We start from the raw sequence: 121,189 nt of genomic DNA, 5'->3' as shown, positions 1-121,189 counted from the left end.
TGTGTTCTCTACCTAATCTAATGGTTGACATTTACTTTCCCATGATGGGAAACAACCCTCCATTCCCATGCTAAACCCCACCTTACAATGTTATCTTTGGTTACACCTCTACGCGTCTTGGTTAGTACCTCAATAGAAGTATCATTGTCCCAATCGCTAAGATTTTGATATCAAAATGAAATTAATTTTGACATATCGTTTTTGGGTTTCAAAAAGTAATTAATGTTTGTTCAATGTTGTCCTTGGTAGTTTTTAGAAGACTGTTAGAAAAGTTCATCTCGAGTTGTGTGTAAGTAATGATAGAACTTGAGTTTCATTTTATTACTACCTCTGTTCCTTTTTAATTGTCACATTTTGAGATTTTACATAAACTAAGATAGTCAATGATTGTTACTACTTATGATGCAATAAGTTGTACTTTTACTATAATGACCTTATTCGTTTAATATCTCATTTCATATATTTCTCTCTCCGCAATAAATAACTAAGGATAATATTGGTAAAACAACATTTAATATTGCATTGAACTTTGAAAGTGACAGTTAAATAGGAACAAAAAATTTCTTCAAAAGAGACACTTAAAAAGGAACGGAGGGAGTAGTTGATTAGCACAAAAAATGCTCATTATGTGGGTCTTTTTTGTATAGTTACGAGTGTCTACTCTCAGACAGTGAGAAAGAATTGTGAAAGTCGACTTTATTATGAGAAGTTTGAATGAAGATAACAAAGTTGTGAATTTAAAATGTAGATGATTTTATGGATTCAGAGAGAGTTTGAGAAAGTTGCAAAGGAAAGAGATGAAAATTATAAATCTGAATAGTAGAAGATTTTCTTAATTTTGATAGAGTTGCAGATGAAGAATATGAATTAAACTCAAACTTGGAAAGAGTGTAAGATTCTCTTGATTTTACGAGGGAGTTAGATGAAGATAAAGAAGAAGAAGAAAACGATGAATTGGAAATAATAAAACCAGATTTTGAGCAATTGCAGACGAAAAAGATTAGGGGGACTGAGTTGCAACTAGATTTTCAGGGAGTTGCAAAGAACATATGCGGAGGAAATGAATTTGAACCAAATTTTTAGGTAGTTATATGAATAGTATGGAGAAAACGAGTTGAAACAGTATTTAGAGGGAGTTACCGAGAAAGAAGGTGTATGTTTAGAAGCAAAGGGAAACGGAAAAGTAGTGCAAACCATGTTAAAAACTTATCTTCTAGGTTTTGTTACAATCTGAGTAATCGTGAAATATGTTTTCTTTAATACTCATCATGATTTTTAATCAATTAGGGTTTAGAATCAATTGTCACTAGTTAATGTCAATACTACTCCATCTTCATCTTCGTCATTTTTTTAGAAATGATCAAGTTCTATGCTATTTTTTTAATCATGATAAGAAGAAAAAGATTATGCATTAAAATTGCATTGGATCTAAAAAAATTAAACTTTTGAAAATAAAAAATTAAGAAAAATCAAAGATGACCCACAACTAGGAGGAAGTGAAATTTGTCTCTCCATTCCTCTTCTTCCTTCGTCTTTCTCTCTCTCTTTTTTAACGGCCTTTCTCTCTCTAAAACACAAAAACAAAGCTTTATCTTTCTCTCTCTAAACAACAACACTCACATTCATTCTTTACTTCCTCCTTATATATCACGAGATCCCATCCCCTTCATGTCTTCTTCAACAAACTCACTTTTCACTACTCACCACACAAATTGCTAACATTGTATTTTGTTTTCAAAGAGATAGAGAGCCAGTAAAAGAGTTAAAGATTCAATCTTTCAACAAAACTCATTTATCAAAATTTTACATTCTCCAGAAAAAACTGAACAAGAAAAGCCTGAGGATGTTGGGTGCTTTCAATTTCACAAATGTGGGAACTTATACACAAATCACATGTTATAGATTCAGAACCATGTGTTGTTTGAATTGGGAAAATGGCATTTAAACTACTATATTTCTTTGATTTAGCGATTGAGTTTTGTTATTGATTTGGATTCAGCGTTTGGTTTAGATACAAGGTTTGGATTTTGTTATTGATTATGATTTGATTTGAATTCTTCATCTTTCATAATATTTTTTTAACTGCAGATGATGATTTGGATTTAGAAGCTTCATTTGGATTCTTGATTTGAAAAATTTGTGGTTAAATCTATTTTACAGAAGTGAAAAAAAAAAGTTTGAGTTTGTATTTAAAGTTGTTGTCTTGAAGTTATGAAGGATGTGAAAATCATGTTCTAGGGAACGTGAGAGGGAAGAAAATGATTTTTTATTGCTGATTTTTTTTCCTAGATATGAAGTTGGGGGAGATAAAGAGGAAAGAATATGAAGATTCTTGGAATTTTTAGTTATTCATGATTCTGAGAAACCTGGGTTTGAGTTTTTTTTTTAAATGAAAAAAAATGGAACAGAAGTAACGGCACAATTACTTATTTGCATCGAAAAAAGGTAAAAATAAAGGAAGAAAGAGATATAATTAATTTCGTGCGTTTCACATGTATCATGAAATCTAATTAATTGTGTAGGTATGAGATATAAATAATGAATATAATACCATCCGCTAGAGACTAATTGCAAGCACAGCACACTCTTTTCACCTCCAGTTTTATCCCTCATGTGGAGTACACTAATACACATCAAATTAATTAATTAAAAATAAGCATATCTTAAGATAAAAACATAGTATGATAAAATACAATATTTAAAGCATGTGTATCACATAGTATAATTAGAGGTACCAAACAAATCTTGTGAAATACACCTTTAGGTAGGTTGAATAATGTGTTTCACAAGATTTGTTTGAATAATGTGATACACATTTATGTAGGTTGAATAATGTATTTCACAAGATTTGTTTGGTGCCTCTAATTATAATATGTGATACACATGCTTTAAATATTGTATTTTATCATACTATGTCATTCTTCCTTATGTTTATTTGTCCTTATATGATACATTTTATACTTTTATTCTTTTGCTATTATGATTGGCTGCTACACTGTTATATGAATTAATTAATTAATTATTGTGGTATGTTTTAATACAAGTCAAACACGTTATTTGTTGAGAGAGATAGAGAAAAGTGTGCGTGTCATTCTTCCTTGTGTTTATTTGTTCTTATATGATACATTTTATACCTTTTTTTTCTTTGTTTTATGATTGACTGTTACATTGTTATATGAATGAATTAATTAGTTATTGTGGTATGTTTTGATACAAGTCAAACACATTATTTGTTGAGAGAGATAGAGAGAAGTGTGTCATTCTTCCTTATGTTTATTTGTCCTTATATGATACATTTTATTTTATTTTTCTTTGCTATTATGATTGACTCCTACACTTTTATATGAACGAATTAATTAGTTATTGTGGTATGTTTTGCTCAAACACATTATTTGTTGAGAGAGAGATAAAGAGAAGTGTGTCATTTTTCCTTATGTTTATTTGTCCTTATATGATACATTTTATACTCTTTTTTTCTTTGCTATTATGATTGACTGCTACACTGTTATATGAATTAATTAATTAGTTATTGTGGTATGTTTTGATACAAGTCAAACACTTTATTTGTTGAGAGAGATAGAGAGAAGTGTGTCATTCTTCCTTATGTTTATTTGTTCTTATATGATACATTTTATACCTTTTTTTCTTTGTTTCATGATTGGTTGTTACATTGTTATATGAATGAATTAATTAGTTATTGTGGTATGTTTTGATACAAGTCAAACACATTATTTGTTGAGAGAAATAGAGAGAAGTGTGTCATTCTTCCTTATGTTTATTTGTCCTTGTATGATACATTTTATATTTTTTTTCTTTGCTATTATGATTGGCTGCTACACTGTTATATGTATGAATTAATTAGTTATTGTGGTATGTTTTGATACAAGTCAGACACATTATTTGTTGAGAGAGATAGAGAGAAGTGTGTCATTCTTCCTTTTGTTTATTTGTTCTTATATGATACATTTTATACCTTTTTTTCTTTGTTTAATGATTGGCTGTTACACTGTTATATGAATGAATTAATTAGTTATTGTGGTATGTTTTAATACAAGTTAAACACATTATTTGTTGAGAGAGATAGAGAGAAGTGTGTCATTCTTCCTTATGTTTATTTGTCCTTGTCTGATACTTTTTATATATTTTTTCTTTGCTATTATGATTGGCTGCTACACTGTTATATGAATGAATTAATTAGTTATTGTGGTATGTTTTGATACAAGTCAAACACATTATTTGTTGAGAAAGATAGAGAGAAATGTGTCATTCTTCCTTATGTTTATTTGTTCTTGTATGACGTTTTATACCTTTTTATCTTGTGTTTTATGATTGGCTGTTACACTGTTATATGAATGAATTAATCAATTATTGTGATATGTTTTGATACAAGTCAAACACATTATTTGTTGAGAGAGATAGAGAGAAATATGTCATTCTTCCTTGTGTTTATTTGTTCTTATATGATACATTTTATACCTTTTTTTTCTTTGTTTTATGATTGGCTGTTACACTGTTATATGAATGAATTAATTAGTTATTGTGGTATGTTTTGATACAAGTCAAACACATTATTTGTTGAGAGAGATAGAGAGAAGTGTGTCATTTTTCCTTATGTTTATTTGTCGTTATATGATACATTTTATACTTTTTTTCCTTTGCTACTATGATTGGCTGCTACCAATGTTTTGCAAATCGTGTGTTAACACTCCGAGTTTACCGAGTTTACGTGTTTAGGTACCAAAATCGTGTTAACTTTGAGGTAAACTCGATTTCTGGTAAAATCGGAAGGTTTGACGAGTTTGATCGAGTTTACACTCGGTAAACTCGTGTAAACTCAACCGAGTTTACCGAGTTTTACGAGTTTACTCGAACCCCGACCTCTGCATATAGAATGCAATATCCCTATCAACTGAGCTAGGCTCACGAGGATGTTTTTATGCATTTTAATTAGTTGGTCATGTGAGTTGCACTTTTATTTGGGTGTATGAGACAATTATCATAGCTCCTTCTAGTGTTAGAAGGGAGAAAGGTTTGTTGCATCTCAATCTCCATCCAGCCCATTTAAAGAACAACAAACTTTCAAGAAGCACTGATAAATCAATAAAACATTTTAAGTATACCTCTTCTACCGATGCCCTCAAGATAGCTTGTTCACAATTTTTGAAATATTTAGAGAACATTGAAATATGATGAAAATCTTTAGGCTTATATTTGACCACATCACTTGATCCAAGTAATTGGACTCCGAAGCAATTGATCACTGTTTGGTTTGCCAACACCCTCTGATTTTGTACTGTTTAACACAATTAACTCACTCTTAGGATTGATTAACTTTAATTATTAAAGAAATGAAAAAAGGGAGGGATAAGAATAACTCACTTTGGTGATGCTCGATATCTGTTGTCTGAATTGTTGTTTTTCCAGATCTGTTGATTTCTCTTTGAGTTCTAACATCACACCTGCCATCGTTTCTTTTGCAGTATTAATAGTTGACTCCATTATGATATTCTCTGTAGTAAATACAATTTTATGATTTTTAAATCTGCATATAGGAAAATAGATCAGGGTTAGCTCAGAGATGACATATGAGATATTCGTGTTCATTAAGATTCTGTCTTTAAAAATTTACTTCGTATATTGATTATAAATTGATTGATCAATCTGTAGGTTTTGATCAACAATGTAACTCAAAGCAGAACATCAAGTCGTGAAGTTTGGCTGCTACACTGTTATATGAATGAATTAATTAGTTATTGTGGTATGTTTTGATACAAGTCAAGCACATTATTTGTTGAGAGAGATAGAGAGAAGTGTGTCATTCTTCCTTATGTTTATTTGTTCTTACATGATACATTTTATACCTTTTTTTTCTTTGTTTTATGATTGGCTGTTACACTGTTATATGAATGAATTAATTAGTTATTGTGATATGTTTTGATACAAGTCAAACACATTATTTGTTGAGAGAGATAGAGATAAGTGTGTCATTTTTCCTTGTGTTTATTTGTTCTTATATGATACATTTTATACCTTTTTTTTCTTTGTTTTATGATTGGTTGTTACACTGTTATATGAATGAATTAATTAGTTATTGTGGTATGTTTTGATACAAGTCAAACACATTATTTGTTGAGAGAGATAGAGAGAAGTGTGTCATTCTTCCTTATGTTTATTTGTCCTTATACGATACATTTTATACTTTTTTCTTTGCTATTATGATTGGATGTTACACTGTTATATGAATGGATTAATTAGTTATTGTGGTATGTTTTGATATAAGTCAAACACATTATTTGTTGAGAGAGATAGAGAGAAGTGTGTCATTCTACCTTATGTTTATCTGTCCTTATATGATACATTTTATACTTTTTTTCTTTGCTATTATGATTGGCTGCTACACTGTTTTATGAATGAATTAATTAGTTATTGTCGTATGTTTTGATACAAGTCAAACACATTATTTGTTGAGATAGATAGAGTGAAGTGTGTCATTCTTCCTTATGTTTATTTGTCCTTATATGACACATTTTATATTTTTTTTTCTTTGCTATTATGATTGGCTGCCTTTAACATAGTTGAGTTGTTGCCTTTGACATGCTTTAATATGTTTTGATAATGTGATACACATTTAGGTAGGTTGAATAATGTATTTCACAAGATTTGTTTGGTGTCTCTAATTATACTATGTGATACACATGTGATACCAGGGGCGGAGCTATTCACACTTGAGGGTGTGCACTTGCACACCCTGACCCTGGAAAAAATATACCTGTTATCCTATTTTTATATGTTTTGCACACCCTCAATATTTTACTTTGCACTCTTGATTCAAATATCCCCTCACATAAGTCTTTTAGAGCTTGTTTTCTATATCGATTAAAACATATTTTTGTCTCTTCTGTTGTATTGGTTCACCATTTACTATTTTATTTGTTTTCAAGTAGCTTCTATGCCTATGACAAGTCATCCATCTGGTGTAAATCAATCATGCTTTTTTAATTTACTTAATTTATGTTTACATTTCTTATATATTAATCAATTGGAAGTTTAGGTAACTATGCAGTAAAAAAGTGTAGTAAACTAGAGCGATTTAAATGATCAATTCCAAATCTTTTATCTCAACATAATAGCCTCGTCCGCTAATGTAGATTATAATCATTGATTGAAGTTAAAAAATTACAACTCTATTTCAAAGTTTTAAATACGCCACTTACGAAAGAATCATAAATAAATTCCATATATGTGTGTGATTTATTTAAGTATAATACATTAAACTTTATGATTTCAATATTTATATTTATATATAATTAGAATATTTTTTAAAATTAAATTAACCCAAGATCATTTAGACAAGATAATAAGGGTCTATGTTAGCTTAATCTGAGGTTATGAATTCAAATCGATTCTTATAAATAGAGCAACAATAATACTTTTTAGGGATAGTTTTGATGTCTATTATAATCTAACTCGATAAGGGATTACTCTTTAAAATTGCGTGCAGAGATACCTAATTTACATAAAAAAAAAATCATAGTTAAAATCATTTGCACCCCCTGCTCCAAGGCCAAGGATCCGCCACTGTGTGATACACATGCTTTAAATATTGTATTTTATCATACTATGTTTTTATCTTAAGATATGCTTATTTTTAATTAATTAATTTGTTGTGTATTAGTGTACTCCACATGAGGGATAAAGCTGGAGGTGAGAAGAGTGTTGTTTTGCTTGCAACTAGTCTCCAGCGGATGGGATTATATTCATTATTTATATCTCTTTCCTACACAATTAATTAGATTTCTTAATACTTGTGAAATGCACGAAATTAATTATATCTCTTTCTTCCCTTATGAATACCCACCATGATTCTTAAATGCAAACATTATGATCGTTGTATTCTATTTGACGTGTAGGCGTATCGATGCATGTAGACGTCATGTAGGTGTTTTCTATTTTGCCATAGTTGTTAATGGAACAATACCATATTTAGAGTGATTATATGATTTAATATATGATTTGATAAATTTGATTTCATTTACGACGATTGCTTTTAATTAGAAAGGTGTCACTATTACTGCTACCTTCATCCCTTATTATAGGACTCTTTTAGGGAAAAACTTGCCTCTTTTTATAAGTAAGACCCTTTTGATATTTTCAAGTACATTAATTATTTCTTTACAAAATTACCCCTATTTACTCTACATAGTTTTTTTGAAAAGCAATAAATTCTTTTTTTCTTTGATAAAATAACATCAATAAGTTTACGTGGGAAAACAAAAGAGTAGTAACTCTCATTCATGCACTATTCTTCAACATTCTTGGAAGATGCCTTTATAATCATATTCACGTCCCACAACAAAAACAATGGTAACTCCCATTCATGCACCTCTTTGGTTCAAAAATAATTTTGTTTTACTTATAATGTTTGTCAAAGAGCTTGCAATGGAACTTGCTGACGATTTTATGGAAGGTGTTGAGATGAAGATGGTTGAGGATTCCTTTGAAGGTCTTGAAGTTGTTGATTATTAAGATCGTATACTGAAAATTGCTAAAGATTCCATGGAAGGTGTTGAAGGGGAGATTGTTGAATATTCCTTGGAAGACGCTGCATTAGAAGAGTTGGGTAATGAAGTTCAGTCCAACAACATTGAAGATTGACCCTTTCCACACTTGGATTTAAACAAATTTCCTGGTGATGATTATGAAAATGACAATTATGAATAAAAGGATAAGTAACAATTGTCAATGAATTTATGTAGGATTTATCTTGATAGGTTTTATCAATGGTTATGTTATGTTAGTTGTATCCATTTTCTCTACTTTATTTTAAATGAAAAGAGACATCAATTATGAATAAAAAGATTTAACTTGTTGACGTTGATTAATTCTTAAGCACTATAGCTTGTTTGAATTTTCTGACCACCTAAAGTAAGAGAGATAGAAATCGAATGTATGAATCAGTGGACATGAATTTATTATAATCCAAAATATAAAAGAGTGCTACTGCATGTTCATTATGATATGTAACGTACACATATGTTCATTTTTTTTTCTAGAGTTCATCATTAGCCATGTTTACAGTTGGATTATTATCAACTTGAAAATGTTTTGGATGCTAACAGAATGTGTTGTGCTGACATAGCTCGAAACTGTTTTGGATTCTTTGAAGAAAATATTCAAGTTGTTGCTATTGTTATTATGACATCGTTTGATCCTACACCAAATGCACTCAATGTTGTTGCTACTGTTTTGGATTCTTTGGAATAGCTTCAAGGTGCATTTTTTTTACATTTTAAGAGTATGCTCTAGTTATTTGAGTGATTATAATTCAAAAAGGGATCAAAGTTATACTCAATGCAAAATTTCAGTAGCATATAAACATACATTTTCATTCAAAAAGGGATCAAAATATCAACAGTTACTGCAAAATTTCAGCATGCCTCTTTTCATTAAAAAATGGATCGAAATTGTAACATCTTTTATTATTGTGGATCAAAACCAAAAAGTACAAATCAAATATACTAACGAGAATTCAAATGATCAAGCACTTCATCAACTAATGATGGATCACATCGGATAGACACCGACAACTGTCCTTGTCTTTGCATAACGTTTTTCTTAATATGTGGAACACTCGATTTGTTCAAACCTTTTGTCTTCATTATCTCTACCATATATGTTTGTAGTGATATGAAAATCTTATTGCCCAGTTCGGATGGAAATATTTCAAATGATTTTTTCACTGCTGCAACTAGATCATCAATTGTTTTCGGTGTTTCCTTATGTTGCATTGATTGAATGACACTGAAGGAGCCAAGGTCTGAGACATTTGGTTCCTGGGAATTTGGAGGTCGACACATCAGTCAAATGTCGAACCCATCTTGTGAGACAGCTTGACGAAATTCAATGTCATCCTCATTAACGTGACATCTTGCATTATCTTGTTGAATGAAAATTGGTTGACCTATTTCATATCTTGGCCACTTTTCTTTTATGGCAGGAATAACTTTTTCGATAAAAAAACTTTCTACAAACTTCTCTATTGACTGAAGTAATGGATTTTGTTTCAAGAGTTCCTGCAACTCTACTTACATTGTTTCTCTTTGTTGGCTCTTTGAAGATGAATGGAAAAACACATATTTTACCAGAAAAGGTTTCGTTCCATTCAACATTAAATCTTGGGTGGCAGTTAAGAACATTACCTTTTTGATAAAGTTATTGCTTTTGCAAGTGCGGCGTGGCTCGTCTTCATCCGGTAGCAAGAAACACTTCATAGAATTTGTTGTCATGTAAAACCATTTTTCATCTATATGAGTAATGTTATGCATTGACAAAGTAATTTAAAAAGAGTGAAATGTTAACCAGTGCCCCCGGTGCACTCTTTAAGACTTTTAAATAGTAATTTTTTTTTTTGAAAATTCATAGAATTTTTTGTCACTTAAAACTACCTTTCATCTATATGAACAATGTTATGCATCGTTTTGAAAGTTGGATCATGTGGTATTGTACTACTATCCAACATTGAAAAGCAAAACTTTAGTCTTTCTATCTTGTTTGCTTCAGTCAAGTAAGACTTAATTGCACCTGTGAGGCATTTTATACCTTCACGCTTCTGCATTCTCGATAAACTGAGCTTGTTTATTTTCAAAGCTTCAGCTAAATCTCGCAAAGTGGACCTATCTAACAATTGCCAACATTAATATACAGAAGATAAAGTGCAAACAATGTTAATTGTTAAGCATAAATGGTAAACACTGACAAAGTAATTTAAAAAGAGTGAAATGTTAATGAGTGCCACTGGGACACTCTTTAAGACCTTTGAATAGTAATTTTTTTTTGAAAATTTATGTAATCAATGCATCAGAAATTGGAATATTTGATTTTTTTTATGGAATAGTTTCTTCTTTTGAAATCCTTAAAGAGTGCCTCGGAGGCACTCGTTAACAATACCCTAAAAAAAATGATAAAAGGTTGAACATGAACACAATTGTTGTTAAAAGGCCGAAATGATTTGATTTATTTTCATACAAAAACCAAAGTTATGCAGACAAGTTAATGGTTTTCATAAAAACAAAGTTACTCTATGACATGGCATCAAGATCATTATACCCCCACAACCAATGTAATGCTAACATAAACTTATACATTTCAAAATGCCTACCAAAAAGTTCATGTAATGCTACTACTACTAGTTAAAAAAAGTTCACAAAATGCTTAGTTAATGCTAAAAAGAGTTCAAGTATTGCTAATAAAACAATTATTTACACCTAACAAAAGAAATGTTAATAACAAAAATATCAAGAAATTGGACCTTTTTGATTATGGAATTTGACGAAATTGATCATGATCCAATTGAATCCTTTTTCGCCCACAATTTGTTGTTTTTATATGAGACACATCTCCTGTGAGTTTTGCTCTCTTCCAAATATGTTTAATGACACTAGCATAGACTGAATACATTGATGCACTCAATTTTCTAGTCCCTTTTTTTAGTCTTCCGTCATGGTTGTACTGCAAAAAAAGATGAACGACGAACTTACGCTCTTCGTTGCTTAAAAACTTGTGTCCATTATTTGTTCCTTCATATTCAAATGCATATTGTATAATTACTCCTAACAAATGATAACAAAAAATTGAATCAAATTGAATAAAGAAGAAATACATTACCATCAACATTAATTACTCCTTCAGGTTCACTCAAATCAACATGTTGAACATTTTCTTCAAAGCCAGATTCTATATATGAAATGTTGGTGTCATCAACTTCTTGTGGCTGGTCTTCATCAAACATAACAATCTTTATTTCCTATTCACTTTCTTCCACGTATTGGGTATAATGCTCATGATCATTCTCTGTTTCTGAATTGTTTGTGGTATCAACCTCTATTTCACGACTTTGAGTTTCATGGTGTAATTCAAAGTTAGAATCATCTCTTGATAGTGATGTGTCTTCAACATTAGCAGCCAAGTTGAGGTCTGGCAACTGATTTATATTACAATCATGGTCACAATGATTAAAAGGGATGTTTAAATCTATGTTAGGAGGTGGTTCCATGGCTTCCTATAATTTTTCATGAAGAATATGTTTAGTTCTCTATATGTATATACACTCTTGTATCATGCTCCTTGTTCTTAAAAAAAAAATGGCGCCAACAATTTGCAAATAATTCCTAAAAAATATAAGTTTGGAGCCTTCAAAAATTAAATTTTGGGAAAAAAAGAGTGATTCCAAATTTTTGTGAAAAAAAGAAAGAAAAAGAATGTTCATCCACGTTCCGGTTTTTTTTCTTCTTTTCTTATGGCTTTTCCAACTAGTCTACAATCAATCCAAGAGGTTCATTCACGTTCCTTTTATGTTATGGGTACAATGATAAATTAATTTGGTGCATTATTCAAGTAGCAGTGGGTGATTAATATAGGTAAATAATAAATTGTGATTTCAATTATTAGAAGGGCAAACATTTCTTCAAAAAAAAAATTATTAGAAGGGCAAACATGAAAAAATATATCATTTCTTAAAACCCGTGTTTTTTCTAAAAGGGTCCTATAACTAGGGACGAATGTAGTATATAGTAAACATTGGATGAATCATTGTAACGCCCGAGGCTGACGAGGATGGAGAGTGATCGTTGGTGTACGAGACATGACAACGAGCGGCTCCTGGCAGCTTCTAGGCAAACCGAATCACATCAAAATAAGAGGGATCCTGATACCGTGTAGGTATGAGATTGCATGGTTGAAGGAAGACCTATAAGAATTGTTTGGTACTGCCTATATCAACAAGATGCATCTTCTTTTTAGGAGTCCATTCCATAAGAACTCCACAGTTAAACGTGTTTGACCTTAAATAGTCTATAGACGAGTAACCTTTTGGATGTTTCTCGAAAAGCATGTGACCAAGGACAAAACACATTGAAAAGACTCATGTTGATTTGTAGGGTCAGTCAGCAATGCTTAAAGTCGTCTGTGATGTTATAATCATTCCCTCGTTAACTTCATGGTGGACTTAACTATGTTAATTTCAATTCTGCACGTATTATTTTTGTACCAATGATATTTTCATCTTGCATTATGACGTACCTGTCAACTGTTAATCTAGCGCAACTAATTAAGCAACATTATTGAACTTGTTGATTTTAAATATGTTATACTCATTATTGTTGTTTTTTTTTTAAGTTACATGAAGAAGTAAAGCTATTATGATTTAAGGTTATTACAAATTGGGATAACATTGTCGACATATGTTAAAAATAGGAAAATTGCTGTTGACACATTACATAAGGCTGAGACACACATGTAAAATACGATTTTGCCCCCTCGGCAGTTAACTGCCGAGGAATTTAAAATCCGGCTGCAGTTAACTGCCGAGGGAAAACAATATTATGAAGACAGTGGTATTTTTCTGAACAAAAGCATGGGTTCATTCTTTCCTTTCTTCTCTGTTTTTCCTTTCTTTCAAATTCAAAACCAAGGTTCATTCTTTCAACAAAATCATCTCAAGATCCTTTCTTTTTTCAAGTTTCATCATCCTTCTTCCCTTCCTCCAACTGGGTTATGACTCTTTTTCTGAAAAAAATAAATAAATTATTATTTGAAGAGTTTTGGAGGTTATGATGATTCCATAGGTTGAGTTTTTTATGTTTAGCGATGATTTCTATGCCTTCAATTGAATTTTCCATGAAGAAAATTTACTGGTGTATTGAAGAAAATTACTCTAATTGGGAAAATTGAAGAAAATTACTCTAATTGGGATAAAATTCATTGCTAAAATTAATTGTTGATGATTTCTATGCCTTTGATTGAAGAAATATACTCAAATTTACTGCTAGTTGGATTCTGGATAATTGGGAAGTGTTCTACGTTAGAAGTATTGAAGAAAAAAAGAAAAAAAAAAGGGATTGAAGTGGATGAAGAAGAAGAAAAGAGAAGGGTCTGTTTTCCTCGGTAGTTAACTACCGAGGTTTTTCTAATATTGTTTTCCCTCGGCAGTTAACTACCGAGGTTTTCCTCGGCAGTTAACTGCAGCCGGATTTTAAATTCTTCGGCAGTTAACTGCCGAGGGGGCAAAATCGTATTTTACATGTGTGTCCCAGCCTTATGTAATGTGTCAACAGCAATTTTCTAAAAATAGAGCAAGTGAAATTCAATTAGAACATGCAGTTTACGCAGATGATGTCATAAACAAAGGAACAAATGTAGACGAATAAGGTTTCAAAATGTATATTGATTTAGAGGAACCAAGTTTCTCAATAAAATAAGTGTAATTTACTCGTGCTTACAAGGGCATGTATAAAGGGGAGAATGAACTTTATGAGATAAGTGGCCGAGTCATTGATAGTTAGTAAAGAAACATGGAAGAAAAATCAAATGCAATAACATGATATTTATCGTCATTGTTTATCAAATTAATCAAAATTATAATAAAATGGTTATGCTAACTAATACTAATTAATGAGACAAAAAAAAAAAAGGCAAGTTTTATATTGAAAACAACATTTTATACACTTTTTTGATTATATAAATTTCAAGATTTTTTTTACTAAACTCACTGTTAACATTTTCCAATAAGATATTGTAGGCCATAGAAGTGTTGATATAAAAGATAGTGTGAATTCTTATTTATTAATTTTGTTAGGTCTGCAGCAATTTAACCTAATATTTTTTCGCTCATTTGCTGTATTAGGTTAACAGTAATTTAACCTAACAAATTCCATCTAAAAAAATGCATCGCACCAATTTCATTCCCATCCTCTTGCCTTTTTTTTGTACACTTATTTAATACAAAAAAAATGCATCACACCAATTTCATTTCTATCATGTTGGTTATATCCTTATTCGTATGTCAATCCCTTTACAATAAACTTGTGCGGAGCACGGGTTAAATATCTAGTAAAATATTATTTGTATCATGAATTTCAAAGTATCATTTACAACGCGAGTCCAATTTGCAGGACATAAATTGTAGGTTATGAGTAAGTTTATCTAATAAAGAGAAATATAATCACAATGTGGAAGGCTAAGAAGAAAATTGACATCCACAAATGTATATTCATAATCTATAATATTCATTGTAACAAAAAAAAAAATCTATAATAATCATACCACTAACATTGGACTATGTTAAAATACACATATATTGAAGAAAATTGTTCCATCCATTAAAGTGGTCTCACATTTTCTTCAAACAATTAAAATGGTCTCATATTTTCTTCAAACAATTAAAGTGGTCTCACGTTAATCACGAGAGTTTAACTCACGACATTGCAGATGATCCAACGATTTACAACTCTTTGTCGTTTTTTTTTTTTTTTTTAATTCAAATCCACTTGATTAAGTTAAGTAATCTAAAGTATAGACAGAACCCTAAAACGCTCCTTTTCAACAATTGTCGTGCCGCCCAAGGAAATAAATAACGCTATTGGAATTAAATTAGGTCAAAGGAGGGCAATTCCGTCAAAATTGAAAAAACCGCACTATATATAAACCCTTCACTTTGTATCCCTGTTTACTCCACTCTCATTCTCTTCCTTGCTGCTAGGGTTTTAGCGCATCCTTCAAAGGTAAATCAATCTCTCCTTTTTCGTTTCTAAGTCACATAATCGATTTCTCCCATTCATTTCTGATTACATAGAATCGTTATCGTTAGAAATTAGTTTGTTTTTGTTTTGATTTCTGATTTTTTTCTAAAGATTTGTGTTTCAATTTTGTTTACGATTCTGGTATTCGATTCTGGTATGATAATCATGGTGAAGTTTATGTGCCTGTTTAATTTTGATTCTGAATTTAGATATTGTGATAATCGTTTATGAGTTGAATTGGTAGTTTTTATTTCATATGAAAAATTTTGGGATCGTTATTTTGACCTAATGTTTTTCAGTTGCGATACTGAAGTTATTTTGGGATCGTTTATGCTTTATAGTCTTATTTTATTGATTAATTTTGTTGTTGAATTCTGTGATTGATTCAGTCTCATGTCCATCAAATTTGAATGTATTGTATATTTTTCATCTATTAAAATATTGTTGTTGCTCTTATTGTTGAATTCTGAGTTTTGTTTTGTTTTACTTCATATGTTGAATTGGCTGATCTCTTGTGATTTTATATGTGATTCATACAAACTTAATATACATGAACATGCAGTTCTTTTATGCTGTGTTTTTGTTTCATTATTCTGGTGAGAAAATTGTCATTATTCGGTGGCAATATTATCGGTTGTGATGGTTGTGATGAAGATGTATACACAAGTGTGTGTGTTTGTGTGTATGTGAGTGTTACAAAGATGTTCTATTTGAATTGTGTACTTATGTTTGTGTCATAAATGCTGTGTGTTCTTTAAACTTGAATTGTTGACATGGATTGTGCCTATGTTTTGATTCGATAGATCAAAATGTTGTTGTTGCTGCTCTCATTTAATAAATTAATCTATTATTCTTGAGTTCTGGGTTTTATTTTACTTATGTACTGTTAATGGAAGATTTTTTTTTTTTTGTGAATTTAAGCTTAAGCACTGAGGGTTTTCTATTTTTATACTATGTGCATGTAAACATAACAGACATGAACATCATAACATATGATGGAGTTTTTCTTTCTGTTATATACTTCATGATTTATTTTTGAATCAGGTTCTGAAACACATGTATTTATCCCTTGTGTCTTAATCGACTAATGTTAATTTCTTTACTTTTTCTTTCTTTTGAAGCATACACTTATGTTGTTTTCTTTCTTGAATTGGCAGAACATTTTGTGATTTTAAGCTTTTAAGGACAATGGGTAAGGAAAAGGTTCACATTAACATTGTTGTCATTGGCCATGTCGACTCTGGGAAGTCAACTACCACTGGTCACTTGATCTACAAGCTTGGAGGTATTGACAAGCGTGTGATCGAGAGGTTTGAGAAAGAAGCTGCTGAGATGAACAAGCGTTCATTCAAGTATGCTTGGGTTCTTGACAAGCTCAAGGCTGAGCGTGAAAGAGGTATCACAATTGACATTGCTCTGTGGAAGTTTGAGACAACTAAGTACTACTGCACTGTCATTGATGCCCCCGGACACAGGGATTTCATTAAGAACATGATTACTGGTACATCCCAAGCTGATTGTGCTGTTCTCATCATTGACTCCACTACTGGTGGTTTTGAAGCTGGTATTTCCAAGGATGGTCAGACCCGTGAACATGCTCTCCTTGCTTTCACTCTTGGTGTGAGGCAAATGATCTGCTGCTGCAACAAGGTATTTGAACTGTTAAATTTTTTGATGCCCCTATTTAGTTGCATTAGATTATTTTTATAGTTAGTTTATACAAGTACTGATTTTTTGATATCTTGAACAGATGGATGCCACTACACCCAAGTATTCCAAGAGCAGGTATGATGAAATTGTGAAGGAAGTTTCATCCTATATGAAGAAGGTTGGCTATAACCCAGATAAAATTCCATTCGTTCCCATCTCTGGTTTTGAGGGAGATAACATGATTGAGCGCTCTACAAATCTTGACTGGTACAAGGGCCCAACACTTCTTGAGGCTCTTGATCAAATCAATGAGCCTAAGAGGCCATCAGACAAGCCCCTCCGACTACCACTTCAGGATGTCTACAAGATTGGAGGAATTGGAACTGTTCCTGTCGGACGTGTTGAGACTGGTACCATGAAACCTGGAATGGTGGTGACTTTTGCTCCAACTGGACTGCAAACTGAAGTCAAGTCTGTGGAGATGCATCATGAATCTCTCACTGAGGCACTTCCCGGTGACAATGTGGGATTTAATGTTAAGAATGTTTCTGTCAAGGATCTCAAGCGTGGTTATGTTGCCTCAAACACCAAGGATGACCCAGCCAAGGAGGCTGCTAACTTCACATCTCAAGTGATTATCATGAATCACCCTGGCCAGATTGGAAATGGCTATGCCCCTGTGCTTGACTGCCACACCTCCCACATTGCTGTCAAGTTTGCTGAGCTTGTTACTAAGATTGACAGGCGTTCTGGTAAGGAGATCGAGAAGGAGCCCAAGTTCCTGAAGAATGGAGATGCTGGTATTATTAAGATGATTCCCACCAAGCCCATGGTTGTTGAGACTTTCTCTGAATATCCTCCACTTGGCCGTTTTGCTGTCAGAGATATGCGTCAAACTGTGGCTGTTGGGGTTATCAAGGGTGTGGAGAAGAAGGAACCTGGCACTGTTAAGATAACTAAGTCAGCAGCCAAGAAGAAATGAACCGTGCAGGATGATTTTTCTTGGGAAGTTTATAGTTGTTATTACAATAAATGGTTTGTGGTTCTTAGTATTTCTATTTCGTGTCTTGTTAAGTTGTTTTTCGGACTAAGTGTGAAGTCTGCACCGTCATCTCTAAGCTTTTGTTCTCAGAACTGGGTTCTAGATCGACGGTGGCATGACTAGTTATTTTTCTTGTTTCTGCTTTAATTGTCGTGTCTTGTGTGAACACCTGAATTTTACAAGCAGCAAGTTTCCAGACCTGCTGATTTGTTTTTAATATCAACTCTATATTTGTGTGTTTATTCCTTGGTGTGTGATGTTTAAATCTTTGCAGGGGCATGTGTCTGAATATTTTAGGCAATCTCATTGCCCAGAATGTCAGGAGCATTTTTGAATCAGCAGCATCTGTTATTATTGTTCTCTTAATTTCAATTTGCTAAGTAGGAAACCCCAAATTTACAGAAGTTATTTTAGCCAAATGCCAGTGTTATATTACACGACAGGATTGAAATAGGGGAGATACCAGTTCAAGGTGTCTGATGAATTTCGCTTACTAGTATATTGTTTATAAAGAAATAGTAATAACCAGAAAATAATGTAATATTTATAATTCCAAACAATTCAAGTCATCACACTCTCTAATTTTGCAAATGCTAAGTAAAGCCTAACTAAATTGTTCAACCCATGAATCAAAATCGGGTTTTATTATCTCTTTTTGACAAGTCGGGTTTTATTAATTACAATATGCACTTCATCAACCTCTCAGATTTATCTCGTATGTTTTGCAATATTAAAATTTAACCTGACATAACAAAGACAGAATTTACCATGCACCATAACTAAAATCAAATTAACAAAAACAGAATGTGAACATTCACATCCTACTACTCTCCCTAAATCTCTCCAGAGCATTACCATTCCTAGCCAGCCTCACAATTTGTTTGATCTTCAGTGTTGGAACACAGTCCTCTTCATCCTTTGGTAAACAATTTGACCTATTCGATACTGGCTCGAGCATAGCAGCAACGTGTTATTTTGTTTTCCTGGCCATTTATTCCTTCACATCACATCTTGTACAAACCTTTTCAATATTATGGCAACAAATCCTATAGTTTATTTACAAATTAGCAAGAAATATATGACGAGATTACAACCCACAATGTGAAAGATTGGACATGGTTCAAACAGGCGACACTTTTGAAATTTAGATAAGTTTCTACATTCTTCGCATTCTCACTGACATAAGTGTCACTATGATATGATTGAATGCATAGAAAATTACTCATAAATAAAAATTGTGTCCGTGTCATCAACTTTAACTCCCACTAAAATCCAAGTACAGGGATTATAAAAAAACTAAAATGCAAGACCTTCAAAACTGTAGATTAACACTTACTTCCATGGAAAGAAACCAAATTAGTATGAACAATATATTTATATGAAGACCACACAATATGACCTATTTAACAGCTCTGTGAAATGGGACTACAATCAAGCACTCTTCTTTCATTGTCGTGTTTTGGTTTCATGAAAGAGCGATTAACAAGCACGGGAAATTAGTTTAATCAGTTAGTGGAATCATATCAATGACAATTGACAACAAAATGATTAATGAGGAAAGAGTGCTCCATATTGCTTGCAGTGTTCATTGGAGGAAGCTGATATCGATAGTGCATCAGTTTTGACTTTTGAAGAAGCTTTTTGAAGATGTTCCTTTTATTCATGTTATACTTTTGATTGCTCAAGCTGGTGTGAGGTAAAGCTAATGAAAATCCATATGTAACATTGCAGGTTTTGTTAATTTAGTGAGGTTTTATAAAAGTACCACATTTTACGTATTTTTCTATTATTCTTCTAAGATGATAAACATATCCCATATCAGTATCAATTGTATATGAACTATAAAATAAAAAAAATATAAGATAAAAAATTTGAGGACTAATTGTGGATGTAGCCAAGCCACCCTTACTAATTGATGGACCATTACATTATTTGTTTCTAGTTAGCTCAAAAACAAGTTTGTACAATGAATAATGAAACCAAAACTAGAAAAGTCACTACTCAAACTCAACTTAAAATGAAAATACTCCACCACACAACGTTTTCTAACGAAACTAAACACCACTTAACACTTTCTAATCTCATCTCTCTAATCAACAAAATAGCTGGAAATAAATCTTTAACCTTATGAAACCTCACATCAATTTGGTAGCTCAGCTCCCGCTCTGCCCTTTTTTCCATGTCTATATATGTTTAACAATTTGGCAACGATATGCATGCATGTGAAGAATCTTGAGAAGAATGCAATCACTACAAAATACGTAACACAACCTTAAAAATAATGCACAAATAATAATAACCTAGAAAAGTGTATTTAAAATTACATTTTCAATAAAAAAAACCATAGAAAGTGCATCTGACGGAAATTACGAAAGTAAATTGAGAGGTAGAAATGTGAACTTAACATAAATGAAGAATTATAGATGTAAAAATAAATAAAAAATCCGTAAGTGTAACTCCGTTCTTAGCTATCAGGAGTATTATTTTTAGGAATTGGGGTTTGAATCTGAATTATTCACTTCTTCACATTAAAGTATGTGAATCTAACCTCTAGGAAAAAAAAATACATTAAAAAATCTGAACATATAAGTGAAGAAACACAACATTTTCATTCCAAAAATCTAGAAATGTCTTTTGAAGTAACATTCTCATTCCAAAAATCTAGGTGCTAAGGGAGAAAAAATACCACATTTTCAATGGCATATGTTCGGCGTATTTTTTGTATTCCCTCCGCAATCAATTATAAGAAAATTTTAATTTTTTTAGATTCTAATTAACGATGTAGTGATCTATAAAATAGATCAGATGCATCATTAATTAAATGAATCTAATAAGTCAAAATTTGCTTGACAATGGTGGGAGTAATATATTTATCACGGAGAGAGTGATGAGGGAGAGTATTTGTCTCGTTCATGAGTATTATACAAAAATTTATGTCATTTATAATTTGTACAATAAATAATTTGTCACTGACAAACTTGTGTTTTATCACCCATGCATAGTAAAAAAGCGGTTGGAGACTCCTACTGGTGTAATTCTACTTTTCAGAACAAGGATTGCTTCCAAGTTGTCTCTAGAAGCTTCGTCCAATAAGGACTTTGTAAGTACATAAGTATCTGATTTTGCATATCTAAAACATATATTAAAAATATCATTATTTATATTAACTCCAAACATATATAGCCACAAGCACATAATTTAAAGAACCATAATTGAGAATAAATACATTCAAAACCAATATTTACGATACATTTTTTTGCCTTAACTTAGTAAAGACGTTAGATCATTCACGTAATCATATATCCAAGTATACACCTGCAATTTTACACCGTTAATGTGCAGTAAAGCACACCACACATTAATATCGTTTTTAATGTCCATTTTAATCCCACTTAGTCATTTAAACATTTAGTTCAAAAAATGGTTCCATGATATATATGAATCATTTTGAAAAACAATTTTTGTTTATATTCAGTACCAATTTATTTTGCAAATCAAAATGTGAATTATACAATTGATGTGAATGATAATGTAGAATAAATCATGAAATAAAAAAAAATTAAATATGCATTCTTTCTTATTCAATAATTTTATTAACAAAAAAAATGATCTTACAATGCATTCTACTTGTGCATTAAACATGTTCTCACCTCAACGGTTATTTATTCCAAAAAATAAGTTTACCATTGACCAAAAAGAAAATTTTCCCTTTACTATCATGAAAGGTTATAAAAGTAATAAAAAATTAGGTTTTTATAAAAGATTTAAAAGAAATTTTTTCCTTTACTATCATGAAAGGTTAAAGAATTTCATTTACTATTAGGTGACCTCCTTATTAGTACTCTAAAGGGACAGACAAAACACACTGATATACTTAGAATATATATAATAATGGTTATAATTTTACTAAGAGTTTTCACAACTAAGTGAGAGCAACAATTTAATTAATTTTAGGAGAGCATCAACTTTATATACTATTATAAAGAGATCAAATCATAAGCTATTTTATAAATGGAAAGAGGAAATAATATGGCTGAACTTCTCAAGTTTATCTATGCTATGATTCTATTTCTTTCCTTATTTTTTGTCACAACAGAAGCATGTGGTGGTAAGACACATTATTCAGAAAATATTGAATGTAAAAATGATGCTGATTGTCCAATGGGTTATAAGTGCATTGATGAAATGTGTAAATATGGGTTACAACTTACAAAGCTTTACCAGTTCTATGAGTAGAAGATCCTAGAGAGTGCAAAAAGGCCACACAAAGGAGAATAAGTTATTGTGTGAGCAAAATAAATGTGCAATATACTTTATAATGGAATATTCTATGAGTAGTCATTTAATTTGGTTATTGTACTAGAAACCAATTTTTTTTTTCCTTCTATTTTCATAAACCTTGAATTTATAAATTTGTAGCATGGGACGATTGTAAGACAACAAATAATATTATTTAGATTGTTTCGTTTTTTCCGAACTCCAGAGGTATCACCATGATATCCAATTCATGCGTATCAAACCTTCTTTTTAAACCCATCAGCTATAAGAATAACCTCTTTAAAAAAAAAAACTATAAGAATAACTTCAATACTTAGGTTGAAAAATAATTTTTAACTTACTTCCAGTCCAATAATTTTATTTGTATTTCATAATATTATGACACTTACCATTTTCAAACTCTTAAATTTATAGTTATCTTATATTTTAATTAGATTTGATATCCTCAAATGCCTTGTTAGGTTTTATAAGATATGGAAAACTAGACTAGAAAGTCACTACAAAATCATAATTTTTTTAGCAACACTACAAAATCATATAATTAGTTACTACAGTAACAATAATGAAGTTAATTAATTGTATATTTTATTTTTTCAACTTCAGTTTGGTGTGTGACTGGACTAAGCTTAGTATTGTGCTATTGACAATTAATGTGTGTTTAATATATTGTCATAATAGTAACATGTGATTTAAAAGGAACATATATTAGTATATGCCATTAGTATATGCCATTCTTTTCATTTCATGTTGATCTACATGAAATGATTTCGTTAAACTGATCATTGATTGGAATTTATTTGCTCTTTTTTTCTTGATTTGGTGGTGTTCCGGGTTTCTATGTTTTTCTACTTCTTCTAGAGCCCGTTTGTTATAGCTTTTTTTAGGAAAAAATCACTTTTTTTAAGAAAATAATCACTTTTAAAAATATTGCATCCGTTTGTTACAGATTTTAAAAAAAATCAGAATCTAAAAAAAATCTAAAAACAGCTTCAAATGAGAAGCTGTTGAGAGCAGCTTCTCAAAAAATAGATTTTTTTAGAGGAGAGAGAAAATATGGATCTAAAGATTGAACTAATTTTGTAACCAAAAATCGCTTTTATATAGCTGTATCAAAACAAACTAAATTGTTTTTTTTTTTAAAAAAGTGATTTTTATTACGGTAAACAAACGCAAAATAGATTCTGATTTTTCATAAAATCTCTAAAAAATAATCTCTAAATTATTTTATGTCAGAATCACTTTTATTTTAATCCGTAACAAACGGGCCCCTAGTCAATCGTTTTAGATTATTTACTAAGTTATCTTATATTTTCTTCTTTTTGAATAATGGAGAACACCTATAAATGGTTTTTAGTCTACAACTCTCACAACTCACTCTTGAAAGCATGCACAACAATAAACATGACCATTGTAAGAACCAATTTTCTATTCTATTTAATAATAACTTTTTTCATGGTTTTTGCGTGTCAAATTAAGGGGAAAAAAATGAAAAGAATAACGGCAAGTGAGGAACGAATTATCAAATGTACCAAATCGAAACAAAAAATAAAGTAGTAAATTATCGTCTTCACATAAATTGTCGTTCAACTTAACAATTAACAGAATTTATTTAACTGAAAAGCAGCAAAGAAGTTAATGGGTTGCAAGTTTTGAATGGCCGTCCCTTTGAAAACAACGAATTTTTTAATATATATATATATATATATATATATATATATATATAATTATATATATATAATGTGCGTAAGCACTTACTATATAGCAATAGCGAGGTGATGACTCCATATGTTAACTTGGTCTAGTGGTGGTACGCAGTGGACTTGTTGCAAGGGTTTTGGGTTCAACTCGATGTCGTACTTTTTTTCTTCTTAAATTAATTATTTTTTGGACTATATATAGACACACACACACCAAATAAAAACAAACATTACTTTTTTTGTTCATCTTATTTTTTTTAAATGAATTGTTGTAATTTTTTGCCCATATTTTTTAAGAACACTTTGCAATTTTTAACTAATACTTATCATATAAAATAGCAAAACTCTAACTATAAACATTATAATATTTTTTCTCAAATAAAAATAAAACAAATATTACAAACTTTTACCGTTTGCTCTCTTAAAAAAATTGCGTTTTTTTTTTGTGTGGCATATCTTTACTATGTGAGTCGGGCCTCCATTTTCATAGGAACGACCATACTTGCACAATGCGAGATTATGTTTGTTTGATTCAGATGATAAACGACAATTAGAGTTTCCTTGAATCCCCTCTATCTTCTTTGTTGGAATTAACTTGGTTTACTATTAGTTATGACATTGCCTTGATAAACAAAAGTTCTGATATGACCCCGTGATGTAACAATGGAAAGTTTGAGTATTCATGTGTAGACAAAGGGCTACACTTCCGACTTACCCTAAAGATGAATCATAACCCAAATAATCACACTCATATTCAATTAAAGAATTTAATTAGAAAACAAGCAATTTACTACTGTTCTTGTTCGGGCGAAAGCAATATAGCCAGTCATATACCGTAACCTATGGACCAGGTCATCCGCTTAATTATAAAACAAGCAATTTACCAAAATTCTTATTCGGGCAAAGACATGATGGTCAGTCTTATACCTTGACCTATGGATCAAGTCATCTGCTAGTTGAGAAGCATTAGAAGTGTTCGGAACGTATACAAATTAATTCAGGAAAATTGAATCATAAAATGAATAAAAAAAATTATTAATTGAATCCAACAAATAAGTAGAGGTTCATTGTGGAATTCTAATCAAGAGAGGTATAGTTACACATGGTAGCAAACATCATTAGAAAACAATAGAAAAACATACACTGGAGAAAACAAGAGGAGGAGAAACTCCTCTACCTTAAAGCTTTGATGCTTGATCCTTGCCTTATACCGTCAACTTTAGGAATGAATAAAAGTGTGTGCAAGAGTCTATATTTATAGGCATCATTACTTGGAGGTTAAGAGATGAGAGTTGTGCTTTTTCCTCCGATCCAACTTAGAAAGCAAGCAGAAAGTGCATTTTACCCGCAAAGATGCACAAGGGCACATGACACATCATTCAAGGTTGTCCAATGTGTAGGGGTGCATGGGGCAGTATCCGGGTGCAGATTTTGCAGTTTTTCGTCCTTTTTCAAACGTTCTTTCGTTGTAATTTCCCCAACTTGTATTGCATTCAAAAACATTCTAAGAACCATTGATCTTCATTCTTCATATCTCTCGATCCTTCATGTGGGTCTTGCTTTGTCTAATTATATGATTTAGCAACAAAAAGACTCTAAAACCTATGAAAATGTATGATTAAGTATAAAAGTGAATTAAAACTACTCGAATGAAAACCATACAAAATGGTCTTCAAACCATGAACAACTCTAAAAGACCTCTTATTTTGTTTAAATTAGGGATGAACAGGCCTCTTATTTTGTTTAAATTAAGGATGAACAAAATGCAATGTAATAACTAATTAAGGATGAACAAACTCCTCTAAAAGACCTCTTATTTTGTTTGAACCTGATAAGTCATAACTAGTTCGATACTTGCACGTCACTACAAAATGCAAAGTAATAAAAACATATAGTTTAAAACTTGTAATATAATCATAAAATAATATGCTAGATAGATTACTTAAACATGCTACTTCATAATACATAAAAATCAATTAAGTTATATAAATAAGTATAAATATTGTAGAACAACATACATGTATATTCAAATGACAATCCACTTTTAGGGAAATTTTTAAAGTGACAACTTGCCAAACTATCGTGGTGAAGATTCAATAGGGTGAGAACGTGATCATAGTATTTTATCGTGATTTCTGTGTTAGCTTCATTGGAATCAAAATCTACCTCATTTGAAATTTATTTCTCAATTTGTGACAAGGGTTTTATTGTGCGAATCAAATGAAGACGTGATGATGTATGCTTCCAAAAGATACTGTTGGAACACTAGTTAATTCTAGTGATGAAAATTGGAAAGAAAAACACTATGAAAAAAACTAGTGTGTGGGTGTGACTTAAAAATGTCCCACATTGAAGGGTCACCCCAACTAGTAAGTGTTTATATATGGGCAAAGTGACCTCCAAGGGTGTGCCCTTGGGGTACCCAATTTTGTGAACGGGTGAACGCTTACAAAATATATATATCGTGGGTTAAAGAATAAAAAATGATATATATTTTTTGTCACTTGAAAATGTTAAATTAATTTATTAATTAATTTAATCATTATCCGTAAGCGCTACGCGTAACAAATAAATTTGTTACGATCCGACCCGATCCAAAACGCGTATCCAGAAACTTCCGGATATATCCAATTAAGAAACAAAACGCGTTTGCTTAAGGATTAAGCAGACTTAATCCCCAAGTCACTCGTTTTTTGTTACAAACTCTCCCTATAAAAGGAGAGCTCGCCCCATTTGATTCTTCACACCGAAAATTCACAGTCGATGCTTCCTGTGTTTTTTCCTCTCTTCTTCCTCCGACTTGTTTTTAACAAGTTTCTTCTGCTTCTACTCCTTTTTGTCCCTTCGGTATTAAGAGTGTTCTTAAGACCATAGTCCCTTGGTCTTAAGTTCATAGTCCCTTCGATAATATATGATTCTTCGGAATATAGAGTACTGCCATATTCATGTTTTGGAGAAGTTAGAATGGTGGTAACACCATATTTGAGTGGTCTGAGCACCATAATAGAATGGTAATAATACCATATTAATTTGAACGGTTTCGAATAGAGCGGTTACGTACCGTATCGAGTGGCTTCGATCAAACGATTGAGCCATATTTTGAGGGTGTAATTCTCGAACGATTTTTCTACAGTGCAGTAGTCAATCGAACAGTTGTAGCTGGGCTTGTTTTATCCTGGAGGCGGCGTGGTTGATAGTCTACCTTGCACAATTTTGGGTAGTGCCACGAAACGTCTTAAAGAGAGCGACCTGGTCGTGACTCAACCTAGTAACAACTTCGGTAGATGATAGAATTTGGAAATTCAAATTTAACAGTTTGGAAATCCAAAAACAACAATTTTAAGACGTTTCGATATGCTATGTCTACCGGAGATGTTACTTATTGAGATTAAATTGTCCCTAAATAAATTATGGATAAATCAAGTTGTAAGAATTACATATTTCGACCGAAACGATGAAGTGTTTGTTGTTGATATAACAACAACACTAAAAAGTTTAAGATTATCATTGATAATGATAAAACAGACGAGTTTGTGAAACATAAGAAAATGTTTGGACTGAAAAAGAAAAATAACGTGAGGTTGCGGTTTTGTCTTGATTAACTCAAAAATTTTCAGGATGAAAATTAATAACACATGCTTACGTGTTGTTTTTCCTTATGAATCAGTAACATGAAATTCTTATTATATAATCATCATCGTGATAAGAAATAAATTGTTAAAGTTGATAGGTCATGTTCTCAACAGAGCCTCTTTAATGAATAGTTTGGGATGTACCGTCGAACAAGAAGACAATTTAACCATCATCATGTTTCCTGTACAAAATATGAACATTGAAAAATCAATGAATGGATCAAATTGAAAAAGGTTTTGATGAATTAGAAATTATATGAGAAATTTGTTTCAAATATTTCATATAAAAATAAGAAAGAATCTGAATTTCAGATTTCTATTGAATAAGACTGAGTTAACTCAGACTTAAAGAAAGACTTGTGTACCATGCATTCTTGTGGGAAAAGACTGCACTTTGATGGTATGTTAAAAATTAAATTCTCCTTCTATGTTATTAGTTGTGTGATTTTAATATTTGACATATCAAAATTGATCATGAACAAGTTTAATTTTTGAGTAACTTGGACTTAATTCCAACGTTATATAATTAGACAATTTTATTTATTGCAGTCAAGATATATGAACCAAAAGTTCATATAAATCAGAATTTAGAGAATTGAATCTCTAAACATAATAAATTATGATATGTGTTAATTTGAAGACACATAAATTAGAAATGATAAAATGATATTTTTATCATATTTATTGATGACTGTGAATTTTGGAAAATAAAATTGATGAGCTTGAATGTTCAATTTTTATAACGAAAATTGAAATTTATAGAGTTCCCAAGTCTAAGAACAAAAATTCTAATTAAGAAATTTTTGAAGAAAAGACAATCCAACTTGTCTTATTTTTGAACTTGGGATTGTCTGGACTATATTTAGATCTTGGACCCCAAGAGAGTTGAATTCACTAGTAGAGCCTATGAATATGTATTCATCGGGTATGCGATAAATAACGAAACATATAGGTTTTATGACCTAAATGTTAAAGTGATCATAGAATTTAAAAGATGTCGAATTCTATGTAAATATTTACCCCTTTAACTAAAGAATAGTGGGGGCTCTAATGGGAGCACGACATTAGTGGGGGCAAAATAAATTTCCCTTTAAAAATTAAGAACTAGTGGGGGCACTATATCTAATCACATTCATGTAATTAGAAATAGTTATGAAAACATCATACAAGATGTTATAGAACATCAAGGAGGTAAGAAAGCTAAAATTGCTAAAGAGTATGAACTTGGTTTATACATTGGAAGAAGATTCATTAAGCCTTAAAGAAGTTATATCCTCATTGGATGCGGAATTATGGCAAAATCAATAATCGATGAAATGAATTTTCTAGAGTCTAACAAAACATGACACTTGGTTGACTTGTCTTATAGTTGCAAAACCAATCGTTTGTATTTGGATTTTTGAAAAAAGAACTAAAACCTGATATGGTACGGTTGATGAATACAAGGCTTTCCTTGTAGTCAAAGGTTTTAAACAAAGAGAAAAATATAGACTTCTTCGACATTCATTCACCAGTCACGAAAATCATATCCATAAGAGTACTAGTCCCTTTAGCCGCCGTTTATAACTCGATAGTACTCCAAATGGATGTGAAAGTTGCCTTTTTATGGTGAACTAGAAGAACAAGTCTATATGAAACAACCTGAAAAATTTTGCAATTCATGGACAAGAAAACAAGGTCTATAAGTTAGATAATTATTTGAATGGTCTAAAATAAACTCCTGAGGAATGGCATGAAAAAATTTGACATTCTAATGTTATCGAATGAGTATAAAGTGAATGAAAGTGACAAATAATATTTGCACGATCATATATCTCTATGAAGACGACTTGCTCATATTGAAAGATTCATGTTATGAATTATGTGAAATCATTGTTTATCAACAACATTGATAAGAAAGACCTAAACAAAAAATTGAAGTAATTCTTGGTTTCAAGATTACTAGATCAGAAAAGATAATTTTTTTGATAATTCTCACAAAGTTGAGAAGATCTTAAAGAAATGTAAACTTGCAATCACATATTATGATCCAAGTGTAAGAACACTTGAGATGGAATTAGAAAAAGAGAATATACGAGCATCATTGGCAGCACTTAGGTATGCCGCTGAATGTATTAGATCCGACATTGTCGATGTCGTGAAACTCTTGTGCAAGTTTACTAGTAGACGGATGAGAAGCATTGCCATGCTATAGAAAGAGTCATGAGGTGCCTTAAGAAGACTATGACTCTAAGATTACTTCACTAGGAGTAACATATTGTACTTAAATGGTACAAGATATAGAATTGAACATCTTTCAGATGAATATTTAGCGACTGGTGTTTGCACATTGAGCATCACTAGAGGAGTTGTTTGTTAAAACAAATGATATTGACTCAGTCCACTATGGAATGAATCTGAGATGAGAACACTAGAGAAAACTAGTGAAGAAGCAAGTTGGCTAAGATCCTTGCTAGCTGAAATCCCTTTATGGGAGAAACCGTTACCGACTATGTTAATTCATTGCGATAGTACCGCGGCTATTGCAAAGATTAAGAATCGTTATTACAATGGTAAGAGACGACAGATAAGGCGAAAACATAGCACGATTAGAGAGTGTATCTCTAAATGGAGCGGTTAGAGTTGATTTTGTACGTACGAATGAAAACTTAGCTGATCCTTTGACGAAAGGACTTAATAGAGAGAAAGTCCAAGAAACATCCAGTAGGATGGGACTAATGCCTATAGCCCACAAGTGATGGTAACCCGACCTACATGACTGGAGATCCCAAGAAATAGGTTCAATGGGTAAAAACAAGTCATGAAGTGGTAGAACATGCTATGAGAGAAAGAATATAAAAAGCATGATCCTGCAGCGAAAGAAGGATGAGGTAATAGTAACTCTTAATGAGATCTATACTCTATGTTGAGTGGGGTACACAACTACAGGAGTACCCTTGCTAGACTCACCTATACGAATGTGGAATTTAGGCCAGTCCTATGGAATTTCGAGGCAGAATTCCTAGAGCATTCGTTAAAACCGGGATACACGTGCAGGGCCTTAAAACGCACGGGCTTTTAGAATACACCTATGAAAAGGTTTGTGTGTGGATTCTATGTCTGAGATAGAGTTCAATGCTGTAAGCAACTCTTGTTAAATCAGAATACCTTCCACTATGCTAAGGTTCAAGTTGTTGGCAACACCTTTGTATATTAGCAAATCTTATGGAAACGTTTTACGTTATTTCTCGAAACCATTTTAAAGTCAAGTGGGGGATTGTTGGAACACTAGTTAATTCTAGTGATGAAAATTGGAAAGAAAAACACTATGAAAAAAACTAGTGTGTGGGTGTGACTTAAAAATGTCCCACATTGAAGGGTCACCCCAACTAGTAAGTGTTTATATATGGGCAAAGTGACCTCCAAGGGTGTGCCCTTGGGGTACCCAATTTTGTGAACGGGTGAACGCTTACAAAATATATATATCGTGGGTTAAAGAATAAAAAATGATATATATTTTTTGTCACTTGAAAATGTTAAATTAATTTATTAATTAATTTAATCATTATCCGTAAGCGCTACGCGTAACAAATAAATTTGTTACAATCCGACCCGATCCAAAACGCGTATCCAGAAACTTCCGGATATATCCAATTAAGAAACAAAACGCGTTTGCTTAAGGATTAAGCAGACTTAATCCCCAAGTCACTCGTTTTTTGTTACAAACTCTCCCTATAAAAGGAGAGCTCGCCCCATTTGATTCTTCACACCGAAAATTCACAGTCGATGCTTCCTGTGTTTTTTCCTCTCTTCTCCCTCCGACTTGTTTTTAACAAGTTTCTTCTGCTTCTACTCCTTTCTGTCCCTTCGGTATTAAGAGTGTTCTTAAGACCATAGTCCCTTGGTCTTAAGTTCATAGTCCCTTCGATAATATATGATTCTTCGGAATATAGAGTACTATTAAGATCATATTAAAGAATGATCTTAACAGTATATATATATTATTTTAAAGAGAAATGGTGGTATCACCATATTTGAGTGGTCGTAGTGCCATATTCATGTTTTGGAGAAGTTAGAATGGTGGTAACACCATATTTGAGTGGTCTCAGCACCATAATAGTATGGTAATAATACCATATTAATTTGAACGGTTTCGAATAGAGCGGTTACGTACCGTATCGAGTGGCTTCGATCAAACGATTGAGCCATATTTTGAGGGTGTAATTCTCGAACGATTTTTCTACAGTGCAGTAGTCAATCGAACAGTTGTAGCTGGGCTTGTTTTATCCTGGAGGCGGCGTGGTTGATAGTCTACCTTGCACAATTTTGGGTAGTGCCACGAAACGTCTTAAAGAGAGCGACCTGGTCGTGACTCAACCTAGTAACAACTTCGGTAGATGATAGAATTTGGAAATTCAAATTTAACAGTTTGGAAATCCAAAAACAACAGATACCAATCTTTTTGAAATGATGATTCTTCTTACGACTAATTTTACAATGAAAAGATAGACCATGCAACAAAAAATGTTACATGATAGCAAACTTATTTGAGTTGGACCTCCATGTCTTCTCCTTTGTCTCACCTCCACTCTATTCTTTTTAGTTACCATCTTCAAATATATATCTTTCAGAGATTTCAAGTCTTCATAACTCTTGCTAAAATAATTGTGCAAAAGGCTGTCATCTAATACTTATATATAAGTATATGTAAATATGATATTATATAGTTAGATTTTTTATTTGATATAAAATATGGATAGAAATCCAAAAGTGAATTATGATTCATTGAATAAATGATAGATGGAAAAATATTGCAACAATCTAATTCAACAACAATTAGATAACATAACAAATGATAATTTAACCTCTCATTGGACATCAATTAAATGAATGAACCCACAATGAACCATTTAGAACAAAACCATGATACATTTTTCTTATAAATTGATTGACTATTAAAATTATAATAGACCATATAAATAATATTTCAATCCATATAATCGATTTCACATTAATGTAATATTAATTAATATTCTTCTTTCAAACAATATGATTTTATCACCACTCAAAATTGGAACGAAAAAAAACATCATTATTAACATTAATAGTATTCTATGACTATGGAAATAATATATGTACACATGAACACAAATGACAACATATGTCATAACATAATTCTCTCATTTTATCGAAACAAGTTTTATCTATCATAAAATCAATCAGTGGTATAAAAAACTAACCGCTATTTTTTAATAGGCAAAGAAAAAAACAACCACCGCTAACAATATCTAAGATGTTTTAACCTATATGATTAGTTCTATTATATTTTTCTAATCCATATACATACCCTCATACTATACATCCACTTTACCCACATAGAAAAATATTTTTATTCAACAATATTTCTTCAACTAAAAATAAATGTTATTCCCTTTATTTGAAAACATATCCTTAAATAAATATCGGATATTATTTCTTCAACAAAAAACTAGTACATACTAGATGAAACCAAAAACAAAAAAGAAAGTGAAGGGGAAATGGAGGAGGATTTGTTGAAGGACAAACCTGATAAGTCAGCTCTCACATAACCATTTATGTTGCTTTACTAAATACCTAGTTTGTGACCATGTTTTAAATATATCATATGTTTTATAGGAGTAGCACATAAGAAACTTTAATCGTAAGTATTTTTTCTTTCAATTGTGTACTTATAATTAAGACATAGAGAGTCAATATTTATAAATTAAGTTAATATGAATAAAGGCAATCACATATATTATAAACCTCAAACATATACTAGGGGAAAAAATGCATCAATTCATTAATTATATATAGTTTCATTAAATTATGTTTCTTTGTTTCATTCTTCTATATTTATTTATTATTCTTTAGTTTATGGCTTTTAGATTTTTGTAAACCGTAGACATGGATTGATGCTAGACTAAATTACATACACACACAACCTCATGAAACTGATCAATGTTCTTGTTAATTTTATCTTAATTTCTATGATGATCAAGGTTCACTTGGTACAAAGATACACACTCTGAATAAAGAGGTTAATGTAATTGGAATTGATCAAATTTGCATCCTCCAAAGACTTCAACAAAATTCCTGTGAAGGATTGATAAGAAATAAAAAATGATAGTTATGAAGTTAATCCTTATAAGTGGGATTCATCAGAAGAATTCTCTTCAGTGTCACAACCTCGATTACTTTTTGGGTAATTTTGTCCGATATTTCTTGGTTTGTTTCCACTTCTCTTTTAAAGAAGGTTTCATTCGTCATAAGATCATTGCAAAACAAGGTTGTGTATCAAGTTATGTGAAATGATACTAATATTAATAGTCTTTATTCTATGGATGTTTTGAACTTAAAATAAAAACATTCATAAGTAGTTCAAAACATTCATAAGACAAAGACTAAAAATGTCAATATCATTTCCCATAACTTGATATATAACCTTGTTGTGCCAAGATCTTATGATGAACGAAACCTACTTTACAAAAGAAGGGTAACAAACCAATAAATATCAAACACGAATTTCCTAAAAAGTAATCTAGACTGTGGTAATGAAGATCAGTCTTATGATGAATACCACGTATAGGGATCAACTTCATAACTATCATTTTTTTTTTCTTAACAATCATTCACATGTATTTTGTTGAAGTCTTTGGAGAATGCAAATTTGATTAATTCTTATTGCATTAACCTATTTATTCATGATTTTTATCACTGTACCAAGTGAACCTTGATCATCATAGAAATTTACATAAAATTGAAATGAACATTGATCAGATTCGTGAGGTTGTATGTGTATGGAATTTAGTCTAGTGTCAATCCACATCTAATGTTTACAAAAATATAAATATCAATAAAATAAAGAATATCAAATAAATGAATACAGAAGAATAAGACTAAGAGACGTAGTGGAAAAAACTATATATAATTGATTGATTAATGTCTTTTTTTTCTCTAGTATATATTGAAGGCTTATAATTGTTTCTCAAGTAGACGAGAGACAGGCATATAAATTTAATTTAAAATTTAATTTATAAATAATGACTCCCTTCGTCCTTAACTATACGTACATAATGGGAAGAAAAAAAACTTGAGATAGAAGATTATTATGTGCTACTCCTAAAAACATGATATATTCAAAACTTGTTCTTAGTCTAGGAATTATTGAGGACAAACCTTAAGTCGGTGCTATTTGATAATGAAGTTGTGTGAGCTTGAATCATTTTGAAGAAATGGATACCTTTGTAGATGCATATATCACACTTTGAATTTGATGAGATGCAATAGAATAACCTGTTAACAATACTCAATAAATCAACTTCGAGTATTGTATTTTTTGAAAATTGAAAAAGTTCAACAAACTTGAAACATAAGATGATAATAAGATGGAATAGAACCATCAATGACAATATTAAAAAAAATGTTTGTGTTTGGCGAAATTTAGTCTCATTGAGTTATCTGGGTTTAATAAACTCAATTGAAAATCCTAATCTAAAACTTTTGAAGCTTCAATGGTTAGTGAGGTGGATGTTTCAGTTGGAGAATTTCATGTTGTGGTGAATGTTATATTTATATTCATTTGTAATTCAACAAAAAATTAATTTATTGACAAAATTAATTATGTCTAATAAGTAAGGAAAATAAACAACAAATTAAAAAAGTCAAGTCAACTTTCTCATATTAAATATTTACTACTCATATAATTTTTTTTAATATATTCATAATTACAATTGCATGTAAATCAAGTAATCTTTTAAAAAAAGATATTTTTCTCCATAGTATGAAAGGTAAATTAAAAAAATAATACTAAGTAAATATTGTCTTAAATCTGAATATAATATTCATATAGTAGTATGAACGGATTCAATGCAATAAAATAAGTTTTGACCATAATTTTGAATTAATTTAAAAATATTTGTTAAATTATGTTCAATTAAATAATAATCAAATAGACAAAAATACAAGTAACCCCGTAATATTTATGATACATGTGATAGATACCCGACTTTTCTAAATTTTCAATTAACATTTTCCAACCTACCTTAGAATATTTAAACCACATAGTTTGAGGTTATAAGGCTAACTTTTTACCATTGAGCTAACATACTCAATTATCCCAAAGAATTAACAATTATGTTCAATTTTTTTTAGGCTTAATAGTAGTTTTAGCCCCCTAACTTTTCCAAAGCTGCGATTTTGACCTCCTAAGAAAAAAAACTACAAAACCGCCCCCTAAGTTTGACATCTGTGGCAGTTTTGGCCCCCAAGGCCAATTTTGACTCGGTCTACGCTGACGTGGCACCCTAAGTGAGGTGCCACATGTGATTTTTTAATTTTTACCAAAAATTGGCCTTGAGGGGCAGAAACTGCTACAGTTGCAAAGCTTAGGGGGCGATTTTGTAGTTTTTTTCTTAGGGGGGCTAAAATCGCAACTTCGTGAAAGTTAGGGGGCGTAAACTGATATTAAGCCTTTTTTTTATTACTTTAACTATTGTGTAAAACTAAATTAATCTTTCATGTACATTCTAAATTAATTATTTATAATCTTTTTTTTTGAGAGGTAATTATTTATAATCTTAAAAAAATAGGCCATAAAAATTAAATTTTACTAATTAGTAAGGAAGGTAAATAAAAAGTAAACCTTTGAGTATTAAATAGCCAAATTTTTTTTTTAATATATATTATAGTTTCATTGACATAAAAATCGAGTTAACATTTTCAAAAAAGATTTTTCTCATCGTTATGGAAGGTAATATAATATATGTAAAAGTACATGTTGCCTTAAATCTAAATATATATGTATAGCAGTGTGGATTCATTAATTGCAAAAAGTAAGTGTTGACTAAATAGATCCTAAAACCAATAGAGTATTCCTCCTTTCTTTGTTAATATTAAATATTCATATGTTTTTGTTAATATACTTTATAATATACATCTGCACATAAGTCAAGTCAAAATTTTTCAAAAGATATTAAGGTAAATAACAAATAAAAAAACGCTATTAATTACATATTTCCTTCAATCCGAATATAATAATGTAGAGTAATGTGAAGAAATTTAATGTAGAAAAATAAGTTTTGACCATAACTTTTCAATTAATATTTAAATTATTTTTAAATTTATTAAAAAACCACCTCCAATTAAATTCTAAGCAAATACAAAAAAAAAAAAGAAGTGAAAACATAATATTTAGGCATAAATATCTCTCTGATTCCTTTATGTTATATTTTATGATTGTGCGAACCTAACAACTTATGTTCCACAACTATAGATGAACAACACTCATGTTTTTATTCATAACACATCAGACTGTAGATGACTGACCCTCTCTTTTGAGTCCATACATTCAAACCAACAATCATAAATGAAGAATTTGCTTAGAAATATTAGATACTCTGGTTTTCAGATTTTTAAATTCAAGAATGTATATTTAAATAAGAAAAAGTGAAGAGAGAAAGGAAACGAATGAATTTGAGATGTTTATATAAGTTTTTTCAATATTAAAATGTCACATATACTTTTATTGACGAAACCCATAAAAAGGCTAAAAGAACAAGCATACTGTAAAATAAAGGACCAATTCGAGAAAACTAAAAAGTTAAAGCACCAATCCGAAAAAATGGTCAAAATTAAAGGACCGTAGACGTAATTTTGTCTAGTATTCTCATATAATTTATTTTTCTTTATAGAAATAATATTTCTAATTAAGAGAATAACAATTGTACTATGTTATATACTATTGTGTTCAAATGAATATATTGAAGAAATCTAAAACCATAAATCATAAATATAATTCAAACAATATAATCCCTAAACTCAACAGGCGCTACTTGAACATATATCTCAAAAATGTTATAGAAAACCGTTACCTATAACTCTACTGTATTAATCATTCGGACATGCATAATAGTATGAACTAAATATGCTAGAGGCTAGCAATTCATCATTGCCAAAAGCGCATTAAAATAAAGATCTAATTAAATTTTACTAAAAGTTGAAAGAACAAACTGAATTGCTACAAAGAGACTGGACTAGGATTTTAAATCTTATGTTCATTGAATTCAATTAATGCAATGATATTAGATTTCTCCTATGTATTGTCCTATGGACAATGTGTGTTCAGTATATTGTCATAAAAGTACGTAACATGTGATTTAAAAGGAACATATATTAGTATATGTCGTCTGAACATTATCATGTTGATCTACATGCAATGATTTCGTTTAACTGATCATTGATTGGAATTTGTTTGCTCTTTTTTTTTCTTCTTGATTGGTATTCCGGTTTCCTATGTTTTGGTGACTTGGGAGTTGGTTCTATGTTTGCTAGTTTTTTCTTCACAATGTACATCTATTTTTCTACTTCTCCCAGTGAATCGTTTTAGATTGTTTACTAAATTATCTTATATTTTCTTCTTTTTAAATCATGGAGAACACATATAAATGATTTTAGTCTGCAACTCTCACAACTCACATTCGGAAGCATGCACAACAATAAACATGACCATTGTAAGAACCTATTTTCTATTCTATTTACTAATAAAATAATCACGGATACCGATACTTTACGGATACGTACCCATGAAGTATCAAAATTAATCATTTTAATTTTTTAAAAATATTTTATCTAATATTTATATGATACTTCATAGATACTTACAGAATACTTCATAGATATACAAGGAAGGGGAGGCCTTTGATCTATTGCAAACTATCAAATAGATTCACAAGTTATGGCTTAACAATGTTATAATTGAACTTGATTCAAAAGTAATGGTTGATAGCTTCACTAACTTATGTCCTAATTTGTTTCCTTATAGTTTCATCATTAGAGATTGTTTCCCTATTTTTTTTATTTATGTTCAAACTCGTTGATTGAGTTCAATAATAGACAAACATATAGTGAGTCATAGATTAGATAAGATGACTATATGTACGATTAATTCTCAAATTTTTTATTTATTACCCGATTGTATATTCTAATTAATAAAATGAGTTAATTTTGTTACCGTAAACAAAATAATAAAAATCTTAGGCGGAAAAAAAAGTCGGCTACCTAAAATTTGTTATTCAACTAAGTTGTTTGGACTCCTGTGGCAAGAAGCTCCTTCCAAGGACGTCTCGGAGAATACCCTTCGGTGCGCATGCCTCTGCATAAGCCAGATTAGTCTTCCACTATTGGTGGGTCGGAAACGGGAATGCAAAAAAATAAAATAAAATTGTTATTCAAATTTTGGTGACATAAGTTCCGGATTACATCCTTCATCTCAGTTCCAATTCCTCAAACTCCATGGCGCAAAAGCTTCTCAACGGTAGCTTCACAACTTCTAAGTTCTCAACACTAATTCTTACCCTAATTTTTTAACACTGCTAATCGTTTTGTTGACATTTGAATCCTCAGACTCGGAGAATGATGATAACATTCTTAAGCAGTTGAAAGATGGTACAGCGAAATTTGAGATTGTTTCTTCACCGGTTGCTTCAGTTGTTTCTCGGTTTAATCGGAATTCAAGCTTATTTGGTGTTGGAAATTGTAGCACTCACTTTTTCGCTAGAATTGGTTCATCACTGTGAGTAATTTTTTTTCCAACAAAATTCAATCTTTATTAATTTCACTTTTTTGGGTTATTGATTCTTGTTATTATGAAATCAAATTCATTACCTTTGCATGAATGTGTAATTAGGGTCTCTTTGAATTGGCTTATTTGAGCTTATCTGCTGGCATAAGTTTTACGATGATTGGTTGAGAGAACTTATGTCGTGCTTATAAGCTGTTTTCAGCTTATTTTCATAAGTTTTCCAAGATAGTTTTCTTTTTCAGCTTATGAAAACAGCTTATTGCTACAAAAACAATCTTTTGTTGTAGAAATAGCATATACATAAACGCTTGTGCTATAAGCTGCAAATAAGTTGTTTATCCAAACACGAGTGAGTTCCTTTTGCTGTAGAAAGGAATCTTTCACACGAGGCCTTTAGTTTCACAATTCTTCGTAGAGACTTGAAATGTACCTTAGAGTAAACAACCATTGTAGTACTTGGATGTGTTAGGTGACGACACTATATAAGAATCATTGAATGCCTCTTACGTGGATCAATTTAGTACTAGAATATGCCATTCTTTAGTTGGTTTTGTTATTAAATATTCTTCTGTTAGTCAACTTGATCCATAAAAAACTAATAGAAGATAAACTCAAGATACTTTTGATATATTTAGAGACAATGGTGACACAATTCACACATTAAGGACTAAAATGACCAGTACTCGGCTATCCTTTTTGATTATATTTTATTGATCCTTTGTTGGGAAAGAAAATGGTATATCTATTTACCTCAAATTATTACCCCTGGAATTTTGTTTGTTAAATTTTCATGAATTTATCCTTATGGGGGATTTTAGAATTACAGATTTGGTTGATAGTGTTGAATATAAGCCTTTTAAGGAAAGGAAAGAAAAAGCAAGATGTTTCTGATATTTAGGTTGCTAAAATATAAGTTCACTAATATTGTCTTTTCTGCTAAAAAAGGTATCTTCATCAATAATGGATCAAATTTGAACTCTTTTCTTAATGGTTTAGAATTCTGATGTGTTGTGTACTTGTGTTTGGCCTCTCCTTATGTTCTCACAGTGGTGGACAGTCTGCAGCAATGAAGAAACTTGAGCGTTTTTCAGTTCAGAAAGTTACAGGGGATGGGCGGTGTCTGTTTCGTGCTCTGGTAAGTACCATCTTCATTGCCTTTGTTATAGATTTTTTTCACCTTTTCAGTTTTGTAGCCGAATGCGGGTGCTGATTGGATATATTGTACCTTTTTATCAATTTTTATCTTTTGTTTCAATGTTTTTAATTTAAGTAAATCTTATTGAACTGCCTTGATTCTAGGGTTAGACTTTATTTACAAGCTTCTGGAGTATTTTGATTGATCTCTGAAAGCTGAAATAACTAGAACTCAGATTAATAGCCACAAAAAACATTGTCAAGTAGGACAACACTTTTAATTTGTATCATGCAAACTTAAGCTATAAAAGACATGGCGATAGTTAATTACACCTAGCAATATATAAGTTCAGTTCCATCTAATGACATAATCCGTCTTCAATCCAATTGATGTATCGGTCTCACCAAATATGTCAGTCCATAAAAATCTGCTATATGTAAGTTACCAAGTCCTTCATTAGTTTGAGCTTCCTCCATAGCGAAGCGAGTTTTTCAAATTAATTTTAGAGGTAAGCGGTGACAGTTGGTTCAATGAAATCAGGTCAAAGGAATGGCTCACAACAAGGGAATGGCTCTTAACCAACGCGAGGAGAGAGAAAATGCAGGTGTGCTGATAAACTAGCAATAAGACATGGATAAAGATCCCCTTTTGTTTGTTTTGCTTTCAGTTAAGGAATTGTTCATTATGTAACAGCAAGCGTGTATATGTAGTTTTCCGGTTCAACTATTGAGCTGAGATACTTATCTTCCTATATTTTTTTTTTTTTTTTATGCTTTATAACCTTTATTTTTCCCATTCACTTTGTTTTCATTTTCTTTTCTATGTTTTGACTTGCCCATGATAACACAGATGAACTAAGAATGGCAGTCAAAGAAGCTATATGTGAAAATGTAGGAGATCGCAAGTTATATGAAGAAGCCATCATTGCTGTCACAGTTGATGAGCCTCTGCAACGGTGTGTTTTAGAAACCATTAACAGAAAATTAAGATCTTGAGGTTTGTTTCTAATTTGTATTTAATGCAATGATTGGATGTGTTATTTTGCTGCAGTTACTGCAGGCGGATTGGGCAACCTGATTTCTGGGGAGGAGAATCAGAACTATTGGTTAGTGATCTTGTTTCTTAAAAACCACGCTTGCATATTTGTCTCCTAAGGACTAAATAGATTTTCTTATTTGGAGTTTATATCAGATTTAATTATTCAAAATCAAAAGCTGACACGTAATTACATGCAATCTGAACTGATATGAATGTTAAAGACCCAATGAGTCAACAGATAAAACTTATGAAATCATTTTTTCTACAGTAGAAAAAATTATTATTCAGAAAATTACTTTTAATTGAATGCAATCTGAACTCATGTGAAAACACTGCGAATGAAAATTCAAGTACTGATCAATGTCCATATTCTTTAAGGTACTGTCAAAGTTATGTAAGCAGCCAATTATTGTGTACATACCAGAGCATGAGGTATGCCTTCAAAAACAATACTTAGTTTTATCATTTGGTTTATCTAACTAATATTTTATAAGGTTGTACAATTTATCTACTATACTAACATATCATGTTGTTTCTATATAAACTAAAAATGCAGCATAGAGGCGGTGGTCGGGGATCTGGTTTCATTCCGATTGCCGAGTATGGAAGTGAATTTAAAAAGGGTTCTAGCAGAAAAGCCGTGAGGCTATTGTTCAGCGGTAAAAACCATTATGACCTTCTGTTATGAGGAATTGTATCGGCGAAGGAGGAAAAAGAACTATATCATGAATCATGATCATCAATATGATTCTAGCCATACTCAGAGTTTCACTTCTGTTTTTAAAACCTTGTTTTCCCACTAGCGTAGATACTCTCACATTAATTACCTTCCCATTAGGCTAATTATCATTTGATAGTACTCTTGTAATACATTCGTCCCAAATTATTATAAGTTAGTTTGATAATTTATAATTGGGGTAATAGTCATTTTGGTACCCGAATGTGTGATGGGTAGCCGCAATATTCCATCAATGAATCAAAATTTTAAAATAATTTTTGATTGTGCACTTCGTTAGACAAAATAGTCTCTAATGTTAAAATAGTGTCTCAATGTTGACATTAACTCTTTTCATATAGAGACCGATATGACAATAAGTACTTATATGGATACATATGACAATAAGTAAATTTATTGAGACTAATATGACAACATTAAAGAAACATTTTAACATAACATATTATTTTAACTAACATAGTACATAATTCGAGACTATTTTGAAATTTCGATACATTGATTGACTATTGTGGTTATACATTTAGAGAGCAAAATGGCCATTGCTCCATTTATAATTTCATGTTGATTTTGTACGGTAAAGAAAAATTATAAACAAGTTTTATTTTTTAGATTTATTAAATAAATGATTTATGTTAACCAAATAAAATGATGTATATGCAATGTTATTCAAAGACCGGACCACCTTTCTTCAAAAGAGCGATCATGTTAAATATACATTATTTATTTAATAAATGTAAAAAATAAAAAGTTGTTTATAATTGAGAGCATAGTAGAGTCCAAAAGGAAGCAGGAGGAGCTCGTTTTCCACAGTGGCACGTTCATTTCTTGAGATTTAGAGAAAAAGAACTTAAAGAAGGCATCATTCTGGTATGATGGCACAACCTATGCTACCTTCTTTGTCTTCCTTTACTTGTGATTGGACTTATGATGTCTTTCTTAGCTTCAGAGGCATTGATACCCGAAACAACTTCACTGGTAATCTCTACAATTCTCTCAATCAAAGAGGTATACATACTTTCTTTGATGATCAAGAAATTCAAAAAGGAGAAGAAATAACACCTACTCTTCTTCAAGCCATCAAAGAATCTAGGATTTTCATTGCTGTTTTTTCCACTAACTATGCATCTTCAACTTTTTGTTTGACTGAACTTGCTGCCATTCTTGAGTGTTCAAAGTCACAAGGAAGGTTGTTTTTACCCATTTTTTATGACGTGGATCCATCCCATGTTCGAAAAGTCAACGGGGTATTTGCTGAGGCTTTTGCAAAACATGAGGTGAGATTTAGAGATGACAAGGATAAGGTGCAGAAATGGAGGGATGCCTTGCATCAAGCTGCTAATATGTCTGGATGGCATTTTCAACTAGGGTATGTACTTCCCACCATCCCGTTACACATTTTTGTTTTTTCAATTAACCCTCTTTTGTTTGAGATGTGTTATTTTGACATAAAAATTTGAGGCAAATTCTTAGTTACCCATCAATAAAAAGTGGATAGACTTACTTATGATGATTGACACTAATCTAAATAATTTGTGTCTTCTACTATTATATAACATAAATAATGGAAGATAGATAGATGATTTTGATTGGTGTCAACTCAGCACGAGTAACTCTATCCACCTTTAGATGATGGGTAATGTAGTTGTCATCTAGAGGTCTATCTCTATGTGTTTTGTGCGTTCGTGGAAGGTGGTGGGCAAGATAGATGGCTGATTTTATTTCTTTGAAACAACATATTATTGAAAGTTATACCACACAAGAATGACCAAGACAGAAAAAGGGAATACAAACAGGCATAGCAAATATGCGACAGCCCAAACCCAACATAAAGCACCACTAAAAAACCAAACAAAGCAAAGTCAAGCACTAAGCTATCGCAAAAGACAATCCCTTGGGTTTTAACTCCGCTCATAGTAGAGACAAGACAAAAATTTTAAACGATTTAAACTCCACTGCAAGGATAAGACCTTTATATCATCAACTATGTCATCAATCCCTTTAATACCATTGCTGAAATTTTTATCATTTCTAACCTTCCATATCACCCATATATAGACGCATGCCAAATTAGGCAAAATTAGTTGAATTGATTGTCACAATAGACAGAAGCAAAACAAATGAGAGGAGCTTGGAGCTCTTTAAGCAAATAGGCCAACCATTGAATCGCACAAGGGAGGAAGCAAACCGTGTAAGGATGGACCACCACAGACACAAAACCCTGTAATGGATTTTCTAACTACTGCACATGATGCCCAATCAGAATCTGCAAATGCACTCAACTTAAGATCAGAAGCGGAAGGATGTAAGACTCCTTTTGCAAGGGATGATTTCAGATATTTGAGTATGTGAGTTGCTGCATGATGGTGATGCTCCATTGGATTAGAGACATGTTCAATAAGTTGTTGAACTGCAAAGCAAATGTCCGGTCTAGTGTTAGTACGGTAGAGGAGTCGACCTATGAGTTGTTCATAGGAAGATGGATCTGAATATATGGTGCTTTCATCATGTGAATGTTTATTAGATGGATTCATGGAGTAGGTGCAGGTTTAGAAGCTAAGAGACCAGCATCAGAGATCAATTCCATAGTGCACTTCCTCTGGTTGACGACAATACCAGATTGGGATCTTGAGTCCTCAAATCAAAGGAAGAATCTAAGTTGTCCCAAGTCTTTAATTTTGAATTGACGATCCAAAAATTGTTTTACATGCCGATACCATGTTAGTTGAGTAAATACATTGTATTAATTGTTCTGATTTTTCTTACATAAATCATACAACAATCCCCTTATATCTACATATCAATGTAACCACCTTTAGTAGCTTCCCAACACAAATGGAGTATATAACTTCCTAACATAAACAACATATAATAACTGACAAGTAACCAGTATGATTTACTGGATCACAGTTCAGGGGTAAAGTTCTAAAATGGATCAGAGTACATATAAACATGACAATGTATTCTATTTCCCAATATTTTTTTAAAATCGAAACCAGTATTGTCTACTGTTCGGTTATTTAAACATTGTTGTAACCGTAAGTGTTACATAACAAAAAAAACAACAACCACCACTCTGCTGATAGCAGTAGCGGAGGTAGTGGGGGTCCTTTAGGGGCCATGGTCCCCCCCTACATTTGCAATAATTTTTTTTATATGCTACAATTAACTAGGTTAAAATGTTTAGTAAGGTATGTATTAGATGATGGTCCCCCCAATTAATCTAATTAATATGTCTATTCTTTTTTTTTTACCATGTTATTAGATTAATTGACAACTAATATCAATAGTTTTATACTTTATATTATTTTAAATTATCTCAAATTTCATAAAATATATTGATATGGTCCTCCCCATAACACATTTTAAGTCAACACTTGTATGTTGACTATACTTACAGATTAATTCCTCTCATACTAAATATAGTTATAAATTGCCCACAAGTTCTAGCTTAACTGACAAAATTTTCCAAAATTGTTTGATCGGACGCAATCATCGGGGTTCAAACCCTGTCCGATATTTATGTGCGCGAGTTTATAATAATTTTGTCAATTAGTCTATCTATCAAAAAAAAAAATATTAGTTTAAAGTTTCTTATATACCTTTTGTAACAATTAATTTTTAATCAAATTATGTTCCATATTCTCGGTCCCCCTAGCTTTAAATTCCTGCCTCGGCCCCTGGCTGATAGAGACATAGGCAAAGTTAGCCAAACCCCATGATCAATTGATTGTGTTTTTCTCTGTTTTCTTATTGACTGGATTTGTTGATCTAACATATTCATTTTAAAAAAAGGTTTTTTCATGATGACGCATAGCAGAGTTTCAACATCTGTTTCCTGCTATTTTTCCCCACATTCGTGCAATCTTGCACAAATCTTTACTAGTAAACATATAAATCAAGATGAAGGAAATATAGTGAAGAAGTAATAATTTTTATGTGATTATTTTGGTTGAAGTGAATGAACTAAGCGCACTCAATGACACGTTCAATTTACATGTACTTCTGTAATGTGCAGGTCTGAATCAGAATATAAGTTTATTGGAAAGATAGTTGAAGAGGTGTCTATAAGGATCAACCGCGTTCCTTTGCATGTTGCAAATAACCCAATTGGGTTGGAGTCTCGAATTTTAGAAGTGACATCTCTCCTAGGACTAGAGTCTGATGAGAGAGTCAACACGGTAGGCATTTATGGAATTGGCGGAATAGGCAAATCAACAACTGCACGTGCTGTGCATAACTTGATTGCTGACCAATTTGAAAGCGTGTGTTTTCTTGCTGGCGTAAGAGAGAGGACAATTAATCAAGGTCTTGATCATCTCCAAGAAACACTATTGTCTGAAACACTTGGGGAGAAAGATATTAAAGTGGGAGATGTTTATAGAGGAATTTCAATAATTAAAAGGAGGCTTCAAAGAAAGAAAGTCCTTTTGATTCTTGATGATGTTGACAAAGTGGAGCAGTTACAGGCACTTGTAGGAGGACATGATTGGTTTGGATTTGGCAGCAAGATCATAATCACTACAAGAGATAAGCATTTGCTGGCCATTCATGGAATTGTGAAAGTATTTGAGGTTAAGCAGCTAACAAATGAAAAGGCCCTCAATATGTTTAGGTGGCATGCATTTAAAAATCAACAAATTGATCCAGATTATGTGGATATTGCAAAACGTGCAGTATCTTATTGTCATGGTCTTCCCTTGGCTTTGGAGGTGATAGGTTCTCACTTGTTTGGAAAAAGTTTAGATGTATGGAAATCTTCATTGGATAAATATGAAAAAGTCCCCCGTAAAGACATCCATGATATTCTTAAAGTTAGCTACGATGATTTGGAAGAAGATGAGAAGGGTATTTTTTTAGACATAGCTTGTTTCTTCAATTCTTATGAAATAGGTTATGTCAAAGAAATATTATACTTACATGGTTTTCATGCGGACGATGGTATACAAGTGCTAACTGACAAATCTCTCATGAAAATTGATGTCCTTGGTTTTGTGAGAATGCATGACTTGATTCAAGACATGGGGAGAGAAATCGTGAGGCAGGAATCAACATTGGAGCCTGGAAGACGCAGTAGATTATGGTTTAGTGATGACATTGTTCATGTTTTAGAAGAAAACAAGGTATGGTAGTTAGTATATCCCCTCTTTGCTTACTAATATTTACACTTTTTTATTAATGTGTATTAGTTAATACATAACTTATAGAATTGCTAGTTTTCCATTCTCAACTGCAATTGTTTGATGAAATTTATTACTACCAGCTGAAAAGGACTTTATGATTTAGAAATTTGTGTACACAACTAACTATGCAGATGATAGATTCTCAACCTTTAATTTGTGTTTAAATTGTGATTTGGAATTGAAAGGGAACTGATGCAATTGAAGTTATAATCGCCAACTTGCACGAAGACAGAAAAGTTAAATGGTGTGGAAAAGCCTTTGGGCAGATGAAGAACTTGAGAATTCTTATGATTAGAAATGCACATTTTTTCAGAGGTCCTCGAATTCTACCAAATAGTTTGAAAGTACTAGATTGGAATGGATATCAATCATCCTCTTTACCATTCAATTTCAATCCAAAGAATCTTGCAATACTTAACCTGCCTAAAAGTTTCCTTAAACGGTTTGAAGCACTCAAGGCAAGTATCCTTTAAAAAGTTCATTTGTTAAACATGATCTATTAGCCTAACACTAATGTTTATTTCTTGTTGAAATCTAACAATTTGAGGCTTCTATTTATTTCTTTTAGGTGTTTGAGAAGTTAAACTTTCTGGACTTTGAAGGCTGCAAATTCCTTACTGAAATACGTAGTTTATCTAGAGTGCCAAATTTAGGGGCACTGTGTCTTGATTATTGCACTAATTTAATTCGAATCCATGACTCGGTAGGGTTTCTTGATAAGCTTGTGTTATTAAGTGCTCAAGGATGCACCCAACTAGAAAGTTTGGTTCCCTACATGAACTTGCCATCTTTAGAGACTTTAGACCTAAGGGGTTGCTCACGTCTTGAGAGGTTTCCAGAAGTATTGGGAGTGATGGAGAAAATAAAAGATGTTTATTTAGACCAGACTGCCCTAGAACAAATACCGTTAACCATTGGAAATATTGTTGGTCTCCAACGTTTGTTCTTGAGGGGATGCCAAGGGATGATTCAGCTACCAAACTACATATTGCCCAAACTTGAGATAATAATAACTTATGGTTGTAGGGGATTTCGATCATCAAAAGATGAAGAAAAAGTGAGTCCAAAAGTGTTTGCAAATGCCATGTGTGTTTATAGTGAATATGGGAAGTCCTTCCTTAATGTGTATTCTCTTAATTTAAGCTCCAATGATGTCATAGAAGCATGTAGTCCTCCGTGGATTCAACATGCACATACACTTAAAAGTCTTGGTTTTGATCTCTTTTTTAACCTAGATAGTCGGGGGAGAGTAATTGCGGCTAAGCTTAGAAGCAATGAATCGACCGTGTCTTTTTGGTTTCGAAAAAATTTCCCCAGGATAGCTCTTCAGTGTTTTTTAGAACGTGGAAAGCATTTTAACAACAATATGGTACTGGATTTCAAGTTGAATGTAGTCATCAACGGCACTAAGCAACTCTCTACTTCGTGTGAATACATATTTTATACACGAGAAAAGATGGACCAAATACTTTGTTGTGATCTACAATGCAAATCAGAGGTTATATTCTCAGAGAAGGAGTGGAACCGTGTAGAGATTTTATGCGAGATAGAATATCTCATGCCATGTGATTCTAAAAGGGCCATGACCTACCACGACCAGACCACTAAGAAGATTCTCAAGTGGTCTGTCATATATGTGTACCCAGAAAACAATAAGGATGATTTCAGTTTAGTTGACAACCCTGATTTTCCCCTGTCACCTGAACAAAAATTTAAAGAGATGCATAGAATACAAGAAAGATTAACTTCTATATACTCCACTTTCTGTACATTTGAATGAGCATGCTACTAGATTTGTGCTAGAACCACATGGTAACTTACAACGTTTTCCACGGTCAGATAGGCAGAAATTTGGCAGGCTACAGTTTCTCGTCCTTCAGACGACTGTGAAGGCTTGTCGTGGCTGAAATATTAATGGCTCCCCAATGTGTGAATGCTTGAAAGGTTTCACACTTGCCTTTTTTATTTTTTCTCTGAAATTAAGTATTTCAGGTTCATATGGAGGTTAACACATTCTTAAATCTGCTGATTGCATGTGTGTAAGTTAAATGTTCATAGGATATTTTATTTTATTTTTGACAAAATGTTCATAGGAGTTATTTTTGGAGGTAGAAATCAATTGCGGTATTTGTATTCTTCAAATATGGTCTGTGTAAAGCTAAATGTTCATGGGAATTAACAAAGGCACCATAACATTTTTACGGTTCTTGTTGATTTTAATAAAAGAATCACTCCTAGTATATCAACTAAGGAGGACTAGTGATATACAATTTTGTCAGGAAGTAAAATGAAGAAGCTTCTTCTCACATCAAATCTTCCATAATTTTTTAGTGATAAAGAACTTCGATGTTCTAAGAAAAGCTTTTGTCAAAAGATTTTTAACTTGCAAATGGTTATCATTAAAAAGAAATTTTTGAAATAAGAAACACAATCCAAACTATCATTTCTTCTTTGTTTACCTTCAATATTTGTCTTTATAAAAAGTTGGATTTCTTAAAAATAATATATCATCAAAGTAGTTTATGAGTTTGAGTTTGAATAAAAAACATTAGAGACAATATAAGAAAGTGTCTGATTGACGACAATGACCCAAAAATTAGAAAGTTTCTTGTGGTTTCTTGTGTGGACCGCTCGATTTTTAGGAAAATAGGATCTTTTTTGGTGGTGTCTAGGGTTCAAACCTCAAACCTTACATATACTATGCATTGTCCTTTACCAACTGAGTTAAGCTCACGGGACAGAAAAATAGGATCTGGTAATTTAGAGTTTGACTGAGTGGAAAGTAAAATCAAGAATCGAACTCAGATTCTCTTAAACAATTCATCATTTGATAAAACTCATTAACTAGTTAAGTTAATTGTTTGGTTACAAGTTTATTACATTTGGTTTTGACGTGTGCATCAAGTTTATAGTATATGTTTTATCTTTTTTAATGATAAATGTTACATCTATCAATTTGTTAAATTAATATTTGACTTGTTTCTCATGTTTAAACTCAAAACCTCCGAAATAATTTTTTCTTAGTTCAAATCAGTTCTGCTATCCGATACTTCAATTTCTAGTATCTATATGATATATTATGTAACATTTATCTAAGTAGATAATGTCAATATTATAGATTAAACATTGTCATGTGTTTTCAACTACTTACTTAGTTTATGATGTGTTTGATCATTCTTGTACTTTTTTGTTTATGTTGTTGTGTTACTAGTACTACTATGCTTATGTTCCAAAATTTGACACGAAGCAAGCCAACACAACATCACCTAAACAAAAAACAAAAATTAACAAAACCGACAATGTTGTCTTTTATTACAAGAAATAAAAAAACTTATTTAATTCCTTCAAAAAAAACTTATTTAATTAAAATAATTTCTGTCAAAAGTTAATTAATTATAGGCATTATATTTACCCGTTAATTAAGACCCCGTTTAATTTCCAAATCTTCTTCCTTACTCGTCTTCTGCAACACAAAAAATAACACAATCCAAAAAGCAAAAAAATAAAATAAAATAAAATAAAATAAAATAAAAAACGACACAATAGAAAAGAATAAATTAAATTAGGGTTTAGTTCATATTCAATTTTGTTCAATTCGATTGAAATTCGAATTTCAATGATGATGGAAGGAGCAAGCAATGGAGGAATGTTGTATCACGAGGTACAAGAATCGAAGCTTTGCGCTGTTCATTGCGTTAACACTGTTCTTCAAGGTCCGTTTTTCTCTGAATTTGATTTGGCTGCTCTTGCTTCTGATCTCGATTGCAAAGAGAGGCAGATGATGATGATGCCTGCTCACTCCTCTGCTGGCGGTGATTTGTTCTCTCATAACGTCTCCCTTGATGGTGATTTCAGTATTCAGGTTTTTTTTCTTTCGTTTCTTCCCCAAAATTCCCTTTTTTTGATCTTATTATTTCTTATAATTCATTCAATTATTGATTTTTCGAATAATTTTATCATGTTTTTTTTATTTTGATGTGTGTTGGGTTTTGTTTGAATTTGCTTAATTTTTCTTTTTTGATAAAAAAAGATAGATTTTTTCTAATTTGCTTCATCTTGATATTGAATTTGCTTCATAGATAGTGATAATTGATAAGAAATACTTATGAACGGTTTAATTAGGTTTATTTAGTTGGTATTTTATCATTTTTTTTTATATTATATTATCATTTTGATTTTAATGTATAGTGGGTTTTGTTTGAATTTACTTAATAGACATGATAATTGATAAGAAATACTTATAAACGGTTTAATTAGGTTAAATTCTGAGTAGTGTGCAGAAGAAGGTTAGTTTAGTTGCATCCTGCAAAAACCTCTTGATGTAAAGACCTTGTTGGTTTGTAATTTGAAAGTATACTAGTACTAGATAAGTTTTGTTTAAGTTTTTAGGGTTGGTATGGATCTTGATGAGTCCCCGAGACACAACACACTTAAACCTTTCATTATTTCCTGTGTTGTTGATTGTGGAAAACAGCGGTTTGTTTATATTCTGCTATGATATATCGCTATAGCCGCCATTAGACAACACTTTGTACCAGATAGGGTTTGGAAGTGGCTAGGAAGTTAGGGTGTAAATTGGAGGCTATAACCCCCATGTCTATTAGACTATTACTGTGGAGGGGGTCACTCATTAGAAGCTCCATACACCTGTAGGAATTTAAAATGGACTCTTCAAACAAACATATTTTATGGCAGATGTTATTGTTCTTCCTTTGGTTTGTTGTGACTTGATTTTGGGCATTCAATTGCTGAACAATAGTGATTTGTTCAGATTCTGCCACACTAAAATACTATAGGCTTGACTACATTGATTATTTAAAAAGAATGTTTGTAGTTATACCTGAAGGCTTTCTTTTGTGTTGATGAAACTAAAGGCGAGTTTTGAGAACAGCTTACATTCATGGCATGATTGGGTTTATTATCTTTGTTGATTTAGAATATTTTGTGTTGTTTGTTTGAATTTAGAGCCCGTTTGTTATATCTTTTTTAAGAAAAAAATCACTTATTTTAAAAAAATAATCAATTTTAAGAGTTTTGCATCCGTTTGTTACAGCTTTTTAAAAAAATCAGAATCTAAAAAAAATCTAAAAACAACTTCAAATGAGAAGCTGTTAAGAGCAGCTTCTCAAAAAATAGATTTTTTTTAGAGGAGAGAGAAAATATTGTTTAAAAGATTGAGCTAATTTTGTAACAAAAAATCCCTTTTATATAGTTGTATCCAAACAAACTAGATTATTTGTTTAAAAAAAGTGATTTTTATTACGGTAAACAAACGCAAAATAGATTCTGATTTTTCATAAAATCTCTAAAATATAATCTCTAAATTATTTTATGTCAAAATCACTTTTATTTTAATCCGTAACAAACGGGCCCTTAATGTAAATAGAAACAGTTTCTAAGTTTTATTTTTGTTGAGGAATTTTGTTTTTGATTCTCTTGTTGTATATGTGCATGGCTGATGCAAATAAGTCTCACTGTGGCATTATTGTCATAGTGCGTTTTGATTTGGCTGTTGAGTTTTAATGTCTATACGTTATAGATGGTTTTTATGAGATTTGTATGTAGTGAGGGAGCTAGTAAGTTACCCATGCGAGATATGTACATGTCATAGATGGTTTTTATCAGCTTTGTATTTAGCGAGGGTACTAGTTAGTTACCCATGCGAGATACGGATCTCTCTTTTATTTTCATGCGTGTTTTGTAACCGATACTATTAAAAAAATAGTACACATGCATGCATTCATTGAAACCGTATAATTGTGTTTAATATAGGTTATATCTTAGGCAGTTATGTATTGATTTCGGCAGTAGCACTTCACACACTGCTAGTTTCATTTGACATTTACCCCCTCCTTTTTAAACATTTATAGTGAGAATATTACGTCAATTAAATGGTAACGTTTCGTTATGCCTGGTGTTATAGCTTCAGCTCCAAGGTAGTCAAAATCGAGATCTTAGGCAAGATCGGAGAGGGGTCACAAGATCGTGAATCGGGGGATCGTAAGATCCTACCAAATTCACATATTGACATATATATGCATACAAACTCATGTAGAAACATAAAAAATGAAAAATATATTATATATCAGTAAAAAAAAACACTGTAATTACTTGATCAATAAACAAACAAATTGTATACTTGTTAATTAAAACTTAATATAACATAAAGTAATTTCTTTTATCATTAATATTATTGTGTTTATGTGCATGTATTTTTAAAATCACATTATTGAAAGAAAAAAAAAGAAGAAAAAACAGATTAATTATTGATAAAACAAAGTATTAAAAGGTTATTTAAACTAACGTGAGAGAGGGAGTAGTGCTATGAATCTGGGTGAATTGCATTGATAAGTTTCCTCAAATTATGGGTGTATTGATAAGTTTCCACAATTATTGCTTAGTGGGCTTATTGGGATGATTTTCTACAATAAATTGAGTTATTATTTTGACTAAATAATTAATGGGTTTAATGAAACGAACCGTTTCAGGGAATAAGAAATGAAAAAACTTATATCAAAAAAAAAAAAAGAGGCACAAAACACGTTTTGGTAAAGCCGGGTCGTGGGTCCGACCCGTAAACCGAAATTTCAAGGAAGACAACCGGAATCAGTAAATCGCACGATTCCGCTGTATCTACGATTTTCCGCGGCGATCCTGGCCGCGCCCACCATATTCCGATTCCGGCCATACTCCAGCACGTCAAGGGGTATCAAGATCGCAAAATTGTACGATCCCACGAGTTGGATCGCGATTTTGACTACCTTGTCCAGCTCCTTTCTTTTGCGTTGGTGAAATTATAGGTGAGTTTTGAAAACAGCTTAAATTCACAATAGAACTGATGTTTTTTGTTTTATTTTGAAAGTTTCTTCTTTGGGCTGTTAGGAATTAGGATTTCAATTAAATAGAAACAGTTGGTAAGTTTTTTTCTTTTATGAGAAATTGTTTTTGACTCTCTTGGCTGGAGTTCAGTTATAATGCTATACACTTCACAAATGGTTGTTATAACCTTTGTTTAGTAACATTTTGTTTTCACGCATGTTTTGTAACAGTACTATTAACTAAACAAATACCAGTATTGTACATTCAACATTAAAACTGAATAATTGAGTTTCATATAAATTGATATCTTGATCTCCCCGTTTCCCTTCCCTCTCAAATCCTTTTTGACGAACGTACCATTGGGGGCACCTTTGTTAAGCTTTTGAAAGAACTTACGAAAATATTGTGTTAAAAATGTGATCTATATTTTGTAAAGCAGAAGCTATTATTCGTTAAGTACAATTGTAAAATCTTGTTTTGTTTTAAAAGGTAGTTATAAATTTTAGCAGATACTTTGGTAACTTTGCATTGCAATCAAAATCAGTTTTTCTCAAATTTTTGTTGTTGTAAAAGCTTAAACAAAAGCCTAGAAACTTTTAACAGTGATCCTTTTTGAGATAAAGTTATTTTTTCGTTAAAAAACTGAAACAAACGGTGTTTTTAAAACTGCAGTATGATCCATATTTTTCTTTCTTATGTCTTCTTCTGTATGCCATCTGTCGCTTATGCTTAGTTTGTACCTTACTTAATCTCTAAGGTTTGTGTCACGATCATCCAACCCCTGAGTCTGGTGCCTAGCTGCTAGTATGAAAAACCTAATTATCAAAACGTAGCAAAATAGAACTTCTCAATATAACCATGCTTTTTTAATTTGAGTAAGATTTGGATAGCTTTGTATTTCCAACACCCCAAAATATCCAATACTAGAAGTTTCTTAATACACGATGTTCAAATCTATTATGAAAACATCTAGTATGTCCTTTTCCCTATAGCTGATGAATATTTTTAGTATCTAAATAACATTGATGGCCGCCAAACAAAGGAGGCCTACCAAAAGATAAAGGATGCCATACTGAATCTACTCTTATTTCTCTCTTTATTTCTCTTCTGCTGGGGTTTCGTACTCTTCTTTCTCCTTCAGTTTGCTTGTCACTTGATTTTCTTTCCAAGGCCATGCTGGTTCCTCCATTGCTAAAAGAAATTTGTTGTTCCCATTCTCTGACTCTGGCACGGCAATGTTGTAGGCTGATTTTAGCGCCCACCCCTATCACAACTTGTAGTTCAGCCCTTTATACTCTGTTACTCTCCTTGTATCATCCAATTTTTTCATCTATGACTATAAGTTATGCAAACTTAATCAACTCTCATATGACCTACACCTGCAACTTCAGTCAATCCCACACCTCTTTCATGACCTGCAAGGAAGTTCTTTTTAGAGATATTCTTGCTCAAGCACCCGTACTGTACAATATATATATGGTTAAAACTTGCGAGATTTCATGTGTTTTGATTGAACAAAGATGCGAAACGATATATATGGCGTTATGCTTGTTAGTGATTTGTGAGTTAGTTAAAGGGTTAGTCTGTGCTGTATATTAAGAAGGGATTAGAAAGAGGGCAGGTTATAATTTGAAATAGATTTGGGGCCTGCAGCTAGGAGGTACATACCCTTAATATTTTGTTATTTCTTTGTTATTGAGGAGTTAAATATCATTATGTGCAGTCCATTAATGTTTTGATGTACCATGAGAGGGAAATAATATCTATTAGCACGTGAAATGGTTGAAGAGCTAGATAAGGGCCAGATATTTCCTTGGAAGGAAATCACATTTAGTAGAATGCGAACCAGGCCCAAATTATTGGGATGAATTGACACATTGTAACCCAATAACAAAGTCCATCCTCTATTTGGATTCTAATCTTACTTTCGACACAATTGATATATTATATAGCATCATTCAGTCTGGAATCATTAGCAAAGTCCATCTTCTTACTATCACTGTATATTTTCATCTATATTTTTTTTGGAGAGGAAATTTTCATCTATATATTATTGTTAAAATTAAGGTCTACACTCTACAATTATATTTTTGCATGTTGCTACACCTTTGTTTCCTTGTATGATTTAGATTCTGAGAAAACATTATTAGTTTATGGGAAATGCTAACAAGTGCCCTTGGGGAACTTGTTTAGAAGTTAAAAGAAGAAACTTTTTCTTGGAAATTGTGTATTCAACAAATTGAAACTTAAAAAAAGAACTTTTTCTACATAAAATTTATAATCCATTGCCTCTTTTGAATCCTTAACAAGTGCCCCACTTGTTAGCGTAACCCTTAGTTTAAAGTAATGGTATCTGTTTATTGATTTTTTTTTTTTGAAGAACTGTTTATTGAGATGTTTCATACATCCAATATTCTATTGGGCAGGCAATTTAGTTTAGGACTTTGATCCTATACACTTTTATGAGTTACTTAACTGTGCAAAGTATTTCTTGTAGGTTTTACAAAAGGCTTTGGAAGTGTGGGACCTACAAGTCATTCCCCTCGATTCTCCAGTTGCTGAGCCTGCCCAGATTGACCCTGAGCTGGAAAATGCCTTCATTTGTCATTTGCAAGATCACTGGTTTTGCATCCGCAAAGTGAATGGTGAGTGGTATAACTTTGATAGTCTCTATGCAGCTCCACAACACCTTTCCAAGTTTTACCTTGCAGCCTACCTCGACTCTTTGAAAGGCTTTGGATGGAGCATATTCCTGGTGAGAGGAAATTTCCCAAAAGAGTTTCCCATCTCTTCAGCTGAATCTAACGGTTTCGGGCAATGGCTTTCACCTGAAGATGCTGAGAGAATAACTAAATCTTGCAACTCAGTACAGCAGGCTCCACAACAACAAAGAGTTGTTGAAAGGCAACAACATTCAAATCCGTTTCTTTCACGTGAGGAAGCTGAAATGTTTTCGGACATGGAAGATGAGGATCTAAAAGCGGCTATAGCAGCTAGTTTGATGGATTCAACCCCAACCATGACCAATTTCGCTGAAGCCAGTGCTCCTCAAAATAATGATAAGCAAAAGAGTATACCAGTGGAAACAATTGAAGCCAGTGTACCTCCTAGTGATGAAAGCAACAAACATGTGGAAGCTACTGAAGCTGGTTCTCTTCCGAATGATAGAAACAACCAACAGGTCTCGTCTTCTTTAGGTGGCGGTAACTCTCAAAGTGGAAACCAGAATAAAGAAAGCACTCCTTGAGAGAAGATTGTGTTTTATTTGTACCAGATTTGTTTTTGCAATTGAGGACAATAAACTATACCGGTTTAGTTGGTCGAAAACATACATCAATGGCTTAAGGTCATGGTACTGTGCAGTATACATCAATTGCATAATTTATAAACTGTAAGGAAAACCCTTCAACATTTTTATTTGAATATGAAACTATAAAGTTTTGACAATGTTTTTAAAACCCTTTACCAATTCCATCTGATTGTGATAGCTCTTTTTACATAGTCTAGACAATGTCATTAGCCGTACCGTTAAAGTTGTTTGTGGTAATTGTCAGTACTCTCGACTTTTAAAATTTGGATCGAGTTCAATTCAATATTACAAAATCGGTTTATAAGGTAGGAGTTGCTTTCACTTGCAACTATTATTCAGGCCATATTACTATCTCAACATCCCCATGGTCAGGATTAGATATGTTTTGTGTGACCTTTGTAAAGCAAGAATTAGGAGGTTCTTAGGTAGTGTGATAAAAAGACTAGTGTTTTACAATGGTGTCAATAAACATTTTCAATAATTTAAGCATGTTTACCTACAAAAAAGCTTGAACATATAATTATCTATTTGATTAGAATTAATTGGACATGTAATCTTATTTAAGATAAAATTTTATGACCTATTTAAAGGTTGTATTGCAAAATAATTTGTCATGTTAGTCAGAAATTTTAAAATGTTGGGTTTTACTTTGAAAGATTGGTATTACATTCATCAAAAATAAAATAAAAAAAGATTTGGTATTACAAGTATGATAGACTTAAAGATTTGTTTGTACTAAAAATTTGTTATACAAACAAACTGTTTTTCCAAAAGCTTGATTAAATGTCCCCGTGAGTTTAGCTTAGTTGGTAGGAACGCATGGTTTGGGTGATGGAAGTGGAGTGATAAGGAGGTTGAGAGTTAAATCTCCCCTCACATCCTAATTGCTAACAATATTAACATTGGCTGTTTTTCAATCATATCAACATAGTCCATTAGACCTACCTCCTGAATGACTTTCACACGAATAAAGACTCGTGTTACCTAAAGATAAATCAGATGTGAAAAATAATAATTAAATTTTCATAAAAGATAAAAAGATTTTTTTTTTACGGTAAGAATTATGGATTCTGTTATTTTATGTACAAATATCTTTAAAAACACGCAAAGAGGAGTATTTTTCACCAACTGCAATAGTTAAACTGCACCTATCTATTGAAAAATACTTCATATCGCACCCACTGTTTCTACCTAAATCACAATGCGCACTATCCATATTTTATTCATCAAACAAGAGGAAAAATACAGAAGTGAGATAGATCTAATAAAATAAAAAATCACCTCCCCTAGAAAAGTTTAGTCAAGCCCCACTGCAACCGAAAGTTTTATATGAAAGACAGAAAAACAAACGTCTTATAGCAAATGATGTTCATCTTTGAAATAATATTTTCCTGTGTTTTTTTTTCTATTTTTTACTACATTGATGCATTTCGTGTCTAAAATGTTTTGGAACCTTAGAACTTTAGATAGAAATATTAAAAAACTTAGTATTCAATAATTATTAATTTGCTTTCGTTGAGGTAAAAAATAATTATAAAAAGATGAAAATGATAAAGTTGTACATCATGGATTGTTCGATTATAACGGACGGCTCATATTATTCCACCAGCATAAAATTAAGCTAAACCTTAAAGTTGAAACCCGAGGGGTTTGATATTGATCGAACAATCTATGATTCATGATAGAGAGCTTCAATTTCACGTCTCGGGGTGATATTGATGTGAAAAGTGAAAAGCTATGAAAAGAATGATCTTTTACATTAACACTGTTCTTTGGCGCGATTCTTCTTGACGTGCTACACTACCAAACACGTACATAGAGTTTTAACGCATATATTTTATTATTGTGCTACTTTTCTTCTTCAAAAAAACTATTGTGCTACTTTATCATATAGTTTCTGAAATATATCCGCAATTTTCTATGGGTTGAGATGTGATTAGATGAATGTATATAGTTTTTGTGTTAGGAAAATTGTTGGTTAGTTGGCATCAGAAACTGAAAAGCAAATAAGCACTCACTTTTAGGCTGGAAAATAAAAATTGAGACCATACCATAAAACCTTCCTTAAAAGAAATTAATAATTCAGGGACCACTGTTCCAATAAAATTCAAAACAATAATAAGAAAATAAAAAAAATATAATAAAGAAAGAGGGAAGAAAACAAAACTATATACTAAAATTGATTAAAAAAACAAAAACAAAAACAAAAACATAGTTCATTGTTTTTCTTCCTTTTCTGTGTGTGGATCATTTCAAACCTCTCTGCTTTTTGCTGAGACAAATCCTTTCTTCATAATCATCTTCTTCTTCTCTAAAATGGGTTCATCTCAAAGATTATTCAACAGAGAAAGAACTCTTCATGAGATCCTTGGAAGTGGTCAAGGTAACACCATTTTCTCATACTTTTTGCTTAAATTTCTAAACTTTATTCATTATTTCATTCAAATTCTCATTATTGTTTTGTTTATATTCATTTAATGCTATTTAAAATCCAAATAGCTAAATGGGTTGTGCTTAATGCTTATATATTTTGTTTCATTGTTTTAGTACTATTTTTGAAAAGAATGATCTTTGATATTGAAATTGTGTTTGAATCAATGTGATGTTTGAATGCAGTTGCAGACTTGATACTATGGAGAAGAAAGAATCAAACTGTGATGATATTTTTGGTTACATTAGCTGCTTTTGTTGTGTTTGAGAGATCTGGTTATACTCTTTTGTCTCTTGTTTCTAATGTTCTTCTCCTTCTTGTTGTTATTCTTTTTCTTTGGGCTAAATCTGCAGCAATTCTTAATAGGTAATTAAATAGTACTCATAAATTTATGTTTCTTTTGAGTATACTTGACTTCGAATTGGATTGCTTTGACTTCCATTATGTTGTTTGGACCGTATGTTCGGATTGACTTGTTTGAGTTTATCTGGTGACGTTAAAATTTATTAGACTGTTTGAGAGAGCTTGTGAAAACAGCTTATGATGTGTTCATAAGTTATTTTCAACTTTTTTCCATAATCTCTCCAGGATAGCTTATGAAAACAGTTTATAAGAAAACAATTTGACTTTATTTTCTCTTTTACTTTAGAAATAACTTATACGCAAGCGCATATATGATAAGCATTTATTTTTAAGCACTTGAGTAAACTGTTTATCCAAACATGGCCTATGTGTGTTGAATTGTCAAAGGGTTTATTGATCATCTACATTTCAAATTTGGACATTGATTCTGGTCTAGAATTGTAAAATATTTGTAGTATTTTTCATTTTTGGTTTATTTGGGTTTTACTTAGTCTATAGCCAAGGTTTCGTGGTAAAAAATGCTATGATTTGGATGTTGACGCTTGTGTAAAATGTATACTATATGCTTAAACTGTATGTGCTAATGGCGTTTGTAGATTTTACATTTTTAGATGTTGAATTTTTAAGAAATATGAAGAATAGTTTGAAAACTCAATGCTTTCTGCACAAATGTGGTTTTAGCTGGATCAATGTTTACTGTTTAGTACTTGCTTTTTTAGATTGAACAGACAATAGTTATCGAGGGATTTGAATTCTATGGAGTAACTGCATGACATAGTTATTGTTCTTGGTTGTCTGATCTCAAATCAATTGTTAAGATTATTTAGGTTGATTTGGTGAAGGTGTAATGTGAGCTGACTGATATCAAATAGATGGCTGAAATCAATTCATGTGTGTAACTGATTTAACACCAAGTATAAAAGTTTCATGATCTTACATTCATTTAGTTAGAGTTCATTTTGGTTCTGAAGTGGGGTAGATACATTATTTACATCTCAATACCTTTACAGTATAAGAGAAAAAAATAGTCATTAAACTACAAAATCCTGTTACATACCTATGAATGAATTGGCTTTATGGACATATGTTAAGTAATCACTTGGGTTCCTAAAGATTAGGGTGTCATCATACTAATCCTATAAAGATTTTATCACCAAAATTTAGTCTCCTCAAAGATTAGGTGTCATCTACCAGTCCTCTAAAACTTTTGTTGCAAAATTAGTTGCTCAAACCCCCTCACGCTCAAGACCAGACATCTAGTCCATGGCCAAGTGATCGTAGGTGGTCCAACAAATCTTTGATAGGCTCTAATACAATTTTATAATTTGGGTTTGGCCGTATCTGGAGTTTTGGACCTAACTCAATCCCACGAGCTAGTTAATGGGTTGAGGTTGCCCCTTAGGCCCTTATATTTAAAACATAACCACTATTCAGGTGATATCACTATCCAATGTAGACTCTCAAGTCTTAACACCCTCTTGCATCTAGAATTTAATTTCTGGAGCGTGACTCAACGGATATGATAGACTCTAATATTATATCAGAATGTTTGGACCTAATTCAACCTCTAAAGCTAGTTCATGGGGTAAGGGTTGCTCAACACGCTCGTAATAACTACCATTCAGGCCATATTGTTATTTAATGTGTGACTCTCTCAACAATAGTTCATGCTTTAGATTTATCAATAAAATTTACGAAAGCATGTTAAACTGTTGTTTTTTTTGACAGACCTGCTCCACCTCTACCACAGTTGCATCTGTCAGATGAAATGACAAATGAAATGGCAGCTTTCATCCAAACCAAAGTTAATAATCTGTTTTCAGTTTCTCAAGATATTGCCCTTGGTAAGGACACAAGGCTGTTTCTGAAAGTAGCTGCATACCTCTGGTTAATTGCTGTTGTTGGTGGCTTGACTGATTTTCTTACCTTGGCATACACCGGTAAGTTTTTCTGCATTATTTGATCAGAATAGACTTAGGACCTGTTTGGAATATCTCGTTTGAGTTTATCTACTGACAGAAGCATTTATGAGACTATTCGGAAGAGCATATGGAAATAGCTTATCACATGTTCATGAATCATAAGTTGTTTTCAGCTTATTTCCACAAGCTCTCCAGGATATCTTATGAAAATATCTTATAACTGATATGTTGTTTGACTTTATTTTGTCTTTTGATATAGAAATAGCTTATACGTAAGCACTTATATGATAAACGCTTCTGCTACAAGTGTTTTAATAGCTTATGAAATTAATCCTCCGGCTATATGAAAACAATTCCACTTTGTTTTATCTTTTGTTATAGAAATAACTTATACACAAGCACTTATATAATAATTGTTTACGGTATAAGCGCCTAGTTAAGTTTTTCAGCGCAAGACCCTTAGAATCTAGCCTAGAATCTATTAGCATCAGTTCTTGAAAGTGCAGTAGCAAATTTTTAAATCAAATATTGAATCTGTTGTTGTGGTTTGACTATGTGGCAGGTCTCTTTATTCTTCTTACTTTACCAGCACTCTATGAAAGATATGAAGATTACATTGACAGATTTGTTTTGAAGTGCTACAGAAAATTATGCCAATTGTATAGGAAAATAAATGAGAAATATATCAGCAGAGTCCAAAACTGGATTCTGGAGAAGAAAAAGCTGAGCTGAGTTTGTATTTTCATATTGATTTTGGTCGATTTCTTTTATTACCCTTTTGAAATATTTCTTACTATGATCATTGGTGTCATAGTCAGATTATGGTTGTGTGTATAGGGATCTTTTCCGAATTAAAATTTTGTTTATTTTTCATTACTCCAATGGTTAACCTCTTTTTGGCACAGAACATGGATCTATCAAGTTACATTCATGCATGCATTCCCCACAGAGAATTTAAGAGCCTACTTAGTTTGGAATTTTTTGTTTTGTTTTGCTATCAAATATTTACAAGGTTCAAACCATGAAGAGGGATTTAGGGACAACAAATTTAATCTTTGAAAGAAGTACCTCTATTTCTAATTTAATCATTAAATAAATTGTAGTCGATTTCACTAAATCCATGTGTTCGACTTCACTTAGTGAAAAATATTTCCCGCTTGTTTTAACTATACCCCTCAAATTGTTTAACTGATTGGGTTGTAACTTTCGATAATTTTCTTGTGTGTAAACCATGACCGGATTGTAACTTCTGATCAACTTTTTTAAAAAATCTGACTAATTTTGAGAGGTCCTGTTGAACAACCAACATCTCATGCACTCTCATTGACACTACAATATGCGAATATCCAAATATTCATGTTGATCATCCAAGCATGCCAATATTGTGCATCAATCACGAATCCAGATTTACGATCCACTAAGTTTAGTGGTTAGGTTCTCGTTTCTCTTCTAGTTGAATATATCAGCAAGAAGCTTTTGGCATTCAATCTCTCAAAACAATGAATTTCCTCTTCTCATTTTGACATCCAAACTTTTTCAAGCACAAAAAGCAATGTAGTATAAGTTTAGGAGACTGGTTAAGTTAGATATTGATTTTTGGTGGACAGTCTTGATAGGTGGCTGACGATAGGTTACTAAGTAAAAATGATTTGAAATTCATTCTTTTTGGAAGTAGAAGTTTTACGTTTTTTCGTCGACATTGACTTGATATGTGTTCATTCGACAAAAACAATGAAAAATAAATATGAGTTGAGTTTTGAGACACAAGTTCTCCTTTTTTTTTGGTTCTTGTCGATTAAAAACTGTTAAGTAATTGTCTCGGTCATCGTGATGAGGAGGATGATGAACTTCTACTTTTGAAAGACATCTATTAAAGTAGGGAAATGTTAATTTGTGCACTTAAGACACAAGTTAATGATTCAAATATAGAAATAAATTATTGAAATGTGTGCATTTTATTTAGTATTTAACTTTTAAATGCATTGAATGCACAAAATTTTAGAGAACATTTCTTCTTTTGGATTTCTTAACATGTGCCCTAAAGGCACAAGTTAACACTACCCATTAAAGTACTTGTATTTATGCAAATTGTACATATGACTAACGGGAATATCAACATAGATGAAATGTCTCATATATTTGCATATTTGTGCTTTGATATTAAAGAAAGTTAGAGTAGTCTAATTATAGTTGGCTAATGCCAGCTTATTGGCTTATGAACTTCTATATGAGCTCATTTTTAGACAACTCACGAATCGTTTAGAGTTTCAAGGATTTTCAATTATTGATCTAGAGTAGTCTAATTAAAGTGATTATATTTACAATTAAATTTAGGAAAATAGAAGACAAACGTCTAACAAATTACGTATGTATGATCCTGAATTATTGGATTCAACCATTAAAAGTGAGTTGCATCGAGTATTTACTGAAGTTTGTATATTAACTTAAAATTAATTAGTTTAAAAAGTTCAAACAAACACAGTTACAGTTATTGAAAATGATTTGTGGCTTAAAATAATTTGTAAGACTCAAATTAAAACAAAATTTTCTTGTAGTTGTAGCTTTCAAATGAATCTATGGAGTACGGCCAAAAACAAATGAATCTAACTTTTCAGTCATGGGAAGGGTATAATAAAATAATATAACCATAGCAGTTCCGTAACTTTTTGTCAAAAATGTTGGTTTGTCATTATCAACCACTCAAATCTAAACACTTACACTATTTTAGTTAACAATAATAAATTTAACAGAAAAAAACAATTATGATTGCATGTCGTCTTTTTGGACTTTGCTAATCCTCGTTTATAATTTAATAATTATTTCAAAAAAATTAAAATTGTTTTTAGCACTTTAATAAATATGAATTATTTTCTTTTACCAAATGAATTATGTCACTTTGAAATGTTAGTTCATTTGGACGAGGATTTGGTAACAAAATGTTGTTCATTGCTAGACAATATTTTTATGCAGGCTAGTTTACACGGTCGTGGAGGCATGAACATTAATAAATATTATTTTGTCGAAGGAGGGAGTACTTATTTGCATGACTCTTTTTGAATAGACTATTCAAAAATGATAACTTGGTTCGACGTAGAATCACTAATTAGAATCATTATTGTGATTAGGTGGACACATGAATGAAGAAAACTCTTAAGTATTTATTTTTTGATTGATAAAAACTTGTAATTTGATTTCTCATTGAAGCGGTTGATGAAAGCGGGAAGTGCGTAGCAAGGAAGAATTTTCTTACCTTGTCCCATGTGTAAAAGGAAACGGACTGCAATGAAAAAGGGAAGAGTTGGAGTCATATAATATCACTTGCGACATTAGACATTTCAAAAGTGTCACAATATTCTCAGTAGCAAGATGAAGATTTGGGTCATTCGTTGGGACACTAGAAAATTGGTTTTGCTGCACCATAGACAATAGTGATGGCTTAAGTTCAAAATTATTCGCATACATCATGGGGTCCACAATACTTGAATGCAAATTATCAACGGTGAGAGTTTCCTTGTCATTTGAGGATCTATATTCAGCCATTTGAAAAACTAAAGATTGTTTACTTATCCTTTGATGAAGGAATCTCTCGATCTCGAGCATTGGCTAAACAATGGCCCCAAGACTTCGAGATTTCTTCGCATCCAAGCTAAGAAAACAATAAATGTTGAAAAAGAAACATGGTGTAAGTTAAATAAAACAGAAAAGTTAAGAGATTTACAAAAGAAAATGAAAGAATTTTTTTACCGTGATTCTCAACAAGTCCCGGACAACAGGGCCAAAAACTTAACACACACGCAAGTGTATGGGTATGTCGTCGTAATAAAAAGAGTATTGAATCCACAGGGAGTTGAGAATCTCAGATTGTGTTTTTCTCTTAAGTATACAATTAAGAAACGTTTTTGAGTTTTTGTAAGATTGATGGTAAATTGGTTGAGAATATGCAATTGATAAAAACGCATCAGAACCATTGGAGTTAATCACTGCAACGAACATTTCAAATCCCAATTTTTTCTTAAGCCTCGGGAACCCACATCAAATATTCTATTTCTAGCAACAAAAGAAGTGCCTCACCAGCATAACTTCGTATTTTCATGGTTTTTATGTTGGCACGACATATTAAACCTAATTACATGTAAGATTCCAGATGACTTCTAAGATTGTTTAACTATGTAGTTCTTATGCAATGGACTACCAAAAAGAAAATGCCTCTTGTTCGTATAAGTAATACAAAACAATTCTTACAAGCCTTCCTTTTACCATTTAGTCCCATACCTACATGACCTCATGAGCCCTCTCATTCCAGTGTGAATTCAATTCGCCTAGAAGTTGCCAAGAGTAGCTCATTGTCATGCCTTTTGCAATTTTGATCACTCCTCGCCCTCGTCAACCTTGGGTGTTACATGCCCACTAGCTTCCACTTGGTTCATCCCCGAACCACATCGTACTGGGAGAGGTATGATTTGATACCATTTGTAACATCCCAAATGACTTTAAGTATTGTCGACTGACCCACAAACTAACATGGGTCTTTTCAATGTGTTTTGTCCTCATTCACACGCTTTCCGAGAAACTTTGCAGAAGGCCGCCCATTCCAAAATTGTTCCAAGTCAAGCACATTTAATTGTGGAGTTCTTATAGAATATGCTACCAAAAAGAAGATGCTTCTTGTTGGTATAGATAGTATCAAACAATTCTTATAAGTATTACTTTAACCATGCAGTCTCATACCTGCATGGCCTCATGGACCCTCTCATTTCGATGTGAATTCGATTCACCTATAAGCTGTTATAAGTCGCTCATTTCCATGCCTTGTGCACCGACGATCACCCCCCTCCCCTCCCTCGTCTGCCTCGAGTGTTACATTATCCATTTCATCCCAAAAGTTTTTATGTTTTTCTCATGCTTCAAAACTTTTGTATGTCCTTACATTTCCAAAAACTGCCTTCACCTCTTGGCCCTTTGGTCATTGCTTAGTATTTTTCTTAAACTCACCAATGCTATATTAGGTTTTGAATTCGCATAACAACATAATAGAATGAGATTATGGAAAGTTAGTCACATGACTACTTTCCATGATCTCAAGACAAATAGAGATTACTCACTCATCATAGTGATGAGCTGCCCAACAAAAATAAAGAAAAGAAAGTAAATAGAAACAAGAAATTTTATTGAAAACAAATGTAAGATTACAAGAGTTCTACCGTGAAATGGGGTGTCGAATCAAGGCTAGGCCTGTCCAATTTATAGCCTAAGCCTTCAAATTTTCGTGCACCATCAGAATTACAAGATATTAATGATGGTTTTAACATAAGACCATCCAAGTTCTACAAAAAAATTGGTAGAATTCTTTTCCAAAAGATATTAAATCACATATTCCCAAGGATTTCATAGGATCGACAGTTTAGCACGCAAGACATGGAGCCTCAATAGAGTTGCACCTTTTGGAGAGAGAATACGATCATGCCAGTGTTGTTTACACATCTACAATCTGATAAGATACCCCTCTATAGGTATCGTGATCGTGTTCCTATCACCTTTAACATCAAGTCTAGGTAGTTGGATAAGGTGAATGTCGCAAACAGTCTTTAGAGTTTTTGCAAATGTTTTTTTTGTTGTGTGTATAGCTTCAAGCCACTTTAAGAAGGGATCAACTCAGGTTGTTTCTTTGATTCTAGACATGACCTAAGAAAAATCACATATGAATCCATCGATGGTGGAAGTTAGACAGTTAATTGTGGTAGAGAGCACTTCTCTCTTAAGAAACCATCATTTTTCCCTACACAAATTTTCTGAAACACATCTATAATGGTTCCAATACGAAGAAGAAAGCTACACATAACAAGTATAATGTGGACGGTTGGTGGCATATTATGAAAGAATAAAAAAGCAATAAAATTAAAATAATAAGGTTAAAGATTGAAGAAAATATAAAAAACTTTAAGCTCAAATGCTAATTAAAATAGCATCTCAAAAAGACTATAAGTCGATTAGAGAAGTTTTTTACCAAACATTTCCTATTTTATCTAACAAGCTTAAAAGTTAATCCACTAAACTATAGGTTAGCAATATTACCAAACATAGCTTTAGGATACTAAGTGCATATGATTACAAGTTTTTTTTTTTTCTATATAAAAATATTTCTTTTTTTTCAAATCCGTTGAAAAAAATCCGTTACAATACCTCATTCGTTTTTTTTTTGGACGGTAATTATTTTTGGTCAAATTTGGACGGTAACTTTATCTCAGTTTTTTTAAACAGAATGAAAATTACATCTCCTTATTTTTATAATAAAAATTAGATCTCATTCATTAAACCTCAAAGTATCCTTCACATACATTAACAATAACTTGCATCTTTCATCTTCATATTTCTTAAAATAATAAAAAGTCCAACCTAATGAATGCGATTATTTCAATCAATATATAATTTTGAATTACTGTGATGAAGTTTTCATTTGTTTAATCTTCATTGTCTCATTGAGCATAACTTAGTTGGTAAGGACATGCATTGTTATATGCAGAAGCTGGAGTTCAAACATCAAACCCCCTATTTATTCATCTTAAAAAGGGTGAATTTTAGCCACAAAATTACTTGAAAAAAAAATGAAGTTACTATTTTTTTTTTAAGAAAAAAATGAAGTTACTATTAAACACTCAAAATAAATTCTTCTCTCTTAATTGAATTTTCTCTATATAATACTAGTTATATATCGAACATCTAATCACTTACTTAATAAATTCATTTAAATATTTAACCTATCCATAATGCATAGTTGATTTTCAATCAATATATATAGTAAGCATTAACAATCCATATACCATAATGCATACTTGTCTCTCTTAAAATAGCTGCAAAATTACACATAGAAAACAGAGAGAGAGAGAGAGTGACCGTTTGAACGGCCACCTCCATCTCCACCTCAACACACCTGTTTGGCCATCTCTCTTTATTCCCTTCCCTCCCTGCTATTTTCTGCTTTTTCCTTTTTCCTCCAAAAAAAAAAAATACACCCAAAAAAACATCCTCAACTAAACATCATAGGAAAAAGGAAAAACAACAACAACAATCTGGGATAACCCCACAAAAAAAAAAACAAATTTTTTTCTTCTTCTTTCCAATGTCACCACCACCACCTTAGAAAAAAACAATTTTTTTAATTATTGGTGTTGCTGTAAAAGTTGAAAATTGTTCAACTAAGAGAGAAAGAAGAAGAAGAAAATGCAGCATAATATATTTGCTACAATGCGTAGTTTAAAGATCATGGATGGTTGCAAAGGTGGTTCTCAGGTTTATCACCACCGTTCTTCTGGTGGAGGAAGCGGTGGAATAGGTGAAAAGCTTCTTCAACAACTTCATGATCATATTAAAAGTCAAACATTTAGAACCAAATCTGTTCATAATTTTCATAATTTCCCAACACCGAATCAGACACCGTCTGAGGTTGTTGCTGAAGGATCTCTTTTGCCTTATGGGTTGCCCATGACCGAGATTTTAGAGCCTAAGATTGAGCCGGTTTTGAAACCGGTTGATTTTGTAGAAAGGTTGGCTGGATTGCATAATAAGATTGAGAATTGTTTGGATGTTGAGAGGTCTGAGGTTTATTTGGAGCATTGTTCGATTTTTAAGGGATTGTCTGATGTGAAATTGTTTCGCAGGAGTCTGAGGTCAGCACGACATCATGCTGTGGATGTCCACAGCAAAGTTGTGCTGGCCTCATGGCTCAGGTATGATAGGAGGGAGGATGAGCTGATTGGCTCGTCCTCGATGGATTGTTGTGGAAGGAATATTGAATGTCCTAAGGCTACTTTGGTGGCTAATGGGTATGATCCGGAATTGGTTTATGATCTTTGTAGTTGTCACCGTGATTGTGAGGAGGATGAGGATTTTATGATGTTTGATGATCAACAATGCTCTACCTCGGATGAGGATGATGGAGGGTGGGATATGTCGTTTTGTATCGGTGATGATGAAATTAGGTGTGGTAGGTTCAATATGGCTTCGCTTTCGAGGCCGTTTAAGACAATGTTGTATGGTGGATTCATAGAATCAAGGAGAGCGACAATAAATTTTTCGAGGAATGGGTTTTCTGTAGAGGCAATGAGGGCTGCCGAGGTTTTTAGTAGGACTAAAAGTTTGACCACGATTGAGCCTAATGTGGTTTTGGAGTTGTTGTCTTTGGCGAACCGGTTTTGTTGCGAGGAGATGAAATGTGCTTGCGACACATATTTGGCATTGCTGGTTTGTGACATGGAAGATGCCTTGTTGCTCATTGAGTATGGACTTGAAGAGACTGCGTATCTTTTGGTTGCGGCTTGCTTGCAGGTGGTTTTGAGGGAGCTACCCGCTTCATTGCAGTGTTCGGGTTTTGCGAAATTGTTTTGTAGTCCAGAGGGTAGGGATAGGCTTGCTACGGCAGGGCATGCGTCATTTGTGCTGTATTATTTCTTGAGTCAAGTTGCAATGGAGGAAGAGATGAGGTCGAACACAACCGTGATGCTCTTGGAGAGATTAGTAGAGTGCGCAAAAGACGGATGGGAGAAGCAACTTGCATTACACCAATTTGGTGTTGTTATGTTTGAGAGAAAAGAATACAAAGATGCACAACATTGGTTTGAGGCAGCCGCGGAGGCAGGGCATGTTTACTCGTTAGTCGGAGTTGCTAGGGCCAAATATAGACGCGGTCATACATATGCGGCATATAAGATTATGAACTCACTAATTAATGATCATAAACCTGTTGGATGGATGTATCAGGAAAGATCTCTGTATTGTCTTGGGAAGGAGAAAATGATGGACTTGACCTCTGCGACAGAATTAGATCCAACACTTTCGTTTCCTTACAAATACCGAGCTGTTTCTTTGCTGGAGGAGAGCAGGATTGGACCTGCCATTGCAGAAATAAACAAAATAATCGGTTTCAAAGTTTCTCCTGACTGCCTTGAATTGAGGGCTTGGTTCTTGATTGCCATGGAGGAGTACGAAGGAGCACTCAGAGATGTTCGGGCAATTTTGACATTGGATCCAAATTATATGATGTTCTATGGAAATATGCATGGTAATCACTTGGTAGAACTACTTAGTCCTGTTGTTCAGCAGTGCGATCAGGCTGATTGCTGGATGCAGTTGTATGACCGATGGTCCTCTGTCGATGACATTGGTTCGTTGGCTGTTGTACACCAGATGTTAGAAAATGATCCAGGGAAAAGTCTCTTGTGTTTTCGGCAATCTCTCCTTTTGTTACGGTGAGTGTAATCCTTGTACTAATTTGACTTCATAAACCTTTTCCATGTAAGAAATTTCTGTGATTGGAATTGTCTACTATGGGTTGTGATGTATAAATCTGGATAGAATAATTTTGATTTTTCTTTTCATTTTTAACTGGCCATATTTCTGCACCGATTTAACAGATTTTTGTTTGCTGTTAAATAAACCAGTTTATACTTCATAGTCACATTGTAATAAGTTAAACTTGGAGAAACATCGTTACGTGTCCCAACCATCAATACAAACTATGATAAAATAATGAAACTGCAGAAATTTTTTAGGGTGTGTTCGGCAGGATCAACAATGAAGTAGCTATTGAGTGTGTGACATTCTTGAAACTACGCTAAATTTTATGTAGTGTTATAAGTTTTAATCCAGGCCACGTACTTTTGTTGTTATTTATTTATATTCACTGCCTGCAGAATCAATGAAAGTTGATATCTACTTTGGTAGACTCGAGAGTACTTGTTAACTGAAAGGACAAATTTATTTGTGTTATTTTTTATTATCTACTTTCATCTAGTTTTTATTTATCTATTATAATTTCTTTTAGAAAGTCTTTTGTGTTATCAACTAGGGGAGCCAATTAGTCTCTTATATCTTTATCATTTTATGCACAAATCTAATTACTGTGAGTGTTGATTTTCCTGAATCTTGCAGGCTAAATTGTCAAAAAGCAGCCATGCGTAGTTTGCGTCTGGCTAGAAATCATTCTACTTCTGACCATGAAAGGCTTGTATATGAAGGATGGATACTGTATGACACCGGTCATCGTGAAGCAGCATTAGCAAAGGCGGAGGAGTCCATTTCTATTCAAAGATCATTTGAAGCTTACTTTCTCAAAGCTTATGCATTAGCTGACACAAATCTCGATTCTGAGTCTTCAAACTATGTTATCCATCTCTTGGAGGAAGCTCTCAGATGTCCTTCAGATGGTCTTCGTAAAGGACAAGTAAGTGTTATATATTTTAGAGTAAACACCCACTTTGATCCTTATATATTTGAGACACTGTCACAGTAGTCCTGAATCTATCAAAATTACAAAAACATAATTAAATGTGCCCTTCTTTAGTCAGTTTGGTCCATAAAATTACTAATAAAAGATACACTTCGGGATGTTTTTGCACTTTTGATACATTTAGGGACTATAGGGTTACCGCCTCACACATTTCAGAATCAAAATGACTGTTCACTCTATATTTTACATTGGGCTGTGCATATTAACTTGATTTCAATGCTGAAGTAGTGTATTTATCTTTGTCGTTTTTTTTTTTAAATTGTAGGCACTAAATAATCTTGGGAGTGTCTATGTAGATTGTGATAAGCTGGACCTTGCAGCTGACTGCTACATGAATGCACTCAACATCAAGCACACACGAGCCCATCAGGGGTTGGCGCGTGTATATCATCTTAAAAGACAGAGCAAAGCTGCATATGATGAGATGACAAAGCTAATAGAAAAGGCTTGGAACAATGCATCAGCTTATGAGAAACGGTCGGAGTATTGTGGTCGTGACATGGCAAAGAGTGATCTTAGTATGGCAACACATTTGGATCCTCTAAGGACTTATCCTTACAGATATAGGGCAGCAGGTAAGTCATATACCAGTGGTTCTAAATTATTCTTTTTACTGGGCTGTGAGATGTGAAGGGAGAGAACTGTGGCTGTGATTGTAAGCCATTTTTGTGTTCCAAATATCTATTGTTACATTTGTTTTCTGATGCATTGCAATTTTTGATCCCATGCTATTATTTACATATAGGCATGGCAATGGGGCGGGGTGGGGACGGGGTTTACCTTCCCCGTCCCCATACCCTACTCCCATATACTTACCCGTTATCCTACCCATACCCAACGGGGATGAGAAGTTGAATCCCATCCTTGACGAGTTCGGGTATACTCGCCCCATACCCGCAGTGGATAATTTTTTTTAATAAAATTAAAAGTATTTTTCAGTTCCGATCGCAATGTTGTAATGCATTATCCCAGATAGAGATGATGGCGATCGATGGCTTTGGTGATGGAGAAGAGAGAGGCCGAGAGTGTGAGATACGGAAGGAGGTAAGAGAGATCTATGATAATTGAGTGTCATCTGAAAGATTGAGACTCTGACTGTGTGAGTGAAATAACTTAGGGTTTCAATTTCTATTTATATAAAAGGGGTAATAATTTGATTTTCTACATTCGGGACGAGTTTAGGTATGGGTTCGGGGTGGGTACCTATATCCTCGTTACCCGTCCTGTACCCGTGTTTTGAAATCGGGGAAAACCCATACCCAAACCCAGTCAAAGCGAGGAATACCCGTCAAAATGGGTTTGGTTCGGGCGGGTACCCGCGGGTATGGGTTTTGTTGCCATGCCTATTTACATAGTAATGTAGGACAGGAACCATAGTATCCCTTTTTTGATGATTAGGAATCGAAATTGGTACTCTGAGGATTACGGCACTCGCACCCTGCACACCACCACTTACGCTAGGCCTCAGTGGTAACTGATAATATCCCTCTTAGAAAGGTTTTCTATTGATAACCTAGAGTGCTCCTCCGACTCATATTTCATATACTCTATGAATGAAGAAAACTCTATTTTACAAGAAACAAAGTGTGTCAAATGTTTACACTGAAGGTCTATATATAGACTCAGGAAAGTCAAACACTGTAATAAGCTAATCCAAAATAGAATTAAATCTATAAACAACACAAGAAAGTTCCATATCAAAAACCTTAATTTACAAAATTAAAACCCTAACATCAAAACTAAATGATCCAATGGAATGTAGTCTATTTGAAACATCGAAGTCTAAGAATCATGATTCATGCGAAATGAGGTGTATCTTGTTACGCACTTAAGTAGAAAGCTATATAGCACCGACACTTTAGATTGAAGACGTGTTGGTGTCTAACACTGACACATTTGGCTTCATTAAATTATTTCATTTTCTCAAATTATTATCAGTCTACGGTTAGTGTTGTATCCAATGTTTGTGTCAGTGCTTCATAGATAGAAAGTGAACATCAGACAATGCATTCAATGTTGAAGGAATATCTTGGTAGATTAGTAGATAGACTTTCTTTTCACAACTTGCCTATCAAACCACACTATTGTAGGGTACATGTTCAGCGTGTATTTATGAAAGATTTTGCACTTACTAGATCGCTGACCCATGCTGTGCACGGGTCTTCTGCGTTATTATATGGTAAATAAAGAATTCTTGAAAACATACTTTCACTAAAAACAATAAATTAACAATTGAAACAATACAGACTATCTAAATGCAATGTCTTTTTTTTTTTTTTTTTTTTTTTTTTAAATATCTAAATGCAATGTCAACATATCTGTTTAAGGATATTAGGGGTCCTTTGTTGCTGTTTGTTTTTCCTTTTTTGTTCTGAGTTGCTCTTGGTTAATGCTCAATTATTTTTGTTTACGTCAATATCTCGATAGGCGAATTTTATCATAATATTGCATAGAACTTTTGAAACCAATTAGTGCTGTGTGTATATCTGCTCTGCAAACACACAAGCTTATTATGTTCTGACTTGGAAACTCTGTCTCCCAGTTTTAATGGATGATCATAAAGAAGCTGAAGCAATCGAAGAGCTTTCAAGAGCCATTGAATTTAAGCCAGATCTTCAACTCTTAAATCTTAGAGCAGCCTTTTACCATTCAATGGATGATTTCGCTTCTGCCATCCGAGACTGCGAAGCAGCCCTTTGTCTTGATCCAGGCCACGCCGAGACGCTTGAGATTTATAACAAAGCACAGGAGGATATTAAGAAACAAAAGTGAGAATCAGAGATTAGAAAGAATCCATGTTTTTCCCAAGTGTTCCCTGTTGACACAAGGCTTTTCTTGCCAACCTGTACTTTTTCAAAAAACATGAAGGACCAGTAAATCATCAGTGCTATTTATATGTTTTAGCTTTTGTCTCAAGCAAAAGGTATGGTCCATAATTTTCAACTGTCCTTGTGGAAGCAGAACTTAAGAAAGGAAAAGTTAGAAAGCTCATCTGGGTTGACACAGAAAGGGAAAGTAGAGGAGCAGGATTGCTTGTAAATATATGTAACAATGGTTAGTGCACAGAATCGCAGCTACTATGCTACACCAGTTCAAAAATAGTGAGGGGAGTTCCTTTGTTAGACAAAACATGTATATGAAAATTCAATTTATGTAAGTCCAAGATTTAGATCTTTACTACCATTGTATTTTTGGCTGAGCATTTGTTAATACGCATTGTGTTGTAACATTTTGTCACTTCTCTGTTGTATAATACGCAATTTTCCCTGGTGAATGTATGTCTGTGATCAGTTCTTTTTGGTGAAGCTGTATCCTTAGTTATTTTTAAGTTTTACGTTTTTCAGCTGCTTAATTCTTCTCTATTTTGTATCTTTTCTTTACTTAGATTGTTTTAAAATTCCACAATACCTTGTAAAATGTTGAAATATCTCAACCAGACTCAGATTGGTGTTGTCCAAAGCAGCACTATAGCATAGCAAAATTTGAACAAACCAACTGCTGTTGGTACAAAGTATTATCAAATAGCGGCTATACAGTGAGTGTTATATAACACTATAATGCAGTGGAATTCGAACAAATTGTTATTTTCTGCAATCTGTGAATAACAATATTGACTCTGCAGTCCTCTAGCCAAATCTCAATTGTTGAATTAATATAACGGTAGAAATGTTGATCTTTCGGCCGTTCAATTTTTTCAGTGGTTGAGATTTGACTCGAGGGACTTGAAAGGATATATATTTGGGTACATATTCATGTCAATTGAGACGAAGACGACCGTGCATAGTTGTATACCTGACATTCTTAAACTTTTTATTCTTTCCTTTTATGATTCACATGCAATGCAACCTTAACTTTCAACCTGGTTTCTTTGTTGTGTTACTTGTGAATAGTGAGATTAAAAATAAGGTAAAATAAAAAAAGAAACGTAAAAAGGGCCTGCAATTTCACATTCTGATAAAGGGTAAGCTGAAATTATCTAGTCATAAGTTTTTTCTCCTTGTTTATGTGTTACCCACGTGGAAGTGCTTTTCAACATACCTGTGACAACTTAAAAGCAAAACCTTGGTTTTAATTATTCTCACGAGATATCTATTTTTTCAACTACTACTATTTATTCTCCCAACAAACTAGTTGTGATATCTTCTCTAATACCAACTTTTACAAAATCTTTTGTCCTAAGTTTATCTCAGATACTCAATCTAGTCATTGAAGTTCATCATACTCGAGACAAAGTAAATAGAAGAAGTCGGTTTACGAAACCGAACTATGATTCATTCCAAACGTCATAGAAAGTTAAACTTAAACGCGCCAATTATGTCAACACGTCGTCTTGGTTCCGTCGTTGCAGACACATCTTTGTCATCAAGTTCATTAGGTACATTTCAAAACACAAGTGAAAGAGTTCCGTTTTCATGGGAGAAAGAACCAGGAAAACCGAAAGATACTGGTAGGAATGGCTCGAAATTACCACCCTGCCATCGTTTGTTTCCACGAAAAGAAGCGGCTGATCAATCTGATGTAAAAAATGATTGTGATGGAGAGGATTATATTGACAATAATGATGATCTTTACTCAGATGCTATGGATGATGTGTTTTCTTTATCAGAAGCATTAGATATTGTTCAAAGAAAATCAGAGCAAGCTCATAGTGATAACAATAATAGTTTGAAGTTAAAGCTTGCAGAGTGTAGTGGCTACCAATCTCCTACTTACATGATCAACCGTTTTCTTCCGGACGCAACCGCTTTGGCTGCATCATCGTCTGCTTTAAATTTTCATAGTGATTTTGAAGAGAATGTTTGTAATACTTGTAGTTATCCAGAATGCTATTTATCAGAATCAGGTAGACATTCACATTCATACGCTTATGCTTCTTGTTCTTCTTCTTCTCCAAAGGGATGTGGTCTCGAAACTTTCTTCCCTTGGAGAACTATGAAGCATAAGTTTTGTGCTATAGAGAGCCCTGTACTGCCATGCTCCACGACTACGACAAATCTGCAGAAACATCAGCGCAACTCGAGAGAGTCGGGACAGAAGAAACAACGGTCATCAGCTTACATCCCTTGCACGAACGTGAAGAAAGATGTTTGATGAATCAAGATAGTTTCTTTTTCTTTTTGATCTAGACCCTCCGTGCAATTTGAGTTGAGTAGGATGGACTCGGGAGATGATAAAGTTCTACCAACGCTATTTTTTCATTCATAAGACTCGAATTCAAAACCTTATTTAAGGAGAACCAAACTCAATCTTGTTTGAACCAACAAGCGTTGGTTAGTCGAACTAGTTCTTTGATTCATTCATTTTACCTAGTATATATACTAAATCTTTTTTGTATATATGTAAGTATTTTATGCTACCTTCTTAAGCATGCATTTGTTGTAATATGTCAGTTCATAGTAATTGTTTGGTATGAGTTCGGTCATTGATTATCGCATCCCTATGTTGTATGCACCTTTTACGAAGCTAGAAATTCAAACTTCAGCCTCAACGTGCGGTGCCACCGCGGGAACAAACACACACTTAATCAGTTCTATAGTGTGATAGAAAAACTGACTCAATATGCAGCAATTACCTTTCTGGAAACATAGTATTGTTTGGATTGAATTCATTTTATTTGGTCAATTGAGACTAAGATACTAGAATGTACCTTGATGGTTTTGTGCTTAAAAATGGATTAGTTTGTTATTATAAAATAATAGAATGGATCTGTCTTTAACACCTATAATTATTGTAAGAGAATAAACATGTTAATAGGTAAATTGATCATCAGAGTTGTTATGAGTTTTGTAAGTTGGCAAATATATCATAGAAATTGTGATATGTCAATCAAAATGGCACTTCCATATTGATTTGAGTTGTTTGAGATGTGGCATTCCACCGATTAGGATCCTCTTATGTTGAAAAAATCATAAGCAAATAATGTGAAAGATCTTGGCCAAGTTTCTAACATTCCACATGATCTCACATCAATGAGACATATATTAGAGATATAGGTTAGAACTAGTCATATAGTAGTATATATAGTATTATAGTTGTATCCACCTCTCATTATAAGGTATTTATTCGCTCATTTGTAATATTCCATTTTCATCAATATAAAGAGTTAGTGGTTTTTCTCTCATTCCTTCTATAGATGTCATGTTTCATAACAACATGATCGGCCACTAAATTTCATATGAAATCAAGGTGGTAAAAATCATTGAAATTTGATAATAATTTGCTGTCTAATTTGAAATTGAAACGTAAATTCTTCATAACACTACAACTCAAAAATGGAAATGCATTGGAACACTAAATTTAAAACAAAAACATAAAAACAAATATTTAAAAAAACCCTAGAATGTTATTATGGGAACACCCCCTTATTAGACTTGTTCACCACTTTCTTTTGCAAGCTCTGAATCTCAAAGGACCCTTGTAGGCATTGCAGACAGATTTCACGAGATCACCAAACTGTAGAGAAGAATTAGGAATATTAATAAGGGAGAGAAATACAAGTGTTTAAATAATTAAAGATTAATATGTTAGTTAAGAAAAAAAATGTTACTAACATCAGCATTCACATATTGGCCATTCACAAGGAGCCAAGGTGTGTGAGTAAGAGGTGGATTTAGCCAATATGTTTCTCTACCATTGTGTCTATGGAGCTGCATTGTCAAATTTTAGCATAGAATTAGTAAGAGACATTCACACATACAAAATTTGAATTATCAACTAAAATTAGAAATAGTAAACATTTTTGAAGGAATTAAAAATAGTAAACATGAAATTAATCTTAATTTTTTCATAATACTTAATGTTACGAAGCAACCAAAAAACAAAATGTGCGAAAGTAATCTCATTCATAATTTTTTATCAAAGCACATTCATGATTGCCGTAAAAATAAAAAATAATAGTTTCTAATTTGTACATTTAATTTCTGCATTTTTGTCAGTTGAGTTAGGACTTTTAATTAACATATATATGCATTCAATACTAAATGAGTTATAGTCTTATAGATGACAAAAAAATTGAGATATGAAATGACCTGATTTCCATATCTAGAATAACAATTCTTAATAGGTTTTGGGTTCAATCTGAGACGTTTGCTGCAGGATCTCCATAAACTTGGTTTTTTCCTTGTAGCAGGTAAGCCATTCTCAATACAAAAGATGAATGCCAAACTAAATCTCTTCCAAAATTTCAAATAGGACAAATACAAAGAAAAAATTGTCAGAAATGGAAGAAATCCCATTTAGATCATATTAAAAAATGTTTACTAAGGAAAATCCTTACCAATGGATAGGTTTTAAGAGCACATGCCTCTATGGTATTATAGTAGCATTCATCAGGACCATGCTACATATATTTAAATAAAAAGTAGAAAAAATGTCAAAACTATTGAAATATAATTATAAATTACAAATTATAAACAACTCAAGATGCAAATCAAGATTTCCAATGGTCGTCGAAATCCCACATTTATACGATCACTATAACGATGAGTGTTAGACCGTTATCGAACAATGCAAATTTTAAGGTTTAAATTTTCAATTTTTTTTTAAAATAAAAAAATAAACTTGAAATTTGCATGGTCGAATCTTGATCTAACGATCATCGACATAGTGACTGCATGAATGTGAGAATTTGTCGACCGCAAGTAAGTAGACTTGTGTAATATACTATTTTCTTTTAAAGGAAAACTCGACATCTGATTCAAGGACCAACTAATCTCTTCATCTTCGTATATCGTTAATTTATTAAAAGACTAATTAAGAAAAATGAATATAAGTTAAAGCTATGCCTATGAGGAAGCAAGGAAATTAGAGACCTGGCAAGATACGGTTCCATTTGCACTCGTGAGAGCATTGCCATAAGGAACCAAATGAAGGTGAACAATAGACATGACATCTAATTTAACGAAATTCTCAAGCGCATTCAAGATGAAATCCTTGCTATATGGACACAAAGATTCATAATACAAAGAAACAAAGACAACGCCATTTCTTCTATTCAACTCAGAAGAATGAGATTGAGATTGAGATGGATTGATGATAATCAAAAGCAGAGAAATTAAAGAAAGGAACCGAAATGAAGTTGGTGAGGTCATTTTCTATGAACTATGATGTGTTGGTGGTGGCTCTATACGAGTCTAAAGGGTTTATATATTATTGCTATACCTCCATCCTTATAGGTAGGATGGCATAGTGGCATTGAATTGACCAAATAATTTTTACATTAAATGTGCCAATAATTTGTAATATACATCAATCCAAAAATATATATGTCGATTTAGTACAATGCATGCACATAGGCTAGATGGATGGAAGGAGGGACACATAGGGGTTGTGGCCCTTCCTTCCCTCGTGTGTAGTTTGTTAGAGTGGGTTGAATATGTCAATTTGTTTATGCTTTAGTTTGTATAAGTAGAGAATAGGTAAAATAAACAAAACACAAGAAAAATATTGAAGAAAGTTAGTTTTTTCGACTAGCTTAGTTATCTCTAAACCATTGTAATGGTTTTATTAAACGATTTAATTGAGATATCTCAATGATACAGTATCATATAATTTTGAGAAGAATAATTTGTCTGATTTTGGGGAGTGAAAGCCACCTAAATTTCTCTTCACCTCTCAATTCACCATTCTTTCTCATTTGACTAATTTTTATTTTTTTTACCATTCGCTCTCATCCATGCACTCAAAGTCACATAATCCAAAAGTTAGAGAATCATAATCCAAAATTATAAAGTTAGAGAATTATGATCAAAGTTGAAATATATATCATATTTTTCCATCTCTAAATTATCTTGCTTGAAATATATATCATATTTTTCCATCTCTAAATTATCCTGCTAATTGAACTATAATTTTGTTTAGAGTTAAATATGATTCTAGTCTTTACAAAATTACATTTTTTAAGTTTAATCTCTACACAAAATTTGTCTAAATTTGATCCTCGCATTTACAAGAACTAAATACAATGACTAAAATTATTCATTTGTAAATATTTTAGAAAAATAGAGACTAAAATTGGACAAAATTTATACAGAGACTAAATTGAAAAAATCTTTAGAATAACAGAGGCTAAAATTGGACAGAATTTATATAGAGACTAAATTGAAAAAAATCTTAATTTTATAAGGACTAAAAATTCATATTGATTTCAAAATTTTACTGTATTAGATATCCTACCAAAAGCAGTCTCAAAGAGAAGACAAACACTTCCAAAAGCACTAAAGTTTTATAATGGAAAATGTATACTATACTACACATATAGTTGCTCTATTTATCTTATTTTACTATATATCATTGAATCGCCATAAATTTAATGTATTTTTTTTTTTATAGAATCATAGATTTTTTTTTTAAGGATATAGATGTACACCATATATAGAATCATAGATGTAATATATTCAGCAGGGTCGATGTATCATTCCGAGAGCTTGAAATGATCATGTGCTCATAACTTTTTTCTTGACTAACATATGAATAGTTGAATTTATTTCTCACTTTCATTCAATGAACATTGCAAACTGCTGGTATAGCATCACCTTTATAAGCCTTGCAAACATAGTTTGTAAAATTTTCATAGTCCTGAAATTAACATCACAAACAATAATCTTGATGAGTATTTTGTCAATAATTTGGAAACTAACTACACCAATTGTGTGTTTGTGATTATGAATGAGAAAAACAAGGAGAAAAGACAAACTTTTCCAATAGGTTGATTGTTCACCACCACCCATGGCACAAAGGAATGAGGTGGGTCTAGTTTTGCTGTTTCATCAATATATTTTTGTCCAAACTGCACACAAAATTCAAATTTATTGTTAAGTACATGATTTAAACAATCTCACACAAGGTATCATCAATAAACTATAGCCTTGGATGCTAGAAGATCTATCTAGCACAAGATATTTCATTTTAGATCTTTGACCACATGTGTTAATCTTCTTTGCCCTATAATATAAGGTCCTAATAATTACCATCAAGGGTAGCACTATGCTATAGAAATTCTTGGAGACATTTGTCACACTATTTTTTTTTTTTTTTTATGGTGCATCACCTTATAAGTGGTCCAACATGAATTAGTACTTGACAGCTTTAAAAAATTCCGACAAAAATTATAGTCCGACATTAGCGGTCAAAGTTTATGGTGCTCCTTATCGTAATTCTGGGACGATTGTCTCATCAATGTTAGTTTGACAAAAATAAAAATAAAAATGAGTGTTAGAGAGATCATATTTCTAGCATTTTCCTCAATTTAATTAGCAATGGAGTCAAGCAAATGGAAAATAAAAATTAAAATATAACCTCTGATCCGTTTCCTCTATTAAAGCAATCCATAAAAGGCTCCAAAGGCAAACCCAGTTGCTTTAAACAGTCATCCTGCCACATCTTGATATTTCCCTCAATAGCCAGAAACTCAAAGCAATTAATCAAATTATAATGTTCATCCTGCATCACAATTTAAATATTTAAGATTCAATATAATTATAAGAGACCGGGTTCTTCCGCAGTAAACAAAATTTTTGACCGTTAATATAAGATCAGAAGGTTCATATTTCACACTAACAAATTCTGTTTAAAACGATCTCAATAGGTAACATAAAATCGGACGGTTAAGGTCAAAAACTGCGTGACGCAATTACTGCATCATATCCAAATCGAATTATAAGAAACTCACTTTGAGGCATGGTTTCTAGGTGTCCTTCATACTTACCACATTAGGCCAAATATTGAGGGCACATGCTGCCAAAGAATTTAGCTCACATTCATCTGGTCCATTCTGCCAAGTTGATTGTGTGAAAAGACAAATACAAAATATAATTCTTAGTTTAGAAAATTATTAAAAATAAAGAAAAATCAAAACCTGACATGAAATGGCATTGTTGGTTTGATTGACATGAGAATTGGCCCATGGTACTAGCTGAAGATTAACAATGTCAATGAGATCATTGTTGAATATTTCCCTAAGATTCTTAATAATGAAAACTGCAGAAGAATTGCTTAGACTTTCATAGTATACTGATAAAGTCACTTTCTGATCATCAGTTGGTTTAATCTGTGAACCAGAAGAATCATAAGATGCACCCTCAGATTCATAGGTGAAAAATAAAAGAATTAATGATATTAATATAGTGATTGGTAATTTTGGAGAAGCCATTTTTTTCCTTCTTCAATGCTGCAAAAGTATAGAGAGATATTGTATTGTGTCTTTTATATACAAGTAAGGGGAACATGTTGTGCATACCCTATATTTTTTTTTTTTTTTAAATTATAAATTGTAAATTACAATTTTGGTCCCTAAATTATTTTTATGTTTCGCTTTCGTCCTTTAAATTTTTTTCATTTCATTCGGTCTATTATGTTTTTCTCATTTTGATCCTTAAGTTATAGACGTTAGACGTTAGACACACTTTGACGCTTTGTGTTGGTATTTTGTTTATGTTCGTCAAATCTTTTCTATATTTTCTTCTTGTTGTTGAGTCGGGCGAGCCTAATCAATAATGTTATGTATGTAGGAAAGATTTTCACACTCAAATGAAAATTTGATTGAAAGAACCAAAATGTCTTATATTTATAACTTAAATAATCAAAATTAAACTTATGTACACTAAAATAAAATGAAAAAAAAAATTCAAAGGATCAAAGTGAAAGCTAAAATAATTTAATGGGCCAAAGTGTAATTTAACCATAAATCTAGTTCAAATGCACGATTTACTAACATATTCAAACAAAAAGGAGATACATAAGGTAAAGAGCTGGCATACATTATCGAAACTTACGTTTGCATGCATTCGAACCTAAGTCACAACTAATGCAAACAAAAAGTCTGATTATCTATGCCAACTCAGTAACTGAATGACCTTTTTGTTTGAATCAATTGACAAATTACATATTCGAATCTAAGTCACAACTAATGCAACAAAAAAGTCTGATTATCTATGCCAACTCAGTACCTGAATGACATTTTTATTTGAATCGATTGACAATTTACACATTCGAATCTAAGTCACAACTAATGCAGACGAAAGTTCTGATTATATGTGACAGCTTGTTATATGCTGTATAGCCTTTATGTTTGCATCTGTTGGCAAATCAATTTCCCATTTTGCTTTGTAGTTAGCAAAAGCAATAATACTAAATAGTCTCTCTTTTTGTTTTAAGTAAAATTGAGGACATATTGGGAAAGAAGCTATAATATAGCCTTTTCAGTTTTCAGTTATGATCATCCTTAGTATTCACTCTTACGACCCTTCTTTTGGTATTGCCGTGTTAACCTTGCTTTATAAGCTTTACTTAATCTACATAATATTCATGGCTATTCTTGTCTCTATATCCTTTTATATCTTCATCATGTCACATTTTTCTCCTTCCTCTCTTGTCTCACATCTTACCAACCACATGGTGTATGGATAATTTGATTATCTTATATTTTCTAATAGTAAACTTTTAAATAATTTATGATTAGATTTCTGAATTAAGGCACCTAATTACAAATTATTTAAAATTTCAGAGATTCGATTAAAAACTTTTTACCTTAGAAGTATGATTACAAATTATTGACATGTTTAAAAATTCAATTATAAACTTGTTTAATTCAAGGAGTTATATAAGAGTTCTTAAATTGTTAAAGAACTTCAATAAAATTATTTAAACATATATTATATTATGTTTGTACAAACACAAAGGATATTTTTATTTTTATTTTTACTTTTTGGTGCAAAAACACAGGATTTAAATGGTGGAACAAATGAACAAGTTTTATTATAAGATAAGATCATTTGCAATTCCAAATTCCATGGTAATATATAGTCATGCAAATATGATCCTAAAGATTAATCAGCCACTTGCCAATTACTTGAACCTTTAGACAAAGATTAATTCCAGCTTCATTTTCATGAGGATTAAGTAGTATACTCCTTAATTAATTTGGTGATTAGTGGCAAGTATGGTCATATTTTTGGCTTCATCTACATAGCAACCAGGATGAAAGGAGTTGGTTTTTGCATCTGAGTCATAATAAGTTCTTGTTGAAACTGATCTACAAGCATCTAGTTTCAAACTTCCCTTGTATGCCTTGCAAATATATGTCACAAAATTTTGGTAGTCCTAACAACAAAAGATAAAAGAGGTTAATTAAGGAATCAGTATATTACTTTAACATTAATTAATCAAATATTATCAATCACAAACCTCTTGAAGTGCATGATTGTTGACAACCACCCATGGAACAAATGTATGAGGAGGATTAAGCTGAGCAGTTTCCTTAGCAAATTTTTGTTCAATCTGTTATGTTAGACATAAATAAATATTATTGCTATAATCTTGAATGAAAATAAGATACGAAAAAAAAAATATTTAAAATAACTTACAGATTTTCCCTTGCTACTTTTGTAACAATTAAGTATAGGCAATGCGCCCAACCCAGTCATTTGGATGCAATTAAACCATTCATTATATCGACCCTCTATGGTTAAACGCTCCAAGCAGTGTATAAATCTGAAATGATGTTCCTGCATCATATATATGAATATGATCATAATATATAATATATATTAAAGAAATCAAGAAATCCACATTAATGTGCTGTATTAAATATTTGTTTTTTTTTGTCAAGAAAATAGTATAAACAAAAGATTTTGCTTAGTGGAATAATAAAAAGTACTGAGGAAATTGTTTCATAGGTAGGAACTGTACCACGTCTGCATATGCTTTAATGGTGCAGGCCTCGATCGAGTTTAGCAAGCATTCATCATTTCCATGCTGCAATTATTATAAACATGAAACATATGAAAAAATGATTAGTCAAAAAATTACTATAAAACAAAAAATAAAAGAAGTGGTTTTCATCAGAAAACGAACATAATTATTTCAAAAATATCATGATCAGTTGTTATACATGTATATACATATACACTGTCAAAAAAAAAAGTTATACATGCATACATATATATATTAATATATAAATGATTTATATTTTATTATTATACCTGACAAACAAAAGTGCCATTAGGTGCAATCCTAGCATTTCCCCAAGGGACCATTTTAAGATTGACAATTGAAATGAGATTGGTTTGGAAGAGCTTCACAAGATGGTTCACTATGAAATCTGCAGAATAAGGACATAGACTTTCATAGTAGATTGACATGGTTACTTTCTTCTCATTTTTAGAGGACGTTGAAGAAGAAGAAGGTGCTACTAAGAGCAATAGCAAAAGTGGAAGAAGGAAGAAACAAAAGAAGAATGATCGTGGAGGTAAAGAACCTAAAGAAGAAGGTATTTTCATTTTTATGCTATGGGAATGGAAGAAAAAAAGAATGAGAGTTTAATTGGGTTATACTACTATTTATATGTGTGATTCATATGTTGTGAATCAACCGGTCAACACTCAACACATGCAAGAATTAATATTTTCTGAGTACATATAATTATATTTCTCTGATCCTGGATAATGACCTATAACTATTACAAGTTTATTTTAACATAAGAATATCTCATGCAATCCTGGCTCTGAACTAGAAAATTCTCACGAAAATAGTAGTACAAGTACTAGGGTAAAATAGAATATGGTCAAAAAGTAAAGTACAAGGGTAGAAATTCAGCTTACTTGACATTATATTGTAAGCTTACTTGATATATTAATATTTTTTAATAATTTTCCTTGAATTATAAATTAAAGGATTGATTTTTTTATTTACATGCATAAATTCATTTGTGAAAAAGAAAAATAAAAATCTAGGGAAATAAAAAAAAAACAGAAGAATCGAATGACTTTTAACGCAACTTTTTACAAATGTGAAGTTTTATAAATTATTAAGTGGTACAAAAAGAAAAATTATTAAGTGGTGCAAGAAGCTCTCATCATAGTAAACCAAATCAAGACCAGGAAATTGAATCAAAATGACTATACATTCGACTTTTGCTTTCGTTGACCAATGAAAGACCGCTAAATAATAGTCAAAAATCACTCAAGGACCATCCGAAATAACTTTCTCTTTATCAGCCGCTTGATTAAATTTAACCATGTAGAATCCGTATCATTATTCATCATGTTGTATCCTAGATTTTTTTTCTCTAAAAATTTAACCACCAAGGCTTCTTTCTATGGAGTGTGCGTATCTTGAAAAACTTCGGTTTCCAGAAAAACTTAACTTTCGGCAAGAAGGCAAAGCCAGAGCACATCATTAGTAAAATTCTCTTGCGTACAAAATCTCGCAATCAAAATTAGTTAATAACACCAACAAAAATTTAGAACCGATAATCAAGGACACATACGTAACTTGGCCTCTCGAACGTTGGTGTGATCTTGGTATGACCTTTGCTCAAAAATTGTCTTTACGTGATCGCAGTAGGAACACAAGGCAACCAATTCTCACGCGTAAGTGTCAATAATTTACCCATACCAAAGAAAGAAAGAAAAAACCTCTTTTTTCATCTTTATTCTTACAATCAGTAACCATTTTCATCTCAAAAATATCAAATTTATTCACCTCCTTCATTCAACACTTGATCACAATCTTCATTGTTCCATAATCGAATCATACATGAATGAATTACCCCAAATTCATTAAGAGGTAATGTAAGCCTCGCCATTTAAATTTGAATTTTCCTTAAAAATAAATAAATTTGAATTTACGTAAATCAAATTTATGTATAATCTTTTTTATATACAAGAATTTATGTATAATTTTCTTTTGCTAAGCTTATGTACGATCTATTAATGGGAGAATCTAAGTCACACCTAACACGAGTGAGAGATCTAATCATTTGTAGTATCAACTTGTTTGCTAATGTATAACTTTCAGTTTGAAATTATTGACAAATCAAGCCTAGTTAGCAAGTAATACAAACCGGTTTAACTTTTTGTTTATGTTTTCAAGTAAAAAAGAGGGCATAAAGGGACATAAGCCATAAATAAGCAAAACCTTTTCAGTCATGAATTCATTATCATCCTTTATTTTTCACTCTATGAACTTTTTTTTGGTATTGCCGTGTTAACCTTTGATTTATATCTACATGATATTCAAGGCTATTATTGTCTCTATATCCTTTTATATCTTCAGCGTGTCACATTTTTCTCCTCTCTTGTCTCATCTCATCAACCACATGGTGTGGAAATTTCTTTTATCTTTTACTACCATTTTCTATTTCTTTTTTCTTCACTGTTCTTTTGGCTGTAGTTCTCATTTGCAAGTGAAATTATATAAGATTTCGTCTTGTGGGTGTAGGATAAAAGCATGCATGTGTGGACTTGATAGAGGTGTCCCCATTTGTAGATTTTAGGATCGTGACTTTTACGATGGAACAGAACAGACAATATTCAAAGTTACGTCAAATAAAGTGGCTAAACATGAGAAATCATATTCTTCGAATCAACATGTATTTATACCATTTTCATTTGACACTTCTACAAAGAGTTCATAGCATCGTGCATAACAATGTTATGTCTCCTATGTTTACTTAAGATCAGAAGTCTGATTAGAGGTTATTGACAAGTTTAAAACTTCAATCATAAACTTGTTTAATTCAATGACACATATGTTTCCCAAGGCAATCCATTCACATACGAACTTATAGATTAGCCAATAGCTTGAACTTTTAGACAAAGTGAGAGTTCTAATACATCCAAATTAAACAAATCAAAATTGCTTTGCAACTTCATTTGATAGGGATTTATTTACTCCTTAATCTGGTGACTAGTGGTAAGTAAGGTCAAATTTTTTGCTTCATCTACATAGCAAACAGGATGAAAGGAGTTGATTTTTGAATTTGAATCATAGTAAGTTTTTGTTGAAACTGATCTACAAGCATCTGGTTTCAATTTTCCCTTGTAAGACCTACAAATGTATGTCATAAAATTTTGGTAGTCCTACAACCACAACAAAAGATAGAAGAGGTTAAGGAACTGAAATGACTAAAATTGGTAAATTGGTCTTTGAAATCAATTTAGTCCCGCGTATTATAGTTATTCTAAAATGATCCCTCAAATTGCAAAATTTTAATCAAATCCGTCTCTCTATTAGAACTTTCACGGACTAGAATAAATAAATTGATAATAACAGATGAAATTGAGACTAAGTGAATAATGTCAACAATGCAATTGATATACTCATTCCATTTCAAAATGAGTGTCGTTTTAGGTGTTTACACACATATTAAGAAATACAATGATTAAAAGAAAGAGAATGGATATTTTACCAAATTATCATTATTAACTATTGGTTAGTTTTAAAAGTAATACTTTGGAAGTAGTGTGCAGAGTATTAATTGGAGGGTACAATTGAAAAGAAAAAGTTATTATTGCATTGGAAACTGAAAGTGACATTCATTTTGAAACAATTTTTTTTGCTAAAGCGACACTCATTTTGAAACGGAAGGAGTATATATATATATATATATATATATATATATATATATATATATATATATATATATATATATTTTTAAACAATGCAATTGATATATGATCTAGAGAAATACCATATTTCATTAACATTTTGCAATTTTTGGGATCATTTTAAAAAATTAATAATGTGAAGGACTAGATTGATACTACCCTACGATTTGAATGACCAATTTGGATATTTAATCACAAACCTCTTGGAGTGCATGATTGTTGACAACCACCCATGGAACAAATCTATGAGGAGGATTAAGTTGAGCAGTTTCCTTAGCATATTTTTGCTCAATCTGTTATGTTAGACATAAATAAATATTATTATTATTAGTCAACAAATCATTTAGTTAATGCAATTGAGAACTCAATATTGTTGGATAGCTAAATTTTAAACTTAAGTAAATCAAAGTCAATTCAAACTCAGGGTATGAAATTTCCATTTACATCGAATAATTCCTAAGTAGTAAAGTGAATTTCTTTCCCTCTCACTTCTCGGAAGCCCCTTTCGTTTGAAAACTCTCGACGTGTAAAAAACATTAAAAAACCCTTCTTTTTACATATCTGAATTTTTAACATTCAGACAAACCAAAGATCTCTTAAAAGTGTGTAGGGGAAAAAGAAATTCACAAGAGTTTATTCAATTAGTACGACTATAAAAAGAAGGTTCCAAATTCCCTTCGGTTGTGAAGTCACACAATTGCTCTAGTTAAGAAATTATATTGCAGGATAAAAATCAAACAAATCACATTCCGACTTTATTAAATATGATTCAAAATTAAAACTCGAAATATGTATTGAGATAGAATTCAAATTAGAGATTAAGAATGTTGTTTAGAAGTTGAGTTAGTTTCTAATTCAAAAAGATAGTTATGATTGGCTAAGTTAATGGCATGGCAAGCAACTAACCAACCAAGTTAGTTAAGATGCTTGGAGTACAAGCAACTTAACTAACTGATGTAGTTAAGTGGTATTGGGCCTAGGTTGGTGTTTGTAAGATCATTTACCATGTTCCAACAATATGAACTACAAGTCTTCATCCAATGATACTAATTTTGTAATTAAGTTCGAATAATTCCATGAAAGTATAGAAATCAATAGAAATAAGATAAGAAAATAAAATAAAAGAACTAACAGATTTTCCATTGCCACTTTTGGAGCAATCAATAGGCATTGTACCCAACCCAGTCATTTGGAAGCAATTAAACCATTCATTATGCCTATTCTCTAAGGTGAGACGTTCCAAGCAACGTATAAATTTGAAATGTTGTGCCTGCATCATATTTATGGTCATAATACTATATTAGTGCATTAGAAAATGAGCAAAACTTGGTAATTAGAAAATGGATATGCAGAATAGTATGGTGTATTGTAAGAAAATATTTGCTTTTCTGTAAAAAAAATAAAAGGGAATATTAAATAAAAAGATTTGAGTTGTAGAATAAGAAAAAGTACAGAGAAAATTGTTTCATAGATAAGAACTGTACCACGTCTGGATACATATTAATGGCGCAGGCCTCGATCGTGTTTAGATAGCATTCATCATTTCCATGCTGCAATTATTATGAAAAAAGAATATGAAAAAAAAAAAAATGATGAGTCAAAATAATTTACACAAAACAAAAATAAAAGCAAGTGGTTTTCATTAGAAAACAAACATAACCATGAATAAATGAATATTGATTATTTTTATCAAAAAACTGTTGAGAGAGAAGACGGAATATATAAATTAGTCTCAACATATTGTCGTATTCGTCAAAATAATTTCTTATTTTTGGAATATTGGAATACATCCCTCAATTCGTAAAATGTTGCCAAAACAATTTCTATGTTGACTTTCACTATTAGGGTTATGACGTGACATATTTATCGAATATGGAAATGATTTCTCTCTATTTTTCTCTTATTTTTTTTTAAGTCTTTTTTTTATTTTTTTCCTCAATTTTCACATCTCAATTTTTAAATAAAATAACCTTTTTTTTTTGTGGTGGTCGGAGTTTGAAACTTAAACCTTCCATGTATTATGCATTGTCCCTACCAACTGAGTTAAACTCACGAGAACAACATTTCTCTCTTTTTCTCAAATTTTAATGTTATTCCTCCTTTATATTTCAATGGTATAGGTTCTCAGTTATTTTCTGAAGTTTTATTTTCACTTGAGAGGTCCTTATCCACTGAATATGCGTCTCTTCATATGAATGTTAACATACTAGGGGCTATTTTGACCAATGTTTACAACTTCGAGTATCAAATTTGGGTCAAATTTGATACTATTTAGCTTTAAAGCTTAATTAAATATGGGTCAAATTTATCTTAGCGATCTTTTGAGTAAATCTTTTTAACTTTGTTAAAAGTGTGTATGAATCATTTAACATTGAGGTGGTAGGTACAAAAGTGCTTATGACATTAAACATAATTAATTACACATATTTTTTTCTTTTTATTTTTTAATTCAAGACTAATTTTACATATAAATATTTTATCAACGACATTATAAATCAAATAATCAGTCAATTTTGTTTCATATCAAGACTAAATAATACACATATGAACCATAGTTTTGAAAGCAGCGAATTTAAACCTACCAACTTAACATTAAACGTCCCTCATGCCAATTTTCCAAAATTTTCCCTAAAAAAAAATAGAATTCGATGCACATATTTTATGACTCAAAAGAACAATTTATAAAATAAAAAAAGTTGAAATCTAATTAAATAACGGACCACATATGTTATTTGGTCTTAAATATATTGATAGATCGAATTGGTGGGCTGCTGGAGAATGCAGTTGGGTAGGTAATGTCATGAATCCTCTGGCTCTGGCAAACACTCAACACAGACGCAAGAATTTATTATTTTTCAGTACATATAGTTATATTTGTCTGATCCTGGAAAATGACTCATAACTATTACTGTTAAAACTTTACTTTAACATCAGAAATATGATCTCATGCAATGCAACACTGGCACTGAACAAGAAAATTCTCACGAAAAGAGTTGTACAGTACAAGTACTAAGGTAGAAATTTGGTCCAAAAATGTACAAGGGTAGAAATTTGGTCAATAAAGTACAAGGGTAGAACCCCTCAAAAAAAGTAGGGTTAAATATGTTTTTGGTCCCTATAAATATAGCAACTTTTCATTTTAGTCCCTCTAAAATTTTCCTTCAACTTTTAGTCCCTATAAAATTTTCAATCACTACTTTTGGTCCCTATTTTAAAGTAAACTCATATGTAGAATTCATATTTTTGAATAAAATTTTGCAGAAAAATTCATAATATTATAAGAATCTCTCCCAAAAAAATTTAGAATTTTTTAACAAAACATGAATTTAATATGAATTTTTATATTTTTTATGGTTAAATATTCATATTAAATTTATGTTTTGTTAAAAAATTCTAATTTTTTTTGGGAAAGATTTTTAAAATATTCTACACATTTCTGCACAATTTCATTAAAAAAATACAAAAATTAACTTTAAAATAGGGACCAAAAGTAGTGATTGAAAATTTTATAGGGACTAAAAGTTGAAGGAAAATTTTAGAGGGACTAAAACAAAAAATTGATTTATTTATAAGGACTAAAAACATATTTAACCCAAAAAAGTACAAGGGTAGAAATTCAATTCACCTTGGCATTATAGGTAAGCTTTGATATATTTACATTTTTAACAAGGGTTTTGCTATATATATATTAAATTTATCAATTCAATCATTGGATGTAAAATTTCTTCAAAAAAATCATTGGATGTAAAATTTTTTGTAATACTAACTAAATTTTTTTGGCAGATACTAACTAATATTTTTCCAAGGGGAGATACTAACTAAAATTTTATCACACAAATTAGTTTTAAGTGAAATACTATTATATTGGTTTCTTTAATCAATGCCACAAGACCACTACTTAACATTTCTTATTAATATAAGAGATGTGTTAAAATAAATTGAATATTATTAGTATGTTATATGTACGAAAGGATGACTAATCTTCGTTAAGAAACATGTAGGTCCTATAAGATGTGTTCTCTCCTTCCAATTCTAAATTTTCTTCAAATACAATACAAGAGTCGGGTATTTAAACCCCTAAATTGACCCGATAATATCAAATTTAATCACTATCTTAAAAATTATTAAGTGGTACGAATATCCTAAATTTACACAATATCCTAAAAAATGAAGGATTTTCTTTTAATCAATCGATTTGTGATTTCTAAGAGAATAAACACTTGTAATTCGGAGTTCAATGGTGAAATAAGTAAAAGATTCAAGAAGATTAAAATACTAAAGCATGTAAAGAATATAAAAAATGAAAACATGTACCTGACAATCAAAAGAGCCATCAGGTTTAATCCCAGCATTTCCCCAAGGAACCATTCTAAGATCCACAATGGAATTGAGACCAGTTTGGAAGAGCCTTACAAGATCGTTCACTATAAAATCAGCACAAAAAGGACATAGACTTTCATAGTAGATTGACATGGTTACTTTCTTCTCATAATTAGAGGAAGATGAAGAAGAAGGTGCTACTAAGAGCAATAGCAAAAGCAAAAGTGGAAGAAGGAGGAAACAAAAGAAGAATGATCGTGGAGGTAAAGAACCTAAAAAAGAAGGCATTTTCATTTTTGTGATATAGAGAAATGGAAGGAAAAAAGAATGAGTTTATTTGGGGTATGGTACTATATATGGTGGTTCATAGGTTGTGCAAGGAAGGTATATCTTCCCTCTCTCATTGCAAATGTGCTACTGCAAAAAGTGCCAATTTAATACGTAGTGGAAATCATTTAATACTCAGATCTATAGGCCAATGGTTACTCCAGGTAAAATAAAACGTTACAGAATTGCATTTATGTGGTTATCCTTATGGGTAAACCAAAGTATCATTTCGAGACTAAACATTTTTTTTTGGAATTAATCACTTTAGTCCTTGAATGGGAAAGAAATCGTCATTTTAGTTCCTGAATGCAGATAAATTGCAAAATAGTCCCTGAATGTAGACTCTGTTAGTCAATTTAGTCCCTGAATGCAGACTCTGTTAGTCAATTTAGTCCCTGAATGTAGACTCTGTTAGTCACTTTAGTCCCTGAAATTGACCAACAAAGTCTACATTCAGGGACTGTTTTGCAATTTCTCCGCATTCAGGGACTAAAGTGAGTAATCTTTTCCCATTCAAGGACTAAATTGACTAATTCCCCATTTTTTGGGTAGTAAGGTTGATTATATCAAATTATTTAATGTTATATCATACTCCCTCCGGTCTCAAATGTAAGCAATTTTTCACTTTTTAGATTCATTTAATAAATGATGTATGTGATCTATAATATGGACCACATACAACATTTATTAAATTAACCTAAAAAGTGAAAAGTTGCTTACATTTGAGACCGGAGGAAGTATCTATTTATTTATTTATTTTAAAAAAAACTCTATGTATAATTATATATAGGATACCTCTATCTTATTAAACATTATGGTATTGTTAAATAGTGTCTCCGGAGCACTCTTTAAACAATAAACAGTTAGTATTCTTTAAAAAAGTTTAATATTTCAATTTTTGATGCAATTAATACACACATTTTCATAAAATCTTACCTCTTATAGTCTTTAACTAGTACCCCGAGGTACTAATTAACATTTCCCTAAACTTTATTATCTTAAAATAATTGAGATCAATTAAGAAATTGATTTTTTTTTATATAAGTTATAAGTCGAACTTCATACAAAATGGTTAAGAAACATTTTTTTAGGCAAGGTTGAGAGACTTAAAGAGTGACAACTTTGTATTTGGATTCTATGTAGCCAAAATTACATGCGGTCATAAGAGACCTGGTCATCCTATCAAGATCAAACCGTTCATATTTAAGCTATATTTATTGCTATTATTTAAACAGTTTTAAATCTGAACCCTCCGATCTTGATCAGACGGTCGCATCTCTCCTAATACTGCATCAATTTTTCTTTTTAGTTTTGAAAAAAGGTAATTAGATACAAAGACTAAACCATCAAATTAGTCCCTGAATTTTCACGCGTCGGCCAACTTAGTCCCTCAATTATACGAAATTTCTAATTAGTCCCTGAATTTGTGAAACGTCGATCAAAAAGGTCCCTCCGTCAAAGTGCTCCGTTAGCCATGCTGACATGTCGCCCTGCATGCTGTGTTGTCTTGTACGCGTGGCAAGAAGGAAGCCACGTGTTCAGGGACTAATTTGATTGATTTGGAAAAAGTACATTTTTCACTTTTCAGTTTATTTTTTTCCTGCTTTTCCCATTTTGCCCCTGCATTACATATTCCTCCTTCTTCACATTTCAGTCTGAACCATCAAACACATCCTTGAACCTACTCCTTCCCGCTAAAAATTTCTCCATTCTCACCCCTCCAAAATCATCATCATCTCCGGCGATTCTGACGTTTTTGAAGTTCCTCTGCTAGACTGTGATTAAAGGTAATGCATTTCCTGTTGTTCATCAAGATCTTGGAAATTATGAGCGTAATGGATGGAACTTCATCTCAGATATGCAAAAGGTATGAATAACCATCTTAGTCATTTTCTCATTCAAGTTATGTCCCTTTTTTGCTTGCATACTGATGTATAGTAATAGCTGAAAATGTTATAGTTTTAGAACTGATGTTATAGTAAGTAAAATAATGCAGGGACTATTTTGATAGTAAGTAAAATAATTCAGGGACTATTTTGATAGTAAGTAAAATAATTCAGGGACTATTTTGATGGATATTGATATAATTCAGGGAAAATTGTTTCTGTGATTGTTAAAATTGGCAGGGTTTGATTCCAGCCATGCAGGAAGTGATGCCAGGGGTGCCACATAGATATTGTGTGATGCATCTATGGAGGAACTTCACAAAACAATGGAAGGAAAAGGAATTGAGAGGAGTGGTATGGGAGTGTGCAAGGGCAACAACTCCCACTCAATTCAACCGCATTATGGAGAGGGTGAAGAGGATTAATGAGAAGGCATGGGAGTATCTTAATAAATGGCCAAAGGAAGCATGGACTAAAGCTTATTTTATCTTACCCCATAGTTGGGTTTCTTTTTGCTTAACTTGCCGTTTAAGACTTTATGACTTGTTAATGCCCCAAAATTGGGTTGCTTTTGCCTATGTAATTTCTCAGACTTATGACCTATGACTTTTGCCTATATAATATTTCAGTTTCAATTTGTGTGTTCTGTAATTTCAAGGATGTATTTGATATATGTTTAAAAAATTCAGGGACTTATTTGATGGTTTTTAATATTACTTAGGGATGTATTTGAAGGTTACATTTCTGAATCATCTTCAACCTCTTTTCATCACCATTAAAGTTGGAGCTTGAAGATGAAGCTCGACTTTAATAACAGTTTTTTTTCCCATATTCCCATTTAATTAGAATGTAGATTGCATATTGTTTAATTAGGGTTCCAATTTTATACAATTGGGGAAGACAGATACGTTGGGGAAGAAAAGAGCTGTTAGGGAAGAAGCCAAAAAAATTTCTGCAAATCAATCAATTTAGTCCTTAAAAATGTTTGTTATTTTCGGCCAAATTAGTCCCTGCCTACGTGGCGTATGACATGTGAGAGGTTAACGGCCACGTCAGCCCGTTAACCCTCCGTTTGGACAGAAGGACGAAATTGATTGACAATTTACAAATTCAGGGACTAATTAGAAATTTCGTATAATTGAGGGACTAAGTTGGCCGACGCGTTAAAATTTAGGGACTAAGTTGAGTATTTACTCTAGATACAAAGCAACAATCGTAGGTGTAAAAACAATGAAAGAGAGAGGAGAAGATGGTGTGGGTCGCGGTTGGAGAAGGATGTTGGTGCACTATGCCATGATCTGTTTCTTTTTTTTAATAAAAAAATCAACTTCAAATGAGATAATGACATCACAGAATGTTATTTGATGAATGTGTAAAGTATCTCTATACTGTCAGTGCACTACAATTAAACTCAATAAATATTTAGATTAGATTTAAGATACAAGATAATTCAAAAATATTAATTTGTTAAAAAAAAAACTAAAATAATAAATGAAAGTCTCTTAATAAACCCCAATTGTTTTGCTATCCACTATCGCTCATAAATTCTACTCTCATTTATTCATCTTTTTCAATTTTCACTCTCTAACTCAATCTATTATCCTTACACTTTAACACTAAACCCTTTCACTCTTCTTCTTCTTCTTCTTCTTCTTCTTCAATTCAATGTCTTCCATCAACTTCAACCCATTCAACGGAAACTGGTTCCCATTCTCAAAACCACCAACTCCCCTCCCTCTTCCTCCTCTCACCTCCCTTCTCAACTTCTCCAATTCCTCAAATTTCGCATCAACCTCTCTCTCCACCACCAACACCTCCAATTCCACCACCACCGCCACCGCCGTGGAAGATGAAGACACCAAACCCGGTCCATTCACCAAAATGGTCCAACAATTCTTCTATGAATGTGACTATCTCCCTAACCACAGACACACCCCACAAGTCAACAAAGTCCTCAACGAAAACGACGCATACGAAGCTAAACCAAATGCAACGGAACAAGAAATGAACGAAAACGAAGAGTTTATGAACGAAATGTATAACAATCCAGTTATACACTTTCTGATGAGAGCTGAATATATAGCTGATAAGATGAATGAGTGGGAGTTGAAGAAGAATGAGAAACCTCATAAGCCTGAAGATAGAGAGCTTTGGAAGAAAGTTCCGAATATTACTGGGCTTGATGGAAAGCCTATGCCGAGAAAAGCGCAGTCACGGTATGTAGCGCTAGATAAGTTTTGGGATTTTGCTAGACAGTTTTATTTGGGGATTTGGGGGTTTTGGCAAAGGCCTTATCCTCCTGGGAAGCCGATTGATGTTGCTCAAGCTATTGGGTATAACAGTCTCGAGAATCGATACTATGATTGTAAGTTTTTTGATAATTGAGTTATTTCTGGTTGTTAGTTGTTGCATTTGGCTTGTAGATTTTGTGTAGTTAAGGAATCATATATTTGATGCAGTCATATGATTTGGATTGAGATTGTCCGCACTTATAGCATAGGCTCTGTTTGGCAAAAAAAATAGCGAATAGCTGATAAGAGAGCTTATAATGGATGAGCTTATAGCGAATAGAGTATAAGTTAGCTTATAGCTTATAGTGGATAAACTAACGAATTGAATTTGCAGTGTTTGGTAAAATTACTGGTTGAGCTAACTTATAAATATGAAATGACATAAAAGAGATATGTTTAATTAATATTTAAGTTTTTTCAAGTAAAATGCAGAGGTAAAATTGAGTGCTTTCACACTGAATGCTTCACCATATTGTGTGCTTTCTCTAACCTTATGGAATCCAAGTGTCCTTGCGAGAGGACGAGAAATGTATGTAGCATGTAGGTAATATTATTGGATTTGACTACTCTGAAAGTGAACTTTAGAGAGTAGAGTAAGTCATTTCAATCATCTGTGAGAAAATCAATTTTTGAATTTTGATACTCCAACACATCCATGGTTTGCTATTCATAAGCAGTAGCACGTAGTATTAATGAATAAGATTATTGCTAAGATTATTTATTCTACTCTATAGCTTTCCTGGTTTACCCAAAAGTGTATTTTATGATACAAACAATCAAATCCCTAATACTAGGAGTAACGCCACTTATTCTATGTATCTAAGCTTTTTACTTTTCAGCTTTGCAGATAGGTTGAAACAAACTTGAACACATGCATTTTGTTTTATGTTTGGTCTACATTGAAAGCAAAATTGTCAATTGCAGATTGCAAAAATTGTACTAAATGTTTGTTTTATGTTTTATGTTCCTTCAAATTCTGTTACTCTACAACACTATAGTGTTCCATTAGCCGCTATTTGACAACAACACTTTGTACTAAATGACCTATGGCTGGATAACAGGTGTTTGTTCAAATTCTACTAAACTATAACTCTACTATTTGACAATATTTATTGAAAGTAGAACTGAACAATAGTGATAAAAAAATTTCCCATTAAAATAGTTGAACTAAAGAGAAACAAACCGAACAGTTGTCTCATTTATCCTGAATGACAAGCATATGGCACAACCACAGATGGGCAGAACTAAATAGAACTAACTATCTATTTTATTCTTTTCTGTTTTCTTTGATGCCTCTTTGAATGAAATCAAAATGTTCCACTTTTTTTTCTACATTATATTGTCACCACAGATTGTCTACTATTGTCACTGGTCATTTATTTGCGTTTAAAAAAAAGTTTTTGTCAAAAGCTTTCTTAGGATGATTTTATTAGAAGCTCTCAAAATAAGCCAATCAAAATAGCTTGCCAATAGGGGACGGGCTTAGTTAGCAAGATGCTTAGGATTGAATATGTAGGTTCTATGAAGTCTCGAGCTCAACTGTGTGTTCTGAAACAATTGAGCTACTTTGCCACAGGAGTTAGGCTAACTAATAATCTATCTGCTGTTTCTTTTTATTTTTCCTTGTCAAAAATGAAAAATATATTTAGGATAGTTGTGCGCACTGTAATATATAATTAATTACTATGGAATGTGAATCATATGTGAGATATCCAGTCAATATCATCTTTGTTTATTGAGGTTCAGTGGTAAAATACTAAACTCTGGATGGATGCAACTATGCCATTAGTTCAAGTATCTTCTCATTGTTTTTGTGTTGTTTCTGTGTATGATGGTGTTCCTGTTTTCTATTTGATTTAGTTATCATGAGGAGTGGTGTATGGTTCTATAAGGATCGACTGGGTCGAACCCGAGGGCCATTGGCATTGCATACACTTAAAACTGCTTGGGGTGGTGGGGTTATTGATAAAAACACTTTCATTTGGGGGGAGGACATGGATGAATGGGCACCCATCCACATGATTTATGGAATGGAGCGTGCAATCGCTACTTGGGAAGGTATGTTGAGTTCCACCTTTTTTACTTTATTTAATAAATTTTCTTTTATAATATATTGACTCCAGATGAGCAGTCTTTTATATATGGAAATTAGAAGCGTAGTATTTTGTTTGCCTAACAACCATTTTGAGGCATGTGTAAGAAGTGACATCATTCTTTGTGATATTATAATATTTGTGATCATGCACTTGGATACTCACAGTCCACAGGTGTGTTATACTGGTATCTAGTAAGGAACATTTACTTATTTATAAGGAGCATATTACCCGTCAAAATAAAGTAGTGCAATAGCATCAAATAATTTTTTATTTGTATGAATTTTTTAATGCTTGATCTACTTTATAATAACTTTGAATACGAAGGTTGGATTGCTAAACTTTGTATCAAATATAAAGTTATTAATTGTAGCAAGTCTCCAAATTTGAGGCTGTGACTGAGAGTTTGGTTACCAACTGATTTTCTCAACTTGTTGAATCTAAATTTAACAGGAATTGTTCTGTATGAGGTAAGAGGAATTGTTTTGTATAGTTATCCAAATTTAATAGGAATTGTTCTGTATGAGATAATAGGAATATGTTTGGTTACCGTATGAGATAAGAGGAATTGTTCTGTACAGTTATCCAAATTTAATAGTCTTATTCCTCCCTCAGTTGACAAAGGGGTGAATCTAAGGTTATCCAAATCTGTTTATGAAAGTGTTTTGCTAAAACATTGTAAAATTGAAACACAACATAAAATCAGTTTTTTATAAGAATCTTGATAACAATTTCTTTTGTACTTCACTAAAAAATGGTAGAACCGAAATGATATTAAATGCTTTTCTAGTATAGCTTCTTACTTATTGTTAGAGGGATTCTTACTACATGGTTCAAATAGAACAATGTTTTGAAACCAGTTCATGTGCATAACTTTCTGCATATTTTTAAAGAAATGCCGATGAATCTTTTTAATATTAAAGAATACAGCATGTTTAAGATAATCTGCCAAGTGCTGAATTTTCATATTTGATAATATCTGATTCTTGGTTTGGCAATTCTTTAGTTCGACTTGCTGCTTCAGCGACAGCTTTCTTTCACAAACTACAAAAAGGTATACCACCATGGGTTCCTGTTAAGGGATTTGAAAAGAAGACTTATAAGCAGCTTCAACATGAGGCGGTGGAAAGCAAGAGACGTGATTTAGCAGTGATGGAAGCTAATGATGGCCTCTGGCCTGGAGTTAGAATTCCTAGTCATGCCCTATTTCTTTGGGCCAGCGGCACTGAACTGACTACTACTTTGGAACAGGATCACATGCCCAACAAGTACATTCCCAAAGATCTTAGGTATGTCTGCTGGTACTGTATTATATACATATAATTTGTGTTTTTTCACTTCCATTTTCACAAGGTTTTCTGTAAAATACACATGGAAGTTTTTATAAATTGTAGTGTTGTTAAATAGCGGTGCAAGCCAATAGTGCTATAGCATAGCGGAATTTGAACAAATTGTTATTGTTCCACAATACGCTATTCAATACGAAATGTTGTCGAATACTGCTTTAGTAGTGCTATAACACTGTTGTTTAGTGGATTTTGAACATATCACTATTCTCTACGATCTGCGATTGACAACACTGATAAATTTCTGATTGCCACATTGCCCACTTTATTATTGTTACTAACTCTTGCTTTCCTGCCTGCCCCTCCTTTATGTATTAATATGTTCAATTATTTTCTTTGGATTTGGGGGTTTGCTGTGAGATAGACAGAAGTTGGCTAAACTAATTCCAGGATTGAGGCCATGGGAAGTTCTGAGCATAGAACAAGCAATGGATCGAATAACATTCAATGGCGAATGGTACCGTGAACCACTTGGTTCGTACAACACAGGTCCACCATTCATCAGGCGTTGGAATGCCGACAGGATGGTAAGTGTGTCTTTCCATCAAAGGATTTGGATTCATTTATAACTTACATTGAGTATTTGTTTTCTCTTTTTCTTTCATATGATTATTATTATAGTTATGCCATCCTTTACCAATTACTACTTTTCTGTTTCATATCTTGGTAGATGGCAAATGTGAATTGGTTTTTGTTATAACATGAGATTTTATTTGCTTATTATTTGCAGAGGCTCTATGATGTAATTAATGGCATCGCCAATCTGGCGGGTGATGTAATGAATGCGAGATTTCCTGGCTTTGATAAAATTCAGAAAAAAGTCAGGGAGGATTCTATTAAAAGAATGGAGATAATTAGGAGGAGGGTCAAGAGAGAGGCCCGCCTTAGAAGGTTGTCCGGTGAGGAGGAGGAGGAGGAACGGCCAAAAAATTAGAATTCCGGACGTGCAATTTCTTATGTGGTTAATGCTGATCATATGGTTAGACCTCTGTGTTTGAGTAGTTAAGCTTTTTGAAATTTATTCACTTTGAACTGACCAATGTAATATCATTACTAAAAACGATTTATTTTCCTGTTTATTGGCTAAAATTATGAAAATGAAATGTGGGGGAAGTGTGAGGCAAAAGTTTCCACCAGTTATGAAAATTATAACAGGTTTTTGGTATCATGTGTTAAGTATTTGGCTATTATTGTTTGCAAGATCACATGGTTTATGCTTTTTGTATTGACTATGTACATTCCTTGTCGTCACTTGACTATATACATTTTTAGTGCTGAATAATATTTGTTTTTTTGTATTTAAAAGTAATATTTTATGACAAGTTTATTTTTCTACGATTTCCTTATAATGAAATGAAACATAAATTCAAATGTGTGAAATGAGTATTTCTTTCGCTATTTGCTATCTTGATTAATCAATCAGTAAAAAATTTAGATGATAAATTGCCTTATGCTAAAAAGATTCTGACAAAGTTAAACATAATATTTATACTCTTTTCCCTTTACAGCTGATAAAAACAATTTTTGAGAGGCCTAAAATCCCTCGCTATTAGAGGATGTCGAGTTCTATGATTGTCCAATCTCCATTGATATGTATTAAGATTAGTGTTCTAAGAGCCATTTTGCTTGGTTTGGACTCGGGATGTCGAGGGTCGAACCTACAACAACATATCTAGTATTGAAGAGCCATTTTGCTTGGTTTGGACTCGGGATGTCGAGGGTCGAACCTACAACAACATATCCAGTATTGAAGTGTGATGATGACCTTAAAACAACTGGTTCTAAAAGTCCTTTTTAAACAATATTAATATTAAAGTATTTTAATGGCATATCATGATATTTTGCTTTTCTAAAAACCAAAACAAAAACAAATGCTCATGTGTTTGTTTATTGTAGATTAAGATACAATTTATTTTGATTTTAATAATTTCATGTTATTCTTTAATTTTTTAAAAAAGCCATAAACCCTTTTGTGTCCTTTTTAAACAATATTAATATTAAAGTATTTTAATGGCATATCATGATATTTTGCTTTTCTAAAAACCAAAACAAAAACAAATGCTCATGTGTTTGTTTATTGTAGATTAAGATAAAATTTATTTTGATTTTAATAATTTCATATTATTCTTTAATTTTTTAAAAAAGCCATAAACCCTTTTGTGTTTGTTTCAAAATGATTATCGACTTCACTTGAGTAAAAAATAATTTAATTTTGTATTTCTCCCTTTTTTTTTAGAACTAATTTTCTTTAAAAAACGATCAAAACAAAATTTCGTTTTCAGCATAAAAATCATTTTCTTTGGTCGAATAAAAAAAAATTCTTTTAAATAATATACTTTCACAAAATAAAATTAGACATAAACATAACTCAAACATCAAATTATTTTCTAGTAGATAGATGAAATAAACTCAATTTTGTTTTTTATAATCTTGAACAAATTGAAACTGCGAATCAGTCATTTTTTATTTAATCGAGATAACATACAAGAGAAATATTGGTTGTGATAGTAAAATGATAAATAAATGATTATGGGCCAACTCTAAAACGATCCATACAAAACGGGTTACGGAGCTCCGTTATAAACCATACAAATACAAATCAAATTAACACAGTTGATAGAATAGGGTTTTGTCTTCAGCTCTGATCAGATTCAGCACAAGACTCCAACATGGTTCGTTACCTTTTGCTCTTCAATTTCTCAGTTCATTTTATTATTGTTGTTGTAGCTGCATTGTGCTTATTAGGTTTTTATTGAAAGAAATGTATAAGTTGATGATAACATTAACGTGCATGTTTTTCAATAAAAAAAAAGGTTTGATGGAAAGTGGTATTTAAATTAGTCATGTTATGTTATAACATATGGAACTGAATAGTGTTGTTGGAAGGTCATTTTCCTGCATGCATGTTTTCAACTGTTGGTAGATGCTTTTAATATAACAACAACCCTCCTACCTTCTGATTGAAGATGTGTCCGGTGTCTAACACATGTTAGCGTCCATGTGTCATTGTTAGTGTCTGATATTTCAGACACTCACACATGAAATTACATTGGATTGGATTATGCCGTCTTTTTGTGTCGTGTCGGGTGTCTATGTTTGTGTTTCACAGACAACAAGCAAGCCTTATACTACTACTCCCTTTGTTCCAGAATAATTAGACTGTTTCACACATGCCCATGCGCAATTTTGACATTTAATATTTTTAATTACTACTATCCATTCGAAATATTCATCTCGACAAATACAACATCTTATATGCTACAATTTATCTTTATATAATAGTAAAAAAAAAAAAAAATATGGTCCAAGTATATTATGTGAATAGTGCACATTGTCAAACAAGGTTTATTATTTTGGGATGGAGAGAGTATATGGGGTTGACTACATGGATCAAATGACACCATAAAGATTTCTTGATTTTTGAAATGCAATCTTGGTTTTTTATGTTTCAGTGAGTTTGGGTATGTTTGGAAGTCTCAATACCTAGGATACTTTGAGATTTTAGAACTTCAGAAGGATGGATATTTAAGTCCATGTTTTCTAAAATTGTGTTGTTTAATCATATAAATAGTTATATGTTCTTGACATGGGATTGCATCCATAAATGTTTTCAATGAAAGAGTGATAATTTTTTTTTTTTTTTTAAAATCGAGCTCATCTTTATGTCCTAGGGATGGGGATATGTTAGTTTCTTAGTTGTTCTTGCTTTTTTTCAATTATTTTGTTTGCTGTTGATGAGAATTATGTACATAGTAAATCAAGTATTAGTTTTGTTTCTTATTTGACCTCATATATGGCTTGTATTCTTTAGCTTTGGTGTTTTCAATGCTCTCTTTTGATCTCTCTACTAACTACGCTCTCCCTAGATTTTATGATACATTTTATGATTTTTTTTAACTTTTTGTAACAATGTTTTCATTGGCTTTCTGTAATTGTTAGGAATATAGAACATCTTTAAATATAACCTCATATTCTAATTTATAACTACTCTAATATATTTCAGGCAAGAGGGTTGAAGAAACACTTGAAGAGACTCAATGCTCCAAAACATTGGATGCTTGACAAACTTGGTGGAGCCTTTGTATGACCATTTTCCACACTTCATCTGAATTATATTACCTGTGTTTATTTGTATGTTCCATTTGAATTCATATGCTCAATTGGTTTGGATGTGCAGGCACCAAAGCCATCATCTGGACCCCACAAGTCAAGGGAGTGCCTTCCTTTGATCCTCATCCTGCGAAACAGACTGAAATATGCTCTAACATACAGAGAAGTTATTGCCATCTTGATGCAGCGTCATGTTCTTGTTGATGGCAAGGTTAGGACAGACAAGACATATCCCGCTGGTTTCATGGGTATGTGCATTTTCAAACTTGATTCCCCCAGTGTTGTTAAATTTCTAAGTAGGCTTTTGGTTTTGCATTTCCCACTGATTAATTTTTTTCTAATTTCTTGATTTGACCAGATGTTGTTTCTATTCCTAAAACAAATGAAAACTTCCGTCTTCTGTATGACACCAAGGGTCGGTTCCGTCTCCACTCTGTCAGGGATGATGAGGCAAAGGTTTGTCTTGTCCTTCACTATCTCTCTAATTTCAACTCTAATAATGAAATTGCCCCTTGTATTTTTTTTTTTTTGCAGTAAATTTGTGCTTTATCTATTATATATCACACCCTGTTTAACAATGCATATCGTCACTCACTCACACACTGCTTAAGGGAGTGTATGACCGACTATAGACGAATGACTTGTATCCGTAAGTTAAGATCTTTTTAAGGATATGTTATGTAGCACCGACACTTTAGATCCAAGACTTGTCCAGACACGTGACATGCGTCTGTGTTTGATACGACATTGACACACGTGACATACAACTTTTACAACAACAACAACAAACAACAACAACAACAACGCCTTATCCCACTAAGTGGGGTCGGCTACATGGATCAAATGCCACCATAATGTTCTATCAAAGACCATATTTGGATCCAACTCATTGACCTCTAAATCTTTTCTAATGGTTTCTCTAATAGTTTTCTTAGGTCTTCCTCTACCTCTTTTAACCTGACTCTCCGCCATTTGATCTACTCTTCTTACCACGGCGTCTACGGGCCTTCTCTCTACATGTCCAAACCATCTAAGCCTATTTTCTACCAACTTTTCTACTATAGGTGCTACCCCCACTCTCTCTCTAATGATGTCATTCCTAATCCTATCATGTCTAGTCTTACCACTCATCCAACGCAACATCCTCATCTCCGCTACGCTTACTTTACTCTCGTGTTGGCTCTTAATCGCCCAACACTCCGTACCATACAACATTGCCGGTCTGACTGCTGTCCGATAGAACTTTCCTTTCAGCTTAAGTGGTACTTTCTTATCGCACAAAACACCTGAGGCTCTTCTCCATTTCAACCACCCAGCTTGAATACGATGATGTACATCAGCTTCTATTTCTCCGTCATTTTGTACTACGGACCCAAGATATCTAAACCGTGTAACTTGGGGTATGATATGATCTCCAACTTTCACCTCTAAGGTAGACCCACTTCTCCTTTTACTGAAGTTACATTCCATATATTCCGTCTTGTTTCTACTCAGGCGGAAACCGTACGCTTCTAAGGCTTGCCTCCAAGTCTCTAGCCTCCCGTTTAACTCCTCCCTCGACTCACCAAGCAAGACTACATCATCTGCAAAAAGCATACATCTCGGTGCTAACTCTTGGATGTGTTCCGTCAGTACATCCAAAACTAAAGTAAAAAGATAAGGACTTAGGGTTGACCCTTGGTGCAGTCCTATTGTTATGGGAAAATCTCCGGTATCCCCATCCTGCGTCCTCACACTAGTCGAAGCCCCCTCATACATATCCTGGATAGCTCTAATATAGGCAATCCTCACCCCTTTCTTCTCCAGGGCTTTCCACAAAATCTCTCTAGGTACTCTATCATACGCCTTCTCCAAATCAATGAAAACTAAGTGCAAGTCTTTTTTATCCGTCCGATATCGCTCCATCACGCGTCGAAGTAAGTAGATCGCTTCCATAGTCGACCTCCCAGGCATAAAACCAAATTGGTTATCCGTAACGTGAGTCTCTTTTCTTAGTCTTCGCTCAATTACCCTTTCCCATAACTTCATGGTATGACTCATTAGCTTAATTCCCCTATAATTCGCGCAATCTTGTATATCCCCCTTGTTCTTATAGATTGGAATTAAGGTGCTTCTTCTCCACTCGTCCGGCATTTTCTTCGTCCTCATAATCTCGTTGAAAAGTTTTGTGAGCCACCCAATTCCTCTATCGCCAAGACTTTTCCACACTTCAATAGGTATGTTGTCCGGCCCAACTGCCTTGCCATTACTCATCCTTTTCAACGCTTCTTTCACCTCGTGCTCCTGAATCCGGCGATAATAGTTATAGTTTCGGTCCTCCTCTCTGATGTCTAACCTGTTAGAGTCTGGTAAGATCTCATATCCTTCATTAAATAAGTTGTGGACGTGACATACAACTTTTACTCAAGTTATTATCATTGTGTGCATGTCATTGTCCATGTCGTGTCTGTGTCAGTATTTGTACTTCATAGGGTACAAGTCTTCAAGGGTTCTCAGTTCTCAAAATACTAATGTCAGACAGATGCATACAGGAAATAATATTTTTACAAGCAAGTCTTTTGAGATACTAGCTGATCCTTACCATAACTATATTTCAATTGTTCTTTGCTTCTGTTTTCTTATATTCTTTCATTTTGGCAGTTTAAGCTCTGCAAAGTTCGATCTGTTCAATTCGGACAGAAGGGCATTCCCTATCTGAACACCTATGATGGTCGCACCATCCGCTATCCAGATCCACTAATTAAGGCCAATGACACCATCAAGCTTGACCTTGAAAACAACAAGATCACTGATTTTATCAAGTTTGATGTGGGGAATGTTGTCATGGTTACCGGAGGAAGGAATAGAGGTCGTGTTGGCGTCATCAAGAACAGAGAGAAACATAAGGGAACTTTTGAGACTATCCATGTTCAGGATGCAAGTGGTCATGAGTTTGCCACTCGGTTGGGCAATGTGTTTACTATTGGCAAGGGAACAAAGCCTTGGGTATCTCTTCCCAAGGGAAAAGGCATCAAGTTGACTGTTATTGAAGAGGCTAGAAAGAGGCAGGCTGCTCAAAATGTAACTGCTGCTTAAATTTTTTGATCAAATTGCATTTTTGTTGACTGGGAGGTTTTTTTTTTGGTGAAGTGACTGAGCATATTTCCCTTTTTTTTTATTTTTTTTTTATTTTCATTGTACTAAGTGCAATTCTGAACTGTCTTCGTGCTATTTCAGTTTAATTGCCTTTACAAATATTATGGTGACATGTTCTTCATCCTATTATTTTCTTCTAAATTTTGTATTCCGTTGCGTGATGTTTAACATGGTTTTGATCCGTTGTACAAACTATGGTTAAGGAATTGAAAGCATGTTATTAGGGGCTATAGCTGCATATTGAGATGTCTCACTGGACATAATATCTTCGACAAAATATCATCTTTTTGTCGATGAGCAGTACTAGCACTACTTTGTTTTGAACAATCTCTCTAATACTCACTATCATACTGGTTTAAATCATTGTGGTCTACACTTTGGAAATAGAACTCATACAAAATGGTGGGACATATATTGATTTCATCCAATAAAAGTGAGTGTTAGAGTGTTCAAAAGTGAGTGTTAGATAGCATTCCTCTTTACCAAATCTCACTATGCCTAAAGCTTGAGCGTCCAAAAAATAGTTAATGACAAGTAGTTCAAACTTAATAAATAAAATGAACCACCGCTCCTAGTCTTTTATATATTTTAAGCGCACAAATTAAGTTCCTTAAATTGAGTTTTTTATGCTCGCTCATTTAAAGATAGTTTAAATGTGTGTTTGATTTTCAACGATTCCATTATAATTTCATCAAAACTTCAAATTTGATGTATTATTTCAATAACAAAAGGTAAAATAAAGTTAAACTAATGAATTTTGCATAAGTTGTTTTCATAAACTATTTCATAGAGCTTATTAAAACAAGGTGAAAACATCTTATAAGTATGAAGTTATTTTCATAAATTTTCCAAAACAGTCTCACAAGTGTTTATTGGTCAAGTAGCATGAAACTAACAAAGTTTGGTTAAAACACAACGCTTTCCGAGAGATCCAACCCCAATCTTCGTGGTCTTGGTGGGGTCATATCTTAGTTGGACTTCTACAAATTCATCACTTGCGTTCCACATTTTTAGTTTATTTCTTCCTTATAAGTGAAATGTTTTGTCGTCCTTGTCGTTTTTATTGATGAGTTTGGACTCCGCACAAGTATCGAAATTGGTCAGATTGACGGTACTTGTCAATTATAATTCATTTTGACAATTTCACACAAATTAAAAATGTTATATTGCATGAAAAAGAGAAATTACGAGTTAACTTGTAAATTATCCTTCACTTAATGGTATTGAAAAAATAAAATAAAAGAATTAAAAAAAGAGTTTTTTTTTCTTGGTATTGAAAAAATAAAATAAAAGAATTAAAAAAAGAGTTTTTTTTTCTTTCTAATGATAGTACAACTGTTATGTTAGTTTTTTATTTTTGTCAGGATTTCAACCCTAAAAACTACTGATCAAACTTCGATTAACACAAAATTAAAATAATAAAAATTAAGGAACATTACAATATGTATTAAGGGAGTTTAAACTCGAAATTCCAACTTTGTGAATTTTTAATCACTAAATAATTTGAAAAAAAAAAAAACAAATATATCAGTATAATTTCTGTAGTAGTAAAAAAAAAGTCAACGAATATTCTGGGTAGGTAATTTAATCTGAACAGATCTAAACATAGGATCAAGTTCTTCTGCAGAAAGTCTTTGAACAGTAATTGAAAAGTACATCCAAAATCCATATAGATCGATCTCGAAACCAAAAATCATACATCCATCTATGGCTTCCTCAACAACTTCCTTTTCTGATGAAGATATTCCAGACAGTGGAATCAAACACGACGTATTATTAAGTTTCAGAGGCGAAGATACACGTACATCTTTCACTTCACAGTTTTATGATTCTATTCGAAACACCGGATTCACCTTTTTCAAGGACGATCACTCGCTTCAAAGAGGAGATTACATCTCAACATCATTACTGCAAGGGATCCATGGTTCTAGAATTTCTGTTACCGTCTTCTCTAAGAACTATGCAGGTCCACAGTGATGTCAAATCCCAGGTACTCCCTTCAAAATTAGATACAATAACAACCTTGTTTAATTTATATTCTTTCTAGTATGTACAAAAGTTTTCATTTTTGTGTCAAGGAATCTTACTAATTAGCATCAAGTGGCCAAGGATCCAGCCACTCAAAACTTCAACTATTGTTAGTATTCAACAAAAAAAAAGAGCTGCAGGTAGTAATAGAAGCTAATGTTATAATAAGTGTAGTAAAGATGAGGATGTTGCGTTGGATGTGTGGTAAGACTAGACAAAATATGATCATAACACCTATCGTAGAAAAGATAGTGGAGACTCGACTAAGGTGGTTTTGGCATGTAGAAAAATACCTGTAGATTTTGTAATAAGGGGAGTAGATCAGATGAAGGGTAGTCAAATCACCAAACACAGAGGAAAACCTATAAAAACTTTAAAAGAAACTATTAACAAAGATCATTAGTTAATGAGTTGGATTGAGATTTAGTACAATATTACGGCGTTGTTTGATCTATGTAGCCAACCCTACTTAGTGAGATAAAACTTGGTTGTTGTTGCAAACAAATGGATGAACTTTATTGTGAAAAAAGTAAACAATTAAAAGAAAATGGGAAAAACACACACATAGAGTTATCTAATACGATATATATTGTGAACATGGTTCCATGATGACTTGCTATCTATTCAACCAAATGGAACATGATCTTCACAAGTTTCAATATACAATGAAGTAACAGAATGTCATTAAACTAAAGTGAAATATACAGACTTGGCCAACAAAAAAGTCATTGTACTAGTTCTATCATATTGTGTGTCGGTGTCGTGTCGGTTCGGACACCGACACCTGTCCGACACCAGGACACACCTAATCCGAAGAGTGTACGTGCTTCATAGCTCGTTGGCCATTTACATCCCTTTGAGTTTTGACCTTTTGTTTATATTAAGTTCCTTTGTATTTTCTTTCTTTTCTTCTAAAGTGTCCTAGTTCTGCATAAATACTCTTGTGCGTGTGAAAGAATCATTCCCTGTTTGCTTAATATGTGACATATAGTTGACATCTTAAGCTTTTATTTTAAATCTCCGATTTCTTGCCATGGTGTCAATGTACTAAATGATAATTGCACCTATAATTTGTTTATGAATAAGCTACTGGACAACACTTCCTGATTCTTTGCAAGTTTTTGGAAACAATTCAACTTCCACATCCACATATACAATTATACTTTTCTTACGCAAACTTGCCATTTACTTTTGGCACATACGCAAACTTAAATATGCATAATAAATAAATATGCATTTTTCATTGGTTTATTTTTTTTTAATAGGAATGAAAGTGAGGATATCAAGGATATTGTTGAAAAAGTTACACATTTGCTTGACAAGACAGACTTGTTCATTGCTGATCATCCAGTTAGAGTCGAATCTCGAGTGCTAGATATGATTCAACTACTGGACACCTCATTTTCAAATGATGTTCTACTACTAGGGATGTGGGGTATGGGAGGCATTGGTAAAACAACTATTGCAAAATTTGTTTACAATAAAGTTGGTCGCAAATGGTTTGGTTCAGGGAGTAGAATAATCATCACAACCAGAGATAAGCAAATAATTAGAGGGGATAGAGTTAACCAAGTATACATAATGGAAAATGGATGAAAGTGAGTCTCTTGAGCTTTTTAGTTGGCATGCATTCAAGAAAGTGAGTCCAAGCGAAATTTTTTCTCAAATTTCCAGAAATGTTGTCGAGTATTGTGGGGGACTGCCGCTGGCTCTGGAAGTCCTTGGGTCCTACTTGTTTGATAGACAGGTAACAAAATGGGAGTGTGTATTGGAGAAACTCGAGAATTCCCAATGATCAAGTGCAAAAGAAGTTGAAAATAAGCTATGATGGTTTAAATGATGATATCGAGAGAGGCATATTCCTTGACATAGCTTTTTTCTTTATTGGGATGGACCGAAATGATGTTATGGATATATTAAATGGTTGTGGTCTTTTTGCAGAAATCGGAATAAGTGTCCTTGTTGAGCGAAGCCTTGTAACTGTTGATGATAAAAACAAGCTTGAAATGCATGATTTGCTACGAGATATGGGAAGAGAGATCATCCGTGAGAAATCACCAAAGAAACTCGAGAAGCGTAGCAGGTTATGGTTTCATGAGGATGTTCATGATGTATTTGTCAGAACAAAATGTAGGAACCTCTTGTACTTTTTCTTTTATTCTAGATTTAAAACATCTAAAGCTTAAAGATGCAAAACAAACATATATGAACTAGCTGTCAACATTCATCTATTCTGTTGATTATCACAAAAGCTTTGAATATTAGTTTGGATGTTAATCGTTTTGTGCTTCCAGTAAAATTGTTTGGTTTCATCACAAGTTTTTTTTTCTGCCTCATATCCTAAGTGTTTCACAGGGTGCACAAGCTGTTGAGGGACTAGTTTTGAAGTTGGCAGCTAATGCAAAATGTTTTAGTACCAAAGCATTTGAGAACATGAAGAAACTCAGATTGCTTCATCTTGCTGGTGTACAACTTGATGGAGATTTTAAATATCTTTCAAGAAATTTGAGATGGCTGTGTTGGAACGGATTTCCTTTAACATTCATTCCTGCAGATTTTTACCAAAGAAATTTAGTTTCCATTGAGCTAGAAAACAGCAATATCAAATTTTTGTGGAAGGAGATGCAGGTATTAATTTTTAGTTAAATTTTTGCATTTTATGAATTGTTTTCAATTTTCATTTTTATGTAGACAGTTTTCATCTGTTTCTCAACCTTTCTAATTCTGCCAGTACCTTCAGTGAAATTTTTCAAAATGTCTAAATTGTAAAGCTTATTATTTTAACGAAACATTAGTTCCACTAAATTTTAAAATAAAAAAATTTAAAACATCTAAAACTTAAATGAATTGGGAGATGGGTTTAAATTTGATTAACTTCCAAGTATAAAACTTTTTTTTTTTTACCTCTTATCCAATGTTTTAGTGCTTTATAAAAAAATCAGTTTTCCTATGAAAAGGTATGAAATGGTCATGATAATGGAACTTCTCTTATAATTTGTTATTTCATTATTGGATGATAGTGTTAAGATTTACAGAAAGCATGAATCAACATGAAATTTTCAGGAGAGTACCCGATCAAACGAGTTATATTTAGTATATTTCGTATTCAAAAACTTTGATATCGTAAAAACATTGCAAAGGAAAGGATTGCAATCTTTGACTATTTGACTAAAGAAGCTTTCAATTTAAATTTAAAACCTATTTGTCATCCCATACTTTTAAATTCTCATTAGAATGCTCATACATGGATCATTACATTCGGAAATGTAGCCTTGGTTGGATGGTTTTGAACGAAAAAGTAACACTTAACCATTTTATATCGGTATTAAAAACTATGAGTCAATGACACTATTTTACTTGCCACTAAAGGTTAGTCATAATTGCAACTGATTTTATTTATGAGTATTGCTATTTAGTACGAGAGATAAACCCACGAAACACACGATACAACGCAAACTGACAATTATATATATTTATTTTAATAATAAATTAATACAATTAAGACAATTAGCAGAAATCATGGGTCATTCTTAGTGTTATTCTTTGCTTTCGTTGCTTTTTCCTTTCGTACAAACTAGTATTATCCTTTATTTATATATTTATTTAAGCTTCCTACCTAAGTTCTCTTCTTACATTTTTGTTCTTGCAGAGGCTGGAGAATCTAAAATTTCTCAATCTTAGTCATTCTCATTGTTTAGTACAGACCCCAGATTTTTCAAACATGCCTAATCTTGAAAAGCTAATACTCAAAGATTGTCCAAGGCTGTCTGAGGTTTCCCATACCACTGGACATCTCCATAAAGGTCTCATGATAAATTTGAAAGACTGTATTAGCCTTCCTAACCTTCCAAGAACCATGTATACGTTGAAATCTCTGAGAACTCTTATTCTATGGCTGTTTAATTATTAACAAATTGGAAGAGGACTTGGAACAAATGGAATCTTTAACCACTTTGATTGCAGATGACACTGCAATAACAGAAGTGCCCTTTTCACTAACAAGGTAAAAAACAATTGGATATATTTCCTTGTGTGGCTATAAAGGATTTTCACATGAAGTATTTCCTTCGATCATTCGGTCTTGGATGTCACTAACAAATAATCTCTCATCCTTAGTTCAAACACCTGCTGGCATGTCATCTCTTATTTCTTTAGATCCATCAAGAAGTAGTTCCCACTGTCTGTCATCTATTTCCGAGGTCCTTAGAAAGGTTCTTAGTCTTTTGGTAGAGTGCGGCTCAGAACTTCAACTTTCACGAGATGCAATTTTGGATGCTTTAAGTGCAAAGAATTCTAAGGAATTGGAATCAACTGCAACTACATCACAAGTATCAGTTTTAGAGACTTCTAAATTAATTGAATGTTGTGGTCAAGTCACGTTTCAGAAACTAAAAAATCCCTGAGGTCTCTTCTAATTCGAATGGGAATGAATTGCCAAGCTGTCGATATATTTGTTACATTTTTATATATAAAATATTAGAACAGTAAGTTTCGTATAAAAATAGATGAGCACTTAAAGTCTTATAGTTCTGGTTGTTGAATTATTTTTGATAATACCAATTATATGTGAAGAGCCGAGTGTATTGTGGTGTAGTAGTTGGCACTTCTAGTCCCCTTCTCGGCTACTGGACCACTTCATTTCTTTGGGTACTACGGACCCCCTCTGCCATCCATTGCAGCAGAGTCGTTTCAGGAGGGGGGGCTAAGCACAATTTTTACTTCAGAACACTGTCAGATGATCATATTTTTTTACTGATAAAAATGATTATGTTATGAGGAAGGTTACATCTTTCATTGTTGAATAAATGATAATGTGATATTAATATATTAGTACAATTTTGAGCCTACTTTCACGGTTTACAGAATACGATTGTCAAGTCATGTGGTGGTTTCTCGCTCCCTGGTGATAATTATCCAAATTGACTAGCCTTCAATTATGAAGGTTCTTCTGTAATTTTTATAGTTCCTCAAGTGAAAGGGCATAACTTGAAGACAATGATGTGCTTTGTCTATTCTTCAAGCGCAGATAACATAACATCAGATGGACTCAAAAATGTGTTGGTGATAAATCACACGAAGAGCACATTCAGCTCTATAAGAGAGAGGCGTTCGCCACCTTTGAAAATGAGGAGTGGCAGAGAGTAGTATCAAATATGGAACCTGGTGACAAAGTCGAGATTGTTGTTGTTTTTGGGAACAGTTTTATTGTGATGAAGACAGCAGTTTATCTCATATATGATGAACCAGTTGGCGAAAATTTGGGGCAATGTCATACTCCAGATAAGAATGTTCTTGTTGGTGATGGTGATGAAAATGAATGTCCTGCCAAGAGGATCACTCTTCAAGTAGAGCTGGCAGAAGATTTCAATCAAAAACAGAAAATAAGAAAACTTGACTGAAGATGAAAGACGTGATATAATTGCCAGGTAATATTTAATTTGAGTTAATCGCCAGTTTGGTCCTGCAATTTTCCTGCGCTGTTAAGTTAATCCCCCGAAATAAGAGAAATTCAAATGATAGCTCTGTGGACTAAAATGACAGACAGTCTATCATTTCACAGAGAGATTCTGTGAATTTTTCTTAATTCTACAATTTTAAAAGATCATTTTGGGGGTTTATGAATTTAATTCTCATGGTGCCTGTAAACCTTGTATTTGTGCTGCTAGTTGTGGCTGATTGATGAATTATAGTTTCCGACTGTGAATTACAGGTTTTATGCGTATACTCATGGTGGCTACTAATCCTCTTATTGCTGAAGCATGTGGTGCCTAGGAAAGTCAAGTTGGCGTGGATCTTGGTTTCACAGACGTCCAACGTGAGCTTGATTGGGAAGCCCTGATCCTAATGCTCTAAGGAGAGTAAGATAAGGAAGCCAGGATACGTGATGATTAATCAACTAAATTAATTGTATACTTAAACAGTATTTGCAAATGGAAATCAGCCATGTTTTAAGTGAAAGCATTAAAAATGCAGACAATTTGGGACAAAATGCTTCAAGAAGAATTCAGTTCAAGTCTTCGGTATAGTTTTCCCTCTGCTGCATTTACTCACGAAAAAATGTACTCCGTATTTGTTAGTTATCTCATTGTTTAATTATTGCTTTTAATAAAATTAAAACATTCAATTTTGATAAAGACCAGTACTCATCTTAAAAGAAAGGAATTGTGAATTTTTTCTAAAAATATAAACTATAATGCTTTCTGGGAGAAAAGAATTGCATTATCATGCCGTACTATGTATTAAGAAGAAATAACTGTTTTGTTTAACATGCATGCTTTTGATTGGTGTGCCAAGATTCTTTCATTGAGAATTCTATTTTTGATTGGTGGAATTTGGTTTTGCTGTATTGTGTAGGTTCCAAAACTGTTTAAGAGGTCCCTTGATGTCGAGGATACAAGCATACATTGTTTCGTTCAACTTCTTCCCTACTGCAGCTGGTCTGGATTTGCCGACCGCAGGTTTTGACTGTTTAGGTAATGCACCTTTATGTTGATTTATTTATTTGAACTTTCATCATTTTCTGCAGTAAATTTGTCTTTTTAAAACCTGCTAAACATTGAAGAAAAAGAATCATTATCGATTGCAGATGTCCAGATCCTTGTCATATCACCAAAGTTTTAAATTGTAATCCGTTACTGGGATTTTAGAACCTAAGTTAAGGGTTTTGAAATCTCTGCGACTGCATCACATCTGAATTTATTTTCTTAATGATCTGTATATTTGCTTCTAGATTCTCAGAAGATTGATTCTGAAGATTTTGTTATGATAAGTTTATGGTTTTTTCTCATTCTAAGCCATTCAAACTTTAATTTTCTTTCAGGTCTTCAAAGCAATAATCTGTGACAGAGACACCTGTTGGACATGTGCTAGAACATATTCATAGAAATGGGACACAGACTAGCAACACCCATTCCAACCCTCAATTTTTGCTGGATTAATTGAAATTCATGTAGGTTTCAGCACTTTCGGTGGGATCCATTCTCAAATTGTAGCGACCTACATGAATTTTATCGAAAAGAAATACATACAAGAAATGTTTGGTTTAAGTGAATGTTGGTTTTTTGTTATTCAAGATCATTGTGTAGGGGTTTGCCTGCTCCTATAAATAAGCTTGTATCTCTTCAGTTTTGTATCTTTGAACCGTAATGACCCCTCTGAGTGTTTCTCATCCAACTCTGAGAAAGATTTATAGACAGCTTATGGTTCTTAAGATTTATAGAAATATCTTTCTCCAAGTGATTTTTCTGTAGTACCACGTCACTCGTCGAACATCTAGAGTGGAACTGAGACCAAAATAGTATTCACCTTGAATGATAAATCTTTGAACTTCCTTCAAAGTGGTTAGACTTCTCATGTTTAACACTTCCTTACATTTGACTTTTGTTCCCCGTTAGTTATCATGAAGCCTAAAAGTTAAAAGCTTATAGAATGTACAATTATTTATCTACATGTTTATATTGCTGGACAAATATTCCCTATATCACTAATGCACAATAGAAGTTCGAGCATGGATAAATCGCTTACCTTCAACTATGTTTTCGTCAAAATCAATTCACTAAAAATCTAAATTTTTGTCATTTGTAGAAGCCAGTAACGATACTTTATCCCAAATTGGTGTACTAGTTTTATTATTTTGTTGATGGTAGGTTTCAACAACTACATAAAATATTAATTCGTGTCTTAAAATAATTTTTTTTTGAAGGAGAGTGTCTTAAAATAATGATAAGCACAACTTTGGTCTCTAAATATTATTCTTTCTACAAAAAAGTTGCTTCAATATAAAGACAAATTTTCTAAAGACCAAGTGATATGATGAGTCATCCACTTTAATTATGCAATTCAACATATGATCCACTATTTTTATCAAGCTAAGTTTTAGAAACGAGTAATGATAATTCTACAACAAATTTTGTAATAACTTTTACGGCAATCAGTTTTTCTCTTACTTTGAAATAAAAACAATAGATAGAAAAAGAAAAAAAATGTAAGATCACAGTCTGAAAATGAAACAGAATTGTTTAAAAAGTTATGACAAAAAGACTGTATAAATATAATTTCTCTATTTTAAATAAGAAACTCTTAATAACTATCACCAAATTTAAAATTCTTTTATCGTTACAAATGACTTATGAATGTTTTGTTGAATTTATCATTTCAAAACCATCAATAATCGAGTGATATTGGCTTGGAACTTGGGAATTTGCACATTTTCAAGGTCTCATGTTCGATTATCTATGGTGTCAATTTAGGTGGACTAATTTAGCTTCTCATGTTCGATTATCTATGGTGTCAATTTAGGTGGACTAATTTAGCTTCTTCAAAAAAAAACCATCAATAATCGAAACATCATCAACTAATATTTTTGATACAATGTTGTCATATTTTGGTCGGATGACATGTTGGGATTGTCACCACCTCCATTAAAAGGACCTGAGTCTTTATATTAGTCTAATCTTTATCTTTCTTTAATATTCTGCCCAAGTCAACCGAAGAGTATTAACCAAAACCCAAAGATACATTTCTTCGGAAAACAAGTTACGTTTCGGTGCTTCACCCAAACAAATATTTCATACATGTCTTCCCCAACAAGTTACGTTTTCGGTGATTTAAATTTGGATTCTAATCAGGACAGTATAACTTTCTCTGTTGAGGATTTGAACGAGCTGCTTGATAGTTACAAAGAAAGAAGAGAGTACGAAGTGTTCTTAAGTTTCAGAGGTGATGATACTCGCACATCATTCATTTCACATCTCACTTCTTCTCTTCAAAACGCCGGAATCATCGTCTTCAAAGACGATCATTCCATTCCAAGAGGATATCCCATCTCAACGTCACTACAGCAAGGAATAGAAGGTTCTAGAATTTCTATTATTGTATTCTCCAAAAACTACGCGGATTCTCCATGGTGTATGCAAGAGTTGATTCAAATATTGGAGTGTTACAGAACCATTGGACAGGTGGTACTGCCTGTGTTCTATGATGTTTTTCCGTCTGATGTTCGTCGTCAATCACGTGAGTTTGGTCAATCATTTCAGCATCTTTTGAATAATAATGTAGAAGGAGACGGCGCGGCGCTCAAGTGGATCGATGCACTTCATGACGTGGCTGGCATTGCAGGATTTGTTGTCCCAAATTACAGGTTAGTTACTTCTTCTATGCGTTTTGAATGCTTTTTTCATTATTTTCAACTGATCCGTCTGATATGTTAGAGTAATAAATTTGTTGAAGAGAACATATATTTAAGTATCTTCAATGATAAATTAAGTTGGGATATTTTTATAAAGAGACCATTAATCAATGGGAATTTCTTATAGGGTCTTAGGGACGAAGAATTGTTTGTAAATGGTCTACAATTAGGAATAGAGGGAGTATAAATAAAAAACATTTATAAATAAAGACAGACATTTGTTTGGATGAATTTATTTGAGTTTATCTACTATATAAGTACTTGTGACATCGCTTGGGAGATCTTAAGAAAACAACTTATGAAAGCAGCTTATTTGAGATCTGTAATATGTGCATTGCTACTAGTCTAAATGCAATTGATTATATACCGTCCTAGTGTTTTTGACAAACTTTCTAATCAGTACATTAAAAT

At 32.4% G+C, this 121,189-nt stretch overlaps 13 protein-coding genes, 1 long non-coding RNA gene and 3 pseudogenes across 20 annotated transcripts in view; 12 read left to right on the top strand and 5 right to left on the bottom strand.

Moving 5' to 3' along the window:
- Nucleotides 1-9,518: 9,518 nt before the first annotated feature.
- Nucleotides 9,519-12,052, bottom strand: LOC146926290 (uncharacterized; annotated as a pseudogene).
- A 3,452-nt stretch (nucleotides 12,053-15,504) lies between these two features.
- Nucleotides 15,505-18,509, top strand: LOC146926289 (elongation factor 1-alpha-like). Its single transcript, XM_085758676.1, has 3 exons — nucleotides 15,505-15,557; nucleotides 16,733-17,225; nucleotides 17,326-18,509. Exons 2-3 carry the CDS (start codon nucleotides 16,764-16,766, stop codon nucleotides 18,205-18,207), a joined length of 1,344 nt encoding a protein of 447 aa, XP_085614802.1. The 5' UTR covers nucleotides 15,505-15,557; nucleotides 16,733-16,763; the 3' UTR covers nucleotides 18,208-18,509.
- A 20,607-nt stretch (nucleotides 18,510-39,116) lies between these two features.
- On the top strand, nucleotides 39,117-42,618 carry LOC146926288 (Cysteine proteinases superfamily protein). Its single transcript, XM_085758673.1, has 8 exons — nucleotides 39,117-39,185; nucleotides 39,275-39,443; nucleotides 40,500-40,587; nucleotides 41,128-41,191; nucleotides 41,437-41,542; nucleotides 41,638-41,692; nucleotides 42,004-42,057; nucleotides 42,182-42,618. The coding sequence occupies exons 1-8, from the start codon at nucleotides 39,164-39,166 to the stop codon at nucleotides 42,311-42,313; spliced, it is 690 nt and encodes a 229-aa protein (XP_085614799.1). The 5' UTR covers nucleotides 39,117-39,163; the 3' UTR covers nucleotides 42,314-42,618.
- Nucleotides 42,619-43,145: 527 nt separating this feature from the next.
- On the top strand, nucleotides 43,146-49,742 carry LOC146926287 (disease resistance protein RPV1-like). 2 transcript variants are annotated; one of them, XM_085758665.1, is made up of 5 exons: nucleotides 43,146-43,228; nucleotides 43,302-43,727; nucleotides 46,377-47,481; nucleotides 47,727-47,999; nucleotides 48,110-49,742. In XM_085758665.1, exons 2-5 carry the CDS (start codon nucleotides 43,702-43,704, stop codon nucleotides 49,319-49,321), a joined length of 2,616 nt encoding a protein of 871 aa, XP_085614791.1. In that variant the 5' UTR covers nucleotides 43,146-43,228; nucleotides 43,302-43,701; the 3' UTR covers nucleotides 49,322-49,742. The 2 variants fall into 2 exon arrangements, with proteins under 2 accessions (XP_085614791.1, XP_085614792.1); XM_085758666.1 differs by having other exon boundaries at nucleotides 43,146-43,727; nucleotides 48,110-49,236; nucleotides 49,334-49,586.
- Nucleotides 49,743-51,109: 1,367 nt separating this feature from the next.
- LOC146926286 (Josephin family protein) lies at nucleotides 51,110-57,807 on the top strand. The gene is made up of 2 exons (XM_085758668.1): nucleotides 51,110-51,403; nucleotides 56,858-57,807. The coding sequence occupies exons 1-2, from the start codon at nucleotides 51,158-51,160 to the stop codon at nucleotides 57,605-57,607; spliced, it is 996 nt and encodes a 331-aa protein (XP_085614794.1). The 5' UTR covers nucleotides 51,110-51,157; the 3' UTR covers nucleotides 57,608-57,807.
- Nucleotides 57,808-59,550: 1,743 nt separating this feature from the next.
- Nucleotides 59,551-63,268, top strand: LOC146926285 (Reticulon family protein). The gene is made up of 4 exons (XM_085758675.1): nucleotides 59,551-60,053; nucleotides 60,287-60,467; nucleotides 62,193-62,404; nucleotides 62,949-63,268. The coding sequence occupies exons 1-4, from the start codon at nucleotides 59,987-59,989 to the stop codon at nucleotides 63,116-63,118; spliced, it is 630 nt and encodes a 209-aa protein (XP_085614801.1). The 5' UTR covers nucleotides 59,551-59,986; the 3' UTR covers nucleotides 63,119-63,268.
- A 5,944-nt stretch (nucleotides 63,269-69,212) lies between these two features.
- On the top strand, nucleotides 69,213-75,973 carry LOC146926284 (ethylene-overproduction protein 1-like). Of its 2 annotated transcripts, none has more exons than XR_015034079.1 (4): nucleotides 69,213-71,628; nucleotides 72,311-72,602; nucleotides 72,965-73,243; nucleotides 75,211-75,973. XR_015034079.1 is itself a non-coding variant. In XM_085758664.1 (4 exons), exons 1-4 carry the CDS (start codon nucleotides 69,605-69,607, stop codon nucleotides 75,438-75,440), a joined length of 2,856 nt encoding a protein of 951 aa, XP_085614790.1. In that variant the 5' UTR covers nucleotides 69,213-69,604; the 3' UTR covers nucleotides 75,441-75,973. The 2 variants fall into 2 exon arrangements, 1 of the variants encoding a protein (XP_085614790.1); XM_085758664.1 differs by having other exon boundaries at nucleotides 72,934-73,243.
- Nucleotides 75,974-76,850: 877 nt separating this feature from the next.
- Nucleotides 76,851-77,890, top strand: LOC146926283 (uncharacterized). Its single transcript, XM_085758669.1, has one exon. The coding sequence runs from the start codon at nucleotides 76,935-76,937 to the stop codon at nucleotides 77,757-77,759; it is 825 nt and encodes a 274-aa protein (XP_085614795.1). The 5' UTR covers nucleotides 76,851-76,934; the 3' UTR covers nucleotides 77,760-77,890.
- A 965-nt stretch (nucleotides 77,891-78,855) lies between these two features.
- LOC146926282 (gamma-interferon-responsive lysosomal thiol protein-like) lies at nucleotides 78,856-80,785 on the bottom strand (annotated as a pseudogene). Its single transcript, XR_015034080.1, has 5 exons — nucleotides 80,480-80,785; nucleotides 79,945-80,007; nucleotides 79,697-79,840; nucleotides 79,220-79,315; nucleotides 78,856-79,121 (listed from the first exon to the last, which is right to left on the bottom strand). The product of XR_015034080.1 is annotated as a gamma-interferon-responsive lysosomal thiol protein-like (transcript).
- Nucleotides 80,786-81,783: 998 nt separating this feature from the next.
- Nucleotides 81,784-83,886, bottom strand: LOC146926281 (gamma-interferon-responsive lysosomal thiol protein-like). The gene is made up of 5 exons (XM_085758674.1): nucleotides 83,524-83,886; nucleotides 83,374-83,439; nucleotides 82,965-83,108; nucleotides 82,363-82,455; nucleotides 81,784-82,244 (listed from the first exon to the last, which is right to left on the bottom strand). The coding sequence occupies exons 1-5, from the start codon at nucleotides 83,815-83,817 to the stop codon at nucleotides 82,167-82,169; spliced, it is 675 nt and encodes a 224-aa protein (XP_085614800.1). The 5' UTR covers nucleotides 83,818-83,886; the 3' UTR covers nucleotides 81,784-82,166.
- A 1,504-nt stretch (nucleotides 83,887-85,390) lies between these two features.
- Nucleotides 85,391-87,059, bottom strand: LOC146926280 (gamma-interferon-responsive lysosomal thiol protein-like). The gene is made up of 5 exons (XM_085758672.1): nucleotides 86,648-87,059; nucleotides 86,355-86,420; nucleotides 86,030-86,170; nucleotides 85,851-85,943; nucleotides 85,391-85,766 (listed from the first exon to the last, which is right to left on the bottom strand). The coding sequence occupies exons 1-5, from the start codon at nucleotides 86,942-86,944 to the stop codon at nucleotides 85,578-85,580; spliced, it is 786 nt and encodes a 261-aa protein (XP_085614798.1). The 5' UTR covers nucleotides 86,945-87,059; the 3' UTR covers nucleotides 85,391-85,577.
- A 2,084-nt stretch (nucleotides 87,060-89,143) lies between these two features.
- On the bottom strand, nucleotides 89,144-94,806 carry OSH1 (gamma interferon responsive lysosomal thiol (GILT) reductase family protein). Its single transcript, XM_085758671.1, has 5 exons — nucleotides 94,370-94,806; nucleotides 91,540-91,605; nucleotides 91,188-91,325; nucleotides 90,256-90,348; nucleotides 89,144-89,527 (listed from the first exon to the last, which is right to left on the bottom strand). The coding sequence occupies exons 1-5, from the start codon at nucleotides 94,667-94,669 to the stop codon at nucleotides 89,336-89,338; spliced, it is 789 nt and encodes a 262-aa protein (XP_085614797.1). The 5' UTR covers nucleotides 94,670-94,806; the 3' UTR covers nucleotides 89,144-89,335.
- Nucleotides 94,807-96,036: 1,230 nt separating this feature from the next.
- LOC146926278 (uncharacterized) lies at nucleotides 96,037-97,284 on the top strand. The gene is made up of 2 exons (XR_015034082.1): nucleotides 96,037-96,569; nucleotides 96,829-97,284. It is a non-coding gene; the product is annotated as an uncharacterized LOC146926278 (long non-coding RNA).
- A 932-nt stretch (nucleotides 97,285-98,216) lies between these two features.
- LOC146926277 (histone-lysine N-methyltransferase ATXR3-like protein) lies at nucleotides 98,217-103,486 on the top strand. The gene is made up of 5 exons (XM_085758667.1): nucleotides 98,217-98,953; nucleotides 100,740-100,937; nucleotides 101,979-102,261; nucleotides 102,683-102,845; nucleotides 103,049-103,486. Exons 1-5 carry the CDS (start codon nucleotides 98,254-98,256, stop codon nucleotides 103,250-103,252), a joined length of 1,548 nt encoding a protein of 515 aa, XP_085614793.1. The 5' UTR covers nucleotides 98,217-98,253; the 3' UTR covers nucleotides 103,253-103,486.
- A 1,441-nt stretch (nucleotides 103,487-104,927) lies between these two features.
- Nucleotides 104,928-109,724, top strand: LOC146926276 (small ribosomal subunit protein eS4). The gene is made up of 5 exons (XM_085758670.1): nucleotides 104,928-104,990; nucleotides 106,322-106,399; nucleotides 106,496-106,676; nucleotides 106,787-106,884; nucleotides 109,069-109,724. The coding sequence occupies exons 1-5, from the start codon at nucleotides 104,988-104,990 to the stop codon at nucleotides 109,501-109,503; spliced, it is 795 nt and encodes a 264-aa protein (XP_085614796.1). The 5' UTR covers nucleotides 104,928-104,987; the 3' UTR covers nucleotides 109,504-109,724.
- A 1,681-nt stretch (nucleotides 109,725-111,405) lies between these two features.
- LOC146926275 (disease resistance protein RUN1-like) lies at nucleotides 111,406-117,525 on the top strand (annotated as a pseudogene). Its single transcript, XR_015034081.1, has 6 exons — nucleotides 111,406-111,553; nucleotides 112,857-113,702; nucleotides 113,911-114,219; nucleotides 115,241-116,056; nucleotides 116,449-117,017; nucleotides 117,302-117,525. The product of XR_015034081.1 is annotated as a disease resistance protein RUN1-like (transcript).
- Nucleotides 117,526-119,960: 2,435 nt separating this feature from the next.
- LOC146926274 (disease resistance protein Roq1-like) overlaps nucleotides 119,961-121,189 on the top strand; it is an 8,868-nt gene continuing 7,639 nt past the window's right edge. For all 3 annotated transcript variants that reach the window (XM_085758661.1, XM_085758662.1, XM_085758663.1), the window contains exon 1: nucleotides 119,961-120,730. In XM_085758661.1, coding sequence (XP_085614787.1) covers nucleotides 120,165-120,730 — 566 coding nt within the window. In that variant the 5' untranslated portion in view covers nucleotides 119,961-120,164. The remainder of the gene's footprint in view (nucleotides 120,731-121,189) is intronic.

The sequence above is a fragment of the Medicago sativa genome, chromosome 4 (assembly GCF_051527215.1).
Source record: "Medicago sativa cultivar Bolivia chromosome 4, Bolivia_mono, whole genome shotgun sequence".
Lineage (NCBI taxonomy): Eukaryota > Viridiplantae > Streptophyta > Magnoliopsida > Fabales > Fabaceae > Medicago > Medicago sativa.
The sequence above is the reverse complement of the archived record's forward strand: the minus strand, read 5'-3'. Positions and strand labels throughout refer to the sequence as shown.

Bases quoted from the DNA above. Each gene is read 5' to 3' on its own strand.
- LOC146926289 (XM_085758676.1), top strand. From the start codon at position 16,764: ATGGGTAAGGAAAAGGTTCACATTAACATTGTTGTCATTGGCCATGTC. The intron at 17,226-17,325 runs GTATTTGAACTG...TATCTTGAACAG, and splicing joins TGATCTGCTGCTGCAACAAG to ATGGATGCCACTACACCCAA.
- LOC146926288 (XM_085758673.1), top strand. From the start codon at position 39,164: ATGGCGCAAAAGCTTCTCAACG. The intron at 41,192-41,436 runs GTGTGCTGATAA...ATGATAACACAG, and splicing joins CGAGGAGAGAGAAAATGCAG to ATGAACTAAGAATGGCAGTC. The intron at 41,693-42,003 runs GTTAGTGATCTT...ATATTCTTTAAG, and splicing joins GAGGAGAATCAGAACTATTG to GTACTGTCAAAGTTATGTAA.
- LOC146926287 (XM_085758666.1), top strand. From the start codon at position 43,231: ATGATGGCACAACCTATGCTACCTTCTTTGTCTTCCTTTACTTGTGAT. The intron at 43,728-46,376 runs GTATGTACTTCC...TGTAATGTGCAG, and splicing joins GGATGGCATTTTCAACTAGG to GTCTGAATCAGAATATAAGT. The intron at 49,237-49,333 runs GTCACCTGAACA...GCATGCTACTAG, and splicing joins GACAACCCTGATTTTCCCCT to ATTTGTGCTAGAACCACATG.
- LOC146926286 (XM_085758668.1), top strand. From the start codon at position 51,158: ATGATGATGGAAGGAGCAAGCAATGGAGGAATGTTGTATCACGAGGTA. The intron at 51,404-56,857 runs GTTTTTTTTCTT...TATTTCTTGTAG, and splicing joins ATGGTGATTTCAGTATTCAG to GTTTTACAAAAGGCTTTGGA.
- LOC146926285 (XM_085758675.1), top strand. From the start codon at position 59,987: ATGGGTTCATCTCAAAGATTATTCAACAGAGAAAGAACTCTTCATGAG. The intron at 60,054-60,286 runs GTAACACCATTT...GTTTGAATGCAG, and splicing joins GATCCTTGGAAGTGGTCAAG to TTGCAGACTTGATACTATGG. The intron at 60,468-62,192 runs GTAATTAAATAG...TTTTTTTGACAG, and splicing joins TCTGCAGCAATTCTTAATAG to ACCTGCTCCACCTCTACCAC.
- LOC146926284 (XM_085758664.1), top strand. From the start codon at position 69,605: ATGCAGCATAATATATTTGCTACAATGCGTAGTTTAAAGATCATGGAT. The intron at 72,603-72,933 runs GTAAGTGTTATA...TTTAAATTGTAG, and splicing joins ATGGTCTTCGTAAAGGACAA to GCACTAAATAATCTTGGGAG. The intron at 73,244-75,210 runs GTAAGTCATATA...TCTGTCTCCCAG, and splicing joins TTACAGATATAGGGCAGCAG to TTTTAATGGATGATCATAAA.
- LOC146926283 (XM_085758669.1), top strand. From the start codon at position 76,935: ATGATTCATTCCAAACGTCATAGAAAGTTAAACTTAAACGCGCCAATT.
- LOC146926281 (XM_085758674.1), bottom strand. From the start codon at position 83,817: ATGGCTTCTCCAAAATTACCAATCACTATATTAATATCATTAATTCTT. The intron at 83,109-83,373 runs GTAAGTATGAAG...ATTGTGATGCAG, and splicing joins TCAATATTTGGCCTAATGTG to GATGAACATTATAATTTGAT. The intron at 82,456-82,964 runs GTTATATTTTAA...TTTTGTGTGCAG, and splicing joins ATAGAGGAAACGGATCAGAG to TTTGGACAAAAATATATTGA.
- LOC146926280 (XM_085758672.1), bottom strand. From the start codon at position 86,944: ATGAAAATACCTTCTTCTTTAGGTTCTTTACCTCCACGATCATTCTTC. The intron at 86,421-86,647 runs GTATAATAATAA...TAATAATTGCAG, and splicing joins ATGGCACTTTTGTTTGTCAG to CATGGAAATGATGAATGCTT. The intron at 85,944-86,029 runs GTAAGTTATTTT...CTAACATAACAG, and splicing joins AAAGTAGCAAGGGAAAATCT to ATTGAACAAAAATTTGCTAA.
- OSH1 (XM_085758671.1), bottom strand. From the start codon at position 94,669: ATGAAAATGCCTTCTTTTTTAGGTTCTTTACCTCCACGATCATTCTTC. The intron at 90,349-91,187 runs GTTAGTTCTTTT...CTAACATAACAG, and splicing joins AAAGTGGCAATGGAAAATCT to ATTGAGCAAAAATATGCTAA. The intron at 89,528-90,255 runs GTTTGTGATTAA...TTGTGGTTGTAG, and splicing joins ACAATCATGCACTCCAAGAG to GACTACCAAAATTTTATGAC.
- LOC146926277 (XM_085758667.1), top strand. From the start codon at position 98,254: ATGTCTTCCATCAACTTCAACCCATTCAACGGAAACTGGTTCCCATTC. The intron at 98,954-100,739 runs GTAAGTTTTTTG...TATTTGATTTAG, and splicing joins CGAGAATCGATACTATGATT to TTATCATGAGGAGTGGTGTA. The intron at 102,262-102,682 runs GTATGTCTGCTG...GCTGTGAGATAG, and splicing joins TACATTCCCAAAGATCTTAG to ACAGAAGTTGGCTAAACTAA.
- LOC146926276 (XM_085758670.1), top strand. The intron at 106,400-106,495 runs GTATGACCATTT...TTGGATGTGCAG, and splicing joins ACAAACTTGGTGGAGCCTTT to GCACCAAAGCCATCATCTGG. The intron at 106,677-106,786 runs GTATGTGCATTT...TGATTTGACCAG, and splicing joins ATATCCCGCTGGTTTCATGG to ATGTTGTTTCTATTCCTAAA.